Source organism: Bos indicus, chromosome 10 (genome assembly GCF_029378745.1).
Source record: "Bos indicus isolate NIAB-ARS_2022 breed Sahiwal x Tharparkar chromosome 10, NIAB-ARS_B.indTharparkar_mat_pri_1.0, whole genome shotgun sequence".
Taxonomy (NCBI): Eukaryota; Metazoa; Chordata; class Mammalia; order Artiodactyla; family Bovidae; genus Bos; species Bos indicus.
The window spans coordinates 11,099,927-11,244,105 of NC_091769.1; the positions used below are offsets into that span (position 1 = coordinate 11,099,927).

A 144,179-nucleotide genomic window follows, 5' to 3' on the forward strand; every position below is an offset into this window, starting at 1 on the left:
ACAGTCTGGGTATTAATTGCAGCTATGTGAGCAGACGATCCACTTCCCATTTCACCAGCCCTCAAATCCAAGCCTTAGATGTGGTACTGCTGTCAAAGAAAACAAAGTTTGGCAAAGTGATTCCAAAGCCACTGTGCTGACTTTAACCTCCCAGCAGATTTCCAAGCCTGATGAACGTGGAGGATCTGGCATTTCCCACTGTTCTCCAGGAAGGTGGCTTCTTCTGATCACATCTCCTGGAACCCCAGCCTGATGCATATACTTATTTCTGTGTCTCTTATGCTAAAACGCCTTCCAAAAGCAGAACATGTTTCCACACACATTATGCCCTTGACCAAGATGAATTCAAGAAGTTTCTTTTACTATTTTATTTTATTTTACTATTTTTTTTTAAAGTAAAGGAGGTAGATACATACAAGTATCATCATGAGATACTGAAATAAATGGACAATGGCCAGCTTATATATATGGAAATAGAATGCTGGGGAATTTCCTGGCAGTCCAGTTAGGACTTGGCACTCTCACTGTTGGGGTCCTGGATTCAATCCCTCCCAGATCAGTCAACTAAAATCCTACAGGCTGTGCAGTACAGTTAAAAAAAACAAAAACAAAAACAAAAAATGACAACCAAAAACACACAAAATAAAAGAACTCTGACCCACAACATGAAGCAACCAACCCAGGAATCCAAACAACAACCTTTGTAGTGATTGACTCAAAATGGCCAGAATTTGATTAATAACTGATAGCTTCCATAATTTTTGCCCCCACTTCCAATTTAGGACTCAGTAGAGAAAGCTAAATCTCCACCCATACCAACCACAGAGATGCCTGCATCTAGTTAGCCTGTTAGCCTGCAAACAAGTTTCTTCATGGCAGCGGCTTCCGATCAGAACATAACCCTCCACTATCAAGCTCTACTCCTTTTTACCGTGAAAAGTATTATGTTCATTCTATAACCCAAATCTGAACAGGGGTGGGGCTGAGGGGGGAGCTGTTTTAAGAAGTGTGTCCTGAAAGAACAGGTATCTGAAAGGAAGCTTGACATTTAGGGAGGCTGGTAGAATTGAAGGACGGAGGAATGCTCCCGGCAGAATCAAATTCATGATCCAGGAGGGACATTTAGGGATACCAAAGGATTGAATAGTATTGCAAAGTTGACACGAGAAGTATTATGGTGAGAGCACTGGGAGGTAGACGAGAGAGGGGGCAGAGGCCAGGTCTCTGGGACTTGAGAGCCATAAATATATGATGAAGCCTAGGGCTCCTTACACAGGAGTGGACCTAGATTACTAGATTTACATTCTTGAAAGGTCACCGACGCTAGTAAAGAATCGGGCATATCTGAAAATTGAGAAAGCCAGTTGGGCAAGTTCGTTTTACTAATCTTGGGGTTCTAAGGTGAACTAAAAAGGCCTGGAGATAGAGAAGAGCAAATTGATTCAAGAGATGTTATCACATGGATCAAAAAAAGGCCATGCTGTGGGTTGAATGGTGGGAGGAAGATATAGAGATGTAAAGTTATTACTTGAAAAAATGGAAGAAAGACCGAAAGAGATTGATTCTATCACCATTTATTGGCGGGATCACAGGCTGAATCATGAGCCTTCTTGCAAGCTTCATCTAAAGCTTGCTCAGTTCAGAGATTATATCTGAGCAAGGAGGAGCTTATGAGTCAGTCACCTATCAATGTGATCTTGCGAGCTTTCTTGTCTCCAAGAGACAAAGGAGAAGAGAAGAACATTTTAGGATTATCATTATGAAAATTCATTTAAATATACTGAATAACCAAAGTGGTGGGGTAGAGGGGAGAACGGAAAATCTGATTTTGTCTCAACCACCATGTAGAGTTGGGACAGAAACAACCAATTAGGCAGAAATCCAACTTGGATTACAAAAAGCTGGTTCATCAGTAAGACTAGCACCGACTGTAAAATCAGATGCAAAGGAGAGCCAATTAAGCACGAAAGTTTCACTGTGATAACATGCAATGAGATCCAAACTGTACTAAGTATTTTAAGTTTCCTGCCAAGGAGAAATATCATCTTCCCTGGTGGCAAAAGTCAGAATTCCATGACATCAGCCAGATAACCACAAAAGAATGTATCTTGTAATACAAAATGCCTCTAAGTCATCATGAGACTATGCTTTCCCCAGCCAACTAACCAACATTCATCATGTACTGAGGTATTTATTTAACAAACACATTCCATTTCATAACCACACTCTAAGCTGACAGGTTGGATAGAGAGATACCTAAAACACAAGCTATACAACTTATTTTTTCCTTCTATATTGTGAGATATTAAAAGTTTTGGACATATCACCCCTCTTGTATTAAAAATAACAGATTAGTTATGTGGATAACTGCCTTTTTTGTTCAAATAAAATTTATAAATTTTAATCTGGTTATGAAATAAATGTTTGTCTTAAGTTTTTCTTTTTTTGTTTACATTTGAAAGTAATTTTTAATAAGAATTTCTAAATTGAAATTTTAATCTCAAAAGAAACATATCTGTAGAAGTTTTCAAAGGAGAAAATTAAAAATCACCCTAATTCCAATACCTAGGAATGATCATTTCTGTAAGTTAAGACACACTGACCTCATGTATAACAAGGGAAAAAAGTACATTGTAAGAATTTTTAAAAATCTTATTCCCCATTATATTAGATTATATTATTGTTCAAAATATCAGCTTCCCCACTCTGGGGGAGGGTAACACTTGCCTGCCTCATTGCACCAGCCTTGACTATGTGATTTGAGACAGCTCTCCTTGTGGGAAGATTATACTTCCCCCCACTGTTGACCTCAAGAGTGGCCATAGGATGTGCTTTGATCAATGCAGTGATAACAGATGTGATGTATACCACCTTGAGGAAGCAGCTCTGGGAGTCACTTTATGATTCTGCCAGTGTTGTTCCTTGAACCCAATGTATATGAGAAGAAAAAAAAAATTCTCCCTCCATTCTTCTAAGCTGAGACCTCTGTAATATAACACATTAACAAAAGAAAAATAGACACATTTATTAACATGCATACCTCACATATACATGAAAGATACTCAGGGAAAACTGGCTCCCCAAAGTGGCTTACAATTCCCGTACATAACATCTTAATAGGGAAAGGAGAAAAGGGACATAGGCATCTTAGGGAAGAGTAAATGATTTTTAAGAAAGATAAATAAACGGACCCTTAGAAGAACAGATGGGGGCTTATGTTGAAATCTGGGTGTGGGGGCAACTTCTAGTCTTTGATTGATGACATTCCCCGGGGAAGGGATTGTCAACTACAAACCTGCCAAGGGCATCTCCATCTGCCTGTTTGGAGATTGAACCCTGAGCTGCTGTAGGTGCTGACCTTCAACACTCCCCGAGGGAGTTCAGGGTGAGGTGCTTTGTGCTGCAGGAAAACTGGTGGAAGAAGACTTCAGTTAGATATTTGCAGGAACTGATTTCAAGATCCCAATCCTCAAATCTAGAAAAGCACTAAATCCCTTCATAGTGACATCAGCTCTTGTGACTAGCAGAAAATCTTCTGTAAGATAAGTTCATGATTGTGTGAATTCCCCATTCACCAAAATCACATATATTGACCTTGAAAGTTTTTCACAGATATGCTTCTTAACTACATAGGGGCTGGGCTTCCCTTGTGGCTCAGCTGGTAATGCGGGAGACCTGAGTTCAGTCCCTGCACTGGGAAGATCCCCTGGAGAAGGGAAAGGCTACCCACTTCAGTATTCTGGCCTGGAGAATTCCATGGACTCTATAGTCCATGGGGTCGCAAAGAGTTGGACACGACTGAGCGACTTTGACTTCACTTCACTTGCCCCACTACTTCTCTGGAGCAGTTTCTCAGAGCTATCTGAGGTATTGTTTCCTGGGCGGAAATCCTCATTTTGCCCCAAATAACACTTAACTCAAAACTCTCACATCATGCATCTTTTTAGTCAACAGGGTCTATGACTGTTGAGTCCCTTTTGGAGGATCTGTCTATAAGCAGGCCAGGGGCATTCAGAGAAAGCCTCTCCCTGCATTGCTCCTTACTTGCTATAGCTCAAAATAATTGATACATCCAAGTGGCATATTTTGGGATGGGATGTTTTGCTACCCTTTTTTTATACATCATATATACATGGGAAATATACAGGAAAAATTAGTAACTCTCAAAAGTAGCTTAGAACTCAGATTTAAATACCATCTTTAGCTAAAGGCAAAGAAAAGGTATGGGGCAAGCCAAGGATGAAGAGGTGACCAGGAAAAAGCATGGAAAATTAGAGAAAGGTTTATTATGCAGATTTAAGTCAATGTCTTCTCCATGGATAAGGGTCCGAAGTCATCTCAGGGATTAATGCTTGTCCTTTCTGGTGGAGGGGGGAAGAGGGATGCTTTTCTAAATTTATGTTCTGCTTTCAGACAAATAGGGAAGGGCAAAGAACTTTTCTTATATATTCTCAATTGCCTTTTTCCAAAGTAGCACGTTTTGGAGTGGCGAATTCAGCCACCTTCATCGGCAGTGTCCCAAATAGGGGCTGCTGTATCAGTCTGGATCTCAGAACGAAGAGAACTTGGAGCAGAGCTGCAGACAGCTGATAACTGAAATGCATTGTGAGTGAGAACTGAACTTTAGTCATTGTAAACACTGAGATTTTTAGACTTGCTTGTTACCACAGCACATCTTAGCCTATACTGACTGACACACCCAAAGAATCTAAATTTTTCTTATGTTTGAAGACAGATTTTATGTACTGAAATGTTTCAGCTTCTATTTCATATATTAAATTATATATATATTTTAAAATAATTTAAAACCTTTTAAACTCATATCATTTTATTTGCAAATTGATTAATTTTATGTTTGTTTTTGATTAACTTCTCTTTGGCCTATCAGTGTGATAAATACATTTGGTTTATAAATGTGAGAAATACTTTGGCTTAAAAAAGTGATAAATGTGATAAAATGTTCATCATATTTTTTAAAAAGTCTTAGAAATTTCAAAGTACAATTTAATTTTAATACATTTGATTTTCTCAAACCTTTCAAAAACCCAACAATGATGACTTACATTAGCATAGACAAAACTTTCTAAATATTTAAAACACAGGAAACCTAAAAAGTTTAACCTTATAAACTTAGTGATTTAAGCATTTGAACATTGACTTTAAACTTAATTACCTGTATCTTTTGAATTTTTATTAATATTATAATTCTAACTCGAGTCTTTTCACTCACTTTCTCCCTTTAAAAGGCAGAAAAATAGACATAAACATACAATAATGATTACAAGACTTATTTCTAGGTAATAGTTATTACTGGACATAATTTAGCTTGTCATCAGAGGGTCTTTAAAATTCTTCCTGTTTTCTGGCAATAACAAGATATTTCAGACCTTATGCTTCCTGTGTTGAAATATGCAATGTGCTTTTCTCTTCATGGAGCCCTGAGCTCTTCCTTGGTCTTCTGCTTGGAGTATAAATAAGATAAATCTGCAAAGTAACCCCTGGAGTTCACAAAAGAGCCAGAAATTCACAGCAACCTTTGGCCTGACATCCTTGGGATGCTGAACCAAAATCCCATGTGTTTAAGACACTGAAGTTCACTCTGTTATAACTCAGAGGCAATTTCTTACTGATATAATACCTATGCAAACACAGAAACCAGGAGGAAATTCTGTGTATTAAAAGCAAAAACTGACCTAAAAGGGAAAACCTTGAGGGATGGAAAATGGTAAAGAAAAGGAGATGGGAAAGATGAGTGGGAAGAGGTAAGATTTGGCCACCTCTGTAAAAAAAAAAAAAATAACCACAGGAAGGATTTTAAGAAAAGTTTGCCTTTCCCCACCCAAAATTTAAAATGAAAGTTAGAACAGTAATTTCCACAGGATCATTATGAGAATTTTACAAGGCATACATCAAATGCTCAATGAACAATTGCTATCGTTGCTATTTCAAACAGAGGCTCCAGAATGGGATTCGAGTGGGGAACATTAAGAACACCTTGAAAACCCGGAAGCCCATTCTCTCTGCCCCACCCCTTCCCTCTTTCATACCTGCCCCTCTGCACATCCATTTTAATCCCAGATCTTCACAAATTGGCTTTCTCTCCCTGTGTTCATAATACCTAAACCAGACACTAACAACATCGTTTAAGCTTCCCAACTCACTTCAAGTCCAAACTTCCAGAGAGGCTGATCACCCAACTTAAATGAAAAGTCCAATCCTGAATCAACTAACTGTAGCTATGACAATTATATGGAAAGAAAATAGCTGCTCCTGCTACAACTACGTGAACAGTTCCCAAAATATGAAGGAAACGGAGGGTGGGGACGAAACAACAGGTGTACGCTTTGGGTGCATTTTCTCCAAGCATGCGAGCACAACGTGTGTGTTCTGACCAAGTCCATCTCCTTGACCAAACCAGGCTCCTCTGAGCTCTCTTCTTGACCAGACCTCAACCTTAGCCTTCCACATCCATTCTGTCCTTGCCAGGGCAGCACAACCTTGGCTTAGCAAGACTCCCCACCCTTGATATCTGAAGTTCTTCATTCCCCCCATCTTTGGTGTAAAGTCTTTTCATTACCAAGGAACTGGGTTTGCCTCTTGGTGGGTTTCACAGCCAAAAGATACAAACAAGCCAAAGACTGAGAGAAGGAAGGATTTATTATCACTTGCAGCAAGTAAGGACACTGGGGATCTTTCCCAAAGTAGCGTCTCCCTGAACAAAAAAACTTGGTAAGTTTTAAGCTAAGGGGACATGGGTATTCACGAAAGCATGTGAGCAGAGGAGAATATGGCATAGAATTGGGGCAACAATTGACAGAGTCCAGGCTGTAGTTGATAGGAGTCATGAGGATCAGAAAAAATCATCATCATCCCTTGCGTATATCTTGTTTTCAGTCACATCCAACTCTTTGAGATCCCATGGACTGCAGCCCACAAGGCTCCTCTGTCCATGGACTTTTCCAGACAAAGAATATTGGAGTGGGTGGCCATTTCCTACTCCAGAGGATCTTCTCATCCCAGGGAGCAAACATGCTTCTTCAGTGTCTCCTGCATTGGCAGGCAGATTCTTTACCACTGTGCCACCTGGGAAGCCCATCATCTCTTAGGTTCCAGTTAATCTGATGGTTGAGGACTCCTGTGGAGTTGAATTCTGCAAAACAACTCAAGAACATGCTTTGGATTAATCTTGACTTTTGAAACAGAACTGGGAGTCTTTACAACTGACATATTGTCTCTGATGAAGTTAGGTTATCTCCTTGTCCTGGTAGTTACTAGTTCTTACCTTCTTTTGTTCCTTTAATATCATTAACTACTGAGACCTATTCCTCTGCAAGGGCAGGCACTGTGGCCAGGCTTAGATCACAAAATAGCTCAGGCCTAAAATGGCTTCTGTTACTAAAGTTATGCCTGGTTCTTTCTCTGGGGTCCCCTACCCTGTCTGCTTACACTTGGCCTGTCTACCTTGAGAAAGAATCTCTCTACTGAGATCTCCTCTTGTAATTTTCCATCTACTGGATCCCCTCCCTCTGCTTTTCTTGTTGTTCAGTCACTCAGTCATGTCCAACTCTTTGAAACCCCATGGACTGCAGCATGCCAGGCTTCCCTGTCCTTCACTGTCTCCTGGAGCTTGCTCAAACTCATGTCTAATGAGTTGGTGATACCATCCAACCACCTCATGCCTCTGCTTGTTGGCTATCAGTCCCCCCTTATCCTTGTATTGAGTTGATTTCTCCGCCCTCACTGCCCAAGTCCCCCCACCTCCCCAACCCCTCCCGCACAGTGAACACGCTGAGTCCTAACCACTAGACCACCAAGAAATTCCTAAGTCTTACTGTTTTAACAAGTTCCAGAATTATTTTTTTTTTAAAGAGTTCATACATGCAGGATTTGGATCACACTGAACAATTTTTTTTCATTTAACAACACACTGAAACACACTCAATGAAGTATCTTTCCAACCACACTGTTTTATTAACTACTTATCATTTCTAAGATGCCACAAGTAAAAATGTAGCCTCAACGTCAAGATAAAGCCTCTTATTAAGATTTCAAAGATTTAAGGAAGTGCCAAATCCTCTGGCTAAACAGAAGATTTCTAAGACTCTTAATTAGAGTCTCCTAATCTCAGTTAGTTATATAAGAAGGCTTCTGCCAAAATATGAGTATTGTCACACAGCATGCTCCAGTGCAGGAGGCCCAGCTTTGATCCTTGGTCCAGCAACTAAGAGTTGCATGCCATGACTAAAGATTCTGAGCACCGCAGCAAAGACCCTTCACAGCAAAGTAAATAAAAAAAAAAAAAGAAGAAGAAGAAGAAAGCAGGTTGTAGAGGCTTTCAGCAAGGAAGAAGGCAAAAAACTTGGGTTTTCCTGTTTGTATCTTCTAGAAGCAGAACAGACTCTATGAAACTTGAGATTGAATTAACATTTGAAGACATCTTTGGAAAATGGTACCTGGCAGACTTTATTTATAAATATATTCAACAGAAAGAAGAAGAAAAAAAAAACATGGTTTTCATTTTTTAATTTTATTAAAGTACAGAGTTAACAAGTTTTGAGTTTTCCACCTAGGAAAAGACTGGTCAACTTCGGCTGCTTCATAGAAAAATTAGCATTCAAAAAAACCCCAATTATAAATCCATAGGTGCCTTTGTGACTTAAAACAAAAAAAAAATAACTATTTTTAAAAGTTACCAAAACTCAAACATATCTAAGACCATTATAAATTTCAAACAGTAGATTACCACACATACTACATTTTCAAATTCTAACAGCAAAACATAACCACATAATTTGGCTACATCTAATTATTTCAGACAAGTTTTTTTTTTAAAAAGTAACAAAGTTATGACTATAAAATTTCTGTAGTTTTTTTCAAAGTAAAATAACCTTAAATCTTTAATAAAGGAAAACAAAACAATCCTTAAATTTCTTATAAATAGCTCTCAAGACATATATTACCCATCTGCTGCAAGCTTTCTTTACCTGAGAGAATTTCCCAGGATCCTTCACCACAAAGGATTACCTTAAAGAGTTCTTTCTAACATTTTACTCACATAAACATGGTTAACACCTACAGAAGCGGATGTGGACAAATGCATTCTTAATCTACAATTCCCCAAGTTAAGTTTTTGCTGAAAGGATTTTGCTTTTAAAAAAAGAACACCTCTTTGGTAAAAGCCAAATACTTCATCCTCTCAAAATGAACACTTCTGTAAATGATTTACTGAGGAAGGGAAAAAAGAGAGAGAGAGAAATCTTTAGAATGGTTAGCATTAATTCAAAAGATCTGTATCCTGCTAAACGAGTATATTAGAGAGCACATCTCTGCCTAAAATACAAAACTGGATTAAAATGTCTGAGGCTTTACAAATATATTAAGGACAGCAGGAAACACAGTTAAGAACGAAGTCAGAGGGATTTAGTAAATCAAGGAGAAGACCCTACAGAGAACGGCATGAACCCAGTGGTATCGGCGCCATCCTCAATGAAGGAGAGCCCAGGGTGCTCTCTGGACATGTGGGATCCTGGCCCAAGATCACATCCTTCTTAGTTATATCTAAAACCGCCTTTCATTTTCAAGAGGGGTAGGACATGAATGTACACCAAAATGAGATGCTCTTTAGAAAGGCAATCAAAGGAGAAAAAGACCTAGGCAGCGTAAATGCATACGGGCTCTGGAATTCCCTTTGCAGGGTAACAGGAAGCACCAATGGTAGTAAACTTCTGGCCAAAATTATTATAAATAAGCAAATAATCTTAAAAAGGCAGAAGGAGACAATGTGGGGGGAATAGCAGTGCACAGAGGTCAACCATAGTGAAGGCATCTCTGAGCAACTGGAAATAAACAAAGGGGTGTGGGAGCGCCCTCGCTGGCCACCAGAATCCCAAAGCCCCCGGGACCCCAACCTCCATCGGCCCACATGCACACAGCCCACCTACGCTACGAAGGAGCTCCAAGGACTTCTGGCAAACAATTCTTTCAAGCCATTTCCCAAGAAATTGTGAGGACAAAAATGAAACCAACTAACCAGCATTAAAAAAAAAAAAAAAAAAATCAACCCAGTGAGGACCAAGTAGGGTTTCTGAAAGCCTTTGGTGAGAAAGTCTCTGGTCTCCAGTCAGGTGACACATCTAGACATAAACAGCAACACTCCCAGAAGAATCCCTTCCTCTATTTATGTGTATTTACTCGTGAAAATGAGAAGGGAAAAAATTTCCACATCAGATGAACAGCACCGAGGAAGCTTACACACAGTTTTAAAAAATCTTTAGCTCTCATCGCTAAAGGAATCTGACCTGCAGCTTCTGAGAATGCACTTTTTAAATCATGTATAAAAAGTTGTAGGAAGCAAAGTCTGTTATTTTGAAAAGATTATCAGTGAATTTATCAAATGAACATCATCCTTAACAGCAACTCAAAGCAATTGGCACTGTGTTTCCAGTTTCTTAAAACATAATAGCACAAAAACGTAGACTCTTTAAACCCATGAATGTTGACTTATCACCTGAGTACTGTTTACTACAATTAATAATCATTAAAGTCAACATCTTATTTATATACCCTTAGTCCTCAGAGAACGTCCACATCTCTCTTGATCATTTGGATAAAACTGCTTAAGTGTTCAGTTGAGAATAAAAATCAGAATGACTGTAATTCTTCTTGTATCAGACCGACCTTCAGAAAGGAACATTATCAGGCATCAACAAAGTCTTAAGCAGCTGGAGAATGTGGGTTGGCTGCGAGGGAGAGGGGCTCAGGAAGGAAGCCTGGCTACCGGCGATGTCCTTTCCTCTGTGTCTCCCTGAGCTATTTTCTGCACGGGAAGGGCCAGCTCGAAAGTCAGAGTTGGATGCTAGACCCTAGCAGGAAGAAAACACAACAAAACCAGCTACCGACAGCACCCCAGGCCCGTCCTCGTGATCTTTGTAAAGCCAGTCTCGCTTACCCAGAGCCTGTCACTGAACCAGCCACTGCAGTGGCCCCTGTGGGGTCTGCTGTGACACACGCCACCTACTGCCCCCACCTGTCTGACCACAGAGCTCCCACCCCTACGGGCTTCCCTGTGGGCCACACATGGCAACCACTCATTCTGTGCCTACAGAAGATCTCTGGACCAAGTTTGAAGACTCCTGATCTGGGGGGAAAAAAGAAAAAAACTTGATCGAGTGTACAAAACAAGGCTCTCTCACACACACAAGGAGTGCCTTTAAAAAGTGAATCTCCGACACTATAACTAAGGCAAGTTTCTGGAGGAATTCATCCACTGTATGCCTCTTGCGTCCACCCAACTCCCTCATTTTCTTGAGAGGAGGGCAAAGGAGTGAGTGGAAATGAAGAGCGGGACTAATTTCCCAGGTCAGCATTTGGCACCCTGGAGCCCAGCTTATGGGGGACCCGACGTGCCGAGAGGATTCTTTCCATCCTGCATGAAATACTAAGAGGTGGGTCCCCACTGTGTCTCCACTGGGGTCTCCAGTGGACATTCCGCTGTGTAAACTCCTCCCTGGATGAGAGCATCAGCACTGAAAATGGAGATCTTCTTACACAGCTGCCTAGAGTCAAATCTCTCTTAAGTGTCACCTTAGGAGTATGTACTTTGGAAGTTTCTGTGGCTTTTGCTCATGGCTTAATTAAATAACTCCCCATCCCACCCACCTTTTCTTCTAAGTATATCATCTGGTCACTTCTACAATTTGTATAATTGGAGGCCTTACCTGGTCAGCCCTGTTTGAGGTGCTGCCTCTGATTCTCACCTTAGCAAATCTACCCCTAAAATCATAAGGGACATTAATGGTGTGGTCACATTACAGATCTGGAAAACAAAAGCCCTTTTGCTTTTACAATTTCAAAGGCCTCGCGTGGAAGAGAAACTGGTTGACTTCAGTAATGGAAAGAGGGGTGCAGTAGGCTTCAGTCGAGAAGCAACTTCCCAATAAGGTCCTAAAGTATCATGACTATCAACCCACAAACAAGAACTATAGCAAAGACAACAACACGAACATTGTTCTATCATCACGTGAAAACCACCACGAGTAAGGGTCAAATGGCTCCATCACCGCCTGATCTGAGTTACAAAGCAAGTTACTAAGGCAGTAACTCAGATCAGGCGGTGACAGTCTGGTGGGGGGAATCACATGGGTGGTGATGGCAAAGTGTGCTTTTTCACATTATAAGAAAGATGCTGAACCCAAAGGGATGAGGGCACCTCTGGGAAGGGCAAGGGCAGAGTGAAGCCTGTGATTCCCAGCATCACAACTTCAAAGGGAAACGTGTCGGGGGTGGGAGGAGATGGCACAGGGGTGGAATGAAAAGCAGATGCTTCCTCTTGGAGCCAATAAATACCAGGACGGTGAGCCAGGAGCTCTGCAGGCTGAGGTGTGGAGCCTTCTGAGGGGTCTGCCTTCTACTGGGGGCAAAGGGCTCCCGATTTTGTCATGTCTATTTCAGGGATAGGTAATAGGCCACACAAAGTACGCTTTTATCCCTGTGAAAAGATGTCATTCCCCAAACTCTGTCCTGGGAAAAACATGCAGAAGGAAAATACTAGCCTGACCACTATCCCAATATTTAGGGATAAAACACGTACAAAATCTATAAACACTCAGCATCAACTTAGGTGAAATTTTCAATTCTTTAGGGGCAAACTGGTAGCTTCTTTTTGAACTTCAGAATTACAAAAAGCGAATCAAGTAATTTTTTTTTTCCCCTCTGAAGGTTTTTCAGACCCAATGAAGCCAGCCAGGGGAATGCCAGCTTGTCACAAAGTACCAGTCACTGCTTGACTCCTGGGATATTTGTTCAAGGGCATCACTTTCTGCTGCAGAACCAAGGAGATTGCTCAGATCCTCACACGGAGTACTGCGGAGAGGGTCGACAGAGGGGGGCAATCAGCGTACCCAGGTACAGGAGAACACATATCCAGCAGGAAGCCATCTTGACCCAAAAGATGGACCAGCTCCCGCTGAAGAAGGTCTCGATGTTGGCACTTTCATAGCTGTAGAAACAAGAGACCCAGCTGTGGTCAGAGCAGGAAGAGAACAGGTGGTGGGAAGGTCTCTTCCCACCAAGCGTCTCTCCCTGCTTCCACCGCCATCCCACACCAGCCTTTCTTTTTTCCCTAGCAACTCAATTCAGATATTAATATAATGCACACCCACTTAAAGCACATGATTTTTATTGTACTCCTAGACTTGTGTAACCACCACCACAGTCAATTCTAGAACATTCTCATCACCCTAGAAAGAAACCCTGCACCCTTTAGCTGCCCTCCCCTTTCCTCCTCCACTCGGCCCCTGGCATGACTTAACCACTGTCTGTCTGTATGGCTTTGCCAGTTCTGGACATGTCACCGGGCATGGAATCAAGGGGCCTCTTGGGACTGGCTTTTCTCAGCATATTTCTTTTGGGGTGTCTCCATGCCGTAGTATGTAACAGTACTTTACTCCTTTCTGTTGTGGAGGAATATTCCATTGAGTGGATATAGCACCTTTTGTTCATCCATTTGTCAGCTGATGGGCATTTGGTTGCTTCCACTTAGCTATTATGAACGATGCTGCCATGAACATTTGTGTATAAGCTTTCGCGTGGACGTGTTTTTTTCTCCTCTTGAGTATATCATTAGGAGTACAGCTGCGGGATCATATAACAACTCAACATTCTGAGGAACTATTTTCCAAAGTGCCTATACAATTTTTACCCACCAGGAGCGAGAGAGGGCTCCAGTTTTAACACATCCTTGATACCTGTTATTTTCTGCCTCCAACCTTTTTTAAGCTTCCCAGGCCAAAATGTTCCAGGAATTCCCTGTCACGCTGGGAAACACAAGAGGCTCCAATGCCCTCTTCTTCCTCAGGCTGTCTGGGAAGATCTCCTCAGGGAAGCCTTCCCCATCAGTCTGTTCGCAACCTCTGCCCCCACCCCCCCCCCCCCCTGCCCTGCTCCTTGTTCTTCTTCCTTACTTTTCTCCCCAGTAGTCATCAGTGTCAACACACTGTATTTGATGTGGACCACTGTTCGCCTCCGGCACTAGAATACAGGCCCTGCCACCCACAGCAGCGTGGCCCAGAGAAGCCACTCATCTGTTTGTTGCACAATGAGTCTAAATAAATTCTTCAGGCCAGAATACTGGAGTGGGTAGCCTTTCCCTTCTCCAGGGGATCTTCCCAACCCAGGGATGAAACCCAGGTCTCCCACATTGCAGGTGGGTTCTTTACCAGCTGAGCCACAAGGGAAGCCCAATAATACTGGAGTGGGTAGCCTATTTCTTCTCCAGCGGATCTTCCTAACGCAGGAATTGAACCGGGTCCTCCTGCAGTGCAGGCAGATTCTTTACCAACTGAGCTATCAGGGAAGCCCAAATATCTATCCTAAGTTATTCTAATGTCTACCTTAGGTATAGCCTAATGTACACCAAATTATGATCCAACAGAAACTCTGGATCAAAGAAAGATACAAAAGGAATCGAAAAGAAATCTTCATGTAGTAACAGGGAAAGTAAGACTCGTCATGTGAGTTAAAAAAAAACAAAAAACAAACAAACAAAAAAAACCCAACCCGCAAGGGAGAAAATATGTGTAATCACATTTATGTTTAAAAAAATTATACAGGCATATAAATGCACAAAAAAGAAAGAAAATACATCATTTGATTAGCAGTGGTTATGGAGTTGGGGTGGAGGGCCTATGCTACTTTTCATACTTACATATTAGTTTTTTTTTTTTTTTAGATGTTTCAAACTTTTGTAATGAAAGTGTTAAAAAAAAAAAAAGACAAAGTAGAAAAAAAGAGTATCATCTCTTTTCTAAAAGCCAGATGATTGCTTACCAATTCTAAGTTCTTCTTCCATTTCTGTTACTATGTTCTATAGACTGTCAATATGCTATTAACCTCCTATTTTCTTAAGGCTGCAGTAAGCATCACCAATTTCCAGGGTTAAAAGTATGTCAATGGACTGTTTCTGGGAAGACGAGTGCAGCAGGTCTTGGAGAAGAAGTTAATTGACTTCAAGAGGTCCGATTTTCAGGCTGTCAAGAATAGGATGTTTTAAAAAATTAACTTCTAAAACATCTAAGACGAGGGGCCACTCACTTGAACCAGTTGGTGACGGTCATCATCACATAGAGGGAAGCCAAGAAGAACATGAAGTGGAAATAGGCATAGCTGTAGACGGTGCTTTTCTTCTCATCATAAATGACCCGTGGGCCCTCTTTCATATTCCGCTTCTCTTCAGCGTCTGTGAACCACAAAGTGAGCACAAGCTCCATGAGGGAACACAAGGATGCTTACCACTTTCGCAAAGCCAAACTTGCTTATTTCCAACCCAGAGGCTGTTGAGTAGGAAAGCTGTCAAACACCATTTGTACCCTCAGGCAAGCTCATCTATGCCGTGAGCCCCAAGCTCCCACCTCACCCCTGAACCTTCTGTAATAGGATGAGTTACCTACTGGCACATTTAACAGAAGAGAGCTCTTAAACACAGAAAACTTATTATAAACTCGGAAGAAAGTGATAGCAGAGCAAGAGTTCTCAAGCCCCTGCTGCTGCTGCTGCTAAGTCGCTTCAGTCATGTCTGACTCTGTGCGACCCCAGAGATGACAGCCCGCTAGGCTCCCCCGTCCCTGCGATTCTCCAAGCAAGAACACTGGAGTGGTTTGCCATTTCCTTCTCCAGCCCCTGGAATGTTCCAATTCAAGAAGAGGAAGCTGAATGAAAGAAATTTTCCAAATTTGCATTCCTTTAAAAAAAAATGTAACTTCTTGTTCCTCAAAAATGTACTGTGTAATTTAACTTATAAATATGAGCCAAAAATATCAACTTTTCCTCATCTGCCAGAATACCAACACAAATCCCAAAGACCCTTTGGGAAGAACGTGTCAAGTATATGAACAATAAACCAGCTCTGGAATAAAGGAATTCCTCTTCCCACTCAAGTTATTTGTGCCTAAATCCCAAACACCTACAGACGAGTGGTACAGGTCTGCAGGGCATCACGGAGGCCCAGACGGGATGTTGTCCACTTACCCTCTCCCCCAGAGCCGAAGCAAAAGCAACACCGGGCTACCTGTGAGGGCAAAACCAACCAAGTCAGGAGGCTTGCTTTCTGCTTTTCCATCTCCACATCGGTTAAGAACTAAAGGCCATCTACATGCCAAATTTTCCCCATCTGAACTACACCCCAAATCCAGAACTGCACACTTCATCCCTTCGAAAGGTTCTACTGAAGTGTCTGTTCTTCCCTGATGGTCTGGGGGCTGGTGAGATGGGAAACATGAGGACATGGAGGTGAGCCACCCAGAGCCCCTTCCAGGGTGCCCCCTTAGTGCCTGCTCAACCCCTGCGAGCCTCTGGCTGGCAGCTCCAGGTTCTGCCCTAGCTGGGAGTCGCCCCACTCTCAAGCAAGCCCTTCCTGGGCAACCCACGCAGGATAAGAGCTCCTAGCAGGGGTGTAAAGGTGCAGCCACAACCCCTGGGGAACAGCTTTGATGGGTCATATCTGCTCCGAGCACCCCTGGGATGAGCAGAGGCTCTGCCCAACCTGCAGTGCCCTTCAAGCCCCCTTCCCTCCTCCGCATGTGTTGAAAAGTCAAAGTGTTAGTTGCTCAGTCATGTCTGACATCCATGGACTGTACCCGCCAGGCTCCTCTGTCCAGGGGATTCTCCAGGCAAAAATACTAGAGTGGGTTGCCATTCCCTTCTCCAGAGGATCTTCCTGACCCATGGATTGAACCCGGGTCTCCTGCATTGTAGGCAGATTCTTTACAGTCTTCCGAGCCACCAGGGGAAGCCCCCCTAATAAATATCCTGCGAGTCAGGCTCTGCCCCGGTGGCCACTTCTGGAAAACTCAGCCTGGAACATGAAGTGAATGAGATAAGGTCCCCTCCCTCTGGGAGCTCCCTCCTGGCACTCTGCTCTACCTGCTGCTCCACTCGATCTTCTTTGGCGCCAGGGACTGAGATCATTATCCTGTGTTTAGGTGAGGAAACTGGGGTCAGCCAGGTTGAAGACCTGGCCTTAAGTCACAAAACAAGCTTAGTGACAGAGCTGGGACAGGAACTTGGGTGGATGGGAACTCCCAGGTCTGTGCTTCACAAGGGCCAACAGGCAGCATGTGATATCTCGATGGTGGAGCCGACAGACTCAGAAAGGGGAAAACTAAGGGACCTGGAGCCAGCAGGCCCACCCACATTGCTACTAGAATCAGGCTCTGAACTGGCGGCCTAAGGGAAGCAGGGGAAACAGGGACGGCAATGCAGGGGGTGGCTCCTTCCAAACGACGTACCACGTTTCTGACCTACTCAAGACAACAAATTTAATTTCTTTTTTAAATTGCGTTTACGAAAAATTACTACATTGATTCCAGAAAGACTCTGGTAAACAGAATAAGAAACACAACACATACCAGGACTGTCTAGGAAGTGCTGGGTCCTCAATGCCTCTTGGCTTGATAGTTTTATGATAAAGAACAGAGAGCTGGGGGCAAGGACGTGGGAATCCAAGTTTTTTCCCCATTTATATCCCTCAAAGCCAAGCTCTTTTTCCTTCTTGTGTCAAGGAAACTTGTCAATAGAGGGACTGGTCTTGACAGAATCTTGGATCAAGGGATACAGTCTAAGATTCATTAATTTATTCAGGGGGCCCAAGACATGTTATGCTGGGGTCCCAGTTCTTTTGAAGCTAAAGTTACCACAAGCAATGACTGACTCTCTCTTTCAAAGGTCTATCCTGTGAAAAGTGATGCAAGGAGTTGGCGAACCAACTTCCATCCTGTGTGCGCTCCGGTTCAGAGGGGAACACTGGGGCTCTTTCCTCGGAATGAGAAGAAAAACATTCTCTTAAATCTAATGCGGAGACTTGCTGTTCTTTGCACTTCACCTCTGTACACAATAGGGATATTGAAGCCAGAGCGGTCCAGCCTCAGCAGGGGTCACCCAGTCAGTGGTGAGCATGACCGCCTGCCTTCTAGAGCCATTCTCTTCTGAAGAATAGGCAGCAACCCATTCAGACTCAGTACAGTTCGCTCCTTCTTCAAGTGACAGAAAGAGCTGGTGAATGCTGCTGGCAGACTGACAACCCTTCATAACTACCGGCTCTCTCCAGGTCAGGTGGAGGGAGGCCCATCCCCAGAGCAAAGCGCCCGTGTCTGGACAGACCCCAGGGCTCTTCCTCCACGCAGGGAAGGGCAGCCGGGGGTCGGACGCCAGGCAGGGTCAGCAGCAGAGCCGGCAGACAGCAGCCGGATCTTGGGCAACGGTGGTTGGGAACACAGCACCGACTCGAGCCAGACTACATGGTCTACATGCCGGCAAATCCCAAGATTAAAGGACTTCACTTTTCTGTTTATCCCCCACCCTGCTGGAAAATGGAGATAAAAGCCTCCTTGGGTTTCTTTGAAGATGAAATCACAGATGCAGTGCTTAGAACACAGCAAGTCCTAGCCATCCCTGGAAACGCCTCTTCTTTCCATTCTTGGAGTCAGGGCGGAGTCTCTTTCTGGCTGCTTCCATCTGGTTAGACCTTTTGTGACCTCAGTGGATGTTCCACCAAGGGCCTCAGAAAAGGAGTTTTGCATCAGAAAGAAAAAGATATTCTGCTGACTGACAGGCCTCTGTTCACTGTTTGCTATTCTTCACCCTGTGAAATGCCCACCTGCTGGAGCTGCTGCAGGGAGTAAGCTCACGTACAGACAGTGCCCAGCAGCGCGCAGACAGGGTGTCCCTCCCCTTCTCTTTCCAACAGCCGCCTTCTGACCTCACAGTCGTGCCATGTATGGAGAACACAGACAGGTACACACTAGGGGAAGGGACCGGAAGTTAAAACAACCCACATACATTCTGTTACGACAGAGGAAAAAAACAGACCGCAGACTGACAAGCTACCCAGGCCTTTGGTGGGAGCGGGGTGGCCGGATGCCACACCAGAGGCTGAATCTGTTGGAGAAAAATCAACAACTTTTATTTTAATCCTATAGTATATTGAGGACATTTCTTTTTCCGTACAGGAATTGTGTTCCTTCCTGAGTAAAAAAAATGGGATCATGGGATGCAGACCACTAAAGATGCAAGTAAAGACACAAAAAGCCTTCCTGGAAAATGGGTCTTCCGAGATAAAGCAAGGCCAAGAAAAGGAAATGAACTTACTTCCAGCTCGGGAGCTGTGTACCGGCCCTGCAGAGCATCGGAACTTGATCTGGTCGTCGATGTCAAACTAAGACAAAACAGAAAGGTCAACTGAGTATATTAACATGTCACATAACACATCGAAGGAGGGCTGAGCTGCCTGGCCAGGACTCCAAGGAGGCTCACTCTCACCTACAGTTCTGCTTAAATAAAAGTTGTCTAATATCCCACTTTATTCCAAAACTGGCTGACCAACTCGACAGCTGATATCTTCTTCCATGGATTGCATTAGACCATTTTATGCAAACAGAAGCTTGGAAAAAAAAAAAAAAGTTGTCTTTTGGTCCTGTTATATTGGTTTTCACTTTGGTTTTTTGCCTCTCCTCCTTCAAATGCCAACATACTTTTCATATTTCACTTTTATCTTTCCCCTCCTTTTGACTAGTCTCACTTAGAAGAGATCAAAGGCAATGAAAGAAGCCAGAAATGGTGATAAAACTCAAGGGCATGAAAAGCAAAGGTTTTCACAATTTTCTGTGATAATCAGCCTTGGACAGACAAGTTTTTCTATTTAGAAATTCAGTATAGAGTAGCTATCAATGTCATTTAAAAAAATTCTTCCTGCCACTTTCCTCCTGCCTAGAGAAGTAAAATGTTGTAAAATCTGGCTTATAGAGGTACAAAAAGGCATTTACTTTTTCCTGGGGTGGGGTTCATTTTAAGCACATTTCTATGTGTAAATATACAGTGTACATGAATAATCTATACAGATTCATTTAGCAAATGTTTACTGAAGGTGTGGCCTGTGTCAGGCCCTGTTCTTTGCACTGGGAACTCAGTGAGACATACAGCGATCCCTTTCCTCCTGCACTCCAGGGATAGGGGAGAGGGTGGGACGGTGGGAGCTGTTAGTGGAGAGGCAGGAATTCCAGACTCATTTCAACCAAATAAACCACAAAGGGAACACTGTCTTCTGGACTCATTCTCATCCTCTTTCCCAAGGAGAGAAGAGATCAATGAGACGCAAATAAACAATAAAAAGCTTCCCTCATAAAAAGGTCCTCTGGGACCCAAGATCATTGTTTCTTTTGTCCAGTCAAGTCCAACAGCATCACTTTCAATTCTGCTTTGAACGGATGGATGTTAATGGAGGCCCACTCCACTACCACTTCCTGGCTTGAGCCTGGTCTGAGGAGTGACAGAAACAATTCCACGGCTGTGTGCCCAAGAAACACACACACCTGGCCCCTGCACTCAAGGTGCTACATTTTGCGCATATGAATTATGAGTTAATACGGTCTGTCGTTTCCATGGGGGGACATGTGACTTAACTTCAGGAAAAGATCAATATCTGGAATTTTCATCTGAAAGATGACGTTTATTCTTTAAAACAGTATGACTTAATATTCCATTTCCTAACTTCTTGGGAATAAGATGGTTTCAGAAAAGCCAACTTTTGGTCCTGGCAACTCTGTCACTTCACTTTCATATCGGAGGATACTAAGAGCGGGAGCTTTTGTTCTTACTTCTAAAAATACCTATTATCAGTTCATCATATATATGGACTTCTATAAGTAAATGTAACCATAAGATCTTTATTCAGTCATAGCCTTTATCCACAAAACATTCTTCTTAGAATTACTGAGAAAATACTGTTGTTTTTGTTTTTTACAAACTCTTTAAAAGCCTGGGAAATTCTTACTGTCTGCACTCTGGCTATTACTAGAACCATCTGGTCCGCACAAGACAATTCCCGGATTATCCATAACCTCTTCCCTTCCAGGGCTCAGGCCTGAGTGACTTTAACCCTGTACTTCCTGTGGGGGTGGGAGGAGCCTGACAGCATTTGGTTGGGGCAGAGCTGGACACAGCTGGACACAGAATGTCTAGTAACCTTATTTGATTATTATCCTGAGCCCTCACTCACTAAAAGCCAGTAGCATCTTTCCATTGCTGTGACAATGAAAAAAAATAAACCTCCCGCTACCCCCAAGCCCTCCTAACCTCTGTTGAGCTCTGAACCTCTTGCACACTGGAAGAAAGATTTGTAATGCAGATGCCCCTCCACATCTGCTTCAGCTGCTTTTGGAACTGGCCAAACTCCACTGCTGCTGCTGCTAAGTCACTTCAGTTGTGTCCGACTCTGTGTGACCCCATAGACGGCAGCCCACAAGGCTCCCCCGTCTCTGGGATTCTCCAGGCAAGAACACTGGAGTGGGTTGCCATTTCCTTCTCCAATGCATGAAAGTGAAAAAATAAAGTGAAGCGGCTCAGTCGTGTTTGACTCCTAGCGACCCCATGGACTGCAGCCCACCAGGCCCCTCCGTCCATGGGATTTTCCAGGCAAGAGTACACTCCACTAGGTCACAGAAAATCTCCAGCCAACACATCCAGACTTTCCTGCTGGAGACCACAGATTCTGCCCCTGACCAACTTACAGGGCCCTTGAGAGATCACCTGACTATTCTCAGCCTTGGTGTAATAAAGTTCAACTACCTTCCCAGTGTAATACAGAGCTGGAGACTCAGCTCCCAAGAGAAACCAGTGTTTGTAGGAAGAGGCCTTCAACACACCCCTGATGCAGAGACATGAAGATTTCTAGCTGGCAGGTTCCAGAACAACAGGATTCCCAAAAATATACCCCCCCAATTCTTAAAAAAAAAAAAAAAAGGCAGCGGGTCCAGCCCACACCAACAGTATAGGTAACCCTCCTTGAGGTGCCAACTTTTCTCAGTTTAAACTAGTCCCTCCAATGCCATCTTACTAATCTTTCAATTATTTCCAAATGGTCTGCCATATTGCTGTGAATGTCCCATTTGAACTAGCAAGCTGTTTGACCATTCGTAAAGATTCTTAGTTTTTCCAATTTTGTACTCAAATTCCTAGACAGCTGAAAAAGATACTTATTTTCTTTTCTCTCAAGTATAGTTAAAACTAAAATAGCCAGAAACATTTTATAGCACAAATACCTCTTAATAATGCAATTATGTAAGTTACCCAGCTGATGGGTCCACCTAAGTAAAACGACCTGACTCCAAGTCATCCCAGGGGAAAGAAAAATGACTATGAACATGTCTCTTCCAATACTTCAGCAAAGGAGGTCGAAGGAAAGGTTTCCGTAACTGGGCGAGACATATAGGAGCAGGCTCCACGTCTCAGTTTCCATGTATGTTCATGGAGGGAGCTGACTTTTGTGGGGTTGGGGGGCAGGGCACAGCTTGTGGATTCTTAGTTCCCCAACAAGGAACTGAACCCAGGCACTTGGCAGTGAAAGCACAGAGTCCTAACACTGGACCTCCAGGAAATTCCACTCCATGAGGGAACTGAACTTGATGGACTCCAAAATCCTGTCTCATTGGACAGTTTGTGAATTTAAAGCCAACAGACTAATAATTGCAGCCGAAATGTAGAGACCAAGGAGGGCCTTAAGGAACAGCTAGGGGAGGACAGGCAGGTGACAGCCTACGAGGGCACAGGGCAGAGCCATACAGAGAGAGCCCGCAGGGAACTCCTGACAGGGCCCAGGCTGTGGCGTTTCTTTACTGCATAATGCCTGGGTACAGGGGCAGGGGCGGCCTCAGCCGGAAAGCCAGGGTATGGGTTTTGGCTGAACCCTACTTCCAAGCTAAGACAGCCAAGAGTAAAACCTCCTCAAAGTGAGTGCCACAGAAGCAGGACTTGGGGCAGAAAACCAAAAAGCAAAACTGGAGTTCATTATGAGAGCCTCTTAAAGAAGCATTAGAGAGAGAGAGAGTGTGTTTGTGTGTCTGTGGTTGGGGGTGGGGAGGGGATAATCCAGTTAGGAGAGAACACAGCACAGTGAGCCTCTAAGATCTTACCGAAGTCCCAAGCAGTCGTGGACTTCTGTTGAAATGGGCGATTTCAGACTTCCCTGGTCCGGGGTTGGGTATCTGCCTGCCAATGCAGGGGGCACAGATTCAATCCCTGGTCGGGGAAGATTCCACATGCATTGGGACAACTAAGCCTGTGAGCCACAACTACCGAGGCTCTGTGCCACAGCTACTGAAGCCTGTGCACCTAGAGCCTGTGCTCTGCCACAGGAGAAGCCCTGCAATGAGAAGTCCCAGCTCCACAACAAAGAGCGGCTCCCGCTCCCCACGACGAGAGAAAGCACGCTCATAGCAACAGGACCAAAAATAAATAAGAATAAAATTGTTTTAAAAAAGAAAGAAAATGGGTGAATTCTTCTCTCTGCAATGCACACAACCAGCTAGGCTTCCTACAGATTCTATTGAGAAATAGACATTCTTGCGATCATCTTCAAATGACAGTTTTCGCCCAGGCAATGCAGCCTCCTTTTGTAACATCTTCCAACTTCTCAATCCTTTTTGAGTCTAGGAAGTCAAGATTTGAAACCCTCCAAATTGTACTACCTCCCACATTTCCCCTTTTCAAGGCCCTCCTAGGGCTGAACTCAAAGCCCCCTCAAACTCCAGGCTGCTTGCTATAAAGTTCTCAAAGCCCACTCCTCCTGGAGCTGCGGTGGGTAATTAGAGCAAACACCAGTCACCCAGGGCCCCCCTCGCTGTGCAGCACTGCACTGAACCCCCAGGAATCAGCTGCCATCACCAGGTGGTATGTTCACGCTGTGTGCTGCGTCAGCCCACAGGGCTGCTGGTTACTCCCCAGCTCCACTTGGCGTGGCTGTTGTTTTCTGTCTCCTCATCCTTCGAGCACTATGGTTTTGCAGATTGATTACCAGCATTCAATAACGTGTGCTATTGGTATTTAGACAGATTTTACATAGCAGCTGTCAGCTTCAAAAGCTCTTTTGGGAATCCCAGACTAGACCTTGCCAACCTCTGCTAAGGTGCCGCTAAATTTCAAGTAGAGATGTATACGGTGGAAATTACACACCACAAACCAAAACCACTGGTGGCAGTTCTATCACCACAGTAAATAGTATTTTTGCATCTTTTCCACTGATAGCAAATCTAAGCCCTATTTTATCTAAGGGAGCAAATATTTTAATCATGTGGGATTAGGCATTCAGCAACTCACAAAAACATCTGATTTTAGTCTATCAAATATCTTTACAGCTTTTTTTTTCCTCTGATAATACAAACAAAAGAAGCAATAGCTCATGTTAAAAAAAACACAAACTTTTTTTTAAAGAAAAAAATAAAAAAATTATATACATAATACAAGCACTATTACAAGCTTGGTTTATCTCCTTCCAGGATTTTTTCTTCATATGTAAATACAACTACATTTTATTCTAAAAATGAAATATTCTACATTTATAGTTTAGTAACCTACTTTCTCCTTGCTGGACTCACCAATATTTTTTACATGCCAATACAGAAAAAAAGTGAGTGACAGATCATAAAATTAGCCATGTTGCTGACATTTCTCCCTCAAAGCCCAAAGATAATAGACTCAGGAAGGAAAAACTTGAGAAAGGAAGGACCGAGAATCAGGATTAAAATGTGGGTGCCTTAACGGTTTTCCTGAAAACATCTTTACAGCATTGATGTGGGCCCGAATCAGTGAAAACGTATGGAATTAATAATAATGTTAGGCCAGAAAGTGTTCACCATGGTCGCTTTTGCTGCAGTGTGGAGAGGCTGCCACTATGTCACAGACAGGCTGAGAGTCGACACTGCCTTTGCAAGCTTGACGCATGACTGTGAACACATGCTTCATAAAACTCAGTTCTCCTGCCTGTGTCTGTCGTCAAGGCCCACGTCTGTTGTTCCCTCTCTACAGCATGAAGGGGTGTTAGAAGCTGTAAGAGAAAATGCCAACATGTACAGAGAGACATTCTACTCATACAAGCTACCAAGGATGGTTCAGTTCTGGCCAAAGGATCACTACAACGTGCCTGTGACTGGTTGAAATTTTTAGACGCTGAAATATACCGAAATGTAAAACACAGGAGTAAAACCTAAACATGAAAGGGTGACTGTCAAAGGAAAGCGTGATCAACAGTGAGACGTAAATGGAATAAGAAACTTATGATTCCTATCCTTTACTCTTCTCCCTCTGGTATTTTTTTATATAGATTTAAAAATAATAAACCCCACCCCAAGCACCTAAAACACAGCCTGCTTATGTATCACAGCTACTTTTGGAGGAATGACTTTGCTCCTTAAAAGCAATGTGAGTTTCAGCATAAAAGAAATGTTTCCTGTCTTTCCTGGACCAAGCACAAAATGTCTGTGTATGGAGTACTTTGTACTCTTTCCATCAACAAGAGAACAAACGTTTTTTTCTGTTGGAGTAGAAAGTTGCCAAAACATTCTGGCACATACTGTCTCTTCCTCACTTTGTGCTCCCTTACTCTCCAAAAGGGCTTTAGCAAGTAATACTCAACCATCTTTTAAAGGATTGCAACATACCATATATATTTATTTTATTTAGCCCCCCAAAAATACAAGTTATGTAAAATGAAGTCCAAACAGCTAGATTTCATGCTGTAATACCACCTTCTTACTTCAGGCTTCATTTTCCCTCTTCCTCAGATGGCATTTGTTTGACCACCTCATACTGCTACAACTTGTGTAAATTCTCCTCTTGTACTTTTTTGAAGTCTGCAAAGATGGCCTCAGGTAACTTCCAGAACTTACCATGAATACAAGATGCATACACACAAGATGGCAGTGCCCAGTCCAGCAACCAAGGTCTTGTCCCTGTACAGGTCCTGACCAAAGTTAGGCACACAGATGGTGACGTTCTTCCCGTGTTCATCTAGGACTTGTGAAGACAAGAAAAAAAAAGCCCTCTGTAACTCAGGGATGCATTCACTTTGGGAAAATTCATGCAGTATAGAACAGTGAACACTCAGCACTGCAAAGGTTTCCTCTACCATCCAACTTAGATTAGATGGCTGCACTCTAAGCACCCTCTCCCACCTAGGCAGCCTCTCAGAATAAGACCCTTGGGTGTCAGCTTAGTGCTAAAGGGGTCTTCAGTACCAGGGATTTCTAAGAATCATGTTCTTTTTCAGTACTATTGGAGCAATAGTAAAAAGTATTGGCTCATGGGTCTTTCCTCATGGCTCAGTGGTAAAGAATCTGCCTGCCAATGCAGGAGACACAGGTTCGATCCCTGGGTTGGGAAGATCCCCTGGAGAAGGAAAGGGCAGCCCACTCCAGTACGCTTGCCTGGAGAATTCCATGGGCAGAGGAGCCTGGTGGGCTACAGTCCATGGGGTCACAAAAGAGTCAGATACAACTTAGGGACTAAACGATAACAATAAATTGGCTGACTGGGCAGCAGGTAGCATGCAGGTAACTGAGAGCATCCTCCATGTTGATCATCCTTGGAGACGAACCAACAATCAAACAGGAACTCGCAGGAACTGCTGTCTGGCCAGCAGCCTCCACCCAGATAAGAAGTCATTCTATTGTCAGTAAAAGGACCGTCATGACATCTTTTAGGCTGTAACCTTGGAAACTTCTCAAGTGGCTAGAGTCAAATAAAATTGTAGAGGCTAGATAACAAAGATTTCTATCATATAACCATCATTAGTTGTTTATTTTTTATCTAACAGAGTCTTCAGTTCTGAACACCCAAGCTGGCTCTATTTGCTCTGCCCCAAAATAAGGAACATAAATATAAAATAACAGGCTACAAACCATTCTACAGACATGCACATTCTATGGGCTTGAAGTTGCACTAAAATGACTACTTGTACTCCCACTTGAAACTGTAAACTTCACTGTGTGCTGTGGCTTCAGGAATCTTCTTCTTAGGCCACTGAAAATTTTCTTTACAAACCTGACCAAAATATGAACTTTGCTATTTAAGTACTACCACCCAAAATTAAAAATAAAAGTTTTTTTTTCTGTATTTAAGTGATACCTGCCATTGGGAAGAAAAATGCTGTAACCAAAAAACCCCATTAAGTTAAAGCCAGAGATTAATATGTAAACAGTCAAAATACTCTTAAAAGTTTTAAATAGACTAGATTTAAATAAACTTGAAGTCAAATTTATAGTTTTTTCCTAAAAAAATTATATCCAGGATAGACTGTACTTAACAAAAGACCTACAATTATATTCACATTGTACTATAAATAGCTATAAAGGCAAGACCCATACATACCACACGTATATGCTAAAACTTTCAAAAACATCTTTGCATTTGCTTTCTAAATTTAAAAAAGGAAAACATCAATTTTCTACTCTAGAGAAAAGAGTATATGTATTTAACTTGATTTATATAAGATAAAATATACCCAAACATATACACATTTGTATATACTTATGTATATATGAATATACATGTATACATACATCTATATATCACAAACATGAAAAAAATGATGAAATTTAAGGAGTTTGGAGATCAAAATAAGAAAATATGGTCCTTTACTGGGAAAGCTCAAGGGCTCGTACAGTAACAACCTATAATGGTCTTTTGATAGTTCTCAAATATCCGTTGTAACTACTCTACAAAAATAATAGGTAACCTTTACAAAGCACGCCAGAAACTGTACGTATACATATACACATGTACTCAACTGAAGTCTCAAAAACCACTCTGGAAAAGAGGAATCTTAATTATCTTCTTAAAATAATAATTAAAATTCTTATTTTAAAGGCGAGATGTCTAGGAAGAGAACAGTAAGTCACTTTATATAAGTTACTGAAGTGGCAGAACCACTCCCCCACACTCTTCCCACTCTGTTAGAGTCAGAGAAATGATCACTGAAAGTTAATTAATAGCCATCTAAAAACAACAGCAATAATAAGGAGAACAAAAAGAAATAGCTTGAGTATTTCTGATGATTTCTTGATTATTTGATTATATCTGAGCAGGAAAATGCAGATTAGGCTTACAAGCAAACTCATTAGCCCTCGTGAGTTCATGTCTTTCCTGCAGAGCAGGAAGCCTCAGGAGAAGGAAGGTCCAGGTTCATGTCCCATGCTGAGGACACTATTTAGTGAAGAAGTCTAGATCACCTCTCTACTTTGACGCATTGCATCTCTGATACTTAAACGATAGTTCGAGGAGACACAGTCCTCACCCCACAAATGACAATATTCACCCTGCAAGCACAGACTTCCTACAAGGCCAGCTTACCTACTTCTGCAGGTTTGCTGGACAGGGCTGAGAATGTGAGATATGTGACATAGCAGCTGATGAGACCCGACTGCAGTATCCCAGAGTGTGGCTGTCCTGGAGAACAAGGGCCCATGTTATAAATCAATGGTGAGAAAGCAGATGCACCGCCCCCGCCCCCCCCCGCCCCCCCCCTCCCCCGCCAAAAAAAGGTCTGCCCCAAATAATATCCCTCAAACCTAAAGCCCCACACATGAAGGGAAGAAGAGATACGTAGCATATTTCTCATATAACGCTAAAATCTTTGGGGGGAGAAAGTGACACACTGAACCTATATGCCATTTCAGAGATACCAAGTTCTGCCGAGTTCTCGCCCAACACCTTATTTTGATAATAACTACAGCTGTACTGAAACATACTGCCTGGTCTCCCTGAGGTTCGTCACATTAGTTCTTAAATCACAAGGTCTCCAGAAAAAATTCACCACTGTTAATTTGTGAGATCACATAGCTTAGTGGGGTGAATGATGGCTTTTACAGGGAGGACCTGGATTCCAGACTCACAAAGCCATCAGATACTCAGAATCCATGCCACTGGGGAAGAGTTCTCATCCGTCAATGGACAGAAAACCTTTGAGAACACCAGAATTGGTCCAAGCCAAAGAATGTGGCTATGGGACTCAGCATTTATTGGGGAAAGGCCTTCTATGTTACAGTATTTAAATTAAACGGTTCAGATGGCTAAGAGTAAACAAGATGCGACAAAAAGGACTCATCCTTTTTTTCGGCGAAATTTTCAAACATCCACAGACATAAAAAGATTTAGTTTTACCCAGTCTTCCCTCTGATTAAATTTATCTCCAGAACTTTACTTATCAAATTATAAGGGCCAATAAAGGTAAAAAATAGGCCCTTCCCAGTGGTGCTCTTTGGCATGGGAATGAGACTCACCTTAACAATCAATGGCACTAAACCAAACCGTAACTATTTCAAAGGGTGGAATTTAACCCAAAGAATATTTCAATCTGAATACTAATAATGTTTTAGGAAATTCTTAATGGATAAAGGAACTGGGTGAATAATAACAATCTCAATTTCAATAATGAACTTCAGTCATTTCTTTCTTTTGGCTTTGAAACAACCATTAGCAAGATCAGGCTCACAGGTTTCTATTGGCTTTGCTGAGGAAGGACTTGGATCTGAGAAAGGCCAGCTCCTGGGGCCAGCAGATGGCTGAGCCAGGATTGGATTTCCTGTTTCCTGATTCTGGGACCAGGCTGTCCTTGATTTGTGGTCCACAGAGGTCTTAAGTCAAAGATAAGCCCAAAACAGCTTCTTCGGGAGCTTTCTCATTCATTCAAATTTTACAAAGAGATTACAGGGAAGAGCTAAATATCCACTAAAGGCATTTTCCATTGAAACGCTCCTTGTAGTACATTATTTAACAATAGTAACATCTATCTTCTTATTTATTGACTTCATTATACGCAAATCTTTGACAAAGGCATGATTGACTATCACCTTCAGCCCAGTGCAGGGTAGGAAGAGGGCACTGGAATCCCACCTTTCCTATTGTTTACCCACCTGTGGTAAATAAAGAACTGACCATAATTTCCAAAATAATGGTCAAAGACATCTATAATATGAACAAAGTATGGATCTCGTACTCACGATCTCGGACAGAGGGTGAGATGGATACCACTGACATAAGCAGACACAGGCCTCCATTTACTCCCAGGAGAATTTTATTTTCCATGCAGCCATCTTTCTGGGTATAAAACACTGCCATCCAAATCAAGCCTCCCGTGGTGATGGAGTACGCGATGAGGGTCACCAGGGACAGAGAGGCGTACCACAGCTTGTTGGTAGCTGTGCCTGCGGTCCTGTTTCTCCAGAAGTAGAGGAGAGGAAGGGGTGGGGGGAAGACAGGTCAGTTGATTCTCCAACAATAGCTACCACCCTTCAAGTATTATTAGCTAATGTTGTCAGGTCCCAGACCATCGTAAGGAGTTATTCAGAAGACCTATCATTTTACCAGTTTTTGTGGATCACAACGAACTGTGGCAAATTCTTAAAGAGATGGGAATACCAGATCACCTGATCTGCCTCCTGAGAAACCTGTATGCAGGTCAAGAAGCAACAGTCAGAACTGGACATGGAACAACAGACTGGTTCCAAACTGGGAAAGGTGTATGTCAAGGCTGTATATTGTTACCCTACTTATTTAACTTCTATGCAGGGCACATTATGCGAAATGCCAGGATGGATGAATCACAAGCTGGAATCAAGACTGCCAGGAGAACTATCAACAATCTCAAATAGGCAGATGATACCACTCTAATGGCAGAAAACATGGAACTAAAGAGACTCTTGATCAGAAGAGAGTGAAAAAGCTGGCTTGAAACTAAACATTCAAGAAACTAAGACCATGGTATCCTGTGCCATCACTTCACAGCAAATAGAAGGGGAAAAAGTGGAAGCAGTGAGAGATTTTATTTTCTTGGGCTCCAAAATCACTGTGGATGGCAACTGCAGCCATGAAATTAAAAAATGCTTGCTCCTTGGAAGGAAAGCTACGACAAACCTAGATAGCATATGCAAAAGCAGAGACATCTCTTTGCCAACAAAGGTCCATATAGTCAAAGCTACGGTTTTTCTAGTAGTCATGTATGGATGTAAGAGTTAGACCATAAAGAAGGTTGAGTGCTGAAGAATAGATGCTTTTGAATTATGGTGCTAGGGAAGACTCTTTAGAGTCCTTTGGACCACAAGGAAATCAAACCAGTGAATTCTGAAGGCAGTCAACCCTGAACAGTCATTGGAAGGACCGAAGCTGAAGCTCCAACTCTTTGGCCATGTGATTTAAAGGGCCTACTCACTGGAAAAGACCGAGATGCTGAGAAAGACTGAGGGCAGGAGAAAGGGGCAGCAGAGGATGAGATGGTTCGAATTATCAGCTCAATGTACATGAATTTGAGCAAACTCCAGGAGATAGTGAAGGACAGAGGAGCCTAGGGGCTGCAGTCTGTGGGGTCACAAAGAGTCGGACACTACTTAGTCTATGAACAACAGCAAACAATCATTTTACCAACTAAAAACTAGAAGATACAGCTGAATATTCAAAAAATTCTTGGCTCAAGCTTAGAATTTTTTCTTAACACTGAAAAACTTCAGTCTTTGACTCAAGTGTATTCAGTAACTAAAATGAATATCCACAGACTTTAGCTTCCCCATTCTGGATGTCAACTACCCCAGGACAAGTTCTGGCAGTATTATAAAGTGGGCTGTGTGCTGGAGTTCTCTCTGAATTTTCCCAGAAACACAGAGCCCGCAGCCAGTCTCTTTCTCCAAGTGCTACCAGCAGCTCCTGCTGATGCCCATCTTCTGTTTAGGGAGAGAGAAGTAATTGAACTCCACCCAGAGAAAGACTGGCTGACCTCATCTCTTTTGTCCTTGCACTGAAAAGAAGACTCTATACCAGTACTGCTTCTCCCAAACAATGCCAGGTATGATTAAGGAAGAGTTTGACATTAAAAAAAAGTGAAGGCAGGAATTCCCTGGTGGTCTAGTGGCTAGATCTCAGCGCTTTCACTGCCAGGGGCCTAGGTTTGATTCCTGGTTGAGGAACTAAGATCCCACATGCCTTGGAGCACAGCCACCCCCTCTAAAAAAATAAATAAATAAAAGGTGAAGAATAAAATCAGCCAGAAAAAGAGTAAAAATTTTAATGGGATTTATAATAAAGACTCTAGAAGAGGAGACTAGTGTAAAGATTATATTATTTTATATAAACATTATTAAAGGGATGGGAGAAGTATGTGGTGGCTTAACAAGCTATAGAGATTGGTCAAAACAAAGAAGAATGCTTACGGATGCTAAAAGAAGAGGACAGAACTACAACAGGGGTTGGTCTGAATCATCTCATCTGCCTTAGGGATCAACTGCCCTTTGTAACCACATCTCACAAAACTTCGAGAGCAGGCAACTTGGTTAACATCTTCACAGAGTTGGAAAATGTTCAAGCAGCCCAGCTGAAACATTTGAATGATGGAGAAGTTATTGCGGCCAGAAAGAAAACAAAGAGGAAAGGCCAAAATGATAATGACCATCACACTCCTGACACTGAGCCAGGCAGTCCGATGACTGTGGAGTTATTGTAATAGAGAAGGCACGCAAATCACATGAAGATAAAGCGAGACTTAGAGAAAGCAGAGAGTTAAATGCTACCTGTTGACAGGGAGAGAAAATGGATTATGAAGAAAAAGGTGAACACTGCTGACCAGTGTGTAAGTGGGGGGGTCCAGCTATGTCCTCACCAGTCTTTTGGGCTATTTTATTAGGGTAAGAAGGACTTTCTTAACAGTTGATTTTGCTTGGATTCCCAAGGTTAAATCTTCAACCCTAACCTCTCCCCTCTACTCCAGGCTCATATTATCCCTGTTAATGTCTCCACTTGGAGGTCTAACTGGCTTGTGGACCTTAGGAGGTCCAGGTTAACTTTCCAGTATTCAAATTTCCACCCCCAAACCTGCTCTCCTGTGGTCTTCCCAACCTCAGAATATGGCAATTCCATTAGGGCTGGGGGTAAAGAACTGTAGTTGCTGGACCACTGTCTTTCACTCCCTGCTCCTCCCCTCTCCCCAGCATCATGCCAACTCCAGCAGCAAACCCCCTTGGTTCCCACTTCAGACTCTATCAGCATCTGACTGCTGCTACCATCTAGCATCAAGCTACGGCATCCCTTCCCTGGATCACCTCCCACTGGTCTCCTTACTTACACCTATGACGTCCTCTCGTCTTTTCTTAACTTGAAATGTGCATTAGATTCTGTGCCTCTAGTGCCCTGCCATCTGCCATGATGGCCCCAGAAACCTTTCATGATCTGGTCCAGGGCCATCTCTGATGAATGACTTTATCCCTTGCTCCCTCCCCTCGCACCTCTGGGGTCCAGCCACAGTGGATGTCTCCTCGCTCCTTAGACAAGCCAGCACAGCCCTGCCTCAGGCTCTTCCCAACTTCCTTTGTCTCCCTCATACCTTATAATGAAACCCTTTCTCTGCCCTGCTTGCCCCAACTCTCACACCCACAGCACATTCTCCACCACTGAACCTATTGCTTATTTGCTTGATTGGACTTATTAGCTACCCCCTCTCCTCTCCAGGAGAATATACACTCCACAGAGCAGGACACTGTTGCATTCACTGCCTACTGCCAAATGCCTGGCAAGTAATAGGTGCTTAAAGAATGTCGGTGCAAGGACTGCCAACTGTCAGAGGACAACTTGATGCAGCAATGATGACAGAGTGGCCGCTACCTGTTGCTCCGGACTCTGCTGGTCCTCCTGAGACAACCTCTGTAGACACACCAAATAATGCCATGACTATACTCTCGGTGCCTGGCACAGAGTTGGCACTCCAAAAATTTTGAATCAATGCTCAATGCGAGCACTTGGATGAAGATTAGAAAAGGACCGAGCAGCAGGATGAAGTGTACAGATACAGAGGCAAGCAGGTTATCAGGTTAGAAGAGGCGGCCGGGCTCAGGCTTGGGATGAGGGCCAGGGGAAAACAAAAGCCAACAATAACGTGAATTTTTAAATCTAGAAAGCCTAGAAAATGGGTCTTCATTAGGAACACCTGACTATGCTGTCTATTTTTTGTGATTTCAGTCTTGATATAGAACTGACACTTCAAACCACAAAAAATTGACCTAGAAAGTGTTAAAAACAAGATGAAAGACTTAAAATGAAGTCACTAAGGCTAAGCCCCATGTCGCCAAACCAACGCAACAGAGTATCAGCTCTCCCAGAAACAGTGAATCAGAAATTAAACCAATCAGAAATCTCCTATACAGCACTAATTAGATAGTCTAGTTAACTAGTTAGGTAGTCTGACTGGTAGGACCTGCCATCCCCTATAGGGAAGTTACCTCACAATATCTAAACTGCTTTTCTGCCTAATGTAACTTCCTTGTCTCTGCTCCCTTTTGCCTACAGAAGTCCTTTCATTTTGTACAACTCCAGAGATCCTTTCTACTTGCTAGATTGCAGAGTGCTAAATTTGAATCAATTTTCACACAAACATTTTTAAATGCCCTAGCTTTTCTTTTAACAAAAGAACAAAACACATCACTTCACAGGTATGAAAACTGAGGTCAGAGTAGTCAAGTCATATGCCTTAAGATTCACAGATGGTAAAGAATCTGCCTGCAGTGCAGGAAACCCAGGTTCAATCCCTGGTCAGGAAGATCCCCTGGAAAAGGGAATGGCAACCTACTCCAGTATTCTTGCCTGGAGAATCCCACGGACAGGGGAGTCTAGCGGGCTATAGTCCATGTGATTACAGTCAGACACGACTGAGCAACTGAACACGCACACATGCCTCAAGGAAAACAGCCAGATAGTCAGGGACATTAAAACCTGCTGCCTGGTATCCAGGCCCATGGCCTTTCTCTCCTACTGCCTTTGAGATTATCTCTTTTTCAAGATCTTTACAAAAGGAGAAGAAAGAAAAGGGAAGAAAAACTTTGGTTGTTTCACCCATGAAGAGAGATACAAGTATTATATTTTCTAGACTAACCTTGAAAGCAAGAATCTCCATTAAAAAAAAACCCTAAACTAAATGAACTTACATAAAAATAACAATATTTGTACATTTCTCTCAGTCAGTTCAGTTCAGTCGCTCAGTCCTGTCTGATTGAGACCCCATGAATCGCAGCACGCCAGGCCTCCCTGTCCATCACCACCTCCCAGAGTTCACTCAGACTCACGTCCATCGAGTCGGTGATGCCATCCAGCCATCTCCTCCTCTGTCGTCCCCTTCTCCTCCTGCCCCCAATCCCTCCCAGCATCAGAGTCTTTTCCAATGAGTCAACTCTTGGCATGAGGTGGCCAAAGTACTGGAGTTTCAGCTTTAGCATCATTCCTTCCAAAGAAATCCCAGGGCTGATCTCCTTCAGAATGGACCGGTTGGATCTCCCTGCAATCCAAGGGACTCTCAAGAGTCTTCTCCAGCACCACAGTTCAAAAGCATCAATTCTTCGGCTCTCAGCCTTCTTCACAGTCCAACTCTCACATCCATACATGACACAGGAAAAACCATAGCCTTGACTAGACGGACCTTTGTTGGCAAAGTAATGTCTCTGCTTTTCAATATGCTATTTAGTTTGGTCATAACTTTTCTTCCAAGGAGTAAGTGTCTTTTAATTTCATGGCTGCAGTTACCATCTGCAGTGATTTTGGAGCCCCCAAAAAACAAAGTCTGACACTGTTTCCACTGTTTCCCCATCTATTTCCCATGAAGTGATGGCACCAGATGCCATGATCTTCGTTTTCTGAATGTTGAGCTTTAAGGCAACTTTTTCAGTCTCCACTTTCACTTTCATCAAGAGGCTTTTTAGTTCCTCTTCACTTTCTGCCATAAGGGTGGTATCATCTGCATATCTGAGGTTATTGATATTTCTCCCGGCAATTTTGATTCCAGCTTGTGTTCATTTCCTAGCTTAATCTTAATTTTAGGCAGATCAAGAAACCATGAGTATGTGGACAAAAGGGATTTTGTTTGGATGTTGGCCCCACAGCCAGTACAACAGCAACATCAATTGTTGCAAAGCTCTTAAGCCATTCCTATTAGGTGGCTTCTGGAAAGTTTTTAAAGTGATCAAACTCTTCCAAAATGCCTCTTAAAACTTGGCATCTATACTCAGTCCTAGAAAATGGCTTCAGAATCAATCAAAACATTAAAAGTCAGAATAAAGCAGCACAAGCCTTCTCAAGAGAACATACTATTTAATGGGCAAATCAGGCCCTCAGAATCAAAGATATTAATATTTTACTACCAAGTTCCTAACTTGAAATTTGTGAAAATCTTAGAAAAAATTGAGGGTGACATACTATATTTTGTCTAATAAAAAATTCAGAGTGAAAGTACATTAAGAATCAATGGAAAGTGTGATATTTAATCAATGCATTTCTAACTTACTGTGCACATTTCTTCTGTACAACTGAGAAAACAGGGTCACATAAAACTATAATCACCCATTAGACTTATCTTTAGGAAAACTTTGCGGCCTCAAAACAAGATATAGTAGAAACCCCAAACATACTAGGTTTTCGGGATGACTCAAAATGTAGGACAGCATGCAATAATAAACTTATATTTTGGACTTCCCTGGTGGTACAGTGGATAAGAATCTGCCAATGCAGGGGACACAGGTTCAATCCCTGGTCTGGGAAGATTCCACATGCCGCAGAACAACTAAAGCCCGTGCATCACACTACTGAGCCTGTGCTCCCTAGAGCCTGTGCCCACAACAAGAGAAGCCCGGGCACCACAGTGAAGAGTGGCCCCTGCTCACTGCAACTAGAGAAGTCTGAGCAGCAGTGAAGACCCAGCACAACCCAAAACAAATACACTTAAAAAAAAATTCATATATGAGCACAATTCAGACCTAGAAATCTGCATTTTCATAGTGATTAAGAATTGAAAAATACCAAAATACGACTGTAATGCTACTTCGAAGATGATTTGATGTGCTTTAAACATTTTTAACGTTGGCATTTGGGTGCATACTCTAGTATTTACCAAATAATAGAATGACTAGGAGTATCTTTTCATTCATGCATCTCATGATTTGATCTTTAAAAAACAAAACAAAATCCAAACAAAACAACAAGTACCCAGCTGCAGAATATAATCAGAATGAAAAGTGTTTTGAGAGAATGTGGACAGTATATCTTATGTTATCCAAAATTAAAAAAAATAAATTCACATTCATATAGAACTTTCAGATTTCCCCTACCCCAAAACAGTATAAAATAACATGATGCCTATAAAATCTACAAAATAACAAGAGCCTTACTAGACACAGCAGGCAGTTATTTTCACTCATATTTTATAAAGTCAGACAGAGCAGTTAAGTCAGACAGAGCTTTGCCCAGAGTAACAAAGTCACCTTGGCCTTAGCACTGAAGAAGCCGGACTCTTGTCTTGTCCAGTCATTTCCTCAATGTAGCTCAGCAAGAAATAAAATGAGCCACTAATAGTCTGGCACTTGCCACACATCTTGGGGAGTGAATCCTATTTTTAAGGCACTTAGAGTCTATATTTTTAAAAGTCAGGATGGCTTTCTAAGTGAGCACAGCAAAAGTTCCTAATGAAGGGGCTCTTCTTCTCTTAGGCAGTTGAGAAGCAACAAAATTATTTTTAAAGAGGAAAGAACTAGTCCATCGAAGTCTTTGCTGAAAGTGAACTTTCAGCTCCAAACTACTTTTTTCTTTTTAATCTGCCAAGGATGGGGGCCTAAGATAAAGCTCGCTCAACATTTTCAGCCACTGACACAGCACGGAGCTGGGCTGCGAGGCTTCAGCAGGGGGGTTGCGCGTGGCTAAGTCTCAGAGTCCAAATGAGAGGGTATAGGGAAAAAGGGAGAAAAAAGTAAAAAGAACTGATGTGGGAAAAAGAAAGGTAGGAATGAGAGAAAATCAGTGTGAGAGAGGAGTAAAGGAAGAGGTTCAAAGAGCAGAAGGAAGGGAGAGAACCAGCAAAAACCAGTTTTGGTGTAAGCAGGCTGCTAACCCCTGGCAATACGACTCAGGGCAGGGCCTCTGTCGACACTGGGCACTCTCCCTGAGCCAGAGAGTGAGTTCACGTGGAAGCTTTCCACAAAGGCACATACCAGTTCTTGTTCCATTTATGTGCAAACTCCACAAGCAAGAGGAGCTGGATGACTATGAAGAGGAAGCCTCCGACGGCTCCCACATAGCGCCAGGCTGCAAAAGACCATTTGAAAGGAGATGAGGTGACGGTCCCAAGTGCCTAACTCAAAAGAGTAATGACTGTGGTTAATTCTTACCTCCGGCTCCCTGTACTGCTAACACACTGAATTCCCATACAACTGTACAAGATGGGTACTACTATTATACCTGCTTTACAGATGAGAAAAACCGAGTCTACATGAGCTGACCAGGTCCTGCAGCCAGTAAAGTGCTGGGATGTGAGCACTGGCAGTCTGGCACCACAGCATCCAAGCTTCACCTCCATGCTATAAATAAATCCCAGATACCCTAACAGATGTAGTGAATTCATAAAAGCAGCAACAACCCCCCATTTAAAGTAAAATCACCCATTGCCAGAAAAACCCAAGATTTGAATTTTACTGGGGAGAGACCCATCAAGGTTCAATGAAGAAATGACGTTCAAACTGAAGTTCTACTTCCGGCTCAGCCACAAAGCAGCTCAAACCTTGGATGAGCACCTCATATCTCTGGATTATCTATAAAACAACCGAGCTGAGCTAGTGGGCTAACTGCCAGGTCCCAACCATTCTACGTATCTTATTCTAATATATACAAGGACCTCTGTGGGGACTAGAAAACTAGTTACAGGCATTTTAGGTAAAAAGACAACTTGGATACAACTGCCTTAAGGAATGCATAAAAGCAGTGTGACCCTAAGAAATTCGCTGGACCTGGCATGTGGCTCTTTGAGGATCTATCCTCATTCACAGTGTGAATACTTTCACTATCTTAATTGGGAAAGTGAATCCATTGGGTTTGAACAGTGCTTTGAACCTCTGAAACACAGGCTTTATTTTTCCCCTCCCTAGCTCAAATAAAGAAGGGCCTCTTGTTTCACTTATGGTTGAATGTGTCATAATAAATATTACTGGTAGATTCCATCGATAAGCATAGTCAATTGAATTGAATATAATTGATTGAATAGAGTTAAATGTTACACAGTTTCACACCAGTCAGGTTTAGATATAGCCTAGAGGACCCCACTATCTTAGACACAGCTACATCTTAGACACAGCCTTTCTTAGCCCACTATCGCTGAAGCAGATTTAAGCTGCTAAGAAGCCCTGGGTTTTATGTGCAGGGCAGAAAGAACAAGGACTCCCTGGTCACGCTGCTGACATGCTAAACTAGTTTCCAAACAAGTTTTCCAAGTGCCTCATTTTCTCTTCAGGCCAATAACCTTTAACTGCAATTCTTCAGCCAGCAGAGTAACTAGAGGTTCTATCACCCATCCGGGGAGGTGGGGGTGGGGTAGGGGGGGTGTTGATGGGGAGACAAGAACTAGAAAGGGTGAATGAAGTGTGGGCTGGTGAGGCAGGTTTTTTTTTAAGCTACAAGAATGTTAGTAACCTAAAATATCAAAGGTACCCTGGACTATGCTTTGGAACAATTTTACGAAGTGGGTAAAAACACAATAAATAGATACTCCCAACCCTCCCTTCGTACCATTCAGAAAGGTCTCCTGATCTGGAATGAAGAAGGCTCCTGAGCACATGGCCCCCAACAGCAGAAGTTTAAAGAACCAAAAGCTGGAGGGGAAAAAAAAAAAAAACAGAGGAAATGTATTCAAATGATATTCAAGGAAGGACAAAAGACCTCTTAGAAGTTAAGTGCGTCAATCCGTGATTCTGTTCACTTCAAATGGAGGGGAAGAAATTAAGTGACTGGGGACTGCCTCCTCCCGTAATTAGACAGACTCAGTGCTTGACCTCTGATTGTGCCAAACCCTTTTGTCGCAGGGGGGAAGTGACCTGGGGGAAGGTCTTGGTACAAGAAATAAGCTCTTATCTCCACTGCATTTCTCACTATGGCATCAGGTGTTACAAACAGGAATTCAGTTCTTAGTCCACTGTGCAGTGAAAAGTGTAATTTCCACCTTCTCTAAATCACTATCAACAATTTCAACTAGAGGAAAGCAGTCAGAGGGTGTGACGAGTAGAAGACGCCCTGTAATGCTGCTCTGAGTTCAAGGAAAGGAGAAATGATCCCCATGAAGACTCACCCATTGTGAATGTAGGCTCTACAGCTTTTACTGTTGTTGATATTCAAGGTCAGGAGGCAGAAGATGAAGAAGAAACAGGCCATTCCAAAACAGACTCTGTATACTGCAGAATACCCCACCAGCTTCTCACAGGTGTCACCAGCTTTAATGCCTTTACAAATATCTTCAAAATAAGGGATCTGAAGGAAAAGAGAGAAAGTCTTTGTTAAAACTACATAAGGAAGAGTTGGTGTGGTTCTTTCAGACTGCAAGTCAAAATCCAATGTGAAATACACCATGTACCAAGAGAAATTAAGACTGAGAAGAAAGTCTCTCTTCCAAAGACCTTTTCCTTAATTTCCTCTGAATCCTTTTTAGAGATATAGCGCTTATAACGTACCAGGCACCCTTCACTTACCCCTAATGAATTCTGAAATCCAGTATCAGAATTTTTAAAAATTATGCTTATAATACACGGGTATTTTTTCTTAAAATGTGTAAATATAGAGATTAAGTGCACATATGCCTTTATTTATATAGGATAAGCTCCTAACCTAGAAATGAAATCAATGGGTCAGGTAGTAGCTACATTTGAAAATTTCAAGCAATAAAGTCAAATCACTGTTTCAAAGGCTGCATTTATATCCCACCAGCAATATTTGAGACTGCTCACATTCCCAGCCTGAGCACCACATTTAAGGGTTAAAAACCACGATCTTGTTTCAATGTCCATAGTCCTCATTACTAGCAAGGTTCATATCTTTTTTTTAATTTAATATATTGTTCTGTGAATTGGTGGTTAATAGGATTTTCACTTGATCCACTGGAGTTCTTTATTTATGGATCTTAATCTGATAAATGTCAACAATGGTTTATTCCAGTATAATTAGAAGGTTTTAATATAAAACCCACTTACATTATCAGAATAATTAAAAATTTACATTATGAGAACAAGCAGCACATTTCTACTAATGTCAGAAAATAAAGATTTACTGTTAAAAACAAAAAAGAGAGAAATCTGCTTCTTACCAACATCAAAGCTGAACACTCTTCAGAACAGAAAATAAGTTGAAAAATCACATTATAGCCTTTACTCACAAAACAAAAACTAAAACCAGGGGGAGAAAGGACAAAACACTAAAGGTAAAGCTGAAGCATGATAATTTCGTTTCTTCTACAGAAAAGATCCTAAAGAAACAGTAACAACGAGGTTGTTAAAATTTCCATCTGAGACCTAAGATACCACAAGTCACCTAGCGCAGCCAAAAAATAAAAATTAAAAAAGTTTTAAAATAAAAGATTTCCATAAACAGAAGGAAGACTAAATGTAGTTGAAGTTCATCTTCCTCCCTGAGGATTCTCTCCCTCAGAAAAGATTTGCAATCATTACTATACCTGGATCTCAAATATGATTTTTTTTTTAAATGAGTGTCTTGGGCAAAAATGCATTGTTACTGAGATCCCATTATAATAGTTCCACTTTCATGCATAGCTATAAAAGATTTCATAAAGAAATACCAAACATTTTGTGGTCAGCAAGTTCCTGCAACTCCAATTTTTTTAGATCACAGCAAGATGTAAATCCACAAAGAGAGACATTAGTATTATTTTTTGACCAAGCCAGGTAAAACACAGATTGTGTAGTTAAATTTAAATGTTGTATAAATAACAACTAATTTTTAACATAACAATATTTTGGGATACACTTAGACTAAATATTGCATGGGGGCATACTTATACTAAAAAAGTATTCCTTGCCAAGAGATAAAGCTCAAAAGAAGGCATGATCTTGGTGGGAAGGGCTGGGTATATGCCACTCCAAGAAGACTGGCTCTCACACTGTAAGGAAGGGGAAACAGCTATTTAAGCTGGAATGCCTTTGGCTGCAAAGTGGAGAACATGTGAGAAAAGGGACAAGTTTGAGGCAGGAGGATTAGAAGGCCACTGAATTAGCAGTCCGGAAAACAGTTGAAGAAAGTAAACTAGTAGTCGAAAAAATACAAAGTCTGTGGGTGGAAGTCATAGTTGGCAGGACTGAAGGATAGGGAGAGGGTTCTCTTCTGCCTTTTTAAAGTATTTAGGGTGGAGGGGGAGTAGGGTTAAAGGGAAAAAGGAAAGTGAAGTTGCTCAGTCATGTCCAACTCTTTGGGACACCATGGACTGCAGCCTCCCAGGCTCCTCCGTCCATAGGATTCTCCAGGCAAGAGTACTGGAGTGGGTAGCCTATCCCTTCTCCAGGGGATCTTCCGGACTCAGGGATTGAACCCAGGTCTCCCGCATTCCAGGCAGACGCTTTACCCTCTAAGCCACCAGGGAAGCCCTAGGAACTGAAAAGAGCTCTGGGAGTTTGTTTTTAACATAGAGGGTTGGAAGCACCCTGGAGCATTCCAGTGAGAAGGTGAGTCTGGAAACTGCTTGAAAACAGTGATTAAGATACAGGATGCGCCCCCACCAGGTCATGAGAGACCTTAGCAAGGGCTTTCTGAAGGAGTCTGAATTTTCAGCTGTTTCACAATGAGTGAGCAAATTCACACGGTTAAAATCTTCATCTACTGAAGTCATGGGGGACCCCGTACAAGTGAATGTTTCAGAGCCTGCAGCAGGAAACAAAAGCTGCACCCTATGAATGGTACTGGTAATACGGAGGTTCAGCTCAGTTCAGTCGCTCAGTCGTGTCCGACTCCTTTGTGACCCCATGAACTGCAGCATGCCAGGCCTCCCTGTCCATCAAGTGTGCCTTAGGAAGCATCACGACGAACAAAGCTAGTGGAGGTGATGGAGTTCCAGTTGAGCTATTTCAAATCCTGAAAGATGACTGCACTCAATATGCCAGCAAATTTGGAAAATTCAGCAGTGGCCACAGGACTGGAAAAGGTCAGTTTTCATTCCAATCCCAAAGAAAGGCAATGCCAAAGAATGCTCAAACTACCGCACAATTGCACTCATCTCACATGCACCCCGCTCCAGTACTCTTGCCTGGAAAATCCCATGGACAGAGGAGCCTGGTGGGCTGCAGTCCATGGGGTCCCGAAGAGTCGGATACGACTGAGCGACTTCACTTTCACTTTTCACTTTCATGCATTGGAGAAGGAAATGTCAACCCACTCCAGTGTTCTTGCCTGGAGAATCCCAGTGACCGGAGAGCCTGGTGGGCTGCCGTCTATGGGGTCGCACAGAGTTGGACATGACTGAAGTGACTTAGCAGCAGCAGCAGTAGCACATGCTAGTAAAGTTATAAGGAGGTAATGTTGCTTTAAATCTGTAAAAGGAGGCCAAGTTATAAGGAGGTAATGTTGCTTTAAATCTGTAAAAGGAGGCACCATGCCTCCACCTTATTTGTTTTATTCATATGGGATTTACTGCTCTGTAATATTCATTCAACTCTTCCCCTACCTTCTCTGTTCCCCCTATCATCAAAGCTAATCCCTTTTGCACAGCGCCCCCACACTCTTGCCATAACACATGCATGTCAGTTCAGTTAAGTCGCTTACTGTGTCCAACTCTTTGCGACCCAATGAAATGCAGCACACCAGGCCTCCCTGTCCATCACCAACTCCTGGAGTTTACCCAAACTCATGTACATTGAGTCAGTGATGCCATCCAACCATCTCATCCTCTGTTGTCCCCTTCTCCTCCTGCCCTCAATCTTTCCCAGCATCAGGGTCTTTTCAAATGAGTCAGCTCTTCGCATCAGGTGGCCAAAGTATTGGAGTTTCAGCTTCAACATCAGTCCTTCCAATGAATACCCAGGGCTGATCTCCCTTAGGATGGACTGGTTGGAGGTCCTTGCAGTCCAAGGAACTCTCAAGAGTCTTCTCCAACACCAGTTTAAAAGCATCAATTCTTCGGCACTCAGCTTTCTTTATAGTCCAACTCTCACATCCATACATGACTACTGGAAAAACCACAGCCTTGACTAGACGGACCTTTGTTGACAAAGTAATGTCTTTGCTTTTTAATATGCTGTCTAGGCTGGTCATAACTTTCCTTCCAAGGAATAAACGTCTTTTAATTTCATGGCTGCAGTCACCATCTGCAGTGATTTTGGAGTCAGCATCCCTTTAATCTACCCAGTCCATCTTTCCCAGTCAGATTCTTTTCCACCTCCCTACCCACACCCAATTCTCTCTTCTCCTCAGATCAGTTGAAGAAGAATGCTCCTGCCAGCAGGCATGAGCACCCACCCTGTCATCTCCCACAAACTCCCCTCCCCAGACCCTTACTTACTGCCAGGGGCCCTTAGGCTCATCAAAGGGTGAGTATGTGGCACTGCATATCTCATCCACAATAAAAGTAGGCAAACAACCCCCTGCTCTAAATACTAAGACCTGTCTTATGCTCTGTGGGTGACTCAAGACATCTAGCTTTCAGCATGTGGTGAATATTTTTGGGTAAAGAACCTCCGAGTAGAACAAGCTGGCAGGATTTAGCAACGGGAATTTGCTCTGATTAAATATTTGCTGTTCCGAGCTCCATCCCAGTTTTAGAAAAAGACAACATACATCACACACAGATTCCACACTGTGGGCTGGAGGGGATGGGCCTGCTAAGGATGGTGCCTCTTATGTCTGGCTCTGGGCATCCAGGGACACTGCATCTGTGTTGGTTCTGTACAGACCCGAGGGCAAGGAGTTTCCTCCCAACCATTGAGCAACCAAACTCAAAGTCACAAAGTATCAGTGAGAATAAAGAGCTCATGTGGACTTCCAACCCTAACTCCACTAATAGTTGGGAAAATCACACACCCTAGCTGAGCCTCAGTTTCCCTATCTGTACAATGAAATAATACTGCCTTCTACCTCATGAAGCTGCTCTGAGAATTAAATCAGTGAATCCTTGTAAAAAGGGCTCATCACAGTTCTTGATCCATAGTAGCCATTAAGCAAACGTACTTAATTCTAAAGTTATTATTTAAAAAAAAAAAACAAACCTTTTGGGGGAGGGAGTCAGGCACATTATATGAACCCCTGATTGGCTGATGCATTCTGATTTAAACAAGAGGGGAAATGAACATCTTAGAACTCAGTAGACATTCTATTCACTTTACCAAAGGATTCATATTGAAGGATACAGTTGAACTTCTGTATAATTGCCAGTTCTGCATCTATAGATTTAACTAACCACAAAAAGAAATTTAAAAAAAAATTTAAATTTCAAATTTAAATTTGAAAGTTTCAAAACACAAAACTTGAATTTGCCATGTACCTGGAACTATTTATGTAGTATTAGATATTTTAAGTAATCTAGCAATGATTTAAAGTATATAAGAGGATGTGCCTAAGTTATATGCAAGTCCATTTTATATAAGGGACTTAAGCATCAGTGGATTTTGATATCCAAGAGGGTCCTGGAACCAACCCCCAAAGGATACCAAGGAACAATTGTACTGGCAACTGTCAATAAGGTGAACCTTTCCCTGGCACATCTATAAAGGCATACCTCAGAGATACTGTGGGTTCGGTTCCAGATCAATGTAATAAAGCAAATGGCAGAGTAAAGCAAGCCACGTGACTTTTTTGGTTTTCCAGGGCACATAAAAGTTAAGTTTACACTATACTGCAGTCTATTAAGTGTGCAATAGCATTATGTATGTGTGTTTTTTTTTAAAAAGCGTTGTTTAAAAATTTAATAATATAAGATTTAAAAATATTTTATTGCTAAAGAACACCAATCATCTAAGCCTTTGGTGAGTCATGGCAGTAACATCAAAGATCACTGAACATGTAACAACAGTAATGAAAAAGTTTGAAATATTGCGAGAATTACCCAAGTGTGACACAGAATGAGCAAATGCTGTTCGGAAAATGGCACACTGATTCACATGCTCGAGGCAGGGTTTCCCACAAACCTTCAGTTTGTAAGTAAAGCACAACAAAGCAAGGTATGCCTGTATAAGAACTGAGTTCTAAAAACAGTACTCACTACCTGTCTTTCAGAGACCTAGTCACCACTCAAAAGAAAATATATCTGAACTTCCAAATCAGGGAAGACATTTCAAAACATCAACACAAGTATTAAGCCTAGAGATGTTAACTAGAAAATCCCCATGGCTTTTCTTTTGAGGGGAGATGCTGGCTATGCCCTTAAAACAATTTCAATCTTGGGCAAATAAATGTGAAGAAATAATGGCAGGGTTAGAAAGGCCTACAGCTCTAGTTGGCCAGGGGCCCACATGCTACAAACTTAGAAATAAAGAATAGAATTTGGGAGTGGTTCTTACAGAAATGAAGAGGAAATGGAGCATCATGTCCCCATAACATTATTTTAGAGAGATGAGTAAACGGCACATTAACAAAGCTGATGAGTCTTACCTTCCATTATATCAAATTTTTAGGACATTGAATGAAACCAAGCTGCAAAGAAAGCTTTGGGAGAGCTGAGCAGGAGTGATATCACAAAACCTAGAAGAACTAGATCTACAGGTTCTGTTTAATATCTTACTTGAAATAAACTTCAGAACCAAGACTCTCTCCCCTTTCTGACATTCCAATTATTTGTAAACTTTTGAAGACAGTTTAGTTTTCTCTGTGGAAAAATTCCAGTGTCCATGACAGTGGACCCACCCATGGACAGGAGTTGCAAAACGGGGAAGGCTAAAATCAGCTTCCATCCTCCCCTTGACGGCTTCTAGCAATCAAGGGTCATTTCTCTGTAAATTATTACCTTTGAGGCCCTTTCGGGACTGTGGGGGCTATTTTTAAAAACAGTAACCACGAGGGACTTCCCTGGTGGTCCAGTGGTTAAGACTCTGCACTTCTAAGGTAGGAGGCATAGGTTCCATCCCTGGTCAGGGAACCAAGATCATCACACATGCAATGCAGTGCAGCCAAACAAAAAAAAAGTAAGCATCAGTACTCACCTCTCTTTTGTTCAGATTTCTCAATATTTTTAAGAGAAAAGTTTACAATGTGTCATTATTAAAAGTCATATGTGGGTGCTCAGTTGCTCAGTCCTGTCTGACTCTTTGTACCTTCATGGACTGTAGCCCACCAGGCTCCTCTGCCCATGGATTTCCCAGGCAAGAATACTGGAGTGGGTTGCTATTTCCTACCCCAGGGGATCTTCTTGACCCAGGGATCAAACCTGTGTCTCTTGCATCTCTTGCATTGGCAGGCAGATTGTCTACCACTGAGCCACCTGGGGAGCCCATTAAAAGTTATATGGGGAACTGAAACTCCAGTACTTTGGCCACCTCATGTGAAGAGTTGACTCATTGGAAAAGACCCTGATGCTGGGAGGAATTGAGGGCAGGAGGAAGAGGGGATGACAGAGGATGAGATGGCTGGATGGCATCATTGACTCTATGGACGTGAGTTTGGGTGAAGATGATGATGGACAGGGAGGCCTGGCGTGCTGCGATTCATGGGATCGCAAAGAGTCCGACACGACTGAGCGACTGAACCGAACTGAACTGAAAATTCCACTGAGCCTGGTTTTATTTGACCCAATCACCTCTGCAGTCAGAAACTTAATGTCCCCAGTAGTAACTCCCCAGAATCTCAGAAGCATGCAAGACAGAGACGATGCTAGAGTTCACAGCTCCCCCTCCACCATAAGCCTTTCAGGATCAAACCGCCACAAATATGATTAGATAGTTAGAAAACGACTCCAATCACAAACTTTAAATATTAAGCTTTCAATTGAAACAAGACAGCTTGCAGAGAACTAATGATGATGACATGAGGGCTCTTCCTAAGGGAAACAGGGAGCAGCTACCATCAATCTGCTCAGGGAATTAGGATTTATGAAGGCAGAATGTACAAAGAATCACTCCACTTGCTAACCTTGAAGGAAGGATAAGAGTTAATCCCAGCGAAAACTCATATAAAGCTTCAATGAGGCAACAGCTGTGGGGCTTGGGGCCATGGAATAGATAGGTCCTATGTGCTGACTGGCGTGGCCTATGAGAGAAGGCAGAGGGACCAAGGACCAAGATTCCCCATTTCTAGTTTGGTGGCGGGTTGGATGGTGGGCCAGCAGTGGACAGGAAGCACGAGAGAGGGGCAGTTTCAGGGTGCAGTGGCAGAAATTCACTTAAGTACAGGCTGCCAGAATCAAGGGGAAATGTGAGCAGATGGCGAGAGAGCAAGACTAGAGAAAAGGACTGGTAGGGACCAGAAGAGATGGCAAAGGAGGCACTCAATGGAATAAATAAATTTACCAGGAGAGGAACCCAGGTGGAGGAGCGGGGGGTGAAGGAGACAGAGCTGGGAACAGCCCAGAGAGCTGAGGAATGCAAACATTCAGGGACTGAGAAGAAAGGGGAAAAAAAAACAAGAAAGAAACTGAAAAGATACAGAGCCAGAGAGAAGCAGAGCCAGCTCTCAGGAAGCAGAGTGTGTCAAATACCACCAGTTGATGAGACGCCAGAAGTAACATTGGATTTGGGAACAAAGAGTCATTTGGGGCAGTAATCAGAATACTCTCCAGAGCAGAGACTGAAGGCTGAGGAGAGGAGACAGTCCAGGGGGCTGCATACTGGGCAGGAAGTGACCCCAGCAGGCCTTTCACCCCTGCTTTCAAGAAATCTAACTGCAAACCTAAAAGTGCATCATTCTAAAAGGTATTTATTTACCATTATACAAGCAATCTGGAGAAGAGAATGCCAACCCACTCCCGTATTCCTGCCAGGAGAATCCCCTCGACAGAGGAGCTTGGCGGGTTATAGTCCATGGGGTCGCAAAGAGTCAGATACGACTGAGCGAGTGAGCATACATACAAGCAACACATATTTACATTCTTGTTGCCAAAGAAAATGTAAATTACAACAGATACAGGTAACTGAATCCCCCTAACCATCATGACTCCAACCCTAACCTGACTGCTTCCAGAGGGAACCCCTGTCTCACTTCCTTGCAGGCCCTTTGCTCTGTTACTCCCCACTCATTATGTCCCACAGACTGTTGCATGTTCAACACATAAATCTATTTGCAACCTTTTAAACTGCTATATAAAGAAAGCTGAGCGCCAAAGAATTGATGCTTTTGAACTGTGGTGTTGGAGAAGACTCTTGAGAGTCCCTTGGACTGCAAGGAGATCCAACCAGTCCATCCTAAAGGAGATCAGTGCTGGGTGTTCACTGGAAGGACTGATGTTGAAGCTGAAACTCCAATACTTTGGCCACCTGATGCAAAGAGCTGACTCATTAGAAAAGACCCTGATGCTGGGAAAGATTGAGGGCAGGAGGAGAAGGGGATGACAGAGGATGAGATGGTTGAATGGCATCACTGACTCAATGCACATGGGTTTGGGTGGACTCCGGGAGTTGGTGATGGACAGGGAGGCCTGGCATGCTGTGGTTCATGGGGTCGCAAAGAGTTGGCCATGACTGAGCGACTGAAACTACTATACAGAAGTCCACAGCCCAGACCCATCGTAATTTAGTCTCTGTGACCCTAATGGCAGACATTCACATTGTTTCTGAGTTTTCACCCTTAGGAACAAGGCATAATCGATAGTGCCTGTACTGTGGGTATCGCATGTCTCTTTCTCTGCACATGCAGAGGCATTAAGAAGGACTGACATCCAGAAGGCGAATGCCGGATCATGAAGGTGGTTAAATTTTCATAGACACTGACAAACTCTTCCCAGGGAGGGTTGAAAACTCTAGGGTAATGGGTAACAGGGAGACCAGACAAGAAGAACAGAGGAGCCAACAGAGCCCCCCACTCCATCTCGGAGCCAGGAAAGTCTCTGCTGCTCCCACAAGGCCAGCTTCTCAGTAAGCACTGCCCCCCAAAATCAAGGGGAAAAGGGTGGACCAGGGCCCTGAGTCCAGAAAACAAATCCATACCTAAGCCCAGAGATAAGACTGCTGCTGTGGAGGCCTGGACTTTGTTTTAGATGGAAGACACAGTTACTGACCCACACTCTCCCCCACAGGATGCAGCGTCTGATAGAGGAGTCTGTGGCCCCTGAGAGGAGCAAGGCCCACTGACAGTTCTCTCTTGAACACTCAGATGCTGGAGTTTCTTTGAAAAGACCAAGTATCTAAACAGGCAGGGCTTTCTAGTCAGACCGCTTATCAGTGGGAAGATGTGCTTATGGCCAAAGTGAGCAGCACCAAATCAGCTAACTTCCCATTGAATGTGTGAACAGGAAGAGCATGGTGATCTAAATATGCAAATCCAACCACACTCATGGCTGTTTTCTGTAAATAGCTACTGAAAGTCCAATGAAATGGGAGTTTACAGGTGTATTCTTCATCCCACACTATATGTTATGTAAATATACCTAGATATCACAGCACAGGGCTTGGTCATTCCCTGACTCATTCATATCTACTATGTACAGGTACGCTTCTGGGTTATGGAGATTCAAGCAGCAAATAAAACAGATTAAAAATCCAAGCTAGGGCTTCCCCGGTGGTCTAGGCGTTAAGAATTCGCCCGCCAGTGCAGGGTACACAGGTTTGGTCCGGGAGTATCCCACATGCCGCCAAGCAACATGCTCCATGACTACTGGGGCGGCACTCCAGAGTCCATGCTCCGCAAGAAAAGCCACTGCAATTGGAAGCCCGCGCACTGGAAGTAGAGAGTAGCCCTTGCTCTCCGCAACTGGAGAAAGCCCAAGCACAGCAACGAAGACCCAGCACAGCCAAAAATAAATAAATGAAAAAAGAAATATTAAAAAACAGAAAAATCCAAGCTAACAAGGAGCTAACTTTCTAGAGAAATGCTAGCCACGTGTGCTCTTCTTTACGGATATTCCAGGCATTTTCATGGTTTAATTTTGACTATCCACATGAGTTAGTCCATCCTAAAGGAAATCGACCCTGAATATTCATTGGAAGGACTGAGGCTGGAGCTGAAGCTCCAATCCTTTGGCCATCTGATGTGAAGAGCCTACTCACTGGAAAAGACTCTGATGGTGGGAAAAACTGGAGGCAGGAGGAGAAGGGGGCGACAGAGGATGAGATGCTTGGATGGTATCCCTGACTCTATGGACATGAGTTTGAGCAAACTCTGGGAGATAGTGAAGAACAGGGAAGCCTGGAGTGCTGCAGTTCATGCGGTCACAAAGAATAGACACAACTTAGCAACTGAACAACGACAATCCATGATTTTGCCTTAGGTACGACACAGAAACCTAATGTTCTCCAAAAGATGGAATTCTACTGTGAAATGAAATATTTCCCGCTCTACACTCAAGTCTCTTTCAAATGCAAATATCTGAGCCTGAAACAAAGCCAGCTATTTGGAAGCCATCAGCTACTTCCTCCCCGTTAGAGCTGAGGAGCTGGTGGAATGTGAGAGGTGGCCTCATCGGACACCCCTTACAGTAAACGGGAATTAGGAAGTGAACAATAAAGAAAGCAGGATTGGCCCCAGATAGTTAGAGACATATGAAAGAAATGATTTCAGCAAATCCGGAGACTTGCATTTTCCCATACGTAAAAGATGGCTGAATCTCTTCATGTGACAGATTTGGCTTTTCTTAAGTGTGTGCTTGCTCCGTTCCTTCAGTCCTCTTTGCAACTGAAGAGTTCTCTTCAGTCCTTTACCATGGACTAGCCCCCAGGCTCCTCTGTCCATGGGATTCTCCAGGCAAGAATACTGGAGTGGGTTGTCATTTCCTTCTCCAGGGGATCTTCCTGACCCAGGAATTGAACCCCCGTCTCCTGAGTCTCTGTATTGGAGGTGGATTATTTACCCACTGAGCCACCTAAAAGTGTGAAAGTCGTTCAGTTGTGTCTGACTCTTTGTGACTCCAGGGACTATATAGTCCATGGAATTCTCCAGGCCAGAATACTGGAGTGGGTAGAGTTTCCCTTCTCCAGGGGATCTTCCCAACTCAGGGATTGAACCCAGGTCTCCTGTATTGCAGGTGGATTCTTTACCAACTGATCCACAGAGTAATCTTTCAATATTCAGATTACCTGCCTCCTTGCTGCAAACTTGTACACAGCCTGGCTCCTCCCCTGCCTCCTCAGAGTCAGCTCTCTCAGGATTGCCTGAGATGCTGTCTCCTGGGCTTGAGTCCTAACATTTACACTGAATAAAACCTAACACTCAAAGGTTGCACATGTTTTTCCAGTCAACACTACCAAACCTACACCCTCCAGATTCTGAGAGCCTCTGGTCACTTGTTCCCCAATTCTAGGGCTAAGACCCCAGCCACACACACAGTTTGGTTTCTGGCCCAGCATCCTTCTCATTTTACACTGGACCAGGAATTGGGGGCCCCCATTGGAGAAGGAAATGGCAACCCACTCCAATGTTCTTGCCTGGAGAATCCCAGGGACGGGGGAGCCTGGTGGGCTGCCGTCTATGGGGTCGCACAGAGTCGGACACGACTGAAGTGACTTAGCAGCAGCATCAGGAGAAGAACTGGGGTACCCACATACTCATTTTATCCATCCCTACTTCTTCCCAAATCACCAAAATGCTTGGTTTGGCTACATAGAAAGAAGGGCTGATTATTATTATTTTTTAACCTGTAAATGATTTACCATGTATCTCAAAAGGCCAGGATGAATAAATCCGTCACGAGTGAAAACATCATGCTGTTCACTGTGTCTCACTAAATTTATTGCTGTGTTGTTCTTGCCTAGTCAACCCAGAACATGGCTCATACAGCCTGGTATCTGCAACTTAATCAGGAGCTCCAGGACCCTCAGCACAAAGTTTAGCCCATTCAAGTTTCTCCTTTAGGGAAAGGGGAGAAGAACTGCGTAGGACACAAACCGGGCCACTGAGGTCAACCATGGGCCAGCACAGCAAAGGAAAGCCTGTGGGTCAGAACCAGGCAGCTCCTGTTTATGTAAATAAAGTTTTATTGGAACACAGCCATGCTCATTTGTAGGTATTTTGTTTTGGCTGCAGAGTTGAGTAGTTGCTAAGGACCACAGGGCCTTCATAGCTGAAATGTTTACTAGCTGGCTCTTTACAGGAAAGGTTTGCCCAGCCCAGGACCAGGAAGTAGAGCTGAGGAGCTGTGCTAACTGCTGAAGTGTAAATTAGCATCTCAAAGGCAAATGACAACTGGTGATGACTTACTCTACAGATCAACAGTCAAAGGAACAGCAGACAGGCAATCAGCTCAACTGGTCGTGATCAATTGCCTTCGGTTCTCCCCTGAGTGTCCTGCCTTCTCCAGAGCACACCCTGCTGCCCCCCAAATGGAACTTGGTGCTTTAAGTGAATTAAATTGTTCATCTGCCATATGCTATTTTCAGGGCTACAGCTTAAGGGTTTAATTTGTCTGTCTAAAAAAAAAAAAAAAAAGCTTTGTGGAAGGGGTGGTGGAGGACATGTCTTTGAGTTCAGAGCTTTTTTTCTGTGGGTCAGAAGCCCACATAGTAGGAAAAAAAAAAACAAAAACCCTCACATCTGTTATACAAACACGACTTGTGGAACCAAAAATAAAACCCACACTGATGAAAGCCGGCGTGTTGCAAGATATAATTTTAGACTTAATTTTAAGACTGTAGAAACAGCCTCACTAAAATTTAAAAACCACAACCTCGCCTCCCCCTGCCCCCCACCTCCCTCAAATACCCAACCCCTCTTTGTGATTAAGCTCAACCCTGCTTTAGAGGGCAAAACACTCTAAGCCCTTTTACAAACCTCCCACCTCACCTAGACTTCCAGTTCTCCCACAAAAGGATAGGGAGAAAGCATTCCTGAGTTCTGATGTGACCCCAGAGGTCAACAGAAGGGAGCGCTAAGCTGACACCACCATCTCCAATAATCACTAATGGAATTCAGATATTTTTAACTTTCAAACACAACCACGCGCACATGTGGCCTGATGCTGGGGCGCCTTCCTCACACACGCAAAGTGCATAAGGAGGCCCCGTTCTCACGCCCGCATCCCATGCACCTGGCACAGTGCTTGGCACTCACATGGGCAGGAAAGAAGGGAGGGAGGGAGGAAGGAATCAATTACGTGACTTAAAAGATTTTTTTAAAAAACAAGAACTCAGATTACAGTTTAACCAAGTAACACGATCAGTCTTTTAAACGGTTATCAAGACTCAACTATTCACAATATTTACGTTTGCTGCCCACCGCAATCCGAGGCTACTGTTAATGTTGTGCCATTTGTCTGTGCCTCTGGCCCCGTCACAACAGAGCTGTTTCCAGCCATAAGACCCTGTCTGTCCCATTTATCTGTAGAGAGCGTCAAGGCCTCTGCAGATTGTTGCTTAACAGATGCTTTTGATGATGACGGAAAAAAAGGGTTAGGAAAACTTCAGTTCTCACATCTCTTCGCCGTCGCCCACAGTGAGATGCATCCTGAAACGGAGATTCTATTAACATCCGATGCTCCCCCAAAGCTTCTGGATAATGGATCCTCCAGACAAAGGACAATAGCTATTGTTTCTTGTTTTCTGGCTCCTGGGGAGCTCATTATTACTGGACAAGGGTCAAACCTCTTTGTCTTTGGTTCAGACTCAAAAAGGCTCTCAGCAGGGTTTCACGTTAGTTCAGATCACTGCCTGCAGAACCAGCCTGCTTCCCACCATCATTTCTCCGCATTCACTGAGTACTGAAGGCTGGGGCCTGAGCCACGAAAGAAGCGACGGATGTGGAGGGGGACCACAGGAATGGTCTTCTTCGGGTGGTGTTACGTCTGGATGCAAGGTGGACCGAAGATAAAACTGTTTGGAAACATGTGTCCCCAGAGTCACCCAACTGAGAGTGGAGGGGACCCAGAAGATTTAAGAGATGGAATCTCACTGCCAACACACCCCTGGCTAACTCTGATCAGGCCACAGTGAGAAATCCCCCTCTGTATTCTACAGAGAACTTGAAGTTCAATGGCCCAGACCAACCTTAAACCTCAGAAACATGCTGGCTGATCCGCTGGACACATATAAGGAACAACAGCCGTACAATGAACTCGGCAGCTGTTCAGAAGGAAGACTTTCGGAAAGCATTCTATCTCAGCTGAATTTAAAAAATAAAAAAACTCCAGAATCAGATAACTGGGTCAGCCATTTTTTTTGGAGGGGTGGGCCGGGGGGTACTAAGTCAACACTTGTTCTAACACAAAACAGAAAATACCAGCTGAGACCATAGAGTTCTGCTCCCTATAACCTGAATACGCTACAGCAACACCTGTTGCAAGGTCTCAGGAACAAGGTTCTGTTAACATTCAACCAGGAAAGACCCAAATCAGAGCAAGAGCCAGACTTCCCAGCCTGAGCATGAATACCTGTCATGCTGTGCTGGGACAAATTACATGGTGTTTGTGACCAGAGCAGAGTATTTTTCACTGCTGCTGTTTACTTTGAAAAGATGGTCACACCAAACACAACTTGAAGGCGGGCTCTGTTTCACATGCGAAGCCACCGCGTAAGTAAATAGTACATTTGCGGTCGCCCTTATTTTCTACTTCAAACTAACTGGCGTCCCTGGAGCCCAGCTGCTGGCTCTCAGGAGGGAAAGAGGCTGGTGGGGAAGGTGAGCTAAGGAAGCTGCTGAGGCCCATGTTTTCCAGAGGAAATGCTTCTCCCTCGTCATAAGTCCAGAAGGAAGGTCAGGAATCATGAGGAAGGGTGTTTGCTAAGGCTTCTCCTGCCGCTCCTGTGAACGTCTCAGCAACAACCAGACCCGGCTGAACAGGCCAGCGAGGCACCCCGGCGGGGGTCCAGCGGTCCCGGGCCCTCGTCCAGCGCTACCTGGTGTCACGCCCTGGACAAGCCACCTCACTGCCCTGCGCCACCCCTCTCATCTGTCAAAAGAGGAGACTGGTTAGGATTATAATGGAAGATTCTGCCACTGTGAAACAATGTTTTACTCAAATTATACTGTCAAAAGAGGGCAATATTTTCTCTGTGTAACATGTAACACCACATAGTAAATGCTGTCTCTTCACTGGGGAGAAGACATAAATAGAAGCTGCACCCTTTTTTTTTTTCTCCCCATCAAAGCCTCTTGATGAAAGTGAAAGAGGAGAGTGAAAAAGTTGGCTTAAAGCTCAACATTCAGAAAACGAAGATCATGGCATCTGGTCCCATCACTTCAGGGCAGATAGATGGGGAAACAGTGGAAACAGTGTCAGACTTTATCTTTTTGGGCTCCAAAATCACTGCAGATGGTGACTGCACCCATGAAATTAAAAGACGCTTACTCCTTGGAAGAAAAGTTATGACCAACCTAGATAGCATATTGAAAAGCAGAGACATTACTTTGCCAACAAAGGTCTGTCTTGTCAAGGCTATGGTTTTTCCAGTGGTCACGTATGGATGTGAGAGTTGGACTATAAAGAAAGCTGGGCGCTGAAGAATTGATGCTTTTGAACTGTGGTGTTGGAGAAGACTCTTGAGAGTCCCTTGGACTGCAAGGAGATCCAGCCAGTCCATTCTGAAGGAGATCAGCCCTAGGATTTCTTTGGAAGGAATGATGCTGAAGCTGAAACTCCAGTACTTTGGCCACCTCATGCGAAGAGCTGACTCATTGGAAAAGACTCTAATGCTGGGAGGGATTGGGGGCAAGAGGAGAAGGGGACGACAGAGGATGAGATGGCTGGATGGCATCACTGACTCGATGGACGTGAGTCTGGGTGAACTCCGGGAGTTGGTGATGGACAGGGAGGCCTGGCGTGCTGCGATTCATGGGGTCGCAAAGAGTCGGACACGACTGAGCGATTGAACTGAACTGATTATCTTTTTAACTAGGTTCTTTACCTAGTAACTTTGTTTCATGTTGTTTTTTTTTTTTTTAATCCCCTATGACTAGCAAGGGACCAGGAACTGGAGGGCTTTCCCCAAAACAATACTATCCCTAATGCTTTTATATTCCTAATAATGCAGGTTACACATAAAAAGTAGAACAGCTCATTACTGAATTTCAGCATCTCTAACATAGTGGATCAAAGCTCTGTCAACTCTAGGAACCACCAAAGCTGGCTAAACGTCACTGAACTGACCACAGGTGTACTCAGGACAGCATTCTGAAATCTAAGTTTTTCTCTGAGGCATGTAGCTTCTGTGTTCCTCTACAGCCTGTGGGGACTCCGGAATTTGAAAATGGAGTACCATCTGGGAGAAGTACAAGTTCCAACAACAGCCTCAGGTCGCCCATGGGGATAGTTAATCTAGAGAACGAAGTCTGAGGGAAGTGAACTTGCGAAGCCGGGGACAGGAGGGCAATCCAAGTCTAAATAAGAGAACTGGAATGTGACATCAGGAAGCCTGGGGGGGCTGAAGCAGGACTGCCTGACAGCAGACTGGAAACCCAACACTTTATGACCTTTGTGGGGAAGTATGTGGTCAGCACTGGACCTGGAAAAAGTGGGGAGGATGATCTATCAGGATCCCGGGCCTGTCCTGAGAAAACCGTGCCTCAACCAGCAGACCAGTTAGGATGTGAATAACCAAAGCCAGAAATGAAAGCACCGCCTCAGGGAAAGGATCACGCCAGGACGTGACCTCTTCACTGCCCGGGGTGAGGCTGGGGGTGGGGAGAATCTCCAGATACGGATGTGGCTTGGAACAAGCCTGGCTATAAATAGTACTTCTTTATTTCATTTTCATCCATCTACTTCCAAATAATCTTATGCTAATAAAGCTAATATACATGAATTTCCCATTAACACATCCTCTTCTCCTTCTAATGAACGGTGAAAATGACTGGGAAATACAGGCCAAAGATAATTTATATATCACCTCTAGGGATGTGTTGAGAGAGACTGGATTTTCTGAATAAATAGAGAAAAATCCTTTAAGCCCATCCTGTTATCTCCATTCCAAGGGCCTAAATCCATAGCTGGCAGCCTCAACAATCCATCCCTGTTCCCCCTCCCTAGCAAATTTACACTGCATAATAACTGCAGAAATCGTGATTAGAACATATACTTAAAATTCGTTTAAGGTGGTTACACTCCCAGGTTACAGTCATAACCTGTAACCTGTAAGTGTAACTGAAAAGGGGCCAGATTCAGATCCCATCAGTGTCCCACTTCCACCCCACACTGGTCCTGAGACTGAGCAGTCCGCTGAGTCCACTGGACCAAAGTGACGAGGACAATTTCTAAATGGCTCCTTGGATAAAATCGTCAGGTTCCAGCAAGTCAAGGGCAGACCAGCCACGGCAGGAAGGGGCTTCTCGGGTCCAGCCTGGGCCTGTGCGCACAGATCCGCACAGACCACTGAGCACACTCAGCAACCTCTCTGCTCGTCAGGCTGGGCAACGAGCCTGGGGTCCATTCTGATACATACAAGCCTTTTCACAAACTCGTAAACTCAGAGCTTAAGCTGTTTCAGGAGATGCACATCCAAATGCCTTTCTTGGGAACAAGAAGTAAGGATGGAGGTAAGCATCCAGCGACGGGGCCTGTAGTGAGCTAGCATGCTTGGCCCTCTAAAGGCAGCCAACTGCACATTACAAAAAAAATCTGCAGGCCAAACAAGAAGAGCTTGTAAACCAATGAACAATTCCTGGGCTAGGAGGTTTTCGGGGGCACCTGAAATCTCTGGGTGTGGCCCTGGCTAATGGGTGGGGCTGGGGCTGGCTTTTCTCAAGTCCAGGGAAAGAATGGGATTCAGAAGCTGCTTTTAAGACACTGAGGAACTGCAGCCTGAGGCAGCCCCTCACCTCTGGGCTCTCATCCAGCCTTCCTTTTCTGCCTACATTATCATCCTGTGCTGAAAAGAACCAAAATGCTCTTTTCATCCAATCATAGGAAGGATGCAATTTCACATTCCTACTCAGAGGAAAATGACCTAAACTCACCAGCAGAAAGTCATGTATATAAAGCAAAACATGTCTCCAAAAGAGATCAAGTAAGACTATAAAATGTTAACACTTTTTACAACAAAGGAAGGGACCAAGAAAACCGCTGCTATCAAAACCAAAGACCATAGTAGCTTCTCCTCTCAATACAAGGAACGATTCTTCAAATTTTAAATTTCAAGCAAACCCACACACACTACAACAACACAAACAGCGGTCTTCCACAATATGGAAGATGTGTTTTGGCTCTGAAAAAAAAGTAAGACACAAAGGTTCAGCCATCTCAGGCACCACCTACCACCCCATCAATGAGTCAGCCTGGGGACTAAGTGAACACGGGTTGGAGGAGACGGATCTGAGACGCTTCAGTGCAGGGGCCTGCGGGCTCTTCCTGCCTGGACCTGGCACACAGCTCACAGGGAGGCAGCCCCAAGGGCCATATATGCCCTGTCCTCCCTTTTCCAGCACTGGCTTAGTCTTCAGAGCTCCTACCCCACCAGAAACAAGAACAGCCTTCCTTTGCACAGCTTCCCAGGATGCGCAAACCTCAGGGTCAGCATCCCTCCACACAGAAGCTGCATCTTGATTCGGTGGTGCCGGGCAGAAGGCTTACATCTCTCACCCATTTTGTAGTTGTTCTCCTACGTTCTAAACTGGGTCTTTAATCCCCATAGGCATCAAGTGTCTCAAGACTATTTCTGAGTGAATTACACAGCTACTGACAACGATGACTTGCAATAAAACGGATGGTACGTTTTGAGATGGGAAAAATGCTCACAGGAGAAGACAGAAATCACACCCAGGTCAACCAGCACGGCAGAATCAGAGTGCTCATGAGAAAGAGGAGGTTCCTGATGGGGAGAAGGGAGGACATGCACTCATCTCCTGGGAGAACACCAAGATCGCGACTCGCTACTGAACGACCATTGACAGGAAAATGTGGCAACCCACCAAAAAGATAACCCACAACCAAGGGCAAAGGAGAAGCCCCAGCAAGATGGGAGGAGGGGCATAATCACGTCTAAAATCAAACTTCATATCCACCAGAGACTCTAGGAGGGCACACACCAACCTTGTGCGCACCAGGACCCAGGGAAAGGAGCAGTGACCCCACAAGAGACTGACCCAGACCTGCCTGCGTCTGAGGGCCTTCTGCGGAGGCTCGGGTCAGCAGCGGCCTGCCGCAGGGCCAGGGCACGAGCAGCAGCAGTCCTGGGAGGCGTGGCACGTGGCATTCGTCCTCGAGGAGGAGGTCGCCATTAGCCCCACCCAAGAGCCCTTTGGCGAGTCCTCCACAAACTGGAGAACAATTATACCCGAGAAGTTCTCGCACTGTTGCAGAAGCTCCAGACCCCACAACAGACTTCCCAACCTGCGGATCCAGCAAAGGGCCTGAGAACCCCCCAGGGAATCTGACTTTGAGGGTCAGCAGGATTCGATTACAAAACTTCCACAGGTCTGCAGAAACAGTGAGAAGAGGAAGGACGAGGTCTGGCCCAGCAGCTCTTGGCAGCTCCCTCTTGCTCGGATTTCAACACCCACCATGCTCTGCAGCCAAGGCGAAAACTGAAAATAATGGAAAAGGTGCTGCCCGGTGCCCTTCACCCTCACACCAGAGGCCTGCGAGGCTCTGGACAGAGCCCTGGCCGTTGCGCACGAAGGCAGGGCTGCTGGGTGGGAGGCAATTACACGCTCCCATCCGGACTGGGGAAAGGATACGTGCTTTCCCCTCTTTCTCTCACATCCTCCGACATCTCCACAGGCCAGCTAAGAGAGGGCAAGGACTGTGGCAAAGCCTAGTGTGTGTCCCCACAAGGGGACCTTTCAGCGCCTGCCCTCAAGCAAGGCCTGAGGATGAAGTCAGCCTCTATTCCATTGGCCAAGAAACAAACTGACTTTGTGACCAGCTAGCCGGCCAACCCTGTGAGGCTTCAGAGATGGAAAAAGGTTGGTTTCACCCACGGGAGCCTCATTCCCTATGCAGAAAGCCCAGCCAAACCATTTTCAAATAAGTACATTCAGGGAACAAGCACAGAAACATTTATAAGAGCCTCTGTGAGGAGTCAGGGTTGCCTCTTCCCTCCTTCCTTCCCTTCCTCCACCCTCTGCTCTGCACACACACCACTGCTGCCCCCGCCTCCCTAAGTAGCCCAGCCTGTTTCTATGGCAACAGCCTCCTACTCAAGAATCTATAATGGCTTCCCATTTGCCATGAGACCATAGCCAAATGCCTCACCTTAGCCCTGAAATTCCTACAAGTCACTTTACCTGCCCATGTCTCCTCCCTGTCCTTCTACACATGTCTTGTCCTTGTTCTTCCCACGGAGCCTAGTCACTAAGAACTCAGTCAGCCTAGGTTCAAATCCCAGCTCCACCACTTGGAGATGGAGACCTTGGGCAAGGTACGTAAGTGACTCCAAGCCTCAGTTTCTTCATCTGTAGAGCAGGGAGAGTGGCAGGACCTGTTGCTCAGGTTGAGTACAGTAGTGATGAACTGAAATGATTCAGGTAAAATGCTTAAAATAAAACCTGGCACATGGTATCACCCAACAGATATTAGCAACTGAAACACTCATCACACGAGTCACGGCTTTCATGAAGCCTTCCCTAGCAACATCGGTCAGCACCTTCTGTTTCTCACTCCCATTTTTTTTTCTTAAAAAAAAAACAAAAAAAAACAACCAAATCTTCTGTTTCTTAAATGTTCTGCAAACAGCCAGAAGCCATAAATACTGGCTGGAGTTGTTGAGGACTGTTCCATGAGGTAGGTTACTTGGATGGCAATCAAATGTTACAAATTATTATTATTAAACTCACATCCTAAAATATGTCCCTTCGTTCCCAAATTAGCTTTACTTCCAGTAACATTTCTGATGGGTTTCTCTCTAAAGAGATTGTGTTTCTGAGATCCAAAGCCTAATTTACAGAGACTGAAAGTTTCTTAAGCGTCCCATGGACACACTGGCAATTTCTCCCAGAGTGACACGCGGGGCCCCTAAGCCAATGCCTGTTCATTTAAAAGGAGAACATTAAGTTACCTGAAAAGCAGAAGTAATCAAAGTAAGAGTTACATCTACTGTTTCAAATATTCCTCCTCTCAAACTTCTTATCACAAACATTCAAGATTAAGCCATGGTAAGAGGAAGAGATGAGTGGCAAACGCACCTGAGATATAGCAGGACCTGGTGTAGTCAAACAAGGCAGCCTCGGCCCTTGGTCTCACCTGAGATATAGCAGGACCTGGTGCAGTCAAGCAAGGCAGCCTTGGCCCTTGGTCTCCCTGCTGCCTAACTTCACAGCACTTCAGGTATCCTCTCATATGGCACAATTTCTACCTGGTTTTATTTTTTTTTATTTTTTATTTTTTTATTGGCGGCGGAAGCCGGCGTCCGCCTTGGCTATCCGCGCCGCCCGCCGCGCCACTAACCCAAGTCTCTACCTGGTTTTAAGCCTCAGGAGACTTTATACCAGCCTTCTGAGTTATAAGCTCCTTTTCTCTCAAGTTTGAAGGCCCCATAGCTCCCAATGCAGGGCTTTATTGAGCAGAGATCCATGTTTAAAGCAATCAGAGAAGAATCTAAATTTCACAAATTTTGACATTAGTTCTAATATATTCCAGACCATACAACCAGTAATAAGAGCCTTACCCTACAGAAAACTTCCAAGGGCCTACCTTAACTAATGGGTAAGACTATAACAACTACGTCTAAGAAAATGGTTTTTCTGAAGCCCTTGAGTACATTTAAAATAGTCTGCACTTGCAGCCTAAGGTTGGGGGGAACAAACACTTCCTTGGGAGTTGCTCCTGGTGGCACCATCTCCATGGTTCCAGGAGGGCACTGTCTGACCTTGCTCCTTTGAGCAAGGGAAGATGGGTATGGGTCCCTGGAAGATGCAGTGCTAAGCGCTAAGTCTGTGGGGCAAATGGGGTCTGGCTGGTCAGCCTTTCTTCTTCTCCCCCGTTCCCTCCGAGGAGAGCTGCCCCCAGAGAACACGCCTACAGCAAATGTGCCCCTGCAGAGGAAGTGTTCCCTGGCTCAGGTGGGGTCCCCAGGTGAGTTAAGTCTGACTCGTTTTGGGGTTCAGTAGTAGGAAGCCCACTTCCTTGCAAATATGAGTCATGCTGTCTTATACCAGCTTTTGGGGGATAAAAGTGATGTTTGTATCTACCTGCTGACATTGTAGTATTTTTTGTCAGTTTATTCAGAACCTGAGAAGGGAAGGATGGCATTATTTATTGGGCTCCCTCAGAATCCCCAACTCAACCCCCCACCATCAGGCCCATTATGAGGAAATTCCAGAAAAAGGTCCTATATGTGTCTCTCTCAGAATCACATACTAGGGATACCTTCCAGATACTGCCCAGGCAATGACTGGAAGAAAATCCATCCTTCAACCCTGGAAACATCCACCCTACAAGTGACATGTCCAGGAAAGTAAAACCCGCCCTTTAGCCCACTCCTCATTATGTGTGGGATGGTCTGGGCTTTACCACACTGGCCACGTTAAGTGTTTATATAATAGCTGTGACTGGAGACACTGGCAGTCATCCTTAGGACAAGGGAAAAGTACAGAAGTCTACAGGGAAAGACTACACATCCCATCAGGAACAGCCATCAACAAAGCTAAGACAACACACACAATCTTCGCCACCAAAAGCATCAGAAGGCATCTGACCTACCACTAAAGATCAAGATGGGGAAGGGTTTGCCCGCTTAGAGAGAAAGCACTGAAGAGACTTCAGCAAGGCTCAGGAAGAGCAGGTATAACCCCAAACCACCCTGGGTGGCTGGGCCCCATGCTCTGCACTGAATGCTTCCCACACCCCCTCATTAACCATTGCTGGTGATGGGCAGAGTGGAAGGGGCTGACTCACGTGCTCCCTCATCTCGTTGGCCACGGTGTTGGACATCATGATGCAGCAGATGATGACGACCAGGATGAAGTAGAGCGCGTACATGAAGCGGGTACTCCGGGACTGACGGACCTTGGGGCCACAGCAGTAGGAGCAGCCAGCGTTCCCACAGCAGCAGGCCAACTAGGAAAGGAACACAGAGAGTCTTCTCAGAGCCTCTCCTTTATAGACCTACTGAGCCCAGGCCTCTGCAGGTGAGCTACCATCCTTCCGAAGCGTCCCACCCATAGGATGTGTGTGAACAAAGCTGTCGCCAGGATTGGTCTGATATTGTCTTTAATAAACATGGTGAGGCTTGGGAGATGTCCAATAGCTAAGCAGAAAAGGCACCCTTCCCCCGAAGCACTGTGGTCACTCAGACAAAAACAATCAGGGAAGAGCACAAGAAGCCAAGAACTAGAAGAAGAACTAAGTAAAGCGGGAAGGACGGGAAAACCAAGACGCTCATAGCCAAAGAACGAACTGTGTGGCGTGGTGGGGGTCCGGGCGGGGGCTGGAGCGGGGTGTGGATTACCACAAACAGGAAGCACAAAAGACACAGGCACCTCTCAGAGATTCACACAGGAAGGGTGGGCTTGAGGCTAATGAGTCTGTTCCCACACATGTATAGTCTCTCCCACTAGCAGTATCATTGACCAGAATGGTACATTTTAAAAAAATTTTACCAAGGATGAACTTGCACTGGCATCTCAAAATCACAGCAAGTCCATGGTTAACATAAGGTGTTCATACATGGTATCCTGTATGTAACGGGTTTAGATAAATGTCCAATGATATTGATCCTCATTATAGTATTAGAGTATTTTCACTGCCCTAAAAGGAAACTATTTTTTAGTAAGCACCAGGCAAGAGAACACAGTGTTGTTAAAAGCTCAAAGTATTCAGCCAGCCTAGTTTTGGGATCTGGCTCTGTAACCTATTAGCAATGAGCCCCAAGCAAGTTTCCTTACTTTTCAAGACTCAGATTCCTCATATATTAGGGTAAAGGGTGTTAACAGTACTTAATGTACTGCTGGTCTCTTGGATAACCTAATCAGACATACCTGGTTTTAGGGAGAAATTACTCTTTAGTAAATAGAGAAGAATACAAAAGAGATTACCATAAACTACAAATAACCACCAAACCTAGGTGTTTTAACACTATATATAAAAACCTAACAATGCAATCTTTTAATCATGATTTAGCAGGAAGTTCAGAGTTTTGCACGGCTTCAAAACAAGCATCAATTAGAAGGCTACACTATAAACATCACTTACGGTAAGAAGAGATCACGGGAGTAAGATGACAACAGGCTGTAATCATCAGGACAGATCTTGGAAACATACACATTTCCCAAATTATTTAGTCTACTTAATGACATCGCTGTTGTTTAAGCCCTTTGTCATTCTGCACTATTTCATGACTTGAAATTTCCTAATGCACTCTTTCCATCTCACATGCAGTTTTCTAAGTCATTTTCCTCAAGACTCTTCTTGCCTCATAAGGCTGGGCCACTGCTTTGCAAGATCAGCTACTCTACTGGGCTGAGCTAACAGATTACACAGCGGAACCCGAACACTGCTGCCTTTATGGTGTTCTTACAGGCCACCTTCCTTCACAGTTCACTCATCCACAGTCTCTGTCTTTGATTTACTGATCCCTTTCCACTCATATGCCCCAATTTTTCTTTTCTCTCCCTCGCAGCTCCCTCTTTTCTCCTCCCACTGGCCTAGCTGGCTCCTCTCCCAGCCCTGCCTCCCTCCTCTGCCTCTCAAATTCCTTCCCAACTGCCTCATTCACTGGTTGCTAACTCTTTAAGCTCCATGGTCTTAGATAACCAGTTTTACTGTATTTCAAATTCAAATGTGATCAAATATTTATCCTACATGGAAAAAGAAATATTTAGAAGCAGTTGATACATATCATGACAGAACTTACCCACAGCAGAATCAACCTTTACACTTACTGTCTCCACAGAGGGAAAAATGAACAGATGCAGATATAATGTGAGCCTAATTGATCATTTAAAGACAAATAGTAACAGAGGAATATGATTATGGAAAATGAAGAGAAAATCATATTGGTTTAATCCTATCATTTTAAAGTCATGTATCATTGTATAGAGCTAATTTTTTAGTTGGAAAATGGAACTATTTCCTGCCATATCAGTAAACCAGTATGTGACAGTCATCAGCAATTGCAGTCTCCATGTGAGCCAGGAGCTCTGAGGAAACTCAGGATGTGAAAACACAAGATACTTGCCCCAAATAGCTGAGATCTATATCAAAGGAATAATTTCAATGAGACCCAACTCTTGCATCTCCCTATACATAGCAAATTTCTGGGGATAGTAATCTTCTGATATTCAGACTGCCTGCCCTTTGTTGCAAAGCTCCTATATATCCTAGCTTCCCCTCACTTCCTCAGAGCAGGTTCTCAGAACTATCTGAAATGCTGTCTCCCAGGCTACAGTCCTTATTTTGCCCTAAAGAAAACTTAAATTGCAACTCTCATTTTGTGCATTTTTTAAAAAAAAAAAAATCAACAAAATTCTCCTTATTTTTCACTTTCACTCTGTATATGGTATTTATGTGCATATACATATGAGTTTCCCTGGTGGCCCAGTGATAAAGAATCCACCTGCAATGCAGGAGATGCGAGTTTGATCCCTGGGTCCCCTAGAGGAGGAAATGGCAATCCACTCCAGTATTCTTGCCTGGGAAATCCTATGGACAGAGCAGCCAGCGGGCTATAGTCCATTGGGTCACAAAAGAGTCAGATACGACTTAGCAACTAAACCACCACCACATACACACACACATACATACAGACAGACAGACAGATATAGATGTGTGCACATATATACACACACACCTAATATTAGAATCAAATAGCAGAGCTCTACTGGCCTACAAGTTATTTATCAAAGAAAACTAGGCCAATCACAAACAGTGAAAGTGTACTACATGCATGCTAAGTCACTTCAGTCACATCCGACTCTTTGCAACCCCACGGACTGTAGCCTGCCAGGCTCCTCTGTCCATGAGATTCTCCAGGCAAGAACACTGGAGTTGGTTGCCATGCCCTCCTCCAGGAGATCTTCTCAACCCAGAGAACAAACCCCCGTCTCTTACATCTCATTTTCTTAAGCTATCATCGACATGGAAGTGGAAATTCAAAACAGCATCCATAAAAGTAATGTTATGTTAGCATCAGGGAAAATCTCGCAACCCTGCTGACTTACCCCTTCCCTCTGGAAGAGTATAATTTATAAAATGGGTTTATCTTTTATTCCCTGACATTTACAGCTTTATTACTCTGGGGATTTGTTGTTCAGTTGCTCAGTCATGTCTGACTCTTTGTGACCCCATGGACTGCAGCATGCCAGGCTTCCTTGTCTTTCACCTTCTCCCAGAGCTTGCTCAAACTCATGTCCATTGAGTCCGTGATGCTGTCCAACCATCTTGTCCTCTGTTGTCCCCTTCTCCTCCTGCCTTCAATCTTTCCCAGCATCCGGGTCTTTTCAAATGAGTCCATTCTTCGCATCGGGCGGCCAAAGTATTGGAGCTTCAGCATCAGTCCTTCCAATGAATATTCAGAACTGATTTCCTTTAGGATTGCCTGGCTGGATCTCCTTGCAGTCCAAGGGATTCTCAAGAGTCTTCTCCAGCACCACAGTTCAAAAGCACCAATTCTTCGGTGCTCAGCTTTCTTTATAGTCTAACTCTCACACCCATACATAAGTATTGGAAAAACCATAGCTTTGACTAGACGGACCTTTGTTGGCAAAGTAATGTCTCTGCTTTTTAATATGCTATTTAGGTTGGTCATAGCTTTTCTTTCAAAGAGCAAGTGTCTTTTAATTTCATGGCTGCAGTCACCATCTGCAGTGATTTTGAAGCCCAAGAAAATAAAGTCTGTCACTGTTTCCATTGTTTCCCCATCATACTGCCATGAAGTGATGGGACCAGATGCTATGAGCTTCATTTTTTGAATGTTGAATTTTAAGCCAGCTTTTTCACTCTCCTCTTTCACCTTCAAGAGGCTCTTTAGTTCCTCTTCACTTTTTGCCTAAGGGTGGTATCATCTGCATACCTGTGGTTATTGATATTTCTCCCAGCATTCTTGATTCCAGCTTGTGCTTCATCCAGCCTGGCATTTCACATGATGTACTCTGCATATAAGTTAAATAAGCAGGGTGATAATGTACACCCTTGGCGTACTCCTTTCCCAGTGGGAACCAGTCTATTGTTCCATGTCCAGTTCTGTTGTTTCTTGACCTGCATACATGGCACTCCCCAAACCTACAACTTCAAAACTGGAGAAATCAATTCCTAGCCAGTCTAACTTCTGGGGCTGTCACCAGCTTGGAGATGAATGTCTGTGTCTTGTTACTCCTGATTCCAAAGGACTTAAACTTTCTACTGAAATGGTAGAAAAAACAAAGGCAGAATGTGCAACACCCAGAGTGAAACCTAATGTTTGGTGGACTTTAGATGATAATGAAGTGTCCACGTAGATCACTGGTTGTACCTAACGTACCACTATGGCAGGGGGTTTGAATAGTGGGAGAGCTGTGTAATGAATGTACCACTCTGGTGGGGGGTGTGATTGGTGGGAGAGCTGTGTGTGTGATGAAGGTACCACTCTAGCAGGGGGTGTGAATAGTGGGAGAGCTGTGTAAAGAATGTAGCACTCTGGCGGAGGGGTCAGGGGTGAATAATGGGAGAGCTGTGTGTGCAATGAAGGTACCACTCTAGCAGGGGGTGTGAATAGTGGAAGAGCTGTGTAAAGAATGTAGCACACTGGCAGGGGGAGTGAATAATGGGAGAGCTGTGTGTGTAATGAAGGTACCACTCTAGCAGGGGGTGTGACTAGTGGGAGAGCTGTGTAAAGAATGTAGCACGCTGGCAGGAGGAGTGAATAATGGGAGAGCTGTGTGTGTAATGAAGGTACCACTCTAGTGAGGGGTGTGGATAGTGGGAGAGCTGTGTGTGTAATGAAGGTACCACTCTAGCGGGGGGTGTGCATAGTGGGAGAGCTGTGTAATGAATGTACCACTCTGGCAGGGGGAGGGTGAATAATGGGAGAGCTGTGGTGGGGTGAATGTACCACTGTAGTGAGGGGTGTGAACAATGGGAGAGCTATGGTGGGGTGAGGAAGCACGGATTATGTTTGAAGTCTCTGTCTCTTCTTCTCCATTTTGCTGGAACTCTGAACATTTTAAAAATAAAATCTATCAAAAAACAAACAACATATGAACAAAACAGTGCCAATCAATGGCTCAATAAACGGATGCTAAATGAATAACATATGATAAATTCCTAACAGCAACACTCCTCAAAGGAAAGGGCTCACGACCCCGCTGCAGAAGGCAAAAGGCACATGGCACATGCTGTGCTCTGCCTCTCTCACGCCCACACTGTATCGCAGAGGGCTCATTACAAAGGCCTTGAATTTGTAGATACTGCACACAATCTTTCCCCACAAGAAATCAGTATACATTCAAGAGGGACCCAAGACAATCCTTTGGGAGGACCCTGTTTACAATTCTTCTAGAAGTTCATCCTGCAGGTATGATTACACAAGGACACAGAGATTTAAGTATAAGGTTGCTCATTAAAAGCATAAAAACAGTCTTATTCTCCAGCTGCACAGGGACTGAATAAATTAATTATGGACTCTCCACACAGCAGGACATAGTTTGAAAGAAGAAGGCAGCACTGTGGGCAGAATTGTGTCCTTACACTCATCCCTCCTGTCATATGCTGAAGTCCTAATCCTCTGTATCTCTGCATGTGACTATTTGGACAGAGGGCCCTGAAAGAGGTAGTTAAGATTAAACAAGGTCATCGGGTGGGCCCTAATCCAGTATGACTGGGGTCCTTATAAGAAGAAGAGATCAGGACACGGACACACTCAGAAGGAAGACCATGTGAAGCCACAGGAGGTAGTCAGCCACCTATGAGTCAAGGAGAGAAGCCTCTCATGATCCTGGACTTCTAGCCCCCAGATCTGTGAACAATTAAATGTCGGTTGTTTATTTATACCACCCAGTCTGTGGTACCTGGTTATGACAGTAAACTAACACAGTCAGTAGAGCCGGATACTTTATAGTTATGCATATCTAAAAGTGGGGTGTGTGGATACAAGGACCACTAACATCAATCAGCTGGAGGGTGGGCCTAGAAGGCTGGGCCTCCATGTGGGGGGGGAAATAAGACAGCTATGCCTCACAGTTCTGCTCTCCTGTTTGGGTCTTTAACCATGTGTGTGTATCAACCTTGTGATTAAGAAAAAAAAAATAGACTATTTAAGAAAAGTAACTATGTTCTGAAATATTGATACAGAAGTATTTGCAATGTGGCATTGACTTGTGTGATTTCTTTCTTTCTGAAGAACTCCCCCTCCTTCAAATACACTGAAAAAGGAAAAATTTCAAAGAGCTGTTCACACCCTATATCTAACTTTCTTCGAAATAACCACAGCATGAAGAGTATAGGCTTTTCTAAGTAGAAGGTGCTTTTTTCAAAGAGGATGGTGGGCAGAGTCCACAAGAAAGGATCAGCCAGCCTCTTGCTGCTGCCTGGAGCTGGGCCTTCCCTTTAGTGTGAGTTTTCCTCTCTTATCTAAGGAGAATACACACACACACACTCCCCACAATAATAAATACCAGTCTCCCTTTCTGTCCTCCCCACTGGCCTTGGGCTTGTCAATCACAAATTGTCACTTGTCCTGGGTGCTTGCTTGCCATCCACCTCTGCAAGGATTAAGTCATGTGCTGCTGTAGTGGCTGACCTCAACACCCACTGAAGGAGTTTAGGGTGGAGAGCAGAAGTGCGGCATCTTTGAGCCAGGAAAACTGGCAGGACAGGTCTTCAGATGGTTACATATTCTCAGGAGCTGATTTTATGAGCCCAATTCTTATATGTCCTCATGTCTACAGAAGCACTAAAATCCTTCATGGTGATGACTCTTTCTTGTGACTAACAGAAGCTCCACAAGACTAGTAGAAACCTCCTAAAAATAAACGTGCTTGATTGTACGTACACCCCCTTTACCAAAATCACATCGATCCTGTGCTTCTCCCCTACCTCTTTTGAGCAGTCTCTCAGAGCTATCTGAGGTGCCCTCTCCCGGGCTGCAGTCCTCATTTTGCCCCAAGTAGTACTTGACTCACAACTCTCACGTTGCACAATTTTTTTTTTTTTAAGTCAACAGGTTGAGAGTTCTTCTAAGGACTGATGCCAGGCACATGAGGAAATGATCACAGAAGTGAAACATGAGTTAGGACTGGTAGTAACTTCCAGGCTCTTCTTTTGTTAAATTAAAAAGCACAATTTCTATATTATCTAGAATTCCCTGCTGACACCACCACCAGTTGGAAATAGCAAGAAATCAGGAAGAAAGCCAAAGAGACGTCAGAGAATCATAAAATCCGTGTAAATAAATACACATGTATCTTGTAAGAGTTCCCCTCTCCCTCCCTCAGGTCTGGTCTTCACAATTCCAACAGGCTTGTGTAAGCCCACTGGTGAAAGAGTACAGGTCTGAGAACCAGAGGGCCTGGACTCTAACTCTGTGCAGCTCTGGGACTTGGTTTTCCTCATCTGCACACTGAAAGAGCCTAGCAGAGGATAGGTAAAGAGGTTTCATCTCTTGCTCAACTCATTGGCAATGGCAGTCCTGAGGTGGGTTCTAAGGCTGAATGTCTCACTCCACAGGGGACATGCAAGCACCAGTGAGCGGCAGGTGCCAGAGGCACGGAGGCATCCCTGCTAGAGTCTGGTCATCCCTGCAAGAGGTGACCTGACCTCTCCCATCCATAAACTCTCAGATGTTGAAAATGACCTGCAAGAGGCAAGCACACTGGGTTAATAAGCCCAAAGCATGAAGGCAGAAAGATCAATCAGAAAGAGAAGAATTAAAAAGTGGAGCAGTCAAAGGCTCCTCGCGTAGCCGTGGGTTCTATGAGCATCCCTGCAGCACTGCTTTCCAAACTATGTCTGCAATGTTTAGCTCCCGAGGCAGTGCCAAAACACATTCATCATCATGGCTCAGGCATCCCATTACCTCCGGTTCCCTTCCTTCCACTTAGGAAGGCAAACGAGTTGCGTAGGACACTTTTGTTACAAGAATCACTCCAAACTCAGGACACATTTTTAGTTCCAGTGCTTTAGTTTGGGGAAAACAACTCTTTTGGCATACCTCACAGCTTGCCAGATATCTTAGTTCTTCAATCAGGGATCGAACCCATGCCCCCCTGCAGTGGAAGCCTAGGGATTCCCAGCATTTATTCAGACTTATTCCACGAGAGCTCTGGACAGCCCTAAACTGAGTTCAAACTTCAAAAGGAAAGAACACTTCAAATCTGACATGGATCTTCATTCTGTCCTTTTCCTGACTTGGAAATGCAGGAGCCCAACAGAACTGAGGAAAAGACTTCACAGAGATTTTTGTTAACTGCAATAATTATAATATTGTCCCTTAATAAATAGTGAGGGGATAGAGCAGCAGCAGCAAGTTCCTAAAAAACTGAAGATGTTGAAGCTGTTGGAAGCAGAACCCAGGTGTTCCTGTGCAAGCCGGGGGCATGTAACACCAAGAAAACAGAAGAAAAATACTCAAGACATAAAAGTAGGCTCAGAATATTTTATAAAAGTAAATTGTGCTCTCTTTTAATTTTGATCTCCACATCTTTTGGGGACACACAATATCCTACTCATGCCCTGTCACAGCCTGCTTGCCTTCCTTCTCCTTTGAGGCTTCAGGACTTTCTATGAATCACCAGCAGTCAGCATTGGTAAGGAAGAACTGATTCTACTTTGACAGCAGTATTTATTTAAATCTGGGTCTCCACAACCAGCCATCTGCAGCTCATTCTCCTCACTCTATGCTCAGAAACATCTTCCCATTGAGCTCACACAGACCTTTTCCTTCACTACAACCAGGAGGCAGGGAGTGGTAAACGGCAACTCTTGCCAACATGGTGCCACGTGCTGCCTGTTCCCGGTAGCTTTGCGTGGTAATGATGTGCCTTGAAAGCTACAGTAAGAACACTCAACTACTCTGCTCAATAAGGAAGTATCTTACTGCATAAGAAATACAGGTGGCAGGTAGTCACTAATTCACACAATGATCATGTTTTAGAAAATGCAACACATACTATGTATATGTTAATAAGCTGGTTTGTTTAGGGCTTATTGGATTTCTCCCACTCAAAAGAATATAGGGCAGGACCTGCCTGGTGGTACAGTGATGAAGAATCGACCTGTCAATGCAGGGGATACAGGTTCAACTCGTGGTCTGGGAAGTTTCCACACGCCTCTGGGAAACTAAGCCCATGCACCATGACGACTGAGCCCTTGTGCTGTAACTACCGAAGCCTGTGTGCCCAGAGCCAGGAGAAGCCACCACAATGAGAAGCTTGTGTACGACCACTAGAGAGCGGCCACCACTCACTGCAACTCAAGACAGTTGCAGCACAGTAATGAAAAAGAATCAGTGCAGCCACAAATACATAAATAAACAGGAAGAGAAGTAGGGCAACCTAGTAAAGCTTATTTAATCCATAATAATATTAGCTAACCAGAGCTAACACTGTGCCCTTTGTAAGGTACAACAACTTTTATCACTAGCTGTTATATCACCCCCACTTACAGAACTGGCCAGTGGCAGAGTCAGGATTTGAATCTGTAGGCTTTTTGCAAACCTGCTCCCCTCACTGCTGGTATACAAAGAGGATGCACCACAGACCACACGGGCCTGAAACCTTGGTTTCCTACAGAAGGGAAACTGGCTGTGTGGGGAGGAAGTGGCAAGTCCTCGGGGGTACAGAAAGCATTCAACAAGTATCTGAAGAAGCCGTCTCCCTTTGTGTGCCCCTCCTCTCTCCAGGTAACCTCTGGCTTCAGTGGACCTGGAGGACCTCTATTAGAGACCTGCCCAAGCAGCTCAGCCCCTCCCATCACCACGCTCCCCACCTCACCACCAAGTCCAATCCCATTTTTAAAGCCCTACCCTTAATCCCGTGGAAATAACCAAGTGATTCATTCACTCAACTAATGGTTACTATATCAATACTACATACCTCCTGTGCAATGTTAATTCCTGGAAATGCAGCAACAGGCCCCATGGAACCATCCTCTAAACCCTCTGCTTTAGCTCCTCTCTGAAGTACCTAGATAACACTATCTAATGGACATTCCTGAGTTGTCTTACAGATGTGAAAACCCCCACCAAGTGGAAGACGCTAACTACTCGATGACCATGAGCACCTAGCCCCTAGACCTACTACTGCCTAAGGCTTGATAATGTTAACCCCTATGACATCACCCTGTCCCCTCACCATCAGCCATTCAGAGAACTGTGCACCAGCTGATCACCTTAAAAAACGCTTTGCTGGAACTCTTCAGGGAGTTTGGGCACAAACCACCCACCTCCTTGAATGGCCCTGCAATGAACTTTTCTCTGTTCCAAACTCTGATGTTTTGGTTTGTCTGGCTTCACTATGCGTTGGGCACATGAACTTACACTAACATAACATTTTGTTTAAAAGAAAGGAAACCTGGATGTTCCTTTCTGTACTGGAAGGAGTATCGATCACTGAAATTATAGTACATTCATCTTATTGAATTCAAAGCACCCACTGATTATACAGAAAAAATTGCCATCATGGAAAGGTGCGTGTGTGCGTGTGTCTGTGTGTGTGTGTGTGTGTGTGCTCGTGCACACGCACATGGTTGCTTAGTCATGTCCAGCTCTTTGTGACCCTGTGGACTGCAGCCCGCCAAGCTCTTTTCATCCCAGTCAAGAATACTGGAGTTGGTTGACATTTCCTACACTAGGGGATCTTCCCAACCCAGGGATCAAACCCATGTTTCTTGCATCTTCTGCACTGGCAGGCGGTTTCTTTGCCACTGAGCCACCTGGGAAGCCCATGGAAAGATATCCACACTGCATTAACTGAAAATAGTTAATAACAAAAAACACAGAGTATGATAGCATTTGGAGTAAAATTATAACAAGACATAGATCTGCCATAACAACAACAAAAAACAATTTAGAAGGATACATCAGTGCATCAATAGTAGTTAAGAGAGTTGCAGGATGATGAGTGACTATGCTTTTCCATATTTTCTGAACTCTTTGCAAGAAGCACATATCTTTTTTTTTAAATACATTTTAAAGGCACATATCTTATAATTAGAAAAACACTTCAAGTTTCTATTTTGGAAGAAAACAAAATAACATTGCTGTTCTACCTTATGGGTGGTAAACACTCAAATATTTGCTAAATGAATCAGCCAGCGAGTAAATGAGATCTACTTCAGCTATGTAATTGGTAGAAAACAGATAGAGTTAACCATTACTGTAACTGAGTCATAAAAGTAGAAAATTCCCACTGTGCTGTATCTTTAAATATGGTTAAGATGGTAAATTTTTTTACCTCAACTTAAAATTTCTTTAACCCTTGTAACATTTTTTAGTTCAATTGCTATAAATAAACCTCTACTTGGTAGACTATGAAGCAAATAAAAAATGAAATGGGAAAAATTAATAGCTACTAAGGATTCAAGGAGTTGAATTAGAAGCTGTGTATTTGCCTGAACCTGAAATTGGCTCTTGTGCTTCCCTTCATTTCAGATTAAGTTTTTCTCTTTTGAGCTCAGAGAATTCCTTAAACCTCCAAGGGTTTCACAGTCTCTTCCATAACTGTAGGGACAGGACTCTGTAGGCGCATCAGAAAGGAATTTGGGACAGGGGTTTCTGACACAGGTTTCAACATTCCAGAATGTGCTGGTTTCAACAGCATCCCATGAAAACTGTCAAGGGTCAGCATCCTTCCTTCAAGAGCACTGAGCACCCACAGCCACTGGGACCCAAACTGAATCAGCCAAAGACAGGCCATCAGCCAACACCTGCCAAGCCAGCACTGGCTTTCAGGTTCCAATGAATCTGGACAAAACTGTCCCCCTTGCTGGGAGTTTCTCACAAGGTTAATGTTACTTTCAGCACCAAAGGAATGCCGATCAAGTTCTCTGCTCTCAGACAGCAGTCAGATTCTTTGAGTCATTCCCTGACACCACTCTCTGCTTATGTATCTTCTAAAAAAACACTACATTTGATATATTTTAGTAGGTTGGTGGAGACAATCTATAAAGTTTAAGTTAAAAGGTTAACTCTGCTTTCTGGCAGTTTAATAGAAAACAAACTCTCCTGGGAGACAGATCATCGAGAGAAGAGTTTGTCAAACTCAGCACCATTGGGGGCCACATAATTCTTCGTGGGGGTGGGGAGGGGCGTCCTGTGAGCTATGGGATGTTTAGCAGCAGCATCCTTGGCCTTTATGTACTACGTGCCAGGAGCAACCAGCCCACCCCCTAACACACACAAGTGGAGTTAATCAGAAATACCTCAGACAACTGCCCTTCCCCTTCCCAATGGGGCCGGGCTGTCTGGGTTCACACAGAAGCTGCATTGCAGCCTGGTTATGGGCTCTTGGGCCAATTCTTTACCTCTCCACGTTTCAAATACCTCATGTTCAATGGGTATAAAAGTACCTCCTTCACAGGGTTATTTTGAGGATTAAATGAATCAGTTCAAGGGAAAGTTCTTAGCACAGAGCCTGGCACAGGGTAACACCCTCTTCCCAAGAAAGCCACCTGCACTTATCACCTACATCACTATAGTCACGTCCTTCCTCCTCAGAGACACCCCTTCTCCTCAGTCCATCAGGGAGACGTGGAAAAAGGTAAAGATGGGAGGGGGATGCGAGCAAATCATGACACCTCATTTATAATAATATTTTCATTTTCTGCTCTAATGTGGATGGTAACTCCACCTGTTGAAGGAAAATATTTTATAAATAAAAACTCCTGAGATCTGAGCCCAGGAAAGCATCCCACCAACTGGGGAACAAGTGGTCTCCTGTGCATGGAGGCACTTTCCTCAAGCCCTCTTTATTGCCACTAAGGAACAAAGGAGGCGATCAGAACATTCATTTGCACCCACTGAAGCCACAAATACCTGCAGCAGAACAGGGCTGAGAAAGACAAGTTAAACAAGGTTTAGGGGGAAAATGGTACAAGAAAACAAAACCTTGAAATTCAAAATGGAAATGTGTGGGATGATGGGAAGGAAAGTGCTCATTAAGTTTAAACCATTTTTAAAAGTCAGTTTTAAGTCTTCTCATCAAAAGGAGAGGTGGGGGGGAAATCCTGCTTGTTCTACTTCATAACAGCTTATCAACAAGCAGTTAGTGAACCACAAAACCCAAAATTTCCCTGATTGATTGTGTCACGGAGATTATGCTGCAGTGAAGAATCTGCCAAGTCCTTTCTAAGAAGTACTTTTCTCCAGCCCAACCCCAGACCCTGCCAAGCGCAATGATGGAGGCCACAGAGCCAAATATGCTCTGGGAAGGAGAACAGAAATGACCTCGTTTCAACAATTCCAGTGGCCATGACCTCAGAGCTGAGGTGGGCCAGCAGTTTCAAGGGGTTAGCCATGCACTCCTTTCTCGCCAAATGAAATCCCATGTGCAACTCCAATGCACAAAACATATGAATGCACAACACTACGAATGTTCTTATATATTGATACAACACATATTTACCAAGTGCTTCTTAGTGACCAGACTGTGATGGCACAGGAACGGCCCAGAGGAGCTACCCCAAGTCCGAGGTCAGGGGCAGCGGCCGGGAGGAGATACCCCACGCCTCCAAGCCCGAGGCCAGGGGCGGCGGCCGGGAGGAGATACCCCACGCCCCCAAGCCCGAGGCCAGGGGCGGCGGCAGGGAGGAGCTACCCACACCCGAGGCCAGGGGCGGTGGCCAGGAGGACCAACCCCACGTCCAAGGAGCCGTGGCTGCGCAGGCGCAGGAGGGCCTAGAGGAGCTATCCCACGTTGAAGGTCAGGAAGGGCCGTGGAGAGGAGATACCCCTCGTCCAAGGTAAGGAGCAATGGCTGCGCTTTGCTGGAGCAGCCGTGAAGAGATACCCCACGCCCAAGGTAAGAGAAACCCAAGTAAGATGGTAGGTGTTGCAAGAGGGCATCAGAGGGCAAACACACTGAAACCATACTCACAGAAAACTAGTCAATCTAATCACACTAGGACCACAGCCTTCTCTAACTCAATGAAACTAAGCCATGTCCCTGGGGCAACCCAAGATGGGCGGGTCATGGTGGAGAGATCTGACAGAATGTGGTCCACTGGAGAAGGGAATGGCAAACCACTTCAGTATTCTTGCCTTGAGAACCCCATGAACAGTATGAAAAGGCAAAATGATAGGATGCGGAAAGAGAAACTCCCCAGGTCAGTAGGTGCCCAGTATGCTACTGGAGATCAGTGGAGAAATAACTCCAGAAAGAATGAAGGCATGGAGCCAAAGCAAAAACAATACCCAGTTGTGGATGTGACTGGTGATAGAAGCAAGGTCCAATGCTGTAAAGAGCAATACTGCATAGGAACCTGAAATGTCAGGTCCATGAATCAAGGCAAATTGGAAGTGGTCAAACAAGAGATGGCAAGAGTGAATGTCGACATTCTAGGAATCAGCGAACTGAAATGGACTGGAATGGGTGAATTTAACTCAGATGACCATTATATCTACTACTGTGGGCAGGAATACCTCAGAAGAAATGCAGTAGCCATCATGGTCAACAAAAGAGTCCAAAATGCAGTACTTGGATGCAATCTCAAAAACGACAGAATGATCTCTGTTCGTTTCCAAGGCAAACCATTCAATATCACAGTAATCCAAGTCTATGCCCCAACCAGTAACGCTGAAGAAGCTGAATTTGAACAGTTCTATGAAGACCTACAAGACCTTTTAGAACTAACGCCCAAAAAAGATGTCCTTTTCATTATAGGGGACTGGAATGCAAAAGTAGGAAGTCAAGAAACACCTGGAGTAACAGGCATATTTGGCCCTGGAATACGGAATGAAGCAGGGCAAAGACTAATAGAGTTTTGCCAAGAAAATGCACTGGTCATAACAAACACCCTCTTCCAACAACACAAGAGAAGACTCTATACATGGACATCACCAGATGGTCAACATCGAAATCAGATTGATTATATTCTTTGCAGCCAAAGATGGAGAAGCTCTATACAGTCAGCAAAAACAAGACCAGAAGCTGACTGTGGCTCAGACCATGAACTCCTTATTGCCAAATTCAGACTTAAATTGAAGAAAGTAGGGAAAACCACTAGACCATTCATGTATGACCTAAATCAAATCCCTTATGATTATACAGTGCAAGAGAGAAATAGATTTAAGGGCCTAGATCTGATAGATAGAGTGCCTGATGAACTATGGAATGAGGTTCATGACATTGTACAGGAGACAGGGATCAAGACCATCCCCATGGAAAAGAAATGCAAAAAAGCAAAATGGCTGTCTGAGGAGGACTTACAAATAGCTGTGAAAAGAAGAGAAGCGAAAAGCAAAGGATAAAAGGAAAGATATAAACATCTGAATGCAGAGTTCCAAAGAATAGCAAGAAGAGATAAGAAAGCCTTCTTCAGCGATCAATGCAAAGAAATAGAGGAAAACAACAGAATGGGAAAGACTAGAGATCTCTTCAAGAAAATCAGAGATACCAAAGGAACATTTCATGCAAAGATGGGCTCGATAAAGGACAGAAATGGTATGGACCTAACAGAAGCAGAAGATATTAAGAAGAGATGGCAAGAATACACAGAAGAACTGTACAAAAAAGATCTTCATGACCCAGATAATCACCATGGTGTGATCACTGACCTAGAGCCAGACATCCTGGAATGTGAAGTCAAGTGGGCCTTAGAAAGCATCACTACAAACAAAGCTAGTGGAGGTGACAGAATTCCAGTTGAGCTATTCCAAATCCTGAAAGATGATGCTGTGAAAGTGCTGCACTCAATATGCCAGCAAATTTGGAAAACTCAGCAGTGGCCACAGGACTGGAAAAGGTCAGTTTTCATTCCAATCCCAAAGAAAGGCAATGCCAAAGAATGCTCAAACTACCGCACAATTGCACTCATCTCACACGCTAGTAAAGTCATGCTCAAAATTCTCCAAGCCAGGCTTCAGCAATATGTGAACTGTGAACTTCCTGATGTTCAAGCTGGTTTTAGAAAAGGCAGAGGAACCAGAGATCAAATTGCCAACATCCGCTGGATCATCGAAAAAGCAAGAGTTCCAGAAAAGCATATATTTCTGCTTTATTGACTATGCCAAAGCCTTTGACTGTGTGGAAAATTCTGAAAGAGATGGGAGTACCAGACCACCTGATCTGCCTCTTGAGAAATTTGTAAGCAGGTCAGGAAGCAACAGTTAGAATTGGACATGGAACAACAGACTGGTTCCAAATAGGAAAAGGAGTACGTCAAGGCTGTATATTGTCACCCTGTTTATTTAACGTCTATGCAGAGTACATCATGAGAAACGCTGGACTGGAAGAAACACAAGCTGGAATCAAGATTGCTGGGAGAAATATCAATAACCTCAGACATGCAGATGACACCACCTTTATGGCAGAAAGTGAAGAGGAACTCAAAAGCCTCTTGATGAAAGTGAAAGTGGAGAGTGAAAAAGTTGGCTTAAAGCTCAGCATTCAGAAAACAAAGATCACGGCATCCGGTCCCACCACTTTATGGGAAATAGATGGGGAAACAGTGGAAACGGTGTCAGATGTTATTTTTCTGGGCTCCAAAATCACTGCAGATGGTGACTGCAGCCATGAAATTAAAAGACGCTTACTCCTTGGAAGGAAAGTTATGACCAACCTAGATAGCATATTGAAAAGCAGAGACACTACCTTGCCAACAAAGGTTTGTCTAGTCAAGGCTATGGTTTTTCCAGTGGTCATGTATGGATGTGAGAGTTGGACTGTGAAGAAGGCTGAGCACCAAAGAATTAATTGATGCTTTTGAACTGTGGTGTTGGAGAAGACTCTTGAGAGTCCCTTGGACTGCAAGGAGATCCAACCAGTCCATTCTGAAGGAGATCAGCCCTGGGATTTCTTTGGAAGGAATGATGCTAAAGCTGAAACTCCAGTACTTTGGCCACCTCATGCAAAGACTTGACTCATTGGAAAAGACTCTGATGCTGGGAGGGATTGGGGGCAGGAGGAGAAGGGGACGACAGAGGATGAGATGGCTGGATGGCATCACTGACTCGATGGACGTGAGTCTGAGTGAACTCCAGGAGTTGGTGATGGACAGGGAGGCCTGGTGTGCTGCGATTCATGGGGTCGCAAAGAGTTGGACATGACTGAGCGACTGATCTGATCTGATCTTAGTGACCAGGCAGCATTCTAGGAGCTAGTAATACAGTCACTGCCCTCGTGAAGCTCTAGGGGATTTATATCAAACTTAGCAACCCCAAAATTCTACTCAAACTGGGACATGCCACAGCACCTGGGTTGAAGGCCTCTGATCCAGTGCAGTCCCCTTATTTTCCTGATAGGAAATCTAAGGACAAATCTAATGAAGGGCATCAGTGGACCAGCAAAAAACACACCGGTTGCGACAACTCAGCAGTCTGGAAGCAGGATGAGCTAATAACTCAGGTGTGGGTCCCACAATTCTGAATCCATAGTGCAGTCAATTTGCAGACATGCAAACCTACTAAAACATGGCACCTTGAGTAAACGACGGTCTGTCAACTCTTAACAGGAAGGCAGTAAGTGTCTAAGTGTCTAATACGAAGTGAAAGGTTTCCATCACAGCATAGCTAAAGTGATGGCATTTTATGGCTTGCTGCTGCTAAGTCACGTCAGTTGTGTCCGACTCTGTGTGACCCCATAGACGGCAGCCCACCAGGCTCCCCCGTCCCTGGGATTCTCCAGGCAAGAACACTGGAGTGGGTATTTTATGGCTTATGATGAGTCAGCCCTGGGGTGGTCACAAAGCTGAAGCTCTTGAAGCCGCAGGTTATGGCTGCCAAGCACCCAGGCCCCCTGATGTGCCCACTTCTCACCTCTGAAAAGCAAGCAAGTCCCTCCCCGCATCCTCCACACAACCCACATGCCTAGTCAACTGCTGGCCACTCTCCCTCCCCAAGACTCCTCCAACCCGTGGCCGTGACAAGCTGGCTCTCTCTGAAGATGAGACTAGCTGCAGTGACTCTGCACAAGGACAAACGTGCATGTGCCTCCTGTCCTAGATTTTCCAGCAGTCAGGATTTCATATAATTCTGTTCTTCAGGAGTCCCAAATGCCTGATAAAAGGTGACATTTCAAACCTATTTTCACCATAACTGAATAAAAAAATTGAAAACAGAAATGTCAGAAAATGGCCTCTGGATTGGAAAACCCAGAGCTGCAAGCAGACGGCCCTCAGAGGCAGGGAGGGAAGAGACAGAGGCCCATGGGAGCTGCTGGTTCTCACAGGGACCCTCCTACAGGGCCGGCCTCAGTCATCTCTCTGTGGGAACGCTGGAGGCCACATGAAAGGGCCTGGGGGCACAGCCTTTCCTCAGAGCTGAAGTAACAGCTGCACTGTTTTCCTACAGCTGAGAAAACACTTTCTCACACTTAATTTCTCCATTCCTCAGTCCCTCAAAGCTTCAGAAAGCCTTCTTTTCAGCTCTCCTCTCCTTGAAGTTTCTCTCTCCCTCCCATTCTAGCTTGAAGGGGAAGGAACGCATGTGTGTGTGCCCGCCCCCCAGGCAAATGTCCACAGTTAACTGTCTGCTTCATCTGAAGAGCTGCCCAGACACCCAGTGCATTTTATTAGCAGCCCCCCTACCCTCTTCTGAACCAGGGCCTCAGGACAAGGTGACAGGGTTTGTCAGGATGCTTTTGTTCAGGGACAGGAGGTGTCGATGGCATCGGATAGCACAGAACTCTCCGACACGTGCAACTCCCCCCAACGGGGACGAAACTTCCTGTTACTGTTCTTAAAATACATCTGCAAAAGGAACCAAGGCCACACATAAGGGAGCTCATGAATCATGTTCTTCTATCAAAATATCACAGAAATGAAAATATTCTCATACAGGCCCTCCTCCCCAACCCCAACCTTCAAGTTTTTCACCCATCAGAGCACTGACTGTACCAGCAAGGAAGACAGAGGGGAATCTAAGGGAGGTTCTCCCGGGGGCATTTTTATGAAAGAAGTCACTCGTGTTGGGGGTGGCGTTCCCTCTGCTGCTTAAAACCACAAAGATAGAGCCCCTCTATCAGGCCTAGACTGTGAAGAACAGTACCTCAGCATCAAAATCAAACACAGGGACCACAGAGCTAGGCACACACTCAATGAACTACTATTGGGCTGCAAGGTAAACAGGCCCAAGGGGTGGGCAGTTCAGCAAATAGGCCTTAATTACTGTTATCTGTTCAGTCAAACCTAGCATTTCTCAAGCCAACTGGGTGGAGTGGATGGAGGGTGGATGGAGTAGAGGGCCCCAGGGAAGAGCCTGGATCTGTCTGGCCCCTCCTTCCTTCCCCCAGGGAAATCCAAGGCCTGGTTCAAAGGGCCCAAGTTTGGGAGTTGGCAGGCTGGGGCCATGGTACGTCTGAAGGATGGAGTCTCTGAAGCGGGGAGCCCCCACCCTCTATGGAGAGAGAGGAATCAGCCAGCATGAGGCTTGAGCAGGAAGCTGGGAGGATGGGGGCGGCAATGAAGTCAAAGCCCTTAGCTTACCTCCCTGGACCTTGACTTGGTGGTGGAGGCGGGAGGGGGAGGCCTAGGAAGCTAAAAGCTGCTGGAGTGAGGAGAAAAGCAGGTCTGGTGGGGATGTGGTGTGAGCAGAGGACCACCGACAAGAGCCTGGACTAGGGGATAGTCAAAGGAAGTGCAGGAAGGCCCCGAGCAGAACATGACTGGCAAATTCGTAAGTACCTGAGCTCCGTGGAGCCTAGTGCGGGGCAGCAGCGTGGGGATCACTGGAAGCCTGTCAGTTCTCGGAATTAGAACCTGCATTTAATAAGCTCCCCAGGTGACCTGTGGCTCCTTCAAAGTTGTGCCCAGGCTCAGGGAATTCAGGGGGGGCTTCTCTTTTGCAGTGGCAGAGCCTCCTGTTCCATGGATGTGGAACAAGTCAAAAGCAGGCGCGGCCGTGTGTTTAAGGAAGACATTCCACTCCCCTCATAGCAAGTTCCTCCGTCTCCACTCAGGAGGACTCTTTGGGAATGACAGATGGGGAACACACAGCTCCAGGGGGATCAAGCACTGTTTCAGTATGACAAGGGGATTGTGACAGACAAGTATATAGTCCCTGAAAAAGATGCCATTAAATAATTAATACGAGAAAATGCTCATGGACACATCTCTGGGAAAAGACAGAGAAAACAGACTAAAATATTAACCAGAGCTGTGATTTTAAATCATGTTTGTCTTCTTTACCTTGTCCCTGTTTTTCCAGATTTTCAACATTAGGATGGATTTAAAAAAGAAAAGTATGCGAAATCTTAATAGGTGAAGAATAAAAGAGTAGAAATCTTCTGACCCAGAAAAAAAAGTACAAAGCCCACTTAATTCGCTACCTTCCACATATTCTATGCCTTGCTATTTTATTTATAAAATTCATTCTCTTGGGGTAGGTTATAGAACAAGACAACCTTGGCAAAATCAAAAATATCAGAAGGGAAGAAATACCATAAAATGATGTTCAAGGATCACTTTATTTACAACGGCCCCAACCTCACTCTCTGGAGTAAGCCCCCCCAGGATGCTGCTTTGACGTGGGGAGCATCCTACTGTACCATCCTCCCTGCAGAAGAGTCACCCCACCACGCAACCAGGGAGGGACCACTGTTCTGAGGTTGTTTCTCAGTGGCATGGCTGGCCACTGAGATGCCACTCAGTGGCATGGCTGGCCCACTGTCTCCAGCCATTATTTCTCATCATCACAGGCAAGTTCAGTGTCTACAACTTGAGAACTGGTGATACAGTGGTCCTTGAACACACTTACTCTGTAAGAACAAGCCTGGGCCACATGGAACTGGACCTTAAACTGTGGCCGCATCTACTCCAACCCCAGTCTTACACTCTGTTCCTTTTCCCACTCCTGTATCACATGCTGGGCCAAAGGGTTTGTTACTGAAATTAAATCACTGTAGTTTTTTCCCTAACTTGCAGGAACAAAATATAATATAGTATTTTGTGTTTTTTTTTTTTTTTTTTTAATTTTCGATATTCTTGCTGCTCTAGTCTCTGGGGCCTAACTGACCCAAAAGGGACTGCTCCTTTCAGGGCTAGCTAATTCCTGAAAGAAACTGCAAGTTGCTCAGTCGTGTCCACCTCTTTGGGACTCCATGTGGGTAGCCTTTCCCTCCTCCAGGGGATCTTCCCAACCCAGGGATCGAACCCAGGTCTCCTGCAATGCAGGTGGATTCTTTACCAACTGAGCCATCAGGGAAGCCCCGTAGCTAATCCCTAGATGCAGCAAATAAATCCTCTATAAGTAAACCTCTCACATGTAAACTAGTTAACTCAGGGTCATATTCTGAATCACCCCTACTATCTGGCTCGGCTCCAGGAGGTAATATCTCTCTGCCCTGACCATCCCAGCGTCACATACCAGACATAGACACCACCTGCTCTATGCCCCAGAGCCCACTGACATTACCCAAACCAGCCAACCGTAAACGTGCTCACCCTGCCCTGCCTTCCCAAAGAAGCCACAATAAAGACTCCTGCCCATGCCGTTCCCTCACTCCTCCTGCCTCCTGACCCTGCTGCTTGCCCGGTATGGCATGGGGACCCCTATAACAAACTACCTTTGCAATGCCAGTCATCTCATGATCTGTTGGCTTCACCACACTCAAATGATAATTAAACCTACATTTTAAAACATACCGCCAAAATGGCTTCATTTTCTCAAGTTTCATTTCTTAATTCCATGTATTTTTCCTTAAGCCTTCACCACACGCTCTCAATTATGTATGGACAGATGGCAAACAGAAAGAACACATCATAAATATTAATAAAAAGCTAGGCATTAGAAGATGACATTTAGCTTGCTTTTTCATGAATAAATGCTTGGGATTTTATAGGATATATATATAATAATCACATTCTGCTACATAATCATATCTAGTGCATATCACTAACTTTCTCGTAGTGCTCAGTAAGGAACTCCACGCTTTACAGAGTATCTCACTCCAAGGACAAGTTTGAGAGTCAGTGTTCTAATCAAATTAAAACTCATCTCACATAGTAAATTCCTGGTACCCTTTGGTTTCCAGAATAACTTGAAGCATTCCAAAGCAGGAAAAACAAAATGAAAAGAAAGAGCTACCAGGAACAAACAGAAATCCATTTAACTTTCGATGATAAAATGTGTCTCACTCACCAACTAGACAGCAAAAAGGGCTTGACTGCCAGGCTTTTTAGCCAATGTCCAGTTTTCCCAAAGAAGGCAAGGGAGAAACTGGGGAAAACTAGAAAAAATAGGGCAAGATAAGCAGCAAAAATAAAATGAACATAAGCAACAGCTACTGACAAGTGTGTACAAAAACAATTCATTGAGCACCTGTTAAGTAAAACATATACCTAAGCCCAGCGTGCTGCAGTCCATGGGGTCGCAGAGTCGGATACGACTCGGCGACTAACAACAATACCTCACTAGGTTCTTCATATACACTACAGAATTTAATGTTCATCATAACCCTGTTATCATCAACCTCTACTATAGATGGAAAAGCTGATCAAAGAACAAAGGTATACCTAGCATGTGGACGAACTGGGATTTCTGCCTCAGTTGGGTGTCACCCATCTCCATCTCTAATGTACCAAGGTTTAATTATCAGTGTAACATTTTAATCATACCTTCAGAAACTTCCTCACATTCTATCCTGATAATCGTCCTGTGCAACAAACATGGGGTATAACTTTATTCCCACTACAGAGATGAATAAAGCCTTGAACTCATTCTTGTTCTTTCTAACACAGCACTCCATAAGGATGAGAGCAGTGAGCAGCAAAACCCTGAAGGTGCAATGACCGGAGACTTGTAACATAGGAAAGATAAAGACAGCAGCTTTGCCACCTCAACAGTGCCTTGGAAGCACAGGGTGGGTTTGTGTGCATGTGTGACAAGCACCTACACATACACGTGTGTGTATGCACACAAGCAGGTGCGCCTAAGAAGAGCAAATAAAACTCCAGGGACAGAACAAAGCCCCAGCCCTACTTCAAAGCGTCAAACTTTGCAGCAAGCTCCACAAGAATGCAAAGAATTATATGCTATTCTGCCATTAAAACACTGGAAATTAAAGCTAGGAGTGTCTTTAAAAAAAGAAAGAAAGAAAGCCGGGAGTGTCTTAAGCAACCAGGGAGATCGTTCTACCCAGTTTAGTTCAGTCGCTCACTCATGTCCAACTCTGCGACCCCACAGACTGCAGCACGCCAGGCCTCCCTGTCCATCACCAACTCCCAGAGCTTGCTCAAACTCATATCCATCGCGTTGGTGATGCCATCCAACCATCTTGTCCTCTGTCATCCCCTTCTCCTTCTGCCTTCAATCTTTCTCAGCATCAGGGTCTTTTCTAAGGAGTCAGTTCTTCGCATCAGGTACTCTAGCTACAAACAATTTCTTAAACATTTCCTCTGTATCAGGGCACTATACTAAGCTGTTTTCAAGACATGTTTTGATTTAACCTTTTGCGGGGAGGGGATACCAAGGCATGTGGGATCTTAGTTCCCCAACCAGGAATTGAACCCGTGCTCCCTGCCGTGGCAGTGCGGAGTCCTAACCATGGAACCACCAGGAATCCCGATTCAATATGATGTATCACGATCCCCATTTTATAGATGAGGAAACCTCAGCCTCTGACTGCAAAGCCCATCAAAATTCCAAAAACTGTTTTCACATCACCTCATCCCCAGAAGACTTGGAGTATACTATTTTGAAGCCTCTTCCACCTCCTTCCATACAGAGACATAAAATCAAGAGAGCCTCTAAAGCACCTTCATGCACACAAGATCTGAGGCCCATCAGATCTGCAACTTCCTCACCGACCCTCACTCAGCACCATTCCAGAGGCTTGTTACATGAAAGTACAGCCACGGTGTCTCCAGCATCCAAGTATCATTCTGTGGCAGAGGGCACATTACCCCCAACATGAGTGACTTCTTTCATTAAAAAGAATGCCCCCCGGGAGAACCTCCCTTAGATCCTCCTCTGTCTTCCTTGCTGGTACAGTCAGTGCTCTGATGGATGAAAAATATGAAGGTGAAGGTTGGGGTGGGGGAGGAGGGCCTTGTATGAGAATATTTTCATTTCTGTGTTATTTTGATAGAAAAACATGATTCGTGAGCTCCCTCATGTGTGGCCTTGGTTCCTTAAGCAGATGTATTTTAAGAACAGTAACAGGAAGTTTCGTCCCCATTGGGGATGGGGGGGGAGTTGCACGTGTCGGAGAGTTCTGTGCTATCCGATGCCATCGACACCTCCTGTCCCTGAACAAAAGCATCCTGACAAACCCTGTCACCTTGTCCTGAGGCCCTGGTTCAGGGTAGGGGGGCTGCTGATAAAACGCAATGGGTGTCTGGGCAGCTCTTAAATGAAGCAGACAGTTAACTGTGGACATTTGCCTGGGGGAAGGGCACACACCTCTTCATTCTGAAAAGCATTTGGCATTGTTTACTTTTCTTGTAAGTTGTGGCAGCGGTAATAATAATTTTTTTTATATAGTAGAAAATTGTATTGTGTATTTTCTAGGTGCCAGGTGAGGTCCTAAATTCCTAACATAGAGTCATTTCATCCTCAAATCCTAGTGCTGATACGATTTACCTGTTTTCAATGGTATTTTTGCCATCTTTTCACAAATTAGAAAATACTACTGAACTTTTTGGCATGAAAATGTCTACATTAAGAATCAGAAAAAAAAATTTAGAAGCTATCCTGACTTTGAATGAGTGACGGAAAGAGAAAAAGTTAAAAAGAATGTTGATTCCAGTTTTTTTTCTTTTTCACAAATGAAAAAACTGAGGTCAGCAGAAGTGAGGCAACTTTCCTAAGGTCCTGAGAAGTGAAGTCAACCAGCCAGGTCCTAACAGTGAAACCCAAACCTTTATGGTACCATCTGTAAGACGGAAGAGGTCCTGTGATGTGAACTCAACCAGCCAGGTCCTAACACTCAAACTCAAACCTTTATGGTACCATCTGTAAGAAGGAGTGGGCATCAGGAGGTCCTGAGATGTGAACTAAACCAGCCAGGTCCTAACACTCAAAGCCAAATGGTTATGGCACCATCAGTAAGATGGGCATGCATCAGGAGGTGCTGAGTTAGTTACTTAGTTCAATCGCTCAGTCATGTCCGACTCTTTGCGACCCCATGGACTACAGCAAGCCAGGCCTCTCTGTTCATCACCAACTCCCAGAGTCCACTCCAACCCATGTCCATTGAGTTGGTGATGTCATCCAACAATCTCATCCTCTGTGATCCCCTTCTCCCACCTTCAATCTTTACCAGCATCAGGGTCTTCTGTAATGAGTCAGTTCTTTGCATCAGGTGGCCAAAGTATTAGAGTTTCAGCTTTAGCATCAATCCTTCCAATGAATATTCCAGACTGATTTCCTTTAGGATGGGCTGGTTGGGTCTCCTTGCATTCCATGGGACTCTCAAGAGTCTCCTCCAACACCACAAGTCAAAAGCATCAATTCTTCAGCACTCAGCTTTCTTTACAGTCCAACTCTCACATCCATACATGACTACTGGAAAAACCATAGCCTTGACTAGACAGACCTTTGTTGGCAAAGTAATGTCTCTGCTTTTAATATGCAGTCTAGGTTGGTCATAACTTTTCTTCCAAGGAGCAAGCATCTTTTAATTCCATGGCTGTAGTCAGCATCTGTAGTGATTTTGGAGCCCCCCAAAATAAAGTCTGTCACTGTTTCCATTGTTTCCCCATCTATTTGCCATGAAGTGATGAGAGCAGATGCCATGATCTTAGTTTTTTGAATGTTGAGTTTTAAGCCAACTTTTTCACTCTCTTCTTTCACTTTCATCAAGAAGCTCTTTAATTCTTCTTCACTTTCTGCCATAAGGGTGGTGTCATCTGCATATCTGAGGTTATTGATATTTCTCCCGGCAATCTTGATTTCAGCTTGTGCTTCTTCCAGCCCAGTATTTCTCATGATGTACTCTGCATATAAGTTAAATAAGCACAGTGACAATATACAGCCTTGATGTACTCCTTTTCCTATTTGGAACCAGTCTGTTCCATGTCCAGTTCTAACTCTTGCTTCCTGACTTGCATACAGATTTCTCAGGAGGCAGGTAAGGTGGTCTGGTATTCCCATCTCTTGAAGAATTTTCCACAGTTTCTTGTGATTCACACAGACAAAGGCTTTGGCATAGTCAATAAAGCAGAAGTAGATGTTTTTCTGGAACTCTCTTGCTTTTCTGATGATCCAACGGATGTTGTCAATTTGATCTCTGGTTTCTCTGCCTTTTCTAAAACCAGCTTGAACATCTGGAAGTTCACAGTTCACGTACTGTTGAAACCTGGTTTGGAGAATTTTAAGCATTATTTCCTAGCGTGTGAGATGAGTGCAATTTGTGCGGTAGTTTGAGCATTCTTTGGCATTGCCTTTCTTTAGGATTGGAATGAAACCTTTTTTGTGTGTGTGGTGTTATTTGTTTTTTTAATTTTTTTATTTTTTAACTTTACAATATTGTATTTATTTTGCCATATATCAACATGAATCTGCCACAGGTATACACATGTTCCCCATCCTGAACCCTCCTCCCTCCTCCCTCCCTGTACCATCCCTCTGGGTCGTCCCAGTGCACCAGCCCCAAGCATCCAGTATCCAGTCCTGTGGCCACTGCTGAGTTTTCCAAGTTTGCAGGCATCTTGAGTGCAGCACTTTCACAGCATCATCTTTTAGGATTTGAAATAGCTCAACTGCAATTCTATCACCTCCACTAGCTTTGTTCGTAGTGATGCTTTCTAAGGCCCACTTGACTTCACATTCCGGATGTCTGGCTCTAGGTGAGTGATCACACCATGGTGATTATCTGGGTCGTCAAGATCTTTTTTGTATAGTTCTGTGTTTTCTTGCCACTGCTTCTTAGTATCTTCTGCTTCTGTTAGGTCCATACCATTTCTGTCCTTTATTGAGCCCATCTTTGCATGAAATGTTCCCTTTGTATCTCTAATTTTCTTGAAGAGGTCTTTAGTCTTTCCCATTCTATTGCTTTCCTCTTATTTCTTTGCATTGATCACTGAGGAAGGCTTTCTTTTCTCCCCTAGGTATTCTTTGGAACTCTGCATTCAAATGGGTATATCTTTCATTTTCTCCTTTGCCTTTAGCTTCTCTTCTTTTCTCAGCTATTTGTAAGGTCTCCTCAGACAACCACTTTGTCTTTTTGCACTTCTTTTTCTTGGGGATGGTCCTGATCTCTGCCGCCTGTACAATGTCACAAACCTCCGTCCATAGTTCTTCAGGTACTCTATCAGATCTAATTCCTTGAATCTATTTGTCACTTCCAATGTATAATCATAAGGGAAAACTAGTGGTTTTCCCTACTTTCTTCAATTTAAGTCTGAATGTGGCAATAAGTTCATGATCCAAGCCACAGTCAGCTCCCAGTCTTGTTTTTGCTGACTGATTAGAGCTTCTTCATCTTTGTCTGCAAAGTATATAATCAATCTGATTTCGGTGTTGACCATCTGGTGGTGTTCATGTGCAGAGTCTTCTCTTGTGTTGTTGGAAGAGGGTGTTTGCTATGACCAGTGTGTTCTCTTAGCAAAACTCTTATTAGCCTTTGCCCTGCTTCATTCTGTATTCCAAGGCCAAATTTGCCTGTTACTCCATGTATTCTTGACTTACTATTTTTGCATTCCAGTACCCGATAATGAAAAGGACATCTTTTTTGGGTGTTAGTTCTAGAAGGTCTTGTAGGTCTTCATAGAACCATTCAACTTCAGCTTCTTCAGCATTACTGTCTGGGGCATAGACTTGGATTACTGTGATACTGAATGGTTTGCCTTTGAAACGAATAGAGATCATTCTGTCGTTTTTGAGATTGCATCCAAGTACTGCATTTCAGACTCTCTTCTTAACTATGATGGCTACTCCATTTCTTCTAAGGGATTCTTGCCCACAGTAGGAGATATAAAGGTCATTTGAATTAAATTCACCCATTCCAGTCCATTTTAATTCGCTGATTCCTAAAATGTTGATGTTCACTTTTGCTGTCTCCTGTTTGACCACTTCCAATTTGCCTTGATGCATGGAGCTAACATTCCAGGTATCTATGCAATATTGCTCTTTACAGCATTGGACTTTACTTCCATCACCAGTTACATCCACAACCAGGTGTTGTTTTTCCTTTGGCTCCATCTCTTCATTCTTTCTGGAGTTAGTTCTCCACTGATCTCCAGTATCATATTGGGCACCTACCGACCTGGGGAGTTCATCTTTCAGTGTCCTATCTTTCTGCCTTTTCATACTGTTCATGGGGTTCTCAAGGCAAGAATACTGAAGTGGTTTGCCATTCCCTTCTCCAGTGGACCATGTTTTGTCAGAACTCTCCACCATGACCTGTCCATCTTGAGTGGTCCTACATGGCATGGCTCATAGTTTCACTGAGTTAGACAAGGCTGTGGTCCATGTCCTCCAACTCTAACCATCCTTTATCAGTAATCTTTGCTTCTCTTGCCTCATATCTTTCTAATTCTTCCTCAGTATATTGTGGTTTTTCCTGTTTCATAGGACCTGTCCAGACCAAAGGCATCTGTAGTGAAGGGGTTTCATAAAGTGCCACCTTTCTGGTTGACAGTCAGCCAGCTGATTACCCTTGGCTACTTTACTCCAGTCCCTGCTGTGCCCTTTGCAAGGTGTAACAGCTACTTCTTTAGGATAATATATAGCAGTTAAAAGACTTTCAATCTCTATGAAATGCTTAATAGATTCTCCCGTTGCCATTGTAAACTGTCATGGCCATGCAGTATCACAAGGAAGATCAGGGGTGTCTTCTTTAAGCTCTGGGGATCAAATCTATCCCAGTTTTTCAGGATACAGTTCAAAGGAGTGAAGCTAGAATTGTTAGCTCCCATCTTGTCTGCTTTAAATCCACCAAGGCTGTCCAAATGACTGAAAATCTCAGTAACACTCCAAACAAAAACCAGATCAAGGTCAAGGGAAGTTGTGATGCTCACTGTCCTTGCAGGAGTCCACGTGGCATGAAGCAGCACTGTGGGAAGAGTCCATTAGTAGCCACCATATCCTGAGTCCACTGGATGGCTTCCTGGCTGCAACTAGAGGTGCTGAGATGTGAACTCAACCAGCCAGGTCCTAACACTCAAACCCAAACCTTTATGGTACTATCTGTAAGATGGAGTGGGCATCAGGAGGTGCTGAGATGCTCTCACAATACAATGATATTCTACAGAGAGGGATGATGTTTAAAAGTTTCTAGCAATTATTTTGGACTCTAGTTTTAAAAACAGACATTAAGCATAAAATAGAATGAAACTCAAATTTGGCACTTGCAGCAAGCCTAAAATCTGAACTACAACCCAAACCTTTTATCATTAGCCTTCTTTCAACAATTACATTAAGTAAAAAAAAATTAAGTTGCCTGAATTCTCAATCAATGATTCTGCACAAAATGCCCATTTCTAAACTGTTCCATGATTCACATTTTTCCTGCTGTTGACATTAGAATACCTCCCACTCTTTCAAAAAAAAAAAAAAAAAGACTCTTCCAAATGAATCACACAACAACAAGATACAAAAGCAAAAGATAGAAAACAAAAATTGTATTTAGATTTAAAGCAAATTTCTTAAGTTCAGAAGACCCTCTTTCCCTCAGAATATCACCTCAATACTTCACACACATAGAAAAAAAAATTGTTTCTAATTTGATTACTAGGGGTCATCTCTTCAGAGACTGCATAAAACAAAATTGTTTTCTGACTAACCTTTGAAATTATCAAATAACTGAAAAGTGATCAATATAAACAAACAAGATTTTGAACTCACCACATTAAACATTCATAGTTTAAGTCAACACTAGGTGAGGGCAAAAGTAAACAGAGTCCAGAAACTTGCTCCCTAATGCAGGTGGGAATCTCTTGGCTGGTGGAATAATGCAAACAGACTTATTACTCCATCAGATCAGATCAGATCAGTCGCTCAGTCGTGTCTGACTCTTTGCGACCCCATGAATCCCAGCACGCTGGGCCTCCCTGTCCATCACCAACTCCCGGAGTTCACTCAGACTCACGTCCATCGAGTCGGTGATGCCATCCAGCCATCTCATCCTCTGTCGTCCCCTTCTCCTCCTGCCCCCAATCCCTCCCAGCATCAGAGTCTTTTCCAATGAGTCAACTCTTCGCATGAGGTGGCCAAAGTACTGGAGTTTCAGCTTTAGCATCATTCCTTCCAAAGAAATCCCAGGGCTGATCTCCTTTAGAATGGACTGGTTGGATCTCCTTGCAGTCCAAGGGACTCAACACCACTCCATATCAAAGCGATAATGATGATATCTATAAGAACATGAAACCCAGGTCCTTAGCCCGCATTCCTGGCACACAAAAGTATTCAACATTAGCTTGTACTAAATGCTCATTCCATCCAATACAAGGTCACTTAACATCTCTGCACCTCCATCACTTCATCTTCAAAAGAGAGATAATAGTAGTTCCAACACCATAGGACAGAAAACGTAGTAAAACACTTAGAACAGCAATGGTAGGTACCAACAGTATTCTGCTCGCCTTCAAAAAGAAAGCTCAGAGGCTTAAAGGGCTGGGATCTGAACCTAGTTGTTGCAAAGTAGCTGGCACCTCATTTCCTCCAACTCAGACCTGGAGCTGATGCTTAGGGAGATTTGCCTGGCTGCCAGCTTTCTTCCCACTGGAAAAGGGACAGGGGCACAAGGAACGTAAGGCTTCTCCTCTTCTTGGCAACTCAACCTGTTCCAGGAACTTGTGGCATCAGCATCCTCAGTCCCATCACCCAAACCTCACATCCGACCAAAAAAGTATTCCCCCTTGCATTTCAGTTTCCCTCAAGGGGTTTGGTGAGGGGTGGGAGGGCATGTTTCATAACTACCTAACATCAAACAACAACAAAGGCAACTGCTCCCACTTCTGCAGCATTCACTTCCCAGGGCTCAGACGGACTCTCTCACACGCGGACAACTTCTCCCAACCTGTGAGATGCTTTTGTTACTATCCCCACCATAGCAATGAGAAGCTTAGCTCAAGGAAATGAGCTGCCGATGTTCGTAGCTTATTAAGGGTGAGGACAGGCCCTAAAAGCAGGTGTGATTTAAAGTCAGCACTCTCAACTGCCTCACCAAACTAAACGTGGAGAGAAAAAAAGAGGAATTGGCACTTTTAAAAACAATACTTGTTTTGGAAAATCCAATCATAATTTATTTTCCAATTAAGCTATTGCTTAATAAATGACAATATTACATGAAGAACTGGCCAGTGCTTCATACAGCAAGGAAGTGTACTTCAGTCAGTCCAGACAACTTCATGACTCAGGAGCACAGCTTACCTGTGATATAGGGATGACTCCAGTTTCTACTGCCACAGTATTTATACTTTGTGATTTGTACAAACAAAACCATCTCTCATGCCTCCAACAACATCTACTACAACCCTGTGTAACTTACAATTAGACCTCTGTAAATACTTAATCTCATGACCACAAAGAAATGAGTCAACTCTCTAAGAATGACTGGTCATCAGTCCCCAAACTGCAACCTCCAGCCCACTGATCAACAGTCCCACTGTGTTCAAACCCCAGATGAGTAATTCCTCCAACATAGGGTCAATTTCGATAACTTAACAGAATTGAGAGCCTAAAAACAAACCCTAACATTTATGGTTAATTAATTTCTGCCAAGTGGGCTGAGTTAATTCACTGAAGGAAAAAGATATTTTCTTTTTTTCAGCTTTATTGTGATAAAATTGACAAAACTGTAAAGATACTTAAAGTGCACATTATGATATACATTGAAAGGATTCCACTCATCTAGTTAATTACCACATCCATCACCTCACATATTTATATTTTTGTGTGTGAGAACATTTCAGTTCTCCTCTCTTAGCAAATTTCAATTACATATAGTGTTATATAAGAGTGTTATCAACTACAGTCACCATGTTATATATTAATATTAGATCCTCAGTTCTTATGCATCTTATAGCTGAAAGTTTGTACCCTTTAACCAACATTTGCTTTTTCCCCCACATCCTAGCAACTACTTTTCTATTGTTTTTGTGAGTATGACATTTTATTTAGATTCCAAGTATAAGTGATACCATGCAATATTTGCCTTTCTGCTTCTGACTTACTTAACATAATGCCTCAAGGTCTATCTGTGTTGTTGTATATCTTATTTTCTCTTCATCTGTTGATGGACACTTAGGTTGGAAAAAAACAATATTTTCAATAATTGGTGCTAGAACTGGATATCCAAATGCAAAAGAATAAAGTTGGACCTCTTCGTTATACCATACACAAAAAAATGAACTCGAAAAATGGACCAAAGGCTATAAGCTAAAACTATGAAACTCTTAGAAGAAAACACAGGACTAAATCTTCATAACCTTGGGTTGGGCAAAGCTTTTCTAGAGGAAAGACGAGAGCATAAGTAAGAAAAGAAAAAAAGATACATTAGAGTACATCAAAATCAAAAACTTTTAAGCTGCAAGTGATACCATTGAGAAACTGAAAAGACAACTCACAGAATGAGAGAGAACACATGCAAATCACATGTCTTATCCAGCTGGTATACAGAATATAAAAAGAACTCTTAAAATTAAATTTAAAAAAAATTTAGAAATGAGCAAAGAACCCAGTCTGATCACTGGGTTGGGAAGATCCTCTGGCAAAGTGAATGGCATCCCATTGCACTATTCTTGTCTGGAAAATTCCATGGACAGAGGAGCCTGGGGGGCTATAGTCCATGGGGCTGCAAAGAATCGGACATGACTGAGCAACTGAGCACCATAAAGGATCTGAATTGACATTTCTCCAAATAATATGAATCGACAATAAGCACCTGAAAAGATGCTCAACATCGTCAGTTATTAGGGAAATCAAAACCGAATAAGCTATCACTTCACACACTAGAATGGATATAATCCAAAATTTTTTTTAAAAAGAGGAAAAACTGTTGGTGAGGATATGGATAAATTAGAACCCACATACATTGCTGGTGGGAATACCTCTTTGGAAAACTATTTATTTGAAACAGCCATAAAGTGGAAACAACCTAAACAGCTATCAACTGAAAAAATGGGTGAGTAAAATGTGGTATGCTGCACAAAAGGAATGAAGTATTGACACATGCTGCTACCCAAATGAATCCTGAAAACAAGTGAAAGAAACCCATCATAAAAGTCATGTACAAGTGTACAGTTCCATTCACATACAATATCCAGGATAGGCAAATCGATCAAATCAGCCAGTGAATTAGTGGTTGTCGGAGCTCTGAAGAGGTCTGAGCAGAAACTGGGAACAACTGCTAATGATCACAGAGGTGATAAAAATGTCCTAATATTAGACTCTAGTGATGGCTGTAAAACTCTGAATATACTAAAAAAACACTGAATTTTTAACATTTTAAATGGATGAGCTATATGGTATGTGAACTACATCTCAAAACTATTTTAATTTTTATAAGGAATTTCTTTAAATAAAAAATAATCTAAGATAGTCATTTTTAGACAAATAAGAAAGCAGTTGAGCTTCCCTGGTGGCTCAGTGGTAAAGAATCCGCCTGCCAATGCAGGAGATGTGGGTTCAGTCGCTGAGTTGGGGAGATCTCCTGGAGGAGGAAATGGCAACCCACTCCAGTATTCTTGCCTGAGAAATCCCATGGACAGAAGAGCCCTGGCAGGCTACAGTCCATGGGGTCACAAAGATTCGGACACGACTGAGAGACTGAAAAACAACAATAAAAAAAGTATCCCCCCCAAAAATGAAAAAAGGGAAATCTCAAATAATTTTAAAAGGTTGGATATTTCTGCTCAACAGAAGTAAATGCTTGGGCACTGCTCCAACTCCACTTTAAGAATAAAAATAAAACTATGAGGTTTTTTGAACACCTGTTAATTTAAACAGGAATAAAGCGTCCCCAAGGGCAAATTCCCAGCATATGTGGAGCTGAAATTGTTCCCTGTGATTCTTAAATTATCGGTCAGCTGTCAAATGCTCTGTAAAGTTTACATTAAGTGTTTCATGGATCTTTCAACACTGAGTTTTCTTGAGACTGCACAATTTGGAAACGGCTGATTCTTAGTACTGGAGCTCCCATTCCTCTAACAATTTTCTTGTACCCAAAACAACCCTTTCAATACTTCCTAGTAACCCACAGCCCGCTGCAGCACTCTGACAAAGACCGATTTGACAGCTTAACTATAATCTCTGCACCCACTTTTATGAGTGGCACCCTTTTTTTTTCCCTAGTTCTATTCACCTCAGTACGTTAGTCAAGAAAAGCCTCATTTACATATGCAAACTGTGAGTGGGGGCAGATAAAAATAAATTACATCCTTTACCAACTGTTGTGGAACCAAACTGATAATCTCAGTTTCCTGTCTCCTTGGACTCAGGCTGCCAATCACCAGAATTGGCTCTTAACTACTCAACTGTACTGCCTCTGGACTACCCACACAAAAAAGCAACTAAATGCATGCTGGGAAAATGTCTAAATGAACCCTCTCACCATAAAGCATGCTTTTCCTTCTGCTATCAAATACACTTTATCTAACTAGCTTAAACACTCAACCTTAATATGAAACTTCTGAGCAATATTCAAAGTAAACTATGCCCAAAATACAACCTGCCATCTGCATGTCAAGTTTTGAACACATATTATGGGAGTCAAGGTGGTGCGATGGTCGAATTATCTACGTTGCTGTGCCCTTTTCCATCTCTATATTCACTAGGAAGTAGGATCCAGTCCATGTTGCAGTTTTAAACTATATGAAAAAATGACCAAGGCCAAAGCACTGAGTGGTTCTTATCTGGGCAGCACCATCCCACCCTTCTGTGGCCTGGTGGGTTGTTGTTAATAAAGGTGGTGGCAGTGTTTTTACAAAGACTGTTGAGTGCTACTGACATCTGACTGGCTTAGCTTAGACACTACATGTTACCAAGCATACTATTAATAAATACCAGCTCAGGACTCCCTCAAGAGAAAGAACTGCCTCACCCAAAATACAAACAGCACTGCCCCAGGGACCCACTAGTTAAGATCATTCCTCCCAAATGCCACAGCTCAATTAGTTACAGCTTTTTCTTCAACCCTTCCAATAATAGCCTTATAGAATTGGTAACTGTTTTTGATGAGGAGCTCCCTATTTTGCTTATAGTAACACAAGCATTTATATTACTCACAGTCTTAGAAAGATTGGGAAGGGGGAATGGCAGGACAGTGCTGGGAGGAGGAGAAGCGGGGCATCTAAAATCTGGGAATATGGCTGGTCTCACAATGAAGGGCAGATGGGAGAAATGACAGCCCCTTCCAGCGCTCTGCAGCCTGCTTCCTTTCTGCCATGCCACAGCAGGAAAGTGAAGTCAGAGCCTTTGCTCTGCCAGACCTCTGGCTTCCAAGAAAATACAATCCCATGACAACCCACATCCCTCTCCTCCCTGCTCACTGCCCCCCAATCCCATCATAAGGAAATAATTTACTGCTTCACGCTTTTTAAAGCCTGCAGCCAGAAGCCACTGCTGGGTATAACAATTTGCATAGAGAGCCTTGTTGGTTAACCAGCTCAGTCTAAATAGCCTAATACCCCTTACTCAGCAACCTGCAACTTTCACAAACTATATGGTTTAGTAAGAAGTAAGAAGATACATTCTTAAAACTGCTTTCTGGCAAAACTAATACAATTATGTAAAGTTTAAAAATAAAATAAAATTAGAAAAAAAATAAATAAATAAACAAAGTTTTAAAAAATCTATATCCATGAACTCTTCATTGAAAAGTGAAAGTCGCTCAGTCGTGTTCGACTCTTTGTGACCCCATGGACCATACAGTCGATGGAATTCTCCAGGTCAGAATACTGGAGTGGGTAGCCTTTCCCTTCTCCAGAGGATCTTCCCAACCAAGGGACCAAACCCAGGTCTCCCGCATTGCATGTGGATTCTTTACCAGCTGAGCCACAAGGGAAGCCCTCTTCATTGAACTGCTCTGCAAAGACAGCAGAAAAAGCCCAATACCCACCCATCCTCTCTCTCATCAGTTACCCAGTGTCCACTGTATACAAGGCACTGGGGCTGAGCAAAGGCCACAGCGGCAGGCGCTGCTGCACGCCGGAGAGCTGTGTGCAGCTGGAAGAGGATCTGAGCTCTGGGGCCTGTCTCTCCTTTGATCCCTTAAGGATTTATCTAGCTCCAGAAGGTGACTGTATAACTGACCAGATTCTCATAGTTCGAAAGTTGTCTGAGAATGGTAACCCCTGCCAAAGAAGGGATGGGCATTACTCCAATCAGAATCTCACCGTCAGCAGTGAGACTTTCTCTGGCTTGCTGCCAACCAAAAACTCCCCAGGATGGTTCTAATCTCAAACTGCCTGCCCATTCCTCTTAAAAATGATTTGGGTATGCCAGAAGTTCCAATAATTTGGCTTCTGACTGAAACTTCTCATACCCAGAGGTACAATTCCCCTTTGTCAGCATGTCCCAATTTTCAGTTTAACGTCTGGGTGGACAGTGAGGATTTTCATAACCAGGAGCAGCTGCATATACCCAACTGCGGTCCTCCGCACCCCAGGAGCCAGAGCCCATCGCAACCTTCAATGCTGCCTCTTCTATTCTGCAAAACTATGGCAACTCTCTCCATGATCTGGGCCAGCAGGTCATTTCAGCCTGGGGAGGCTGGCAGGAAGAGGAATTCAACCAGAGCTCCCTAAAATGAAGCAGAGCTGTTTCCGAAGAGAGGAAGTTCCCGTCTCTAGAGTTGTCCGCTTACGATAGCACAAGAAATCTGAGCACAATTGGGTAGGAGGAGCAGCAGACGCTTCCAGCCACTTCCAGCACCAGTTTTCTGGGAGTTGGTCCAAAGAGAGACAGGGGGCCCAGCTCCTCCCTCAGGCTGCTAACAGGCATGTGAACTGGTCGGCCTTCCTGCAAGACGTCTGCCACGTCCAGGGCTTCTGAGCTATGCATTTTATACTTGGTTCTGCTATACTTGCCCTGAAAATATAGATTTGTTCCACCAGGATTAATATGGAAGGAGTTCAGAGCATCTCCCCGCAGAAAGTAGTTTGGCATACTGATCATTCTGAGCTAAGATTCACGAGAAACAGCAGGTGCAAGGAGAGCACTCTGACCTTCGTGTTTCTTCCTGAAAGAAGGAGATGTACTTCCTATATGAGAAGCACCCTCCCTGCACCAGGAGGAAGACATTCTTATCAAGGACAAGAAGTTGAGACGGAGAGAATTCTCTACAAAGAGACCTTGTTAAAATAATTTTTATCTTCCTTTTACCTCCCCACACAGTTGAGTCATTTTTCCACAACTGCCTCTCCTGGTTCCATCTAATATAAAAGTAGGTCTCACTATTTCTGAGATCTTCATTTCCTTATGAAGGCTCCCAAGTGAAAGTCGCTCAGTCATGACCCACTCTTTGTGACCCCATGGACTATACAGTCCATGGAATTCTCCAGGCCAGAATACTGGAGTGGGTAGCCTTTCCCTTCTCCAGGGGATCTTCCCAACCCAGGGATCGAACCCAGGTCTCTCGCATTGCAGGCGGATTCTTTACCAGCTGAACCGCAAGAGAAGCCCAAGAATACCAGAGTGGGTAGTCTAATCCCCCCTCTATCGGATCTTCCCGACCCAGGAATTGAACCGGGGTCTCGGGCATTGCAGGCGGATTCTTTACCAACTGAGCTGTCAGGGAAGCCCTATGAGGGCTCCTAAGTCACATAAAATTTGTATATAAAATAAATGTGTACGCCTTTCACCTAATAATCTGTCCTTGTTAATTTAATTTTCAGATCCAGCCAAGAGACTGGATCTGGGTCAAGGAAAACTTTTTCTTTTTCTTTTCCTGCCATGTTAAGGAACAACGTGAGCATAACAGGATGTGCATTTTGTTGTGAGCAACATACACCAAAGGCAGAACTCCGTGTCCAGCTGAACTGCGCTGCACAGAAACCATAGCTGCACACTCCTCAGCTCCACGTGTGTGATGAGTCACGCCAAAGCACAGCTGGTGTTACAATTTCCGATCCAACTTCAGATAACCCTCCGTCCACCACTTCACAACAACTCACAAGCTGCGACTTTTCCAACACCCGCTTCCACAAGCAACTTTCGGGTCGTTTTCAAGATCAAGTGCCAAATTTTCATAGTATTTCTATATCTCTTAAACAGTTAACATTTGTAAAACTGTAATATCATTTTTACTAGGTTCCTTTAAATCTTAATGTGTCACTGACAAAACATTCGCTGCTGTGCTCCAACCCATCTTCCCCACAAGACCTGTGGTTTTTACTATTCCGTTTTGCAGAGTGTGATTTTTAGGAATGCATATTCATGTTGTATTATGGAAGGACTATTTCCATGGCTCTAACCTAAAGTAAGAGGTATGGGGCTAAAAACGAAAAAGATTTTTTTTTTAATATACTAAACATTTACTAAAGGATAATTAGTGAAATAAATGTCAACATGATCAATTAAATGTGATGTAAAATTTTCTCATTATTACCATATGTGGAAATGTCCATAATGTTTGAAAACAGGATATAAAACAGTACACAAAGCATAGTCTGGTCTAATTTATTTTGTCTGTTTTATTTATTTAGTTAGCTTTTAGCCATGCAGCTTGTGGTATCTTTTTAGTTCCCCAACCAGGGGTGGAACCCAGACCCTCCACAGTGAGAGGCAGAGCCCTAACCACTGGACAGCCAGGGAACTCCCAGTCTAATTTACTATTTTTTTTTTTTAATACTAGAATGAAATAAAACAAAAAACTATCAGGGTTTGTTCTCTGTGGGATTATAAATGATACTCATTTTCTTCTTTGTACTTTTCCATATTTCCCAAATTTTCTATGATAACTATATATTATTTTTATAAAGCAGAAAATACTGTTAATTCATCATTTGCTAAAAAAAATTGAATTAGTGGCTAGCAAATTGACCCACTCTTATCCTTTAAAATATTACATATTATAATCTTTGCAAAACTTTAAGGAAAAGGCAATAAAGGGGTCCAGTGGTTAGGACTCCACACTTTCACCATAGTGGGGCACAGGTTTGATCTCACGGCTAGGGATCTCACATGCCTGTAAGGTACAGCCTAAAAAACTTTAAAAAATAATAAAATAACATAAGGCTATAAAGAAAATAGAATACTGAAAAAAATTTAATGTCCACCCTACCTCCCCCTAAAAAGGTAACGAAGAACAAAGAAGCGGAAATGGAAATGACCACCAATATACAGCCTGAAGTTCAAGCATGAATAATTACATAAATGTAAATGATCTAAACACTCAATTAAAAGGTAGAGATGGTCAGAATGGATCAAAAAACAAGTCCCAACTACATTTGTTTATAAGAGACAGATTTTAAAATATAGAACACAAATGAGTTAAAAGGGTAGCTTGGGGCTTCCCTAGAGGCTCAGTGCTAAAGAATCTACCTGCCAGTGCAGGAGACATGGGTTCCATCCCGGGTTTGGGATTATCCCACATGCTGCGGAAGCAACTAAGCCCAGGAGCCGCAACTGCTGAGCCTGTGCTCTAGAGCCTGGGAGCTGGAGCGACCGAGGTCCGCGTGCCTACAGCCCATGCTCCACAACAAGAGCAGCCAGTGCAGAGAGAAGCCTGCAACTAGAGAGAAGCCCCTGCTCGGCACAACTACAGAAAAGCCCACGCAGCAGCAAAGATCCAGCACGACCAAAAAAAAAACAGTGTGATATAAAAAGGGAGCGGGGGTAGTATGGTCATCAAAGACTTGAAGATAAAGAGTATTACCAGAGATACAAAGAATCATTTTACAAAAGGATCAATTCATTAAGGAGACATATCAATCCCAAATGTGTATATATACCTAAAAGAGTTTCAAAATATATTAAACAAAACCTGACATAACTAACGGGAGAAACAGACAAAAATACAATCATATTTGAAAAACGTAACATCCTTCTCCCAGTAACTGACAGAATTAGACCCCTCTATCAGTAAGATAAAGATGATGAGCACAATACTAGCAACCAACCTGAACACTATATCCAATAACTGTAGAAAATAAGTTCTTTTCAAAAGCACATGGAACATTCACCAAGATGTATCACACTGTGGGAAATTAAAAAGAAAAATACATCCAGAGTATGTTCACTCATCACAAGAGTAAAAAAGTGAAAGTCGCTCGTGTCCAACTCTTTGCAACCCCATGGACTATACAGTCCATGGAATTCTCCAGGTCAGAATACTGGAGTGGATAGCCTGTCCCTTCTCCAGGGGATCTTCCCAACCCAGGGATCGAACCCAGGTCTCCCGTATTGCAGGTGGATTCTTTACCAGATGAGCCACAAGGGAAGCCCAAGAATACTAGAGTGGGTATAGCCTATCCCTTCTCCAGGGGATCTTCCCAACCTAGGGATCAAACCAGGGTCTCCTGCATTGCAGGTGGATTCTTTACCAACTGAACTATCAGGGAAGCCCTCTACAGGAGTAAACTAGAAATCAATAGCAAAAATACTTCTGGAAAATTCTCAAATATTTGTAAAATAACAACACACTTCCAAATAACTCACAGATCAAAGTAGAAATCACAGGGGAAATTAGAAAATATTTTGAATTGAATGATATCAAAATGTGTGGGACATAAAATGACTTTAAATACTCATTTTAGAGGAAAAAAAGATTTAAAATAAGGATCTAAGTATCTTAAAATAGTCAATAAATAGCCTAAAATAAATAATAAAAGATTAAGCTCAAAGTAAGTAAAAAGAGGGAAATGAGCAGAAATCAACGAAACAGAAAACAAACAACAATTTAAAAAGTTTCTTTTACAACATTGATCAAATTGATAAACTCTTGGAGTCATTAAAAAGAAAAAAGAACACAAATTACTAATATCAGGAATGTTATTTGGAATATGTTACCTTGATACAAACCACTAACAGAGTCCTACCAAAGACTTGCATTTAGAAAATCCATTACATTAACCTCAATGGGGTTGAAAAATCAGCAAGGGATGGCATGACTGGGACTACACTTTGGTAGGAGGATTAACAAGCTGACTATATGGGAAAATTAGCAGGCAACAGACTAGGGGAGGAAAACCAGTTTACATGACACATGTTTCATCTTCCTGCCTCTAAATGAACCCCCTTAACACTCTGGCGGTTGTCATTTGGTCAAGCCATGAGGCAATTAGTGCAGCACACACGAGGGTAGAGTTATTACACTAGCTCTTCCTAGCTTACGCTCCACGTGGTTAGTGATCTCCTTCAGTCTCCATTCCCTCCTTCTCCTATGGGTCTTCCAGTATTGAAGAATCTGGAACATGAAACATTTCTCAGACTCCCTTGCTGCTTGGGACCTGACAATTGGCAACACTCACAATATTTAGAAGATGAAAACATGGCGGGGGCCACCCCCTGCTGCAAGGCCTGCTGCCAGGCAAGATATAGGACAGGACAGGCGGTTGCAATGGACAGACACGTGACTCTGCCGTGAAGCCACCATCTGTGTGGGTGTCGAGAGGCAGTCGTGGTGATGGCAGCAGCCTGGGCTTCCAGGCTTCTGGATTACTGCTGCAGTTGTGTGCTCTTAAAGCCCAGAGTTCAAAGGGTGGCCCCCTGACTCTTGTTCCTCTAGTTCTTTTATTTCTTAAACGGCTAATTACCTACATTAAATCCTCTTCTGCTTAAATTACTCAGAGTGGTCTCAGTTTTCTGCACTGAACCCTGACACACCTGCATCCCCAGTTTACAGATGACAGAGTTTAACACTGACTTGTTTTCATCCCTTTCTACAATCATAGAAGGGATGCAAAACACACAAATCTCCCCCATTTGTGAACAAAGAAACCAAGGCTCAGAAAACTTAAAAACTGGCAACAGTAGTGAGCCCCCCAACACTGGAGAGGTTCAAACACACCAGATGTAACTTGGCAGAGGCATTTTTAAAAGATCTCTAAGCTTCAGATCGGGAATTAAAAGGGATGCCTTTCAAAGTCTCTTCTAAAAATTTCCAATTTCTCAGTCTACCCCATCAATGGCCATACAAACAGCCTAACCTGGATCTCTCCAGAACCAGACATGCCTCCCTAGAATTTTCCAAAGAAGAATAAAATCCGTGTAGATTAGATTCAACACACAAACAAGAAAAAAAAAAAAAAAAAAAAAGAGGGGCAAGGGAAAGAGTAGAGGGAGAAGGAAGAAGAGAAAAATCAAAGGGATGGGAGTCCCCTCTACATTAAATTTTGGCAGGTTACTGGAAAACTTACAGTAAATAAGCTTCAGCATCCTGCAATTTGGAAAGAGGAAGTACCCAAGCCTCTTCAGGGCTGGTCTTTCCAATCTCAGGCTATACTGGGGTTTTCCCAGGTCAGAAGATGATTTTGAGAAGCTGAGAAATGCTAACGATCCTCTTCTAGGAAAAGTCTTTAGAATACACACAGACATATGTGTGTGACCACAGGGCTATATGGAACCCCCAGAGCCCATTCTCAGGGGCCCAGCTCTCCACATGCTCCCCTGGGTAGGCTCATCTCCCTCAACAGACCCCCTGCTTGCTGCTTTTCCTTTCCCAAGCATAAAAGAAAAAAGGTGAGGTACGCAAACCTCTATCAGGTATGCAGAAGGAATCTTATACTCAAGTTCATCCAGCATCAATTCACCAGTTGCTCCTAAGCATGAATGGCAGTCTGATGATTTACATTATGCTAGGTACACAATGAACATTTATCAATTGACATAGAGCTTTAGGGGTATGCGGTCGTACAGAGTCGGACACGACTGACGCGACTTAGCAGCAGCAGCAGCAGCCTTTATTTAACTTATATGCAGAGAACATCATGAGAAACACTGGGCTGGAAGAAGCACAAGCTGGAATCAAGATTGCCAGGAGAAATATCAATAACCTCAGATATGCAGATGACACCACCCTAATGGCAGAAAGTGAAGAGGAACTAAAAAGCCTCTTGATGAGAGTGAAAGAGGAGAGTGAAAAAGTTGGCTTAAAGCTCAACATTCAGAAAACTAAGATCAAGGCATCTGGTCCCATCACTTCAAGGGAAATAGACGGGGAAACAGTGGAAACAGTGTCAGACTTTATTTTGGGGGGCTCCAAAATCACTGCAGATGGTGACTGCAGCCATGAAATTAAAAGACGCTTACTCCTTGGAAGAAAGGTTATGACCAACCTAGATAGCATATTCAAAAGCAGAGACATTACTTTGCCAACAAAGGTCCGTCTAGTCAAGGCTATGGTTTTTCCAGTGGTCATGTTTGGATGTGAGAGTTGGACTGTGAAGAAAGCTGAGCACCGAAGAATTGATGCTTTTGAACTGTGGTGTTGGAAAAGACTCTTGAGAGTCCCTTGGACTGCAAGGAGATCCAACCAGTCCATTCTGAAGGAGATCAGTCCTGAGTGTTCTTTGGAGGGAATGATGCTGAAGCTGAAACTCCAGTACTTTGGCCACCTCGTGCAAAGAGTTGACTCATTGGAAAAGACTCTGATGCTGGGAGGGATTGGGGGCAGGAGGAGAAGGGGACGACAGAGGAGGAGATGGCTGGATGGCATCACTGACTTGATGGACGTGAGTCTGAGTGAACTCCGGGAGTTGGTGATGGACAGGGAGGCCTGGCGTGCTGCGATTTATGGGGTCGCGAAGAGTCAGACACGACTGAGCGACTGAACTGAACTGAACTGACTGAGCCTTTATTTAAAAGAAAAAACAGCAAATGAAATAAGTCAACAATGTCCTAGGATTCTGAGGAATAATGCTATGAAAGCTGAAGAAAATTCATAATAACAGAGTATCTTATTATAGAGAACAGTTTCATTACTATGGTTACAAAATACTGCCATTATTTCTGAGAATGCCACTGGAGGAGTTCAATGAGCAGGGAGACAGGAACAAAAGAATGAACTCTTCCCCAGTTTTGGTAAGCCACACACACTAAGGATCAGAACATTAGGCGACTCAGCCCTCGGTTAAATTACTGAGATACAAAGCACTGGAAAATAAATCTCATAAAGACCTCATGGGCTTTGTTTCAAAGAGCAGTTGGCCAGTTTATAAAAAATGATACTTAAACAAACATTAGCCTGATTTTCCATCTTTCCTAGTTATCTTTGCATAACTAAGATTTAAGGGGTTGTGTGTATGCATTTTTCCCACTTTTGTTTTGACTAGACAGTTTTCACAAGGGGGAAAATGCTGTCTAATCATTATACACTGTAACCTTACTTCAAACCCACAAATTGTTTCAAAGTTTACTCTGTGATAAAAACCTACCCTAAGTTTTTCCATAACAGCTGCTTTCCTTAAACATCAGCTCAACTTTAATTTCACAAGGCAAACTACACAAGAAAAGCCAAAAGTAAAGTCTTGTTTCCTTCAAAATTCAAACAGATGTTTTGTGTAATCAAAACAATCCACTATTTGAAACTCCTGTACACACACTGTACTGACTTCCAGGTTATGTGCTAAAATCTTTAAAACACTAACTAGAAAATAAGAGGATGTCCCCACTGGAAATGTTTTAACATTCATTTTAATGAGGGTTGCAAAGGTTCACTTTGGACTACCAGAAAAACCCGATCGTTAAGGACAATCAAGGTGTTTTAGATGAGTACTTGATTCACATTGCTCTCAGCGCCCAATCTCAGCCATAAATCCAACTAACAACAGCAATATGCAATGAAAATTCACTTACAATGCTGCTTGACTTAGGACAAGGAAAGAACACAAGATCTTTATCTATAATTACCATTATAATTAAAGACACAGAAAGCAGCTTAGTCAAAGGATAAAATGGAATTGTGTCCAATGGCTAGCTCTGCTGACGTACCACATTGTACAAGGACTTCCTTTTTAATGTCAAATTATCATAGATGAACAGGCCACATATCACTCGTCCTGCTCTCAAATACAAGTAGACGATGCCTTCCTTACTGCTCTGTCCTTTCTAAGGTTTCTACATGTTGATTTACATGGGAAACTGAAACACTTCTGAGTCTCACATTTAACACACTTGCAGATACTAAATATCTTTGGGAAATCTACAGGTGATATTGACAGAGAAAACAGAGGTGGGAAGCGAGCACTGGGCAAGATGTTTTTCCCGTTTACCTCATTACCAGAGAGATGATTTGGGGGCTGCCTTCTACTCCCAACAGATCGGCCCAATCCCAGCAAACTAAGCCCACTCAGACTTGCCTCAGCCCTAAGCCATTTGTCAGCTCGCCAGGTCAGCGCTAAAGCTGCCCAAGAAAACAAATCTGAATGAGCAACTTTCATGTTGACTTTCCACCTACAACGGTGATCTTCACTCTCTTTACTGTTTAAGGTCAGTGACAGACTTCTTTCCAACAACCTGAACTTGGCTAACTACACAGAGACATCTCCAAACCACTCTTTCTGTATTAGTAACAGTTTCAGTTCAGTTCAGTTCAGTTGCTCAGTCGTGTCTGACTCTTCGCGACCCCATAAATCGCAGCACGCCAGGCCTCCCTGTCCATCACCACCTCCCAGAGTTCACTCAGACTCACGTCCATCGAGTTGGCGATGCCATCCAGCCATCTCCTCCTCTGTCGTCCCCTTCTCCTCCTGCCCCTAATCCCTCCCAGCATCAGAGTCTTTTCCAATGAGTCAACTTTTTGCATGAGGTGGCCAAAGTACTGGAGCTTCAGCTTTAGCATCATTCCCTCCAAAGAACACCCAGGACTGATCTCCTTCAGAATGGACTTGTTGGATCTCCTTGCAGTCCAAGGGACTCTCAAGAGTCTTCTCCAACACCACAATTCAAGAGCATCAATTCTTCGGTGCTCAGCTTTCTTCACAGTCCAACTCTCACATCCATACATGACCACTGGAAAAACCATAGCCTTGACTAGACGGACCTTTGTTGGCAAAGTAATGTCTCTGCTTTTGAATATGCTATCTAGGTTGGTCATAACCTTTCTTCCAAGGAGTAAGCGTCTTTTAATTTCATGGCTGCAGTCACCATCTGCAGTGATTTTGGAGCCCCCCAAAATAAAGTCTGACACTGTTTCCACTGTTTCCCCATCTATTTCCCATGAAGTGATGGGACCAGATGCCATGATCTTCGTTTTCTGAATGTTGAGCTTTAAGTCAACTTTTCCACTCTCCACTTTCACTTTCATCAAGAGGCTTTTTAGTTCCTCTTCTAACTTCAGTCAAATCACCACCTTTGTCAGTAAGGTAGAGCAATAATATAGCCATTTTACTGCATCTGGACTGCATTTTATAAAATGAATAGAAAAAACTGCCAACACTAGTGATAAGCACAGGACTCAAACTTAATGCAACTAAAACAGAGTCCTTCAAACAGCAAGAAAACGGATCCAAACACCATCTAGACAGATGGTATCTGCATAAGTAGCTGTAAAGAAAAAGACCAAAGTTAAAGATGATATTAAAAATGGCTGAACCAGGGGGCTTTCCTGGCAGTCCAGTGGTTAAGACTTCACCTTCCAATGCAGGAAGGTGCAATGGACGGTTCGAAGGGTGCCGGTTCGATCACTAACCAGGGAGCTAACATCCCACATGCCTTGCTGTGGCCAAAAAAACCAAAACATACACAACAGAAGCAATATGACAACAAATTCAATGAAGACTATTTAAAAAAAAAGAGGAAGAAAATGGTTGCACCATGTTGTCAGTGGTATCTAAAAAGGGTGAAATTGGGATTTTCTTCATTATTTTTAGTCCTTTGGGAATTGAAACAGCCATCCATACACACTCCTATTAATACATAAGCCTATTAGCTGACTTTCACATATTTACATTTACTTAATACCTCTGGAAAAATGTCCATAGTTGAAGGTAGAGGCCTACTACACTATTCCTGGGTATAAGCATAAAAAGCGTGGCTGCAAATGAGTGGCTGGTGCATTTAAAAAACTGCCTTGGTCACCCTGTAATTCAGCAAAGAGTTGAATCAAACATAGTACCTACAACATAATCCCAACTCTACAAAGTAAAATTATATGTTAAATCTGAGTCAAAATATCAAATACAGTTCTGTCTGGGTGAGGATATGTATTTCATAAATACCCCCTCACTGTTCAAAAGAGCATCAGTCGTGAAAAGCATCAACTTTTGCACTTGGATCCCTTCCAAGTGTGGAAGCAACACGTGATATAAAGTGGACCTAACGTTTCCAATCACTATAAACAAAGAGCTATAGAGAAAAAGAGTTGTGTAACCAAAAACACACAACAGGGGGTTCAGCTAGTCTACAGAACGTGCTCTGTCTAGGAGGAAAGAGGAAATGCACCCACACAGTAACCAGGGAACAACTCCAGGGTGTCAGACGACCATGTTCTAGGTGGTATAGACAGGTTTGGGGTGCAAGTTCTGAGGGAACTCGAAAAGTAAGGGAAAGGTCATTTCTGAGGAAAAGGCTTCTTGAGCTTGGCCTTCAATGCAGAGATTTGAGTTTTACAGAGAAAAAGGAGAGACACCTCAGGGAAATCAGTATCTTTATCTGGTACCTAATTTACTCTTCAAAGAAGTCTTCATGGATTGATTGTGTGTGTGCTTATCTGTTTTAAGCTACAATCTAGAGGTGAAAAGATGCCCTGATGAGGAGGATCAACCAATTCCAGTTAACACTTAACAGAGGCCACCCTCTAAGAACCTCCTGTGGGGACTTCAGTTATCTCTAACTCCCATGACCCCAGGTTTTGTTAACCAGCGGAATGATGAGAATTGGTGAAAACTGCAAGAACTCTCGATACACAGCTGCTGCTGCTGCTAAGTCACTTCAGACGTGTCCGACTCTGTGCAACCCCATAGATGGCAGCCCTCCAGGCTCCCCTGTCCCTGGGATTCTCCAGGCAAGAATACTGGAGTGGGTTGCCATTTCCTTCTCCAATGCATGAAAGTGAAAAGTGAAAGTGAAGTCACTCAGTTATGTCTGACTCTTCATGACCCCATGGACTGCAGCCTACCAGGCTCCTCCATCCATGGGATTTTCCAGGCAAGAGTACTGGAGTGGGGTGCACAGCAACTCTGCCCAAATTCCTGCATGAAGAACTTGAGCAAACTTTAACAGGGCTTCTAGCAGCCTAAGGCTGCATTGCCTGGGATAACCCAGCTGCCTTCTGAGTCCTTGTGCAGAAAGGTTCAGGGCTGGGAAAAGATATTTATATAGTTAAGATAAGCCCTGACCTCCTTTTCTTAAGAGCATTATACAATCAAGAGTCCTTCCTCTGCTCCTGTGGACAGCAACAGGCAAACACATCTCCTAACAAGTGTGGAATGTCTTTCTCAAGGACTTAAACTCCTTTCCTTTAAAATGAAGTCCTCTGGAAAGATAGGGCCTATCTCCCAGTCTCGGTGGAAGAACAGAATCTAACTTGCTAGCTAGGAGACCCTGCTGGCCTCATCCCCCAACCCATACGAACAAACACGTCTCACTTCCCTAACTCTGCTTGGGCCCCCACTCGCTCCTCCCTTTAAAACTCCCAGGTACCTGTAAATCAGAACGCAGCTCAGCTCTTTCCGTCAATGAGTGATTACAGAATAAAATCTGTTTTCATTGCTTTAACTAACGTCCAGCTTTATCTATCTTTGACAATGGGGAGTCTCTGGGTGACTTTTGACAATTAACATAACAGACATTAGAAACAGACTTTTGTTGGGGAAAATCTCAGGAATCAAGTATATGATCTGGTTGGAAATACCTTGGCATTCCTGCCCTTATATGAACTGGTTATAAAGACAAAGTGAGTCTTCTGCCTGAGAGGGGCACCGTGGGTTTGATCTATCCAAGAGGTCCCATGCTTCAGCAGTCCTGGGCAAGTTCTTCCTTCTAGAAGGTTATCTGCCTCAGGTGAACACGCAAGCTGCATGTTGGTTCACCAAGAAGGACAAAGAGCTGCAACTTCGAGAAGCCACAGGTCAGGCTGTGTACCTGTTCTGTGCCTGCCTGCGGATAACTGTCTGCACCAGTGGCAGAATGTGGTCTGAGACTCACTGTCTATAACCTGGACGGCTGTGAGGAAGAAGCTGAACCTCGCCAGACTCCTGACAACTGCCAATAACTACCAAGACGGCTGCATGACGATGTATTTAACACGGCCTTAGGGTCACTATGAATGTGAAAGTCGCTCAGTCGTGTCCAACTCTTTGAGACCCCATGGACTCTTTAAGTCCATGGAATTCTCCAGGCCAGAATGCTGGAATGGGTAGCCTTTCCCTTCTCCAGGGGATCTTCCCAACCCAGGGATCGAACCCAGGTGTCCCACACTGCAGACAGATTAAAGAAACCAGCTGAACCACATGGAAGCCTAAGAATACTGGAGTGGGTAGCCTATCCCTTCTCCAGCAGATCTTCCCAACCCAGGAATTGAACTGGGGTCTCCCACATTGCAAGTGGATTCTTTATCAACTGAGCTATCAGGGAAGCATTATAGGTCTTTACCAACTGAGCTATTAGGGCCATTATGAGCAACAACAATCAGCAGCAGTTTCTGATTTATTCATATTGTATTTAGAATAATAAGGAATAGCAGTCTCCCAGTTAAAAGATCCGACTCAAGTCAGGTGGAGCAGTGTTGAAGGCCTGGCTCCACCACCATGTAAACATCAGTCAAGCTAATTTATCTCTTGCACTTCAGTGGCCTCATCTGCAAAAGGAAGCCAAAATGAACGTTCCTCGACTGCACAGAGTTCCTGTGAAGTGTGAGTGATACAATGTAGGTAAAAACAGCACACTTGTGGACGTGAAATAAGCTTCAGCTATTGTTAGTATTATCATTAATGCTTATACCTGCCTGGATCCAGTAAAACCTGCCCAGTCTTACTCTCAAATTGCCTTGATAGTGATAGATTTTCCAATTATATATTTCACCTCTGAAAGGGCATCCTGTCATTTTTCAGTAGTGAGCCTACCTCACACTTCCAGCCCCAACTAGCCCTTAAGTTCCAGGAGAGCAAGGATGCGCTTTGTTCACTGCCCAGAGGCCTTAGCACAGTGCTGGGTACCCAGAGGCCTTAGCATAGTGCTGGGTACCCAGAAGGTATAGAGTGACCATCCTCCTGTGATTTCTGCTTCCATTAGCATCCACCAGGGTTTCCCTGGTGGCTCAGATGGTAAAGAATCTACCTACAAGGCAGGAGACATGGGTTTGATCCCTGGGTCAAGAAAGTCCCCTGGAAAAGAGAATGGCTACCCACTCCAGTATTCTTGCCTAGAGAATTCCATGGAGGAGGAGCCTGGCAGGCTACCGTCCATGGAGTCACAGAGTCAGACACGACTGAGCAACTAACACACTAGAAGCCAAAAGCCCAAGCAAAATCTAAGTGTATCAGAGTCAAAGCAAAAATAAAATGACCTGGAGACTGTCCAGGTACAACTGGGTAACAGCCACCAAGATGTGGGAGGTCCCTCACTCTGTACCAAATCCTGTTCTAGAGACATTATTGCATGTAATCCTCCCAATAACCCTGGGAGATATTATCATACCCATTCAACAGCTGAGGAAAACTGAGGGTAAATAATACTCACAGTCACACCAGCCCTCAGTGTCCAAATTTCCCAATTCCAACCCAGACCTGAGTCCAAAGCCCAGCCTATTTTCTGGGTTACACATTGTTTCAGTTAAGGTCCCCGAATTTCTATCTCCAACCTCAAACTTCTCCCAACTTAAAAATCCAACTGATAACTGGCCATCTCTATTTAACTTCTAACAGGCATTTCAAATGTAGCAAAGCCAGAAGAAAACGATGGGTTTTTCTTGCCAAAGATCCTTCTTCCTCACCTCAGCGAGGCACTACCATCTATTCAGTTGCCCGGGTCACAAACAGAATCTCTTATTTCCACATTCCACTTCTAACCCGTGCAAAAGTCCAGCTCTACCTCTAAAATATGTCCAGAAGCCAACACCATCCCACCGTCAGCACTGCTACGCCCTAAATTAAGGTAGTACACTCTCTTCTTGGCCTACAGCAACAGCAGATTGCCAGGATTCAAGCTCTACCAGGAAGGATTCTGGTTCACTGCTGAAGCCTAGAACACTGCTCACATCCAGGAGGAGGCGGTTTAAAAGCATTCACTGAATGAACGGTTTTGACTGCTCTCACCTCCACACTAGTCCCTGACACACTCAAATCTTTATGGCGCCCAAAATGATCTGCTAAGTGTAAATCAAGCCACAGTTCTCACCTGCTCAAAATCCCCGAACAACGTTTCCCTGTAAGAGAAATAAAACCCAAATCCATCGGTGACTGACCCCACCTGGCCCTACCTGCCTCTTTACCTCATCTATGACACTCCAGCCTCCTGGACTCTTCCAACACCTCACTGTTCCTCAAACACCCTGGAAGGCTCGCTACCCAGACCCTCACATGGGTGCCTTTCCATCAGTCTCAATTCCAAGGGCATCTTCTCACAGATTTCCCCAACAACCCTACAGAGGCCGCTTTGCCCACCAGGACCTGTTACAGTATCAGTATTGTTTACTGATTACAGTATATTATTGTTTCATTGCTCCAACGTTTATATAACGCCACCCCATCCCTGCCCCAGCGGGACCAACCACCGAGGGCAGAGATGATGTCTGTCTGGCTCACTGCCCTATCTCCAGCTCTTAGCACGTGGTAGGTGCTGTGATATTGTGATATAATCAGGAATATTTATTTGGTCTTCTACTTGGGTATGGGAGGCCCAGAAGACTTAATGCTGACAGCTAAAATGTGTGGGATGCCAGACAGGGAAGAGTGTGGTGTTGTGGGATTAGGCCCCTAGCCTGGGGGATATCTGACATCCAGGTAATGTCAGAATTAAACTGTATTGTTGTACATCCAGTTAATATCTGGGGAGTTGGGGAACTAATTGGTGTGGAGTGGGGGGTGTGGGGTCCATAAACTGATGTCAGAAGTGATGTAAGTAAAAACAATGCACATGTGCTCAAAAAAGTTTTAAGGATTTCTAGACTTAGATACTTTCTGATGGTGCTGTGTGTGTGTGTGTTTTTTAATGTAAACTTAACAGTTTCATTCATATGAAATCATAGCGTCATCACCCGCCTCCCAGCGTTGAGACCCACCACAGTGAAGCCTCAAGCAGTCCCAAGAAAGCAGAAGTTAACTTCCCTGTGATGAACAGCCAGTATTTGGTTCTTTCCAAAGTCCTGAGAGGGGGATTTTAGAAACAAGTCATAAAACCCTGCCAAAATATCGACCATACCAATAATTGTTTTACAAGACCCACTTGAGTACTGGCAATAATTTTCTGAGCTCTAAATTACCCACTGGGAGCCACAGAAAGCCTCAAGGGGCTTTCAAGTGACTGGGGATGGGTGCCTCGAAATATTGTAACCTAATTACTATATAATGAGGGGTCACCTCAAAATGGAACTCCCTCAAAATAACCACAGTGAACGATCTGCAAAGCCTTCTTGAGATCTGGAATATCTGAAAGCCGCCTTCTGAGGTCCACTTTGGTCTCCAGTGCCCTCTCTTGTCACTTTGCCTGACTGAGGGCAAGTCATTCCACCTCAAGTTAAAAACCTCGATTTCCTCATTTCTGAAAAGACCAGCTTGAATGCATGCCAAGGACAGTATCAGACCTCAAAAACCCAAGCGATAACTTCACAGGGCCACTGGAAAGAGGTCGGATTATCTACCAATCTAATCGGTGGCTATACAGAAACCCACAGCTTAACCCCTGCATCCCGTACGGGCTGGCCTGATCATCGCAAGGCTGAATGTACCAGCAAGCAGCGACAGCCGGGCTAGACTCACTGGGAAAAACGAACCATTAAAACTCTGTAAAGAAATGCTGATAATCAACATGTCTGAGAAGGTGGGAGCGCAACGTCTGGCAGACTTTACCTACTTCTTCCTTTCTAACTCTGCAAGAAGGAATGAAAGCAGCGTTAAAGGTTAACACCTACTACCAATTCTGCCCTGACGCACTGCCAACTGGTAGAAGACGCCTATCCCAAGCGGGCACAGGCGTTTTAAGATCTCGGGAGCTTAATAGGCGAGAGTTACAAACAGGCTCGGGCAAGTTCACAGCTGAAAGGGGGATGAGAAGGCTCGAGGTTCCTAGCCAGGGGGCGCGTTCGTGTCCAGCCAGGGTTGGGTCGGGAAATTTAACAAGCAGGGCTGACTCTTCCCTGCGCCCAGACCTGAGCCCTGCGGTTTGGAAAGCAGGCTTCTCTGTTCTCAAATGAACAGAGCCAGAGCTCTGGAGCCTTGGGAGATGTCAAGCGCAATCCGCCTGAGCCAAACGAGCCGAGTTTCGTTCAGGGCATGGTAGAGGAGTGGTTGCCCAAACCCATGTCTTCTGGATTCACGGGGCTGGCAGAGCCCGGTGGCCTACGGAGCTCGGCTCCACACACTCGTGCCCTGGAGAGTAGGCGACACGCTCCAGAAACAGTCGGCACCTTCCGCCCGAACCCTGCCTGCCCCGCCCTAAGCCAAGTTCCTACCTAACGCCCAACAAGAAGACCTCGGGGTCACCTCTCGGGCTGCCCCCCGTGTGCCTCTGGTCCGCCCGCCGAAGCAAAGGGTTTCCCCGACGGCTGAACGTCGCGCTCCGGCCCGGGGCACTCACCCAGGCGGCGCGGGGTCACCCGCCCCACTTTCGGCGGCGGAAGCGGGGCGCACACCCAGGGAAGCCCGCGGTGCCTCGGGCTCCTGGCCAGGTCTCCACCGATCCGTCTCCCTCTTCTCACCTGGCCCGCACAGCACCGCGCTGACATAGCGGCGGCCGACCACCACCACCCGAGCGCTCGCCGGCTTGCAGCTTCGCTCCGGCGCTCCTGGCTAGCTCCGGCCTCAAGCGTCGGTCTGCAGACCGCTCACACCTCCACGCCGCGCAGCCCCAGCTGAGCTTGGGGGACCTAGGCCTGGGTGAAAACAACCTCCGCCAAACCCCGCCCCTCCGCTGCAGGCCCCGCCCCGCAGCCCCAGGCCCCGCCCCGTCAGGCCGCCACCGCCCTCAGCCCCTCCCTGTCCCCGCCCCTTCCCAGGGCACCGCCTCCGAACCCCGTCTCCCCGGCTCGCACTTCCGCTGGCGTCAAGCAGCAGGCAGTGGTCATCACTTCCCGGTGCTGCGCTGGACTGCGAAGTCCGACCGCCAACAGGCTGGCCTGGCACTCTCGGTCCCCGGCCCTGAAGGGAGCAGCGCCCCCAATCCGCGGCTCCGGTGGAAGAGCTGGTTGCTGACTCCAATAAAGCTAGGAGCCTTTTGTGAGCGATTCCGAGTGCCCTGCACTGAACCGGCGCGATAGGGATGGCCGGGTGCTAGTCTGTGCTCGGCCTCGCGCGGAACTGGTGTATGCAGGGGATCCCTGTTTCAGAAGTCCCTTTATCTTCTTCATCTCCCAATAAAATTTCTCAAACTTTGGTAAGATCCCCTCTGCCCAAGCTACGAATCCCTGGTCACTTAGCTGTCTTGGCACGTTACCATGGCACCTTAAGGGATCCAGGGAGAACCCTTTCTGTGCTTCCCTGTTTTCCAGTCTCTCCTCCACCACCCATAGGAGAGCGCATCCTCGCCCAGGGACTTAGTTTGCATCCCTCCTTCCTCTCTGGCTTCCCAGGTGGTTCAGAGGTAATGAATCACCTGCCAATGTAGGAGACACAGGGAGCGCCGGTTCAGTCCCTGGGTGGAGGAAGACCCCCTGGAGGAGGAAATGGCAACCTATTCCAATATTCTTGCCTGGAAAAATCCCTTGAATAAAGGAGCCTGACGGGCTACGTCCATGGGGTCACAAAGAGCACGGATATTTGTTACATGCAGAAAGAGTTCTCCCTACCTAAATCTCCTCATGGCCACTTCCCCAAGCAGAGGAATTTCTGTTAGTGCAAACTTTGCACCAAATTCCTTTCATTCCTTAAAAGAAGGATTATTCTCTGTATTTTAGAAGTGGGGCGACTGAAGCTCAGGCAATTTAAATAACTTGTCCAAAGTTTATCAGTAAAACTGAAAAAGCAATACAGGGACTGGAAGGCACGTGTCTGACCCCCTGGGGCATGACGCAAATTTGACCTTCGCCTTTGGCAAAGTAGTGTCTGTCGGCAGTTGAGGAGATGGAAACTAAGAGAAAAGTCCATGGGAACCAATGCTTGGATCATGAGCAGCACAGACTCTTCTATAATTGAGACAGGCTTCCAGAGTGCTTGCACCTGGACAACCTTGAGCAGTAGGATACAGGGAAATTATAAGTGACTAGAAATAACTGCACACATGCACAGTTGAGACAACCTTGAGCAAGAGGATACAAAAAAAGCCACAGGCTACAAGTTTTTGAGGTGCCAGGAGCTAAAGCAGGGTACTATGCATGATCCCTGTACACTGCACCACCAAAGGGGTAGACAGACATAGTAAGGTACCTGTGTGCGTGCTCAGTGGCTTCAGCCCTGTCCAACTCTGTGCATCCCTATGGACTGTAGCCCACCAAACTCCTCTGTCCATGAGATTCTCCAGGTGAGAACACTGGAGTAGGTCGCCATGCCCTTTGCCAGAGGATCTTCCTGACCCAGGGAATGGACCCACATCTCTTACATCCCCTGCATTGGCAGGTGGGTTCTTTATCACTAGTGCCACCTGGGAAGCCCATAATAAGGTACACCTTTTGCCAAACCCACTCATCCATCCCTATGGTTACACCAGTCAAGGACCCACGCAGCTTCCCTCCAAGAGCTCACAAGGGTACCCGTTTCTTGCTTCTATTCCCTGGTGATGAAACTTGTTGTTCAGTAGCCCAGTCTTGTTTGATTCTTTGTGACCCCATGGACTGCTGCACGCCAGGATCCCTGTTCCTCACCATCTCCCAAAGTTTGCCCAAGTTCATGTCCATTGGATTGGTGATGCCATCCAGCCATCTCATCCTCTGACACCCTTTTCTCCTTCTACCCTTAAATTTTCCCAGCACTGGGGACTTTTCCAATGAGTCAGCTGTTCGCATCAGATGACCAAAATACTGGAGCTTCAGCTTCAGTATCAGTCCTTTTAACGAGTATTCAGGGTTGATTTCCCTTAAGATTGACTGGTTTGATATCCAAGGGACTTTCAGGAATCTTCTCCAGCACTCAGACTGGTGCAGCCACCTGCTTGGTGGCTGTCTATGACTCATCAGAAGCCAAGGATCTCACTGAGACTGTCTAGTCAGGTTCATTGTTGTTTGGGATGGTCATTCTGGCCCCACTTCTCACCCTGGGAGACTACTTGGGTGCCAGGAGTTTCTTTTCCCCTGGGAAGAGTCAGGCAGCTTCTAGGGAGGGGAAGGTGTGAAATCTACTTCAGTTTGAGCCTGCTGGGGCTATGAAGTCTCCTCACCTTTTAGGGAAATTGGAGCATGCCACTGGGTTACAGGCAGAGCTGGTAGTAGGATCCAGGCCTCTTGAATCCTGAGCTTTTTTTTTTTTTCAAATCTATGTCAAATGTGGAAGGATTCTATGATGATATTAACATCAGCTGGCAAAGAGACAATGCAACTTAATGACCAGAGAATTTGTAGACTGCCCAAGGTACCCGAAAAACATACTGGAAGCCTGAGCTTCTAAAGCTATAAAGTTTTAAATTTTAGCATCAACCAAGAACTGGCTGGATGACCTCTGAGCCTCAGTTTTATCATCTGCAAAATGGGGACTAACCATACATTAAATTAAATTGATAAAGAATCCACCTGCCAATGCAGGAGATGCAAGAGATGAGGGTTCAGTCCCTGGGTGGGGAAGATCCCCTGGAGTAGGAAATGGCAATCACCTCCAGTATTCTTCGTTGGGAAATCCCATAAACAGAGGAGCCTGGCCAGCTACAGTCCATGGGGTCGCAGAGTCCGACATGACTGGTATTAATAAAAACCAGTTTAAAAATGTTAAATAATCTATGCAGGCTGATTCTTCCTCTCTTCTGGAAGATCTCAAAGGAATATGGCCACTGTCAACTGAAAGAAAAATACACAATGTAAAGTGAGTTCAGTTGTATTCAGGGATCTTACTGTGAATCATAGCCCAGGAGATGGCCTCTCAGATAACACCAAATTGAGAAATTGGCTTCAGAGAGAGAAGGGGAAAGCGAGGATAAATGTAAATAATAAATATATAATAAATAAATAATAAATGTTTAGCTGGGGGAAAAAACACGTGGTCAAACATAAAAAGATAACTACTAATGTCAAGGTAATTATTTCAATACTTTTTTATTATTTCAATTATTTCAATATTTTTATTGAAATAATTGGAATTTCAATATTTTTAATTATTTCAATACTTTTCTATGAATGGGAAGAGGTAGGAATCTGGGATTCTTGAAATTTTTTCATGGATATGCTTCTTAATTATATAGGGGCCAGGATGTTTTACCTTAGAGATGCATCTTAACCATCTCTGGGGTAAAACGCAGAATGCTTCTTGGCTTTTTCCATCCTGAAGTCCCTTCTGGGTGCACTGTTGTGGGCGACAGTGCCTAATGGCTTGATCTCTGTAGAAATGGACTGGCTGGTAACTCTTTTTTTTCTTCATGCTGAGTCTGAAGGTTTCCTCCTTTCCTGGTTCTGAGGGTTTTGCAGTTACTACTTAATGTCTGGTAGGTAACATCCTTTGCATCTGTGGTGAGTCAAAAAGAACAGACGTAATGTCAGCAGACGTGACAGAAAACAGTGGCACCTTAATTTTATTTTAAGTACTCTGCAGGCCTTTTCAAGAAAGACAGTTGCACAGTGTTCCTCACATGTAGGTAATTTTACGGTCTGTCCCGTTTGATGTGGATTTTCTCAGGAATGACCAATAAAAGGCCTGTTTTAATAAGACTGTAGCTCTTGGCAGACCATGTGAAATATTCCCCCCACAAAAATGTTCTTAAATTAACTAAATTAGCTCCTTTTATACAGGTTAATTATGCATGCATATATATATATATGACATACTATAAATAACAAGCTTATAATTTGCTTTTTTCTCCTTGTGAATTTGAAGTGGTTTTTTTTTTTCTTTTTTTTTTTTCCCCTTTTAGGAAGGAGAAGGCAATGTTGAGTTTAAAAACACTCACTGAACTGAAAACAATATTGATATACCTATGTTATTAAAGAAAACAAATAGTCATACACTTGCTGTTTTATAACTTTTGATTTTAGAAAACTTCATTGCAAATTTTAATTTCCAGTTCAAGAATGGCTTAAAAGCCAACAAAATTAATTATTCTAATTCCCTAAAATTTTCTCAACTATGGAAAGAAAACCTAGTGATGTATTCTATTGGTATTTAAATATAAAAGAAGAGATTTCTCCAATCTTCACTTATAAAGGACCTGGGACCTCAATCTGATAGTGAAAGTTTAATTAATTTCAGTTACAGGTGAACAAGGAAGTATTCATTTAGGAAAAAATAGCTATAAATTTTGGGGACTCAGGCAAAAAACAATCCAAGCGCTATAGTGTCCCCACCGCAGTCCTTATGGTGATTGCATTCTCCTTCATTTCTATTAAATTAATATATGTACAATGGTTTTTGTTTATTTGTTTGTGGATTTTTTGCCATACCACTTAGCTTGTGGGGTTTTAGTTCCCCCATAAGGAATCAAACCTAGGCCCTCAGCAGTGTGAGTGTGGAGCACTAACCACTGAACCACCAGGGGATTTCCTATACAATGTTTTTTAAATGTTGCAAATATTATAAAACATAAAATAAAAAGAAATAGCATCTCCCTCATATCCTTCCTTTCTGTCCCCTCCCCAGAGGTAATCACTTTCAATTTTTCGAGCAGTTTTTCCTTATTACTTCCGTATTTTTTTAAACATTTTTATTTTATTTTAATTTTCCACACTGCACAGCATGTGGAATCTTAGTTTCCCCACCAGGATTGAACCCATGCCCTCTGTAGTGGAAGCAGAGTCTTTGGGAAGTCCCAACTCCGTATTTTTAAATAATATTTTATGCTTTTATTTCCTGACCTGTTGACTATATTTGTTGTGTTTTATCTTTTATGTTGCATGTGGGCTGAAAGCTTAACCTATTAAGCACTTCTATCTGCTATCTTGACAGTCTAATCACATCACGTTTTTCATAAAATAACATAATTAATTTTACAAATTAGTAGGAAGTTAATATGTAGTTATGGCTAGTAAAAATTATTCATTACATAGCCACAGAGTGTATAATGATAGCATTTCTTTCTTGTCTCTATATTGGGATTAGACCTTTGCTTTTGTCACTTATTAGATCTGTGATTTTAAGCAACTGATTTCATCTCCCTGTCCTTCAGTTTCTTCCTCTTTAAATAAGGAGGATTAATAAAAGTATACATATTAAAGAACACCCGGAAAATCCCATGGACGGAGGAGCCTGTTAGGCTGCAGTCCATGGGGCCGCTTGGATTCAGACACAACTGAGCGACTTCGTTTTCACTTTTCACTTTCGTGCGTTGGAGAAGGAAATGGCAACCCAGTCCAGTGTTCTTGCCTGGAGAATCCCAGGGATGGGGGAGCCCGGTGGGCTGCCGTCTGTGGGGTCGCACAGAGTCGGACATGACTGAAGCAACTTAGCAGCAGCAGCAGCAGCAAATAGCATCCAGCATGTATTAGGTGTCTGAAGTTATGTTTGACTTGCATGGTTTTCTTGGTACCTAATCTTGACTTTTTTCCAGTTGTCCATCTGATCTGTCAGATTCTTTTCTCCCAGATAATCAACAATATCAGATAATCTATCAATTCCATTTTCTCCAAGAGCCTTTTCTTTCCCTAAGAGCTCTCCAAACTATTGCAACCTGGATCCCTCCAGGCTGCTACTGATGGTTGCCCTCCTGGCATTACCCCTGAGATGTGAAAACCAACTTCTGTTCATGGAACCAAAGAATGAATTCTTCAAACTCGCAAACACACAGGCAAAGTTTATTTTAAAGGATAGAGATATAAACTTCTCAGCATAGACCCTGAGAGGGGGCGAAGAGACCCAAAAAGAAGGAGATAACAGCAGTTCTTATATCTTTACTAGTATTGATCTGTACATTTTTGGTTGGCTTGTGACTTTAATATATGTCATTTTTGACCAATCAGTTTGAACGTTGCAATGTCCAGTTTTTCATTTTTATGGCTTTCTTTTGGGTTCCCGGTTTCTCAGTTTCTGAGACACTGAGACGCCATCCCTCAATCCTATCTCAAGACCCCAGACCATTATTTAGGAACCAGATGCCTGTTTAAGAGTTAATGATTTACCTGCAGTTCTCCTTGATATACTGGACAGCAGTTAATGATTGTCTTGTCCTGGATCTGAAAGTTTTATGACCCTCCAGACCAGGGAGGCATTCCTCTGAATGCCTGGAAAACTGGAGCTTTGGGCTAATGGAGCGAAACATCTATGTGAGGGAATAAGTTGAAATTAGAAGAAGACCAAGGCTGTCAACCCTACATTGACTACCTAACAATTTGTGCGTCACCCCTGCCACTCTCTTCTTGGACATCTGGCCTTCTGGAGTCCTCTTTCTTGACTTATTCCCTTGCTTTGGTGAGCGCATTAGCAGCCTTAGGACGCCAACCTCCCCACCCCCTGACTTTTTTTTAACCCTGTATTGACCTTCCTTGACCTGTCCAACTTAAAAATTATTCAGCTTCTTTTTTAACTCTAATCACTCCGTTGTACCCTCATCCTACCTTTAGTTCCATTACTTCCTGTCTCCTCAATTTTCTCTCTTCCAAGCATTTTAAGTCTTTCCTTTCTGTTGAATCAGTCTCAAGCTACAAACATAGTCAGATTTTTCTTAAACAACAAGCAACCTCATTTTAACCTAGTACCACCCATTGCTCTTTTCTTTGTCTTAAAACTTCTAGAAAACACAGTTTGGTGCTCCACTCTCCTGAATCCTCTCTGGTGTGGCTTCTGTCCTTCCAGGCCACTGAAGCTGCAGCTTCTGAGGTCACTGGAGGCCTCAGGTTCTCCTCCTGTTTGCCTTAACACCTTAAAATCATTGTCTTTTTATCTCTCCACTAATTCCCATTTGGAGGAATTTTTAAAGAAAAGTGCTTTTATTTTTCCAAATTCAGGTAATGCAACAAATAAGCTAACCATATGTTGCCTGGTCAAGATTTTTAGGGTAGATGCTTTGGGAAACTGAAGAAATCTTATGTAATCACCCTGTTATTTTGTGCCAAGAGAAAACTAATTTTCAAGCCTCAAATGGGTGCTTTAAAAGTTTTGCCTCAGTATTGTAAAGATTTTTACCTTTAATCCATTTCACATTATTAATTTGCTTGATAAGCCCTTTGAGTATAAATAATACAAAGGGAAATACTCCTGTGTAACACCGCAGGGAAAACAAATTCCAAGTTAATGAGGAGGTAGAGCATTGTTCAACAGATTTCTCAGGATTGCTCAACCCTTCTGGGAACAAACAAATATTTTTAAAGCTCTCTTGGACTAAGGGCCTAGTCTTCATATCAGTGGAAAAACTCTGGGAAATGGAGTATTCCTGCCTTTTCACTAAGTAAGGATGTCATAGTCATAAGTGATTCCAGCCCTCAGTGTGAGTCCCTGAGCCCTGTGGGCACTCTGGAAGGAGAAACATATATGATAACTAGCAGCCAATAAGACTCTCACTCCCTAAGCGGAGCTCTGGATTTGAAAAACACAAGATACTGGCCCCAAGTAGGTGAGACGCATAAGAAAGGAAAGATTCCAGTGAGCCCAGACTCTCGGCATCTTCCCATATACAGAAAAGCACTGAATGCCTTAACTTGAGATATCTGGTTTTCTTAAAATAACAACAGTCTTTTCATGTTCAGACTACCTGCCCTTTCTTTCAAAACTTGTGTATAACCTGGCCGCTCCCCTCCCCTCCTCAGAACAGTTCTCTCAGGGATCCTTGAGATGCTGGTGTTCCAGGCTTGAAGTCCTAAAAATTCCCACCAAGTAAAACGTAACTCTGAACTTTCGGTTGTGACGACTTTTTAATTTGACAAATATGTATGTATATTCTTCATATATAATATGTATATGTTCCCCACCCTACCCCACCATCTCTGAGATGTGTAATATATACTCAGATTTGAGTTCCATTAAAACAATTCAGTTTGAGTGAACTCCGGGAGATGGTGATGGACAGGGAGCCCTGGCGTGCTGCGATTCATGGGGTCGCAAAGAGTCGGACACGACTGAGCGACTGAACTGAACTGAACTGAAGAAAATTCAGTAGAAGAATATAGAGAGGCTTTGCCTTTCTAATTAAAATATGTAGCAGGCTTTGAGTAGATTTTTGAAAGTTTCCAATTTCTTCTCTTAGAAATAAATATTCGGGTAAATCAGGCAAAGAATCATTATAAAATCACTATTCAATCTTTTTATTGTTGTGGAATCTGCAGTTGCAAACACACCTCGGAGGATACTCAAGACAGTGGAGTATAGTTTATTACACCAGCGGGTCCAAGGGGAATCGGTTCCCAACAAGGACCCTGATGTTTCTGAGAGGCCCAGTTTTATACTCCCCACTACATGACTGGTTACACATTAGCAACCTCTTTGTTGTATATGACTGAGTTTTACAAGTAGGTACTAGGAGGACTAGCAGTTAAGGTTAAAGGGAGGGAAAACGATGATTATACATCAAGGGGGGATGTTTCATGGTTACTCCAACAGGGGCAGCCTGACCTCAATACAGTCTCCATTTGCCATCTGTAGGGAGGGGAGTCTCCAGGAGACCTGGTTTTCATTAGCAATGGTTTCCTCACTCTTGGGCAGGGTTCAGGCCCAGTTTACATCCTGCCTTTAAGATGGATGACAGGCTTCAAGATGGAGTCTCTCCTGCTTTCCTCACACTGGCCCCAACATTGTCCCCTCTTGACGCTCATCTTATCTTTAACGATGGGCATCAGTCGTGGGTAGGCATTGTACGCAGGGACTATGTAACTGCAGCAGGGCTGTCAGTCTGGAGGCTACACATCGAGGTATACGCTGGAGAATACAAGGTCCTCAAATTAGTAATACAATGATTAACAAAATAATTACAAAAAGATTTTTCTACCAGTCGCCTTTGATCCAAGAAAATACCAAACGTCCAAAAAGGAGGATTATCATTTGACATAGCTTTTACCAGGTTTTTCATGTTGTCTAGAGCAGCTGATACATTGCCAGATAAGTCAGAGATATATACACAACATTTAACATTAATTGTAGCACAGGTCTCTCCTGGGCAGCTATAAGTATGTCAAAGAAAGTGAAAGTTAGAAAGTGAAGTCGCTCAGTCGTGTCCGACTCTTTGCGACCCTGTGGACTGTAGCCCACCAGGCTACTCCGTCCATGGGACTCTCAAGGCAAGAATACTGGAGTGGGTTGCCATTTCCTTCTCCAGGGGGATCTTCCCGACCCAGGGATTGAACCCAGGTCTTGAGCATTGCAGACAGACGCTTTAACCTCTGAGCCACCAGGGAAGCCCAAATATGTCAAAAGTCATCAAATTTTGAATCACTGTCTTTCTCATTTGTATTTGTTCTTCATTTAAAACTTGGATTGCCTTTGTGTTGTCCAGGAGGGCCTGTTTCATGAAGTTAGTTAGAGCTTCTACTTTAATCATAATATCTGTTGTTTCTATAGATGGTACAAACAACGCAGCTGTGTAATCATACCATTGAAATACAGACCTTGCCAACTGTATGTCAATAAGGCAAATCTACTGGGGCTTGTTGTAAGGATGGCTTAATACTTCCATGAGCAAAGGCAAATCCTAAAGTGTAGCGGCCGACCCAACTGACTGGAAGCCAAGGCCGTAAGTTCGATCCATATAGTCATTGGGTGCCATTGGGGCCACCCATCAGATCCCAGGGTTGCACTTCCAGTCTGAGCCAGGCCAGTGAGCTGGTAAATCTGGGCGATAAGTGACCTCTTATGTTTGTTCACGTTGCTCAGAGGACAAGTATCCCACATATTTTAATTCTTTTGGATCTATGGGACAGTCACCAAATCCAATCTTTTATTCCCTTTGCTCCCAACAGATAGGGGCAGGGACAATAGATTGGCCTTTTTCTGGAGTCATCCAAATATATTTATCCCATATCTGGTAAAATTGTTCAAAGTACCTGATGGATTGGCCCATAGAGTTTTTATCTTTTTTTAATTTTTTAAATAAAAAGTATAGGCTTTTGTTACTTCTGGAAAGCTTGCATTTACTTTAAATGTCACCCCATGGCCTTGATCAATCTGATTAGAGTCCAGTTTACACGAAGAAAGAAGCGACAGGTTGTGAGTTACCAAAGAAATGTTTCCCGTGTTGTCTCAAAAAAAGAACAGAAGGGGCTAAAGTCCCCTCTGCAGAGGGGAGACACCAACCAAGGAGGTCCATCAATCACTGACAAAGGCATGGCCCCACAACACAATAGTTAGAAGTGTTACGGAAGTTCGCATACAAGTGGGCCCAGGACAGGAACATCTTATCCTGAGTTTGCAGTCCCAGTAGGGCTGTCATGCCAACTAGGAATAGCAGAGTCATCTGTAGCAGCTCCATCCTGGGTCTGTGGTCGTCGATGGAAGATGAGTCGGGTCTTCAGGGGTTCTTCTGGATTAGTGTGGGCGGCCCAGTGTCCCTTTCCCTCCGCAGCTGTCTTGAGCCGAGTGTGGTGAGTCCAGGGAGTGATACCTGCAACTTTAACTGCACTGGGAGTGGTTAGGACAACAGTGTGTGGCCCTCTCCAGGTGCGGGGTACCGTCCGCTGTTTCCAATCCTTTACCGATACTAAATCTCCTGGAGAGTATGGGTGTATAGTAGTACCTAAAGAAAATGGAATCCTTTCTTGAACGTAAGGGATGATATCATGGATTACCTCCCCTAACTGTTCCAGTTGCAGTGACACCTCATCCCTCCTCTTGGTAATAAATTTCCCTTTACTTCCCGAATAAGTGGAGAAGGCCTCCCGAACATTATCTCATAGGGGGAATACCCGTGGGACCAGGGGGTCATTCTGATCTTCATTAGCACTAGCTTCATTAGCAGCACGTCCAGCCAGGGGGGCACCAGTTTCTTGCAGCCATTTTGCCAAAGTCACCTTGATGGTCCGGGTCATTCTCTCCACTCTTCCTGAGCTTTGTGGCCTATACGCTGCATGCAGTTTCCATTTAATATTTACTGCTTTGCAGACCAGTTGGAGTAATTCAGCCACAAATGCAGGCCCACTATCTGATTCTATACTCAGAGGGAACCCAAACCTTGGAATACTGTGTCTCAGCAAGAATCGGGCCACTTCCTTTGCTTTTTCAAGAAGCTTGGTGGGGTAAGCTTCTACCCATCCCATAAACGTACTTACCATCACCAGCAAATATTTGCATCCCTGGCATGGCTGTACCTCAGCGAAGCCCACTTCTAGATGTTTCCTTATTCTTGGCACAGCTTGCATCTGCACAAAAGGCTATTAGACATGGTATGACAAAATACCGAGCTAAAATCTTGCTCAGTTCATACCCAGGTGGTTTCATCCTCATCATAGACTGGGGCCGCTTGGGCGGTTAGTAGGCTAGACACCACAGGCATCGCCGTAAGTTTGGTTGCTATATTGTCCTGGGCGGCTGCTTGCTTTGCCCCTCGGTCGGCCAGACAGTTCCCTTTCGCCTGAGGTGTGTCTGCCCTCTGGTGGCCTCTATAGTGCATTACTGCCACTGCAGCGGGTTCCCACAATGCTTCCAACAGCAGCAGAATTGCCTCTTTGTTTTTTATCTCTTTGTCAGTTGCAGTTAATAGTCCCCTTTCCTTATATATGGAGAATGGCTGCTAGTAAAGAGCAGTGGGGCCAGGATGAATGTGCCCATCTGACCCCACCTTAAAACTCAACATTCGGAAAACTAAGATCATGGCATCCAGTCCCATCACTTCATGGCAGGCAAATAGATGGGGAAACAATGGAAACAGTGACAGACTTTATTTTCTTGGGCTCCAAAGTCACTGCAGATGGTGACTACAGCCATGAAATTAAAAGATTCTTGCTCCTTGGAAGAAAAGCTAGGACCAACCTAGACAGCTTATTAAAAAGCAGAGACATTACTTTGCCAACAAAGGTCTGTCTAGTCAAGGCTATAGTTTTTCCAGTAGTCATGTATGGATGTAAGAGTTGGACTATAAAGAAAGCTGAGGGCCAAAGAATTGATGCTTTTGAACTGTGGTGTTGGAGAAAACTCTTACGAGTCCCTTGGACTGAAGAGAGATCCAACCAGTCCATCCTAAAGGAAATCATTTCTGAATATTCATTGGAAGGACTGATGCTGAAGCTGAAACTCCAATACTTTGGCCACCTGATGCGAAGACCTGACTCATTTGAAAAGACCCTGATGCTGGGAAAGGTTGAAGGCAGGAGCAGAAGGGGACGACAGAGAATGAGATAGTTGGATGGCATCACCGACTCAATTGACATGAGTTTGAGTAAACTCCAGGAGTTGGTGATGGACAGGGAAGCCTGACGTGCTGCAGTCCATGGGGTCGCAAAGAGTCGGACATGACTGAGTGACTGAACTGAACTGAACAGACCCCACCTGTGGTGCTGCCTAGACTTCCCTAAGAGGCATCTGCAAAACCTCTTTCTCTTGAGATTTCTGTATAGACCTCATCCAGCTCTGAACACTTGGCTCTCCCCTTTTCCCTTCCTCTGAACCAGGGAGGAGGGTATATTGCTGGCACAGTCACTCCCATCATACTTGGTGCTGCAGTAGAAAGGAAAGGAGCGACCTTCACTGGGGGAGGTGGAGGAGGAAAATCTCTCTCTTTTCTTACTTCCTTCTCCTGCTCTGGGAGTCCACATGTGTTCCCAGTATGGGGGAGGAAGTGGAAGCTCCTCTTCCTCTGGATCTTGATATATATATATATATTTTTTTTACTTTTCTTGCCTGGGTTCTGCCTGTGCCAGCAAAATCTTGCTTTCTCCTTTGTCAGGGTGACATACCCGGGCCCGAGGGAGTGGGTTTTGTGCAATTAGTAGCCATGAGTCAATGTACGGAAACTGATCTGGGTGGCCTGGCTATCCAGTTACCACAGAGTACACAGCACGAACTTTGTCCAATTTTAGAGTTCCCTCTGAGGGCCATCCTACCCCAAAGGATGGCCAGTCTATCTCACAAAAGCTTTTAAGCTTATTCTAGGTTAACTTTCCACCATAGTCTCCTCCAAAGCCCTTTCTGAAGCTTTTAATCATGCGTCCAGGAATGGTCGGCTTGGACTCTCCACTACCCATCCTGCTCTTACTTTCCTTCTGTATTTTCTCTCGTGCTCCTCTCACTCTCTCAGTAGCCAGCCAGATCCAATCTGTTAAGGCTTCCACATACTCTTCTCTGCACAAGTCTGATCCTTGCTAAATCCAAGGCCGTCTTATCACTGGGTGGTGCAGGCAAATGTGCTTCCAAAGCCACGGTTCCCAATCTGACCCCAAACAATGCTTGGGAGATCCCAGAGTCCCTAAGGAGAATGGGAGGTGTCTCGGCAAAGGGGGCAGTCCCTTGGAAACCAAAAGATACGTTGACAAACAATCAGTACAGGTCTAGTTAACAGAGTACCACTTATTTCAGTAAACAATTCCCCACCAAGCCTACCAGGACACAGCCGCCGCACACTCATCCAGCCCCAAGGGGTTGATCAGGCCCCTTCTTCCACTGTTACAGTAGGACCTACCTGTGCGCTTCCCTTCTATTGACAACAGTCTTGTGAAGTCTGCCTGGAAGGACAAGTCGCTAAAACAAGAGCCGATCCAGAGTGGGAGGCGCCTTCCCCTCCCAGAGGCTCTCATCCCAGCGAGCCGCAGGCCGAGGCTCAATGGACCTGTCTCCAAGGGCTTCCCGGCCAACGTGCCAGAAATGTTGTGGAACCCGGAGTTGCAAAACACACCTTGGAGGACACTCAAGACTGGCGTACAGTTTATTACGCCAGTGGGTCCAGGGGGAATCGGTTCCCAACAAGGACCCTGATGTTTCTGAGAGACCCAGTTTTTTACCCCCTTTCCAGTGGTCATGTATGGATGTGAGAGTTGGACTATAAAGAAAACTGAGCACCAAAGAATTGATGATTTTGAACTGTGGTGTTGGAGAAGACTCTTGAGAGTCCCTTGGACTGTGAGAAGATCCAACCAGTCCATCCCAAAGGAGACCAGTCCTGGGTGTTCTTTGGAAGGAATGATGCTAAAGCTGAAACTCCAATACTTTGGCCACTTGATGCGAAGAGTTGACTCATTGGAAAAGACTGATGCTAGGAGGGATTGGGGGCAGGAGGAGAAGAGGGACAACAGAGGATGAGATGGCTGGATGGCATCACTGACTCAATGGGCATGGATTTGGGTGGACTCCAGGAGTTGGTGATGGACAGGGAGGCCTGGTGTGCTGTGGTTCATGGGGTCACAAAGAGTCGGACACGACTGAGCGACTGAACTGAACTGAACCCCCGCTAGGTGACTGTTTACACGTTAGCAGTCTGTTGTACATGATTGAGTTTTACAAGTAGGTGCTAGGAGGACAAGCAATTAACATTAAAGGCGGGGAACAATGATTATACATCAAGGGGGGATGTCTCCATGGTTAATCCAACGGGAGCAACCTGGCCTCAACTACAATCTCCATTTGCCTTCTGTAGGGAGGGAAGTCTCCAGGAGACCTGGTTTTCACTAGCAATGGTTTCCTCACTCTTGGGCAGGGTTCAGGCCCAGTTTACATCCAGTCTATACGATGGATGACAGGCTTCAAGATGGAGTCTCTCCTGCTTTCTTCACACTGGCCCCAACAATGAAAGTTAATAACTCTGAAACCCAAATGAAAAGTTAAAATACAAAACAAACAAACAAACAACAACAAAAACCAGCTGCTTTAAGGGGAAAAGAAAGGATGCATTTATTGAACTGACATCATGAATCAACAGTTTTTTATATTTTTCTGTATTTTGTTTTTCCTATGCTGATTCAAGCACTGAAAGCAAGATTAAACACTCCTATTCCTTCACTTTATTTAAAAGCAGTGGGCTCCTGGTCCATAACTGGACTACATCATTGGAAGAAATCAATGAAACCTTAGGCACAATCATTTCTGACCCATCCCTCAAAGTATAAAATCCAAAATAGGGGCACATGGCTTGAGTCACAGTAAACCGAGAAACGGAACAAGCACCAATGTTCTGTTGTGTTTAGTTTTTTTGCTGGAATGTAAGGGCAATTAATAAAAAATGCAGAGTTAAGGCCATGTTGTACACTTAAAGGTGCAGAGGTAGAGACAGGAGAAGGAGGAAAGCGGAGGACTGTCCATGTAGCAGACAAAAGTCTCAACTAAAATCTCCCCCAAGGGGACTTCCCTGGTGGTCCAATGGTTAAGCATCCACCTCGCGATGCAAGCGACCCCGATTCTATCCCTGGTCTGGGACAATCCCATACGCCTCTGAGCTCACCTGTGTACCACAACTACTGAGCCCAAGAGCCGTACCTACTGAAGCTCACGTGCCTAGAGCCTGTGCTCCGCAACAGAAGCCACTGCAATGAGAAGCCTGCCACCTCCACAAACAGTAGCCCCCCACTTGCCACAACTAGAGAAAGCCTGCATGCATTAACGAAGACCACCACAGCCAAAAAATAAAGATAAGTAAGTTAATTAAAAAAAAAATCTCCCCCAAGGAAAACCTTAGACACCAATTCGTGAAGTGCCTATGCTCTACACAGGCAGTCTCCAGATTCACCTTCTAGCCCCTGACAAGTTAACAGTAATGACTTCACACTTTTATCCTGAGATTACTTGGGGAGATTTCCCTTTTAGAAGTACTGGATTCCCTGCTGCTGTTTCTTTTAAATTCCTCTGGAACACAGAGACTTTTGGAAAAGGAGTAGCCAGAGAAGAATGTTTACTTCTACTCTGGTTAGGGTAGGTTAGCTTCTACCCTAAGAGTAGGTGTGACATTCAGGGCTTAGGAGAAAGAAATACCAGTAAATGTAAAGTCTTTTGGCTTTTATGTCTCTAAGAATGCCAAATTTATGCTGACCCCACCTATATGTCCACTGCAACCAGATGCAGGGGGCGATCAGCCTGGACCCTGGTCAATAGGTAATGCCTGTTACCATCTTTCCTTAAGGCCTGCTCCATGGAAATCTCCAAGAGGAGACAATATTTGACCTTGCTGACTGAAAAAAAAATGCACAGCTTAAAAGTTGAAAATAATGTTTTACTTGATGGACAAAGTGGAGGACTTAAGCCTGGGACACAGCCTCTCAGATAGCTCTAAGGGACTACTCTGAGAAGGTAAGGGAGGAGCTAGGGTATATAGATATTTTTGCAACAAAGACCAGGAAGTCAGAATAGCAAAAGATTACTCTTAATTAAAGAAAACCAGATATCTCAAGTTAAGACAGTTAGCACTTTTCTAAGATGCAAGAGTCCGGGCTCACTGAAATCACTCCTCAGCTGTCTGGGGCCAGTACCCTGTACTTTCCCATCCTGAGTCTCTGCAAGGCGCACCATCAGGGTGACTGCAGCAGCTGACTGCTAGATGGCAGGCATTCTCTTTCTATCCTGAGTTCCCTAGGGGCTCACTTTGGGGGCCCTATAATGTGATGTCTTGATGGCTCAACATCATTTATTTACTGATATAGCAAGGAACATTTTCTCATTGACAACCTAATCAGAGTTATCTATGAGTCAGTTATACAGGGAATTGTACAGGGTTACTATACAGGAGATACACAGGAGTTTTACAGGGAGTTATACAGAGGGCAAACAGGCCTTTGAATAGCTGTTAGTTCAGATATTAGTAGAATCAAATTGTTAAGGTATGAACTCTTGGGCTTCAGTTTTACCATAGTAAAACTACCATAGAGTAGAGTCCCTGGGTTTCAGGGAAGTGAGTGAGCCAAGAACTACAAGCTCTTAGGTGATGCGAGGCAGGGGCAAGGGAACCCCATCATGTCCCATTTTGATCTCTTATGCCCAAATCAGGACAAGGGGTTACCAGGGCACCTCAGGATGAGGATAGCTCATGTGATGAGGCTTGTCTTATATTTCCATTCTGGTGAAAAAATTTTAAAACACAAGGGAAGAGGTTTGAGGTTAAAATGGCAGATTTAGTGATAGCATTTATCATCCATCTTTCTCAATATCTACATTTATTTTTTTCTGTAAATTCACTTTTATTGGATTCCACTTATAAGTGCAGAGAAGATGATGGCACCCCACTCCAGAACTCTTGCCTGGAAAATCCCATGGACGGAGGAGCCTGGTGGGCTGAAGTCCATGGGGTCTCGAAGAGTCGGACACGACTGAGCGACTTCACTTTCACTTTTCACTTTCATGCATTGGAGAAGGAAATGGCAACCCACTCCAGTGTTCTTGCCTGGAGAATCCCAGGGACTCGGGCGCCTGGTGGGCTGCCGTCTATGGGATCGGACAGAGTTGGACACGACTGAAGCGACTTAGCAGCAGTAGCAGCAGCAACTTATAAGTGAGATCATACATAATTTGTCTTCTTCTGTCATATTATTTCACATAGTGTAACACTCTCAAGTCCCATCCATGTTGTCAGAAATGGCAGGATTTCTCTTTTTATGCCTGAATAATATTCTATTATATATCTCACAGCTCCGTTGTCCATTCATTCACTGATACACACTCAGATTTTTTCCATGTCTTGACTATTGTAAATCATGCTGCAATGAATATGAAAGTGCACTGGTGTTTCTTCCAGATAGTGATTTCACTTCCTTTAGATATATACTGAGAAGTAGAATTGCTGAATCACACGGTAGATCTATTTTTAAGTTTCTGAGGAACCTCCATAATGTTTTCCACAGTGACTGTACGATTTACATTCTCACTAACAGTGTTCTAGGGTTTTCTTTTCTCCACATCCTTGCAAGCCTTTGTCTTGCTGGTCTTATCTATTGTCATTTTCATAACAAGTATGATGAGATATCTCATTGTAGTTTCAATTTGCAGTTCCCTGATGATCGGCAATATTGAGTTTCATTGTATCTGTACCTATTCCAGTCCATTGCCCAATTTTTAATCAGATTGTTTGATTTTTTTACTATTGAGTTTGAGTTGCTTGCATATTTCAGATACTAACCCCTTATTCGATATGTGTGTTGCAAATATTTTCTTCCAGTCCATAGGTTGTGTTGACTTAAAATTATGCAGAGCTTTTTGGTTTAATATAGCCCCACTTTTTTGTTTGTTTGTTTATTTGTTTGCCTTTGTTATTTGTGTTTTAAGTGACATATCCAAGAAATCATTGTCAAGACCGAAGTCAAGGAGCTTTTCCCCTATGTTTTCTTCCAGTTTTATGATTTCAGATCTTATATTTGTGTCTTTAATTAATTTTGAGTTATTTTAGTGGTATAAGATAGGGATCTTACATTCATTCCTTTAAAATGATAGTTCCCTGGTGGCTCAGATCTTAAAGAGTCTGCCTGCAGTGCAGGAGACCCAGGTTCGATCCCTGGGTCAGGAAGATCCTCTGGAAGAGGGAATGGCAACCCACTCCAATATACTTGCCTGGAGAATTCCATGGACAAAGCGGTCTTGCTGGCTACAGTCCGTGGTGTCACAAAGAGTTGGACACGACTGAACTACTAACACTATCACTTTCGAAGCAATAACAGGAACAAGTTCCTTACATTAAAGCAAATGAGGGTGGATGACAGATGTGAACAGTTTCTGAAAAATAGAAAACTGGAAGAGGAAAATGGTGGTGCCTGAGGCTGGGTGGGGAAGCTGCTGCTTAAAATATGAGCCACAGGTCAGGGAAATGCTCCCAGGGAGGGCGCTAGCCCAGCAAGAGAACCATGGAAAGGCCTCCAGAGACAAGGGAGGGCCAGGCTGAAACTCCACAAAAAAGCAAGAGTATTAATAGAAATTCTTAAATAGTAAATTATACCCATCAGCACCCCCACCCAACCTCATGTGGATAGAATACTTGGGAACAGAGTTCCTCCTACCCCTAATCCCCCAGATAAAATCATATTAGCATCAGACATCTCATTTGAAACACTGGATGTTAGTAACACAATGGAGCAACATCTTCAAAATTCTGAGGGGAAAATTACAGTAAAATTAAGTAAGTTACTGACTTTTCAGATTTTAGAATGAATCCATGAATGGTTTAATTATGGGTACAGAACAGTATATAAATGACAGGAAGCTTGGTGATGTCAAAGTGTAGATGAGAGAAATTAGAAGATAGGAGTTTTCAGGGAGTTAAAGGGAGGGTAGGGCCTTTAATCCTACTGAGTCAGGAGTTACTGTCAGCAGAGTAATGGCCCTTCAAAGATGTCTATGGCCAAATCCCAGGATCCTGAGAATATATGAGGTTAAATGGCAAAGGGGAATTAAGTTCGCAGAGAGTGTTAAAGCTGCTAATCAGCTGACTTGGAGATGGGAGATTATCCTGGATTATTTAGGCAGGCCCAATGTAATCATCGGAGAAGGCAATGGCACCTCACTCCAGTACTCTTGCCTGGAAAATCCCATGGATGGAGGAGCCTGGTGGGCTACAGTCCATGGGGTCGGCTAAGAGTCGGACACGACTGAGCAACTTCACTTTCACTTTTCACTTTCATGCATTGGAGAAGGAAATGGCAACCCACTCCAGTGTTCTTGCCTGGAGAATCCCAGGGATGGGGGCGCCTGGTGGGCTGCCGTCTATGGGGTCGGACAGAGTCGGACATGACTAAAGTGACTTAGCAGAATGTAATCATTTATTTACTCAGCAGTTAGTCAGCTTCAAGCCTGACTGGGTCAATGTAAACAAGCAGTGTATAGGCAGTCTTCGATTCATATAATTCCCAGGCCCATCAATTTCACTGACAATGACTTAGTTAAAGAAACCACTTCCCTAACAGCACAGTTCAAATTTCAGTTACTACGGTATATTAGTTGTAAGTAGTTACATGAAGTACAATCTCCCCTGCTGGTTCTTAGTCCACAAATCCGTCCCTATGTAACACGTGTGCTTCAAGATCAGGGACTAGTAGTCACCTTATTTCTCTCAAATCCCGCTAGGGGTTGGTCATTGCCCATCTGTTAGTCAGCTCCCTCAGATGGCAAAGCACACTGTCGCTCTGTCTCCTTGTTACCCAAGTGACATTTTACAAAGTGGATAACCAGATTTGGCCAGTAGAGACGAAAGTGCACAGGAGAAATGAAAACGATAAAGCTAGAAGTGAGACTTGAACACAGATGGAGTTGTAGAAGAAATCACTCATTGTGCGAATGTTGGCCCTGCTGCTGTTCTAGAGCCTCTAGATATGCAGCTAGAGGATCTCAGCGCAGGCAAGCTTATTGTCGTAAACGAGGAAGGTTGTAATGAGAACGATGAGAATGTCCCAGAGGAAGTGATGGTAAGTGGTTAGTTGGCAGTCTAATGGAAATAATCCTGCCTCAAGGAGTTACAAGCTGGTTGCTTGCTTCAGAAATCCCAAAGGTTTGACCAAACCTATTGATGTCATATGGAGAAGGAAATGGCAACCCTCGCCAGTATCCTTGCCTGAAAAATCTCATGGGCAGAGGACCCTGGTGGGCTGAAGTCAATGGGGTCACAAAGAGTTGATGTCGTTAAATAGGAAAACATCAATTGGATGGATTATTAGGCAGCGGCTAGCCCACACCCTTTTAGGGCCAGCAGAGAGAAAATGCTAATTTGCCAACAAGGTCCAGTATCCAGCTTCACACTCAGAATGTGTCCAAGCACTATCCAAGAATTTTCCAGACAGACTTAGGATGACTTGATCCCTCCTACAGAGAAAAACTGATGAAACGTGGGTTTTTTTCTTTGTTTCTACCTGTAGTTATGTGATCCTTCCCTACTGTGACACCTGTGAGAGGAAATTGTTACTTAAAAATGAGCTCCAAGCAAGGATTTGCAAGTAGTGGGTTACTCTCAGCAAACAGAATGCTGGGAAACGTACATTCCTTCAAAGAATAAAAGGAGAAAAGAGTGCTTTTCAGGCACCTATCTATCAGGAGCTGTCTACAGTCTAAGATGTGAGAACTCCAGGTTTGCACAGAGGACCTACTTTCCAGGGTCAAGACAGTATGTTTCCCTGCACTTTCCGATCCTTGTAAATGCATTTCTAGATCACGCTGGGGCTGCCCATGAGGGAACAGGCTGCGGGAGTGTGTCTGAGAGTGCGAGTGCCACACTGTTGTTACCTAGATTAGCTGACATTCCACTGGAAATGGGCCAGCGGCTAGGGGTTGCAAGCCGCCTTCTTGCTTCACAAATCGCAAAAGGTTGACCAAAGATATTGCTGTCACAAGTAAGAAAACAGCAATTGGGTGGATTTTTAGGCAACTGCTAGGCGGCACCTTTTTAGGGCCAACAGAGAGAAAATGCTAAGTTTGCCAAGAAGGTCCAGTATCCAGGTTCACACTCAGTATGTGTCCCTGGAGTATCCAAGAATTTCCCAGACAGACCTAGGATCACTGGATCCTTCCTACAGAGAAAACTCGATGGAACAGACATTTTGATGTTTGTTTGCTTATCCCTGTGAGTGTGGGGGCTTTCCCTACTATAACACAGTCAGGGGAAATTTTTACTTAAAAATTACCTCCAAGCAAGGATTTTTAAGTAGTGTGTTACTCTCAGCATACAGAATGCTGGAAAACCATTTTTCTTCAATGAATGAAAGAAAGAAAAGAAAGAAAGTGAAGTCGCTCAGTCGTGTCCGACTCTTTGCGACCCCATGGGCTGTAGCCTACCAGGCTCCTCTGTCCATGGGATTTTCCAAGCAATAGTCCTGGAGTGGATTGCCATTTCCTTCTCCAGGGGATCTTCCCAACCCAGTGATCTGAACCCTCGTCTCCCGCATTGTAGAGAAACTCTTTACCATCAGAGCCACCAGGGAAGTCAATGATGAAAGTTGATGAATGAAAGGCCAAAAAAAAAGAGTGTTTTTCAGGCATCTGTCAATCAGCAACAGTCTAGATTCTAAGATGTGAGAGCTCCAGGTTTGCACAGACACCCTAATTTCAAAGTCAAGGTCAGTATGTTTCCCCACATTGCATTTCACACTTTGGAGTCTTGTGAACCTGTTCCTAGGTCATCCTGGGACTGCCCATGAGGAAACAGGCTGTAAGAGTGTGTCTGTGAATTGTTACCTAGATTAGCTGACGCTCCACTGGAAATGATCCAGCGCCAAGGAATTGCAAGCCGGCTGCTTGCTTCAGAAATCCCAAAGGTTTGACCAAAGATATTGCTGTCACAAGTAAGAAAATAGCAACTGGATGGATTTTCAAGCAGTTGCTAGGCCACACTGTTTTAAGGTCAACAGAGAGAAAATCCTAATGTTGCCAACAAAGTCCAGTATCCAGGTTCACACTCAGTATGTGTCCCTGGAGTATCCAAGAATTTCCCAGACAGACCTAGGATCACTGGATCCTTCCTACAGAGAAAACTTGATGGAACAGACATTTTGATGTTTGTTTGCTTGTCCCTGTGAGTGTGGGGGCTTTCCCTACTGTAACACAGTCAGGGGAAATTGTTACTGAAAAATGACCTGCAAGGAAGGATTTTCAAGCAGTGTGTTACTCGCAGCACACAGAATGCTAGGAAAGCTGTTTCTTCGACAAATAAAAGACATAAAAAGAGAGTGTTTTTCAGGCATCTATCTATCAGGAGCTGTATAGATTCTAAGATGTGAGAACTCCAGGTTTGCACAGAGAACCTAACTTCCAGACTCATAGTGAGTATGTTTCCCTGTACTTTTCGAGTCTTGTGAACACATTCCTAGGTCATATTGGGTCTGCCCAAGAGGAAACAGGCTTTGGGAGATTGTGTAACAGTGTGAGTGCCATACTATTGTTACCTAGATTAGCTGACATTCTAATGGAAATGATCCTGCTGCAGGGAGTTGCAAACCACCTGCTTGCTTCAGAAATCCCAAAGGTTGACCAAAGATATTGCTGTCACAAGTAAGAAAACAGCAATTGGATGGATTTTCGGGCAACTGCTAGGTGGCACCTTTTTAGGGCCAACAGAGAGAAAATGCTAAGTTTGCCAAGAAGGTCCAGTATCCAGGTTCACACTCAGTATGTGTCCCTGGAGTATCCAAGAATTTTCCAGACAGACCTAGGATCACTGGATCCTTCCTACAGAGAAAACTCGATGGAACAGGCATTTTGATGTTTGTTTGCTTGTCCCAGTGAGTGTGGGGGCTTTCCCTACTGTAACACAGTCAGGGGAAATTTTTACTTAAAAATGACCTCCAAGCAAGGATTTACGAGCAGTCTGTTACTCTCAGCAAACAGAATGCTGTAAAATCTATGTTCCTTTGATGAATGAAAGGCAAAAAAGAGAGTGTTTTTCAGGCATCTGTCAATCAGCAACAGTCTAGATTCTAAGATGTGAGAACTCCAGGTTTGCACAGAGGCCCTAATTTCCAAAGTCACATCCAGTATGTTTCCTTGCATTTCTGAGCCTTGTGAACCCATACCTAGGTCATCCTGGGACTGCCCCTGAGGAAACAGGCTGTGTCTGCAAGTGCTGAGCGCATCTAGTTTTGTTACCAAAGGAGTTTACATTCCACTGGAAATGATCCAGCGGCAAGGAATTGCAGCCACACGAAGAAATGCTGCTTCTACCATTAGGTTCCATATCCTGTGTTAAGAAAAGCAAATGTCCCTGTAGTTAGAAAGCTGTGTAAGGGAGCCCAAGGACAGATTGCACCATTCGCTGATTAAAGAGTTCCGTGGGGGGTGTTCTGTGAGTGCTGACTTCCACATCTGTTCTCAGCTGAATTCGGTGAAAGTGCACTGGGCGATGACTTCCCACTAAGAAGTGGCAAGCAGCGCTGCAACGATCCAGCTTTCCCAGGAAGAATATAGTGATTTTCCTTACTGCCTGGATTTCCAGCTTGAAGATAACACGTTTCCCTCCTCATTTAGAGCTGTGTAAAGACACTCGTAGAATACACACAGCGCACCGATTGTGAACAAAAATACTGGTGGAGAGTGTTCTGGGAATGTGGGTGGCCATGCCTGTGTTTACCCTGATTAGATGAAACATACTGTCAGATGACCTCCCAGCAAGAAGGGACCAGCAGTCTGATTCTTGAGAAGTGAAGTTACTTCGCTGTGAGTGACTCCTTGAGATCCCATGACCTGTAGCCTGCCACGTTGCTCTGTCCATGGAATTTTCCAGGCAAGAGTATTGGAGTGGGTTGCCATTCCCTTCTCCAGGGGATCTTCCTGACCCATTGATCAAACGTGGGTCTCTTTCTCTGCAGGCAGATTCTTTACAGTCTGAGCCACCTAGGAAGCCCATATATCTACATATATGCAATGAATATTACTGGCCATCAAAATGAATGAAATAATGCCACTGGCAGCAGCGTGGATGGACGTATTTTCATGCTAAGGGAAGTAAGCCAGACAGAAAAAGATAAATATCACATGACAGCACTTATATGTGGAATCTAATAAAATTATACAAATTAACTTATATACAAAACAGATATGGATCCACAGACATGGAAAACAAACATTTTTACCAAAGGGGAAGGAGGGGGAATAAGTTAGGAGTTTGGGATTAACATATATATATATATATACTGCCATATATAAAATAGATAATCAACAAAGACCTATTATGTAGTATGGGGACCTATACTCAATATTTTGTAATAACCTCTAATGGAAAAATCTGAAAAAAGATAGATATATATGTATGCAAAACTGAATCACTTTGCTGTACGCCTGAAAACTAACACAGCTTTGGTAATCAACTATGCTTCAATTTTAAAGTAAGCTTAGAAACAAGTGTGCTCAGTATGAGTGTCTGAAGAAAGGAGAAAGGAAGGAAGGAGAGGAGAAAGGGAGAAAGAAGAAATAAAAAAGCAAGATGGCATTCAGCAAAGCCGATTACATTTGTTTGTCCTTGTAAGAGTTCCTGAATAGGTCTCACTCTTACATATTCTAACAGAAGTAAGACATCTGATCTGTTGATAATTGTATTTTGTTGATTATAATCTTTTGTTGAGAGCAAAAGCTATGGTTTGGGGGGATTACATATGACCGCTTATCCTCAGAAATCAGAATAGTTATGCTAGGACATAAGATGGTTCCACCTGGTTCAGAATCAGTCAGAATGGCTAATGATTCAAATTTTTATTGGTGCATTTTAAAAGGACAAGTAAATATTGGTCAACATTTGTTTCTTCACTCTTCCTGAGACAATTCTTAAGTATTTTATTGAAATAACTGCTGCTGCTGCTAAGTCGCTTCAGTCATGTCCGACTCTGTGCGACCCCATAGACAGCAGCCCACCAGGCTCCCCCGTCCCTGGGATTCTCCAGGCAAGAACACTGGAGTGGATTGCCATTTCCTTTTCCAATGCATGAAAGTGAAAAGTAAAAGTGAAGTCGCTCAGTCGTGTCCGACCCTCAGCGACCCCATGGAACTGCTAAATCATAGTAAAAAATCCATTCTCACCCTTGCATATTGAGAATAGCCTCTCATGCTTTGCTGTTGCTGTTCAGTAGCCATTCACATCCGACTCTTTGTGATCCCATGGAGCACACCAGGATTCCCTGTCCTTCACCATCTCCCAGAGCTTGCTCAAACTCATGTCCATCGAGTTGGGGATGCCATCCAACCGTCTCATACTCTGTCATCTCCTTCTCCTCTCACCTTCAATCTTTCCCAGCATCAGGGTCTTTTGCAATGAGTCAGTTCTTCTCATCAGGTGGCCAAAGTATTGGAGCTTCGGTTTCAGCATCAGTTCTTCCAGTGAATTTTCAGAATTTATTTCCTTTACGATGGACTGGTTTGATTTCCTTGCTGTCTAAGGGACTCTCAACAGTCTTCTCCAACACCACAGTTCAAAAGCATCAATTCTTTGGCACTCTGCCTTCTTTATGGTCCAACTCTCACTCCATACATGACTCCTGGAAAAACCATAGTTTGACTATATGGACTTTGTTGGCAAAGTAATCTCTCTGCTTTTTAATATGCTATCTAGGTTTGTCATGGCTTTTCTTTCAAAGAGCAAGCATCTTTTAATTTCATGCTTACAAACAATAGAAATTTTACAACTGATAGAGGACAAGCCTGATTCTTCTGTAACTATATAAGTCTTAGCACTTTGCTAAGTGTTTTAGGTAAGTCCTATTCACCTGAAAGGCCAGCAGGGTAGTGACTGACTTTTAAAACAAAGGGCAACTGAAGTAGTTAGTATACCTTATTGCAAATTATTTAGTGAACACAGAGAAAGGGTGTTCTAACAGTGAGGGTGTCCCTAAGAGTGAGAGGGAAAAAGACAATGAGAGAGAGCAGGATGTATACTATATTGCTGAAGATGTGCTTATCAAAATAGCAGGCACAAGATGGATCCCCATACTCTCTAACGTAGATTATAACCTGGTCATGAACTCCTTGTCTTGGTTTGGCTGGGAAACGCTCTAGCTCTAAAGACATTGATGGAGGCTATTTAGAAAGTTGTGCAACCTCCGAATTTTGTGTCCTATCTCCTGCCACTGATTTGACCTTCTTCTTGGCACCCAACCCCAACGAAGCTTGTCTGATCCTGTGCCCCTTTACGGAACTTATTCCTGCAGTAAATTTCAACATTAACTCATTATTGACAGTTGAGTTTTATTTTCTCTTCTTCAAT

At 43.8% G+C, this 144,179-nt stretch overlaps 1 protein-coding gene and 1 long non-coding RNA gene across 3 annotated transcripts; both read right to left on the reverse strand.

Moving 5' to 3' along the window:
* Positions 1-8,508: 8,508 nt before the first annotated feature.
* Positions 8,509-117,510, reverse strand: SERINC5 (serine incorporator 5). Of its 2 annotated transcripts, none has more exons than XM_019968108.2 (12): positions 117,328-117,510; positions 63,485-63,646; positions 39,947-40,125; positions 39,391-39,473; positions 37,824-37,917; positions 29,820-30,031; positions 28,171-28,266; positions 25,710-25,836; positions 19,141-19,207; positions 16,024-16,063; positions 15,091-15,235; positions 8,509-12,997 (listed from the first exon to the last, which is right to left on the reverse strand). In XM_019968108.2, the coding sequence occupies exons 1-12, from the start codon at positions 117,352-117,354 to the stop codon at positions 12,850-12,852; spliced, it is 1,380 nt and encodes a 459-aa protein (XP_019823667.1). In that variant the 5' UTR covers positions 117,355-117,510; the 3' UTR covers positions 8,509-12,849. The 2 variants fall into 2 exon arrangements, with proteins under 2 accessions (XP_019823667.1, XP_019823668.1); XM_019968109.2 differs by having other exon boundaries at positions 117,207-117,345.
* Positions 57,723-63,478, reverse strand: LOC139185191 (uncharacterized). Its single transcript, XR_011568721.1, has 2 exons — positions 61,832-63,478; positions 57,723-61,773 (listed from the first exon to the last, which is right to left on the reverse strand). It is a non-coding gene; the product is annotated as an uncharacterized lncRNA (long non-coding RNA).
* Positions 117,511-144,179: the final 26,669 nt, after the last annotated feature.

Excerpts from the sequence above, each read along its gene's own strand:
- SERINC5 (XM_019968108.2), bottom strand. The coding sequence starts at position 117,354 with ATGTCAGCGCGGTGCTGTGCGGGCCAG. Across the intron at positions 39,474-39,946 it reads AGAGCCTACATTCACAATGG|CTTTTGGTTCTTTAAACTTC; the intron begins GTGAGTCTTCAT and ends TTTCCCCTCCAG. Across the intron at positions 19,208-25,709 it reads GTATGCATCTTGTATTCATG|TTTGACATCGACGACCAGAT; the intron begins GTAAGTTCTGGA and ends GTTTTGTCTTAG.